Source organism: Sander lucioperca, chromosome 4, assembly GCF_008315115.2.
Source record: "Sander lucioperca isolate FBNREF2018 chromosome 4, SLUC_FBN_1.2, whole genome shotgun sequence".
In the NCBI taxonomy this organism is placed as follows: domain Eukaryota; kingdom Metazoa; phylum Chordata; class Actinopteri; order Perciformes; family Percidae; genus Sander; species Sander lucioperca.
The window spans coordinates 13693607-13837785 of NC_050176.1; the positions used below are offsets into that span (position 1 = coordinate 13693607).

A 144179-nucleotide genomic window follows, 5' to 3' on the forward strand; every position below is an offset into this window, starting at 1 on the left:
TTAAAAATAGCACCTTGTCTCTTGTCAACTGCATGACCACACACGTTGAGCCAATCAGGTCGCTGAGATGTCAGCGCCGCTCGTATAAGGGCAGGGATCATCAAAGTTTGGCTCTGCTTGGGAGCACGGCCATATTATCATGGGTCAGTGCATTACTCTCTGCTGTGAGGATCCAGGGGAAAGACAGATGAGCGCGGCATAGCATGGAATTGTGTTTTTGAAATAAAGTGCAAGAAAGTGGGGAATATAATCTAGATGAGGACAGCGACTTTCTCTATTTAGCTTTAGATTGTTACAGCGAAAACAGACACCCGTGGTCTCTAGTTTATTATGTACACTGCATACGGCCACATTTCTGTCATGTTTATTTGTACAACAACCACCATTGTTCAGACAGGAAGGATGATCTCAGTACTATAGAATGAACTATATATATATATATATATACATATATCAGTATCAGAGGGTGAAAGGACAAGTGTAAGGAAAACACAGAAAGAGACAAGGCAAGCAGAAAGCCTAACTCAGTCAGAGACAACACACTCTATTGGGGGAGTTTGAGTGTGAGGATGGAGCATCTGCTCCCAGCCATAATGTCTCCCAGCTAGTGCAAGCAAACACACACACACACACACACACACACACACACACACACACACACACACACACATATACATACACATACACACACACACACACACACACACACACACACACACACACACACGCACACACACTCAGAACCAAACTGCTGCTGATTCTAATGAGGCCTAGGCCTGCTGGGCAGCAGGACGGCTGTTCCAGCCTGTCTCTGGCTCTCTGATTCTTGTCCCAAAGCTCCTCACACGTCATCCACTGTTTCACACCATCCAAACTGTTTTACTGTACACTCGACGATGTTTCCTCCCAGCGTTGGCTCTTAAAAGTAGCCTCTCATTATCAGACATGACTAGAATGGACTAGAATGGAGCTAGATTGAAGAAAGGCATTAATTACTTTCCTTCAACTTCATCCATTGTGTATTATCCAGTGCTGTTTCTCAGTACAGCCTCAGAGCAGCTAGGACACTGCCAACTCTTAGTCGTGGTACCCTTGTTTTAAGAAATCAAGATATCTTTGCATGGCAGATTGTTTTGTTTGATGCTAGCAGATTTCTCTAGATTATTCTCTAGATCATTTAAGGTGTCAGGCCAGAAGTCGGAGCAATAGAGTTAGCAGCTTGTGACAATTGCTGCAGCACGAGGAAAAAACAACCCACTAAAATAAGTAAATAACTTGTATGTTTTTTTCTCCTTTACTATTCAACGCTTCTTCTGCAGGCTTACTGATGTGTTGCAATGTTTCCTTCACCAGGGCCTGCTCATTTTGTCTCATCCACACTCCAGCTCATTCAGTCTCTTCCGTGGCCACTATTCATTCACTCCAACTCTCTTTCCTTCTCTGTCTCAGTGTCTCTCCATGATCAGGAGGGATAAGCCCAAACAAATCTGTCTAAAGCCTTTGCCGGGCTGATGGTCTCATAGGAATGATACCTATTCCTTCTCATTTCAAACGACACTAATGGCATATTGGTATGCATGCAGATTAACAGATTATTGTATTTGTGTGTGTATGCTGGGTGGGGAGTGCACTCTCATATCAGCATATTCTAATTTAACTTCAGAGCATCTTTTATCATTCCGAATATCTCAGAAGGAATCTCAACTTGTCCTTTTGCCCTCCCACCTCAAACTGGCAAACATTAGCATGAGCTAATGCCAGCATGAGGTGATTCAAAATCATTTTGTTAAGACCCTTCGATTCCTTGTGGACTGACTCAGCTCATAATCCATTGCAGATCTGTGAAAACACAATTTTGCAGCTCTTATAAAATAATTTAACTATTTCATTCAAGTTTTAATTATCATCTAAAAAATGATATATCTGTTAAATGCATGGATGTCTAATCCTTTGCTCTTGAAAATTCAAATTCTTTGTCAGACAGTATGGCAGCAGTCTGCTTCTGCAGATGGTTGTTGGGGCTCGGCTATTTTTAAAGTGATAATAAAACCACAGAAAAAAGGGGACTTGGAATGTCAGTGCGGTAAGAAACAGGAGGGGACAAAGTCATCAAAAATATCCCCAAGGAGTCATCTCATCCTTTAGTTCAAGCCCTGTAGCTAAACTAATATAGTGCAACGATCTAAGAAGGCCCTTTATTTCTCACCCTGATCTTCTTGCTTTGTGCGTTTGTGTGTCTGTGTGTGTCATAAGTGCACCCTTGTGCCTGATCATTGTGAGAAGAGGTGCTAAAATGGTACCCCATTGGTTTTAGCATTTTGTCTATAGATTCCCTTTGTAGGGAAGATTAAACTTGGCTAACCATACACAATGGCACACCATGGAAACGTTAGCAAGTAATGCGCCGACATTGTATTGTGTTACTTACCCATCACATGCTGAATTCCTGATATTCAAATTGTAAGAGATCATTTAAGCTGATCATTAGTCAGAGTGACAGCTACTATTATCAAAAGCCAACCAAAGCGTTTGTAAACTGCAGCTTGGTTGTCCAATGTTCTTGTTCGGGTCAAATGGTAATTACATTGTGTGTGTGTGTGTGTGTGTGTGTGTGTGTGTGTGTGTGTGTATGTGCGGCTGGGTTTGTTGGCTTATTGCTGGCGTCATTGCTCTGGTAGGGACAGTCTTCTATTAATTTGATCTTTGACAGAGACAGATGGAAAGCCATAATGTCAGACATTAGAAATTCACATTTGCTGATTTTGCTACAACATCTGAAAGATCAGCAGGTGATTAAGCAGCAAATCATTACCAAAGGCTGTTCCTTCATTGGAGAATACAAATTTGTTGTTGGACCAGGTGTACATCCAATACATAGTATGCCTCCCAGCAGTGCTGTAAATTCAAATCCATTCCTTCAGTAGCTTTAAGTGCAGCTGAGGCTCCCTCTGCCTGCTCTGTCCTGGTTAGCTTCTTGAAAAGTATTTTGTACCAACTAGGACGATGTGGTTTGCACCATGTTTTTTTTTCTGTGGTGCCTCAGTTTTCTCTCAGATTCTATAGACATGGAGGTCAGCTGGAGTGGAGATTTCAAACTGCTCACAGGTCTGTATTCTGCCCTTATGTTAAGATACACTGCTACACTCTCTGGCCTCTCTGTAAATCCAACATTGGCATATTATTATTACTCTTAGCTCTGTCACTATGTGTTATAAACAGTAACTAAAGGTAGCAAATAGTTTTGCTATTGAAATGGCTTCTCGAGATCACAAAATTACTTACTGCAAATTAAGAAATAACTTTTATTTGCCCAGGTCCATGTTGTATTCATCATCAACAAACACTACTGGCACAGGAAAAAGTAGGAGAAAAGACAAAGCAATACAAGCAGACCAACAGCTTTTCTTTCATGTGTCTACACAACCTGTATTTGCCTATTAGCATTGTTACATTAGTCTCGCATTGTCAGACCTTCCTCCACAGCACTGCGAGGAGTGTCCAGCTAATCCACACAGCATTCCAGGATAGGAGAAAAATGTGCTCTGGTTTATTGGAATTTCTTTAAACCAATCACAATCGCCATGGGCACACGGTGCCCCAGTGCCGCTGCGAAATAGCCTCTGGAAGGCTCTTGTTTTGGTGGAACATGTGTACGTTCAAAAGTTGTTTTAGTCGTGCAACAGAAAACTCAGATTGGACAGATAGTCTAGCTAGCTGTCACGATTTACCCTACAGAGATCTGAGGAGCAGTTAACCATAGTCCTCATAAATCGACCGGAGTTTAAAATTCCAACACAAAGAAAGCGTAAGGTGTCGGACATCTGGCTGAAAAGAAGGACATATGGCGGAATTTCCGGCAGCAATGGCGCAATCCTGGAAGTGGAAGGTCGTGGATATAGACTACATTAGCTAATATACAGAGTAATTATATTTACGTGTGTAATATCCACTTACTCTGTTAAAGAAAATTAATGACAAATGATAGACACACAGACAATCCTATCAAATTGTTAATACTTGACTACATAGCTAACTCCAAAGCTAAACTGAAAACAAAGAGATGCAGCAGTAGTAAGGATGTGGACAAGTGGTCACAGAAGTCGAGGCAGTTTCATGTGAGAGGTTGGCTTAAGGGTCTGATCACTTGTCCTCACCCCTGTCTCGATGAGCCTGTCCTGGGTCTCTCTCTGAGTTCAGCTCCTACCTCTGCCTGCCTCCACTGCTGTCACTACATATCAGCATTGTGTTAATGCTAAAATCTCACTTCTGACTTCCCATTTCTGACTCTGCTCATCCACTCAGGAGACAGAAAAAACCCACAAAGAAACAAGGAAAGAATTCAGAAACAATGCTAGAAAATGGTAACAGTGACCGGATCAACACACATAAGATAAGAAACAAAATGCAGATTTCAGAATACATTACAGTATTGTCTGCTGAAAGAAAATCTATGAAGGTTCACAATTTGCATGGGTCATTTTGTGTGGGAAATTCCCTACCTCCAAAAAGCATGATACAGATTGTGCAGGTATATTGGTTTGAAAGAGAACATTTTGTTAACTTTTATTTTACAGAAAGTATTTGGGGAAAGTGGAAGAAAGAAGCAGTTTTCACATAAATTCCACCACTGAATTGCACTTTTTAAGCTCTTGTTCACTGGCAGAATGCACATAGAAAGCAGGCAGTACCAGTCCCTGATTGTATAATTAGCTGCTGCCTTTGGTAAATCAGATGCTAATTACACACAGATTGCGACTGCAAATAGAATGACCGCTTTCATGGCGCGGAGTCTTTGCAAATCCATCAGTCAACTCACCTGTCCATCAGTCAGCATGATCGAATCACCAAAGCCCATAACACAAGTTAGTGTACTGCCTCATTGCCTCAGTATGGTTTATTGGTTGGATAGTTTTATTGACCGTCAGACAGTAGTTCCTGCAGTTATCACCCTGAAGCGCTGCCTAAATTGTACACTTAGTGTAAGACATATGGAAGGTCCAGGGCATTTCTTCACAGTCAGTCTGAATGTGCCACATGGGTGCAGACCTTAATTACTGCTGTAGAAATGTATTGTTTAGGTACACTGCAAGATGGATAAACCTTACAGTGCACCCCAAACTACAGAATGTTTTGCATGGAGGAGCTGAATATTGTATATCTTTATAATACATTATCAATGTAGAATTTAAAATAATTGCTGACTTTCCATGATAAATGCTTGATTGTCTTACAATGCAACCTCATTGCAGTACAGGTCACATTATGAAAAAGCGCAATTACCTCTCTAGTGAAATGTGTGTGTTTTAATGGCACCAGCACTACATGACAGATTTAAACACATAGTGTCCCTTTTTAGCAGGATCTATGTAAGTGTCCTCACAATGAAGTTTGTTTAATATGTCCTCCATTCCCGCCAAGATATTGGATGAGTAATGAGAGGTCTGTTATCTCTGTTGGCCATTAGCCTTAGTGTGTGAAGTCATTAGAGGATGTAATTAACTCCTATTGTACTAGAGATGGGTCATTAGCAAACGAGTCTAAGACGCATGTACTGTAGCATCGACGTTATGGTGGTGCCCTACATGGGGGTGAGAAGTTAAACACGCTTCATTGTGAGACTGCCAGGCTGTGACCACAACAGAGCTATGTGTTTATGATCACCTACAGAATGCAGATGAGGCACATTGTTTCACTTCAGATGCAGACGCAGCACTGCGAAGACATTTATCACTTTACAAAAGTGTTTGTACTGAGAGAACATAGTGCTTTTGTGAGCCACAGATGTGGAAAACAATACAATGCCTGTCCAGATCTCATGCATGTGTGCGTTTATTCAAATCAGTGTAGCTTAAGATGCTCCTTATTTCTTCCTGTCTCCAGATAATCAACTCTCAGAGTGCAGGGAGATTATCATAAGATATAGGTGTGTGTCCCCCCCCCCCCCTTCTGTTCCTGTGCAGGCCTGTCTGGTTTACATTTTACACCAAGGAGCCCACTGGGATGCTATACATTTACATAAATAAACCAGGTTTTTTTTCATATGAGGGAAATTTGAGATCTTGCTGTGTTACTGTAAATCATAGGGAGGATCTATTTGTTTGTTTCCGTTGTATCTAGATGAAAAAGCATTGATAGCCACATTGAAATCCTCCTGCTGCATGAATGTAATAAAACCCCACACATCCTGGCAGATGAGCTGAGGCAGAGTATTTGTACAACAAGCCACTCCTTGTCAAACAGCCAAGGTTCTCTTTGTTTTATTAATGCCACAATTCTCACTCTCTTCAATGATAGATAGATTGTTTATGGTAGTCTTTTTTAGTCTTTGCTGGGATTGACATATTGAAGTGTTTCACGAGGACGGGGGCTAGCAGCTGGCGTTTGGTGCATGTGTCTACTAGGAGATACGTTGACACACACTGTCTTAGCTCTTAAAGTTCAGGGTGTTTCCGTTAAAACTCTATGAATGAGCAAAGAGGTTTTCTCTTCGGAAAGAGGAACACCGATTTCTGAGAAAGCATTTGTTAGAGTGGTGAGCCTGTATGTGGAAGTGAGAAAATTGTTGAGAAGATGGAAAATATTAAGGGAGTCTGTGCTGCTTAGTTAGATATCACGAGAACACCCGAAAATCCATCTTGTCAGGATTCAAGTAATGCGTTTGTGTGTGACGACATGGAGAGATGACAGTACCTTCAATAACGGCTCCTAAAGAGGTTAACATAGATGCTGCAATAGCATCAGTTATATCAGAACTAGAGAGTATTTCTTTATTGAAAGAAGAGCAAAGAACAGCACTGAAGGCTTTTTTGATGGAAAGGATCTTTTCGCTCTTCTCCCGATGGCTTCGGTCATTTGTTGATCTAATTGGTTGAAGTTAACCCTAACCATAGCCCATGATACACTGCCACAGACAGATGATTCATCCAATCACCTGGCAAGTATTTTTTTTTTTTAAGAAGCCAGCTCTTTTCGAACAGTTTCCAATGACGGCTTCTTAGATGGTTCTGTTTACAGTAACAAACAAGCGGGGAATCAGGTTACCTTTTGGGGGTTTTCTTCCACAACATAGTTTATGTTTGGGAGCTCTCAGGGCTTCTGTGCTTAGACTGTCCAATTACTTTTATCCACGGCAGCAGAAGAAAATATTTTATTAGTTTGATTCTGCCCTTGAACTAAGATTTGTCCTTTACAGTATAACAGTCAATCTACCAAGGCATGTGTGTGTGTGTGTGTGTGTGTGTGTGTGTGTGTGTGTGTGTGTTGCATTTACACATTCTTGTGGTGTGTGTCTGTTGTTTGTAGAGTGTGCTTTTTAACACACTAAATAATATTTTTTCCATTTTCTCTACATGTTATCACAGTCAGTAATAACATCTGAAGCAATGATATACTTGTTTCATGGTGAATTAAGGATAGTATATTTTTGGTCATAAAACCTTGGCTCCACATGCTTGTTGACGGCTCATAAAAGTTCTCATCTTCCACAGATTGACAGTAAATTCCACCAGATTTACAGCTCCCAACTAAGAGTGTCTTTATATCTGACTTCAGCTGCATGCATTTGCATGTAGAATGTGTGTGCTGCAACAGTTCATCTTGTGTTGATAGGTTTTCCCAGTTGATCGACCGGTCATCTGGGTAGATTACATGTCTGATCTCCACGTTGATAGATTAGTGTGACCATGCAGCCTGAGTATGGTTTTCTCCGGCCCTGGTTCTTACTGGTGTCCCGTTGCTCTAACAGCCGACAGATTTGGTGTGGTGTTTATAGATTTACCCTTGCATCGGCTGGGTATGCAGATGGGGAGGATTGACCTGCTGAGACCTTGGAAGAGAGCCCTGGCGGAGGACGACAGCGACCTCGGGATGGGCAGGACATGCTGCAATGCAGCAGAGCATATCAGGGCCGCTGCATGCTCTTACCCACATATATACACACACACACACACACACACACACACACACACACCAACACATAAACTGCAGCTCACTGACACATTTTTCACATAAATAAACACACTTACTGTACAATAAATACCATAAAAGTGGTGAGAAATGTGCACAGATGCACACAGATCAATAGAAACACACACACATTCTTTGTCTTACTGGATAAGCAGGCGAGGGTGTGTCTTAATCAACCTGCCCCTGGCTGGCTGAAATGCACACACCACCCACATGCTCACATATTTACTTCCACGCCCCTTTATAGATGCACACATGCACATAAAAGGGGGATGTAGATGTAAACAGACACGCACATGGACTACAGAGATGTGGAAGTAAGTAACACATAAGCACATAGAAAAATAGGAACTGCAAAAATTTACTGTTTAACCCATCCCAGGAATATATCATGTCATCACATCCAGATGGGTCAAAACACACATAGGGACTACACATTTACAATTACTAAATAATAATGCAGTGATTCCAACATTGTTTTTCTTTCTTAAAACCGTACATAATGTACAGCAGCAGCACCAAAAATAGCTTTCCCTTTCCTCTTCATCTAAGCAACGTCCTTCTTATCACACACATGTATAAATCTTCAATGTTTTTTTTTTTTTTTTTCTTCGCACAGTTACTGCTTTACAGATAAGGTGATCACTCAGTTCCATCAGTCACCAGATCCCCCAGACGCCCCGACAGGGCATCCCATAGGAGGACAATATGTGGCAGCGGTGCCAAGATATCTAATTTAAATACCAGCACAGCACAGACCCTCATTAAAGAGATTTGCTGGGACAAATAAGTAAACTCTAATCACTCTGAGCAATCAGATCAAACCAGATCAGCCTCAGTTTGCTTTCATTTGTACTGAGTGTACTGGTAATACTTCAACCCAGTGGACAACCTAATACACACTGATATTTATGATGACCTTGTACTGACTTTCATTCATTTCCTGGGGGCGTACCCATACTGAACCATAACCATAATAACTGGATGCCTTATTTCAATGCTAATATTAAAGGAGAAGTCAGATGGTGTTTTATATTTTTCTTGTTGTCAACAAATCTCATGAAAAGATGAAAACCAACAATAACTCAATATATAAACAATAAATATCAACAAACTCAATCAAAAATCAAGTATTACTGTAACTGCGTAGCCAAAGCCTAATATATCTTATTCATGTGTGCCGTAGAGCTCCATTGTTGTCCAAGAACTATTAAAAACACAACAGTGAGCCACACTGGGTGACATGTTCCTGGGCACTGTAGTTTAGTTTGAGTTTTGCCTGCAAACACTGTTCTGCTGCAGTATATTCTCACAAGAGCACCAAATGTGTACTAATCCGCAGCTGAAAATGGTTCTCAACAAATGTTCTATTTACTCCTGTTTGACTAACGTTTACTAAAAACTACAATGCCCAGCTATTTCAGGAAATAATAATGTCTTCTTTTTTTTTAAATGAAACTATATATTTGTGAACTGTTTTCAAAGATTAACATATTCAGTGGGAATAAATAGGTTTGGAGCCACAGACTGGGTCGTGTCGAAACTTAAGAGATGGAAAAACACGTTGTGGGTTTTGGTCTTTTCATGGGATTGGTTGACAGTAACATAGCTTCAGCTTTATCCTTTGAACAAATCATAAACACACACACATAGTGCGTAGCACTATCTTTGTGGGGACCCGTCATTGACATAATGCATTCCCTAGCCCCTCACCCTAGCCTTAACCATCACAACTAAATGCCTAACCTTAACCCTTACCCTAACCATAACTTTAAAGTTGTGGGGTCCAGCATTTTGGCCCCACAAAGCTGTCCGGACCCCACAAGTATACTGTATTCTCGGTTTTTGGACCACACACACACACACACACACACACACACACACACACTTGTGTCGGAGATCCTTAGTAGTGTAGCAGATGTAATATCACAACTGGAATGAGCCTGTTGGTCAGGATGTGAGGGAAGGTGATGGGTGCAGAGGAAGGGGAACTGGCTGTTACAGTTCCACTGACTTAACAGGAAACTCCTTCCAGTTTGACCCTATTGTCCCCCAGCTGACAGGGTGAGACGGGGCAATGTGATGTGGTGGTAAGGATGTGTTTTTGCTAGTATTTGACTACTTTATCATAATCTGTATTTCTTTTTTGAATCGTTTTTATTACACAAATTGGCTTATTCTTTACCGCATTATTTCAAACAACTGAGAAACAACTTACACTCTGATCCTTATTTTGTCATTGTTGCTGTAGGTGACTTATAGATTTTTTTCTAACCTTATTATTGGCTTCACAACATGTCCAATGTGACCTTTGACTGCAGGGTGAAAAGTCAGCACACTGAAATGAAACCTGAACAAGTGATACACCTTTACATAAAGAAGTCTGTTTATTATTTGATATATATCATGTGCATCTTCATATAATAGTTCTAATACCAGTAAGTCAAAAATAATAATCATATTATATTTATATATATAGATATATAGAAAACTAATCCAATAATCTACTTTTACTTGGACTTTACTTCCTTGTAAAAAAACAACATGGAGAAACATATAATCTTCTCCCCAGCTTTGATATAGGCGCTTTAAGGGAGCAAAGAAGATAATACAAAAAAAGAAAAATAACACCTGAACATTGCATCTTATAGAACTAGAACATCTGTCAGCAGCTAGTAATGATGACCATCTTGGTTTAAGACACAGGAAGAGGTTGTTTTTTTTTTTTGTCTTTGCTAGTACATCTTTGACAAATATGCTTTTTGTTTTGTTTTTAAATTCTGTTGAAATGTAACGTTGAAGACGATGGCATTCATGTAATTAGCTGGATTTGGAGACTGAGAGACAGAACGTAGATTACACCAGTCTCGTTACACACTTTGGAGATGATGGATATCTGAAGATGAAGGAGAGAGGGGAAAGGGTGGGAAAACAGGGAGGGAAATAGGAGAAAGAGGGAAAAGTGCTGGAAAATAAAGGTTCAGAAAGAAGTTCAATGTATGTGCTTCTCCACCAATGATGTACATTTGTAAACAGAGGGTAGCGGCAGAAACAGTGCAGATTCCTGTACATCTTCTCTCACCGATCCCCAGCGCCCCTCCCATTCTTTGAGTGCTCTCCGAGAGGTGGCCGTGACACAGTTGGAAGGGAGAGATATCCACTCTAATCCATTTAGCTCTGGCAGTCTTCGTGAGTTTTACCAACCGTACTAATAGCATTCCACCCAAAACTCCCTGCCCCCTCTTCTCTCAAACTCTCGATAAGTCGAAATAAAAACATGGAGGCAGGCTGTTGACACAACACGACAGACCATCCAGAGTCGTGTAGGACGGCGTCGAGGGGCCCTTGTATCTATCAAGCCCAGAGACGCAAGAGGGTTGTACCACTGCCATCCCCCCCCTCCATTTGAGGAGACTAGCTGGTTAAGTTGGGGTCAAGACGAGGCATCAAAGCTGTACAGGAATAGAAGAACAAGAGAGCTTATTTATTACAGTATAACCTTTGTGGGGCATTACTGATAGTATTTTAAAGGGGTGATAGAATGATTATATAGGGTATTTTACACTGTTCCTTAAGGTCTCCTAATAGGGTATGTAACATTGGTTGGGCTGAAAATTGCCCAAATGCTATTTTATTAGGCCCTTAACTACCCTGTGAATATGGCTCTATTTGGAACAAGAACTTTTCTTCCAAATATGGTATGCTCATGAATATTTAGATGAGCTGCGCGCTGATTGGTTTGAGCGAACCCCATAGAAACAAATTGGAGACGAGACAGCAGGTCTCATATTTCAGACACTGCAAAGTTATACATTGTTTGTCGGGCTATTTCGTTATTAAATTCACTTCTGAGACTTTTTTAAGCGAGAAATCAACTATATAAAGCTCAAATATGGGCCGTTTTACGAAAATTGATGACTAATTGCAAATTTGGTAAGACGTGTCGGACTTTAGCTAAGAGCTCCACACAGTCTGACGAGAAAGCGGCAACCTGAACCACCATACCCAGTGAAAGTCACCGTTTCTCGGGCTCGGGGCTCCGCGGAGCTCCATGGAGCTGGCTGGCTGCCAGCTGCCGGCATAACTAGAGTAGCTATATTTACAGTTTGAATTTCATCACACCACTTATATAACATGTACCCCAAGGTCTTTTTAAGCTAACAATGGTGTCCGATTTCAATTTAATGCATTTTTGTGAACATTAGGGATTTCGTTAGCTGCTACTGTCCCTTCAATCCTATGTGTACAGGTAGCAGCTAGTTAGCTTCACTTTCGGCATAATAAACGTATATTTACAGTTTGAATTTTGTCACGGCACTTATATAACATCTACCCCAAGGTCTTATAAAGCTAACAATGGTGTCTGATTTCAATTTAATGCATTTTTGTGAACATTAGGGATTTCATTAGCTACTACTGTCCCTTCAATCCTATACAGATCACAGCTAGTTAGCTTCACTTTCGGCATAATAAACATATATTTACAGTTTGAATTCCGTCACACCACTTATATAACATCTACTCCAAGGTCTTATAAAGCTAACAATGGTGTCCGATTTCAATTTAATGCATTTTTGTGAACATTAGGGGTTTCGTTAGCTGCTACTGTCCCTTCAATCCTATGGGTAAATATCGTGGCTAGCTGCAAGCCCTGGAGCTCCATCAGGGCCTCGGCATTTTGTAGTCCAGTAACCCAGTAACCGGTGACTTTGCGCGGGTATGGAGCGCCGCGGGCTTCCCTTCGTGACGGAGATCCAGCTAGCTCACAGCGAGTCTATGAAGTAGGACACGCCGGGCAGCAAGGCAGCACCGGCCGCTGTCACGTAGCCTGCTGAGCTCCTGATGAACTGCGACACAGTCGGACAAAATTTGCAATTAGCCATCAATTTTCGTAAAACAGCCCATATTTGACCTCTACATAGTTGATTTCTAGCATAAAAAAGTCTCAGAAGTGAATTTAGTAATTAAATAGCGGACCTCTGGAGATCTGCATGACCTAGCTAGATTCAGAAGACTAAGCTGACCTCAGGTCAGTGGTGTAGCCTATGCAAATGTTGGGGCGTGACAAAGACTGAGTTGAGATCATGACGTCATCATCTAGCTTTTGTTGAGATTCGCCCGTTTTCAGCGGCAGTTTCAAAATGTGAGATTTGCAGAGGATAGGGGTATCAATGGGATTTTGAGCTTCTATGTATGTCCTATTTACCCTCCAAACTGTCGTTATTCAACTATGACAAGGTAAAATCGGTTTTGCATTCTGTCACCCCTTTAAAAGGAAGTCCAGCTTCTGTGGGACAATATCAGGCATTCATGAACACTATTCTTGTATGCATTTTGCTGCTTGCAAAGTAAGGCACCACTAAAATTCTGCATTACTCAGAAAGCATTACTCAATTCCATGGTGATTACTGTAATACTCAACAGATAGCAATACAAACATTCCCTTTTTCACAGCAGGGATTTTGATTTGTTATAGTAGGAAAAGCACAGGTGTTACTAATAATAAATGATGTCTATGTTCTGTTCAAGTGTCCCAGTAAGCCATGGCAGTGAGGCAGTGTGCACAATACCAGGACTCTGAAACTGAAGCAGCTAAATGGAATTCAACCATCATTAATTTTATTATTTACACATGTACACATGTCAAAATTTCAAATGTCAGATAAGTACAGGTCACCTGCCTCTCATACCAACACGAATACTGGATTTAACCTTGAAGGCGGTATTCAATTCTTACAATAATCCATCAAGTCTGCAAAATGTAAGTGTTAATAAGTTGGAAACAATAAAATGGATTTTGGTCATAGGGTCCATGAGCCATAGGGTCTTTTACAAAAGATGCTCTTGGCTTGTTCGTGAACTATAAGGCATTAGCAAATGATTTATTAACCATTAATAAATGCTAGATAGATAGATAGATAGACAGTCAGTCAGACAGACAGACAGACAGACATACAGACAGACAGACAGACAGATAGACAGATAGATAGATAGATAGATAGATAGATAGATAGATAGATAGATGCAGAAATCCTGTGGAAGCAAATAAAAGAGACAGAGAGTTTAGGAAGTAAGATGTTCATCACTGCAGCCTTTTGTGTTGCTTATCAGTGACAGATCCTTTTGTTCCCGCCTGCGTCTGTCTCCACCACAGCAGAGAGCACAGGGACGGCCATGGGACCTGACTTCATTGTTAGCGCATATCCTTGTTGTTTTTCTCTGAGCTCGCAAATCATCTACTGACATGAAGTACACTTTCTTCTGTTCCTCACCTGAGTCATTGATATTTTTGTCTGAGGTAAGTGAGAGTGGGCTGGAAAAGCACAGGCACAGAAATGAGGTGAAAAGACTGATGTGAAAGAAAAAGAGGAAGACGCCTTCATCCACAGGTAGAAAAAGGTCACCATATATGGAAGAACAAGCATAAGAATGTGTGTTTGAATGACGCGTGTTTGTATGTGTGCATGTTATGGCTATGGTGGGACGTGACTATCCTCTAGGGGGAGGTATGTCTTGTCTTGCAGTCATTAAATATTAATACAGCCATCTCGCCCTCCCACTGGGGCCTGAGTGAAGATGTAGGATGGCACACAGGACAGGATAGGGTCACCTCTAACTCGGTAGGCCCACTGTAAACCCACTGTGATTACACCTGGGCCCGACCAAGCATGCAAACACATTACTCATCTGGAGCCAGGACGCTGGGCTACCTCAAGGACTGACCCCGCAATGCAATAGGTTCACAACAAAACATGAATCAGATATTGTGTTGATCACCTAATGATTAGCAAGAGAACAGAGTGAAAATATTACATTTTTTGATACAGTCCCAACACAAATACCCTCAAACCCAACTGGTAAATGTAAATAGGTTTAGAGACTCCAAATAAAGAAAGCACTCTGTATGGTAAAATAGAATAATGACAGCTAATTACAGGATTATGGGCCCTCGTGAAAAGAGCACACAATGACCTTCATTGGCTGTTCTTCTTCTGTCAAAGACTCTTATTAACGCAAAAGAGGTTAATGAAAAAGAAACAAGGTGGAGAGGGGTTCTTACCTGTCCCATAGCTTGACATTTCTACAGTTGTTGGTGCAGCAGCCGGCTGATATCAAGGCTGTGACAAAGAGAAAGAAAGAAAGACAAAGGAAGAGATGAGTTTTCAATGTGTTGTTGTGACAAAAGCAGAGCGCCTCGTTAATCAAATGATTTGGAGCTGACGTCTGTCTTTGCATAATCATTAATAAAGCATGGTGATGGAGTACTACCAGTGTAAGAAATGTATGCAAAAGGCGGAATTGGGAATTGGTTTATTTTTTAACATGTCCCAGTCATCACTAATGCAAAAGCTGACTGAACCATATATAAAGTAATACTTTGAAATTTTGGAAAATACAATTGCTTGCTGTTTTGCAGAGTTAGATGAGAAGATCGATACCACTCTCATGTCTCCATGTTAACTATGGAGCTACAGTATAGCCAGGAGGTGATTAGCTAAGTTAAGAAAAAGTCCGGAAGCAAGGGGAAACAGCTAGCCTGGCTCTCTCCAAAGTTCAGTTACATGGTATAACTATTTCTTGGCAAACAATGGTTTATCCTTTGCCCAGCACTTCTGTGCAGCTTGCCTAGCAACCCCTAATGAAGTTTTAACTAAGTCACTGAGAGAATTAGCAAAAGCCTGTGATTCCCAACAAAACCCCAAATCACTGTTTTTACAATTTTGTTTGTGATGAACAGATTAATCAAAAGAGGTTTAACGTGTTACAGTAATGAGTGACCTTTATAGGTGCCGGTTGTCAGATTTATTTACTTTGGACAGAGCCAGGCTAGCTGTTTTCCCTTGCTTTCAGTCTTTATGCTAAGCTAGGTGTGAAAAGGCTGCCTTTCTCCCTTTTCACTAGGCCCTGCTCCCAAAATTAATACTGTTTGTGTCTGCTTAATTCTTAATGTTGTAGGTTATTGTTTTAGTGTATTTGTTACTTTATTATTTGACATAGGCCTGTTCAGCAGGTTTTATGGGTTCATAGGAGGGTAGCTCAGCTGCTCACCAGCTTAATCAGGGAAAGTGGATGCAGGTTTGCCTCATTAGGTCTTTTCTGAAGGGAGGGGCTGGACAATCCTAAAGTGAAGAACAATAGGTAAGATAGTTCTGCAGTAACTGACATTTTTATAATATTTGGGGTGCCTATTGTAGTGGGTGCACATATATGTATAAATAGTATTGTCGGCAGTAACTGTTCTATCCAATTGTAATGATGTTTTGAGAAACTTAAGTGTTACTGTTGCTTGCTCAGGATAGCTCACCCTATAATCACCTGTGCAGGTGGTAGGTTCTAATTAAGGGAGGCTGAGTTAAAAAGGGCTTCAGGAGAAGAAGGCTTGAGGAATTGTGGCAGCTTGCTGTGAGGTTGCAAGTTTGTTTGCTGTTATTTTGCCTTGGTTTAATATTGTTTTTATGTATTTTGGTTTTGAGTATGTTTTAGTGTCATTTTTGTTAATAAAGACACAAAGTGTGAATTGTAAGATCCTCTCCAGTTGACATTGACACTAGTCTAATTGCCGCCAGGCTCTAGCTCCATGCTTAATCTACAGAGTGGTATCAATATTCTTATTCTTGGCAAGAAAGTGAGTAAGTGTATTTCTTACTATTACACATTATTATTATACTATACAGTATGGTACATCTCATTAAACGGTTTCCTTTTTCTTCTATAAACTCAAAGCATTTCAAAATAAACAATGTAGGGTAAATCTTTTAGAATTCACTAAAAGACATAGTACACTCAAAAGGACCATGGCCACCATTTTGGATGTTGGATAGCGCAGCATTTAAAACCTTTTTTCACATCCCCCCCTCATCTGTTTTAATCTCTGCTCCAATGGTGCAAGTGACAGCAAGCAGAGTGGTGACAACCTTCGCGCAAAATGTGAATCATAATGTGCACACATGCACTACTACAGTACAACACAACTACAGGCAGACTGATTTATCTAGACCTTAATCTCAAAGTGTATCAAATTAAAGATTAGAAGATAATTTGGAACAATAGCTGGAGACTTAAGGGGCAGACAGTGAGAGATAGAAACAAGGATTTATTTTGCTTAAGGAGAGATAGATTACTTTGTTCACTACAAGTTCAGCTGTGCCCTCTTACACTGACAAGTGTAAGAGAGGTTACACACCAACCAGACGGCCGACCGAAAAGGCAGTCGGACTGATCAGTCGGGTCCCCGAGGTCCAAAAAAATGCCTCAAAACACACTGAGGCGACGCCGACTTAAGCGTACGCTCAGCGCGTGCGCGAAACGTAATACGTCTCCATAGCAGCAGACGGCACTTCTCTGTATTGTTTCCCAGAAAATGAAAACCGGCAGCTGATAGGACGAACGCGTCACGTGGGTCTTTTTTTTCTGGAAATTCACAGCCAGACTGTCATGGCGGCTTGTTCAGAATACGATCTCATATTGTATTAAAATAGTTCATCAAAACGTGTTTCTGAAAACATTTTAAGCGAGAAATAGGCCGTGCAGTTGCTGAATCTGTCTTCATTTCAGATCGACAAAGGTCCGTTTAAAAGATTTTCGTCAGATTTTGAGCGGCTCATCCGCTCGCCATTTCCGGGTGAGTCCCGACTGCCCTGTCTCCGACTGAACATGTCAGATCGGCCCAAATGAAGGCCGACGGGTGACGGCACGGAACACACTGAACAGACTCGAGTCACCGACCTCGCCAGACTGTCCGACGGCCGATAATCGGCTCTGTGTGTCAGCGCCTTAAGACATCACACTATTGCACTCAACATTATTGTCCTTAAACACAAGGCAGGCTCTTGACTCTATCTCGACATCCTTGACTAAAACCTCCTGTGTTGCTTTATTTCTGCTTGCCAAGAAAAATGTTGTTGTCAAACAAAATGGTGTTAATCTAAAACGGTATTAAAGTACAGGACACACACCATTTGCCCTCATACTCTGGCTCTGTAGGCACTTCTGGTCAAAACTTGGTTCGGTTAAGCGGTGGAAAAATGCCTTTGCCTTAAGTGGCCCAAGCTTTAAAACAAAACAAAATTGTATCCCTCTGTAACTCATTTGTCCTTCAAAACAATTCTTTTCTCCTTGCTTCCCTGCTTTGTATCTCTCTCTTCTCTTTCTCTCTTCACTAGCGGTTTCCTCCCCATGAGCCCATAATCATGTTTTCAGCACATTTCCTCTCCTTGGTGTGCTAACATCTCTCATTAAAGATTCATAACGCTCTTGTGACCGTCGAGTTCTGCGAAAAATACCAGTAGCCACCTTCACTAAAGTTCCCTGCCCCTTCCCTCACTCTGTTTAGCTTGGTGGGGGGAGGGGGATGAGGCAATTGACGGCACAAAGAGATATGAACTACTTTAAAGAGTCGGGGGATGCAGAGGTGGGCTGGAGGATATTTTCATTTGGAGGTCAGGGTGTGTGGAATGGAATTGATTTCACGGCTAAAGCAGAGCTCATAGACCAGTTAGAGAGCACTTAATACATGATCACATCTCACTTCCTCCTCACACACGAACACAAACAGAGAAACAGAAAGTAGCCTACAAAGGAAGTATAGCTGATACTGTAGCTGTTTGGCACATTTAAAAGCAGGACTTTCATGCTCTGATGGATCGATTCAATCAAAGAGTGGTCTAGCAAGGAAATCCCAGCAGTTTCTGAGTGTGGTTTTGGATTGATGCTTGAAATGATTCAAATATGATGAGACAATTCTTACAAATCAGCTCTGAATTTATGCTAGTCATATTAATACAGAATTAATATTATGCCCACTGTGCAATGTAATTAGTTCCAGATGTGTTTCAGATAAATGTTCATAACAAACACATGGTTGACGTCCCCACTGTTTCTGAGCTCAGAGCCTGTCTGGAACATCCAGATTAATTTGCAAACATGCTTGATACTTTCATTTACTGTGATAGAGAGCAACGTTTGCAGTAAGCAGAAGATTTACAGTGGAAACAGTTTTCCTTGATGTATGTTACTGCAAAGGAGAAGACTTCCTTATGTTGTCTTGTAAGCATAGAAAGAAAGTTCTTATGGTCTCCATGTGGTATCACAGTAGCACAGACGTGTACTTACATTTTTGAGAAGGTGCCTGCCAGCATAGCCACAGCGTCTATGTGTGCATATCCTCCATAGCTAACACATAACTAAGAATCTAACACGCTAACACAAACTGGAGACTCTCGACAGGCTGTTACATCCTGCAACGTGAGGGTCACCTGACCAACAGGGTAGCCTAGCTAACGCAACTGCTAGCAAGCCAATCAGCTAATATGTTTTCTTGGCTACTATTAGCCTACAGTATTATCTAAAAGACCACAGTAACTGAGGGTTTGACTATGTATTATATGTATTAATTTTAACACATTTCAGCATAACTTGATCTTAAAGAAATATGTCAAATGAACACAACCTCTCAACACCGTGTTACGTGGTGGTGGCACATAATGTGTAAAAACTATTTGCCAGACTCAAACCCTGGCTGCTGCCAAGGACTAAGCCTACATGGGGTGCACACTCTACCAGGTGAGCTAGAGGTTGCCCCACCACAACATTTTTAACACATTAGCCTACGTGCCACCACCATGTAATACGGTGTTAGTGCATTTCTTCTTTTGCTGTATAGATTTAGGTTAGGTATAGGTTGTTTTTAGCATTGAGTTATTTTACCGTACTAGTAGACATGCTAGCAAGGCTACTCAAGAAATAGCTGTTGGCTGTCTCCATCTGTCACCTGACCTTTGCCGGTTGCAGTGGTCCGTCAAGAGTCTTCTAACAGAAACAAACAAAGAAAGTCTAAAGGAAGTGTAGCCATTCTATTTAAATTGTACATTTGAAAAAAGGACTTTGTTTGAACATGCTCTGATAGATCGATACAAGCAATGACATCTTAGCAGTTTCTGAATGTGTTTTTGAATTGTTTGGAGTTCTGAAACATGAATTTCTGTTGGTTATATTGGTGCAAAATTAGGACCACTATATAATGTGATTAGTTCCAGATGCTTTCCCGGATTAATTTTCATAATAAACACATGTCTGCGAGGCCTTGTCATCACACTGCCATATGAAGGTTGGCGCCCCTCTGTTCTCAAGCTCATTACCTTGTCTGGGACGTCCAGATCAGTTTCAAACGGGCTTGATATTTTTGTCCCGTTGCATTATTTTTGGTCATTCTGTACCTCACAGTAGATACACCTACGATGCCTACAATTAGCTTACAGTACAGTCAGGAATTAGAGTACAAAGACAACAAGTAACATACAATTAAAGCAACAGCCAGAGCTGGTGGAAACAATACAGTTACTTGTTCAACGTACCAAGCTAAGTCAGTTCTGGGTCTTAGGACTCACCCGCTCAAGCACAAGAACAATTAGCTTAAATGGATTTGCTGTCTCAAGGTCTGCAGACAGACACACACACACACACACACACACACACACACACACACACACACACACACACACACACACCGCACAGGTCACAAGATTACAAACTGCTGTCTTGTGATGGAGCAGTCCTGTTAACACACAGCAGGCATGTGCCAAAATCCAAGAGAATCCATTTAAAGTGAACTTGATCAATGTCTAACGAAACTTGCCTTGTGACCTCTTCAAAGAGAGTTATACTGTGAGAAAACATACAGCACACTTGGACGATGGTTTGTTAATTTAGTTATGGGCAGGGCGTTAAACCCAAAATTGGATTTAATGGGATGTGAGAAATGTGTAGAGGGAAGAGGGCACTGTGTGGGTCAGAGCAAGAGTATATAGATAATGTGATTACTCAAGAATAGTGTGGGGTCTAAGCTCCCTTAAATTCCACCTCTGTTCACCAGAGCTTGAGTGAAAGGCTCTAAATTTCCCCACAAAGAGATTTATGAGATTGGCTGGGGAGAAGCTTCTCCCACAATGAATAAATCACTGTTCCGGATGGGGAACGATTTTTCTTCTGCAACCAGACACCAATTATGAACTCTATATAACTCATAATCTTAGTTCATATAAGAACTATTTTTTAATCTGATCATCTTTCGTTTCATGAAAATGGGTGAAATAAGTCTGAAAAAAATATTTAAAAGGAGGCTGGAATCCAAAACAGCTCTGAAAAAAGATCTGAATTAATGGTGTATCTGTGTCATTTCTCAAAATCAGTAATCGTTGTTATCGTTATTGATGTTTGAATCAAACTGGGAAACACAAAAACCTGCTCTCCTCACGGCTGAGCTTCCAACCGATCTACTATGAATCCTCTTTTTTTCTGTCACCGCCTCCCTCTTCTTCACTCAGCTAACAGATCAATGCAAGGTAATTTCACATGGCCATTCCCTCAGATCTCCTAAAATTCTGCCACATAAAATATTCAGGCTGGCTGTGCAGGAAAGCCTGTGGAAATGCATGGTAGATCAGTGACCTTCTGTTTAGCTAGCAATCAGTCAGACAATCAGTCAGTCAGTCAGTCAGTGAGGCTGCCTGGCAGGAGAGCTACTTGTCTTGACGTCCCTCGGGCGGCTTCAGTCAGTGCTGATATGTGCAACACTGGAGCATGAGACTAAGCTCTGAATGCATAACACAGAGATTATGAGTGGCCAGAACACATACACAACATACAAGTTGAAAAAAAAGCAGGATACTTACACATTCAAGTCAGTGTTTGGTCAGTCTCACAGAAAGGCCACAGTCTTGGGAGGCCAGACTTTAAGTCAATACTACCTTCAGGTCTGGGGAATTTCAGAGCTTTGGTTGTTTCTGCTGCACTACTGTAGCACTGATATGCTGATTGGCTACGCTGGTTGACAGTCGTGGACGCATTAGCTGTCAGTCAGTGTTAGAGAGACCCTGGTGGCTTGTCTTTCTTATTCAAATCAATAAAAATGACTAGAGTAAACTCATTTGTGTAAAGAAATAATAATATCAAGGTGTAATTTACTATGGCTGGCATTTTCAAACTCATCAACAAAATGGCTGCCTCAGGACTTCCAAAGATCTCTTTCTGAAGTCAATTTTTTGACATTTTCTCCAGATCTTATATGCAATATAATATGCCATGCTTAAAGTCATTACACTATTCTCAGTTGAGCAATGATAGGAAATGTTACAATGTTGCATAGTTGTTTCAAATGGCAGGGAATTATGCATTGTTCACTAAAGAACACTAAATAATTAAAAGGGACAATATATCTAAAGTTGGTAAATATGGAGTAAGGAATGGTTTCACATTTTGGGATATATACTTGCTCGCTTTCTTGCCTTGTGTTAAGTATGGAGCTGGAGCTGGAAGGCCATTTACTTAGCTTAGCATAAAAAATGAAAGCAGAGGGAAACAGCTAGCCGGCCTAATAGAACCTCTAAATCTCACTAAAAAACACATTGTATGTTGTTTGTTTAATCTGAACACAACCCGAAATGTCAAAATGACAATTTGTGGTTTCAAGTTTGTATGTTGAGCTAATGGCTCTCTAACTCAAAAACATAAATATCTTTCCCAAAATGTGGAACAATTCCTTATAAGAAACAGCTGGACTAGTGTAGTTACCATAGACTGTATAAAGGAAGTGGACGTAGCCATCGTGACGTCATCCATTGGTCTGTGGACTTCCAGTTTTGAAACCTCAAGTTGGGCATTTTGGACATCGCCATCTCGGTGTTTTGGAACCAGAAGTGACCATATTTGGACAAGAGGCTAAAGCTGGGTAGCTCTGACTGAGAACCCGAGAACACTTGTTAATCCCAAGGTAGCCACGCCCTAAAGCATACCCTGCTTTATCATTTATTTTACTCTCTAAATGGGACCATCATTTACAAAATGAACATCACGCTGTATTGAAAAATACTTGAAACTAGCGATTAAGACCATGAACTCAAATAAATCCTGAGAAGTAGAGTCATTATATATATATATCATCTTATAGACTTCTAGACATCAGACTTCTTTTGCAACCAGTAGAGTCACCCCCTGATGGCCATTAGAAATTATGCAGGTTTAAGGAACTTCCACAACTGTTTTTTAGGCCTTTATTTTAAATATGACGGGAGAGAGAGGGGGAATGACATGCGGCAAAGGGCCGCAAGTCGGAACCAAACCCACAGCCGCTGCGTCAAGGAGTAAGCCTCTGTATTGGGCGCACACTCTATCAGGTGAGCTACCCAATGCCCAGGAACTTTGATTCACTCTTCAGGCCAGGAGGTTGCCGCTTGGTCTGCTTTGCTTGGTGAATTGTCTTTTTGCTCATTTGGTGTCCTTAAAAGTGAACTCCTAAATCACTCCTAAATGCTTTTAGGGGAACAGTTTGTTGTTCAGAATTTTATTATTGGTTAAAAAGATCTTTATTGTTCTTTTATATTCTTTTTAAATGTATTTTAGGCTGTAAAATGGGTAATCTCCACAGAAATCATTCCTAGTGTTGCTTTAAAAACATTTTTTTTATTTAAGCTCACATTTCTTGTCACATTAGTCTATGCAAAGTATAACAATACAGACATAAGAGAGGGAAAATGGTCATGCTGCTATAATTAATGGTAAATGTCTTCTCACTACTGTGTAAGAACTGTAATGGAGTGATGGCAGCAGGTATGAACGGCAAATACTTGAAGCCGTGGTTTCTGCTGTTTGACTCACTTTGGGGCTGAAGTAGATTGTAGAGCAATGAGAGTACGAAACTCACTGTAGTAGATCTGGATAATCTGAGCCCTGTAGGCTGATCAAGGCTACTGTGTGTGTGTGTGTGTGTGTGTGTGTGTGTGTGTGTGTGTGTGTGTGTGTGTGTGTGTGTGTGTGTGTGTGTGTGTGTGTGTGTGTGCGCGCGTGTGGTTATTTTGCCTTTGTGATCTCAGGGACAGACAATCAAAAGAGAGAGCATACTCATGCAACCACATGCAAAGTCATGCATGGAGTATAGATGTCACTTTTTGAATATTACCAGGAATTTTGGTGTTCTGTTTGGGTACAAAATCTTTGTTCTGAAATCAACCACTGCTGTACAATTCATATCTAAACAAAAGAGATCAGCAGAGCAGGAAAAAAAACAACAGAATACCATCAGAAAGATTTATAGAAGCAAGTGCTGTCAATCCATCCATTCTTTTCTTACTTTTGTCCTCCGTGTTCAAGCCCCCCACATCATCCCTCCACGTTCTACAAGGGCCTGTGTTGTCAGTCACATTGGTATGGTACGCATTCTGACATGACTCTCAAAGGTAAATTAAATATTTAAGCAGACATTTGCAAGATAAACTGCTGTTGTCCTATTTTAACATGTCACCACCCATCACTCCTCAGTGCTGTTTAATAATATAACAGGCCGGGTATAAAGTAGAAAATTGTAGTGTGTGTGTGTGTGTGTGTGTGTGTGTGTGTGTGTGTGTGTGTGTGTGTGTGTGTGTGTGTGTGTGTGTGTGCGTGTGTGTGTGTGTGTATGTGTGCGTGTGTGTGGCTCAGATGGGAGAGGATAAGAAGCAGTATTGGTAATTTCACCAGCTCTGAATGATGTTAGTTTTCAAGCATCCCAGAATTCTTTGCTGCTTTCTGTAGCGCCAAGGATCTTTATTTAATGGCTTCTGTCTTCTCCATTCCCACAAGCCTTCGGACCTTGATGACCCATGTCCTGAGGCGGAAACTTGTTTACACTCTCTGAGACTGTTCTAGCACTCCCCTCCCTGATGAAAACAACTAATCCTTCTGTAGTTGTGTCTTGTTTAAAAGGCATTTTGTATTAAGATAGAAATAATGCAATGCATTGCATCAGATAAAAAAAATGTTGAGGCAGTTCACTTCAGAACAATGCAATGAAATATAGAATTTAAGGAAAGTTTCGTCATGTAAAGCCTGAAGGATGAGCTGACATTAAGGTCTAGGTGTGGACAAGAATTTACATCCTCTGCTCTTAAAATAAAGCATATTTCACGCTGCTCTTCTCACATTAAATACATAGAAATGCAATCCCATGATTAAAAGTAGAATATAAAAGGATGTCAACACAAAGTTTCATGGAAAAAACAATCTGTAAATCCATCAGCCTACATTTAGAGAAACTACTACAAAAAAGTAGCATACCTGCAGAGAAAATGACCATCTACTGAAGTTCAAGCAAGCCTAAGAATTCCTTCAATTCCATGTTTTACCTGCAGCTAAAGCTTACAAAGCCAGATGAAAGAGGTAATTAAATGCACATTTTTGCTGTAACAGTAAAGGAAATGAACCAGTCAGTCTGGAGCAGTGGGGGGTAATGAAAGTGATTTCAATATCTCCTAGAGGAAATCTCACAGACTCTCTGAAAGAGAACGAGTAAGAGATAATGATGTAGATATAATGAGAGTGGTGCCAATCATTTCATGTTGGTCGGATCAGCCCATCCATCCGCGGTAATGGGAGCTGCACACATGCCTCGCTGTCATTCTCATCAGGAAAACATTACATCAAATGCACATAATGCACAATATGGACAGGAGATTTATGCCCCAGGAAATGGATAACTACATCCTGGGTGTTGGGAAAGGGAGAGATAATAATGTTGTCAGCTGCAGCGGTTTGACATGTTATGTTCCCATTATGTTATCTCACTTTCTATCCCTGTTCTAACAGATGGTGAGGCTGTAAAAACCATCACACTGATGGCAGCAGCAAAACAGCTCATCACCGCTGCTTGATCAGACAGGTGCCACAGACATAGAGCATTAAAGCAAGACAATGTAACTTTTTAAAGAAGAAATGACACATTCTTTCTCTTACAGATTAAAAGTTGGATTGCATCATTGTTCAATTAAATGCACTCAGGGGTTTTGCCAATACCCCCTTGCCTGGTGTGGTATAGCCAGCAGCTTCTGGTGGCTTATGTTGGCTAACTTAAACTTTCTTTTCAGACATGGAATACATAACATTGCTGCTTACCATTGGGCTACTGTAGTAGCACGGTGGCCCAATGGTTAGCACTGTGGCTTCACAGCAAGAAGTTACGGGGTTCGAACCCTGGTCTTCCGGGGCCTTTCTGTGTGGAGTTTGCATGTTCTCCCTGTGTCTGCGTGGGTTTTCTCCGGGTACTCTGGTTTCCCCCACCACTAATAACATGTTCCACTCCCTCTCTACCGAGCTGATGTATGGTGAGTGTCATAAGGCTGCCGTGCATCAGCCAGGTGGGTGCTACACATTGGTGGTGGTAGAGAGCGCTATATAAATGTAATGAACTATTATTATTATTTTTCGATCTGTTATAATAATGGCTTTTTGTCATTCAGACATACATAAATATTTGTAATGGCTTTATTCCGACTTGACAAACCAATGCTTGCGCTGTATTTGGCACCTGGTACGCCACAGGGAGCGATGTCAATGCCGGAGAACAGTGGTGAGTTAAACAGTTATTATATGAAGGAAGAAAAAGTGCCCTCAGTTCTCTCCCAAACTACATCAGTGAGGGATTTTAAAAAGTACTTTGCCGTCGAAGCCTTTGTTAATGACCACATGACCACAAGGGATGCCTCGCCTCCCCAAAAGCGAATCCCCTCGTAAATGTTCTTATCTTTTATTAAAATTCTTATTTTGTAATGTTAGACAATTGGAAAGCATATCATTTAAAGATTTTAAGTTAGGATGCTCCATTTGATTCATATTTGCTCATATGCTGTATGTAAATGTTTATGCATGGCATGGATGAAAAGTGAAGATATAGAGTGGAAATGCTGGTCTGATTGCTGTTGTGTTTGTTGCTGGGGAATAATCATCTCCTAAACATCTCAAAATTGGCTCATTTACAGTGCAGGAGTTTTATTAAACAGATGTGTTACTGATTTTCTTTGTGCATAAGACATTATAATTAAGGACACATTTTTTGCACTCAATACGGAAAGACATGCATTCACTAAATCCATTATACTTGTGACTCAGCTCGACCTGTGCTACTATGATTTAGCATTTTACCATAATCCCAAAATTGTCACTGTGGCCACAGTGGCTGCTGTTACTAGACTAAAAGTTACTAGACTTTGAGTCGTACAAAGGTGAGTAAACCTGAAGATACTCAAAGTAATATCTCTTATTATTCTGTTAATGTTCCTTAACAAGCTGACACTCATGCAAGTCAGTGTGACAAAAAAAAACATGAACATCAGATCTTCCTAGTCCCAAAGTAAGACGTCTAAAAGCTGCCAAAAATACAGCCTCACGCTGTGCGTGTACCTGATGCACTCATCTGTCCAGCTCCACTCACCTCCTTCACTCCCACCTGATGCCTTCACTGTCAGCACTCAGCATGACACACAGCTACAGCTGAAGTAAATGCAACATAGCTAAAAGTGGTTACTGCTGGTGATTTTGGGACTGACAGAGGTTCCCTCAGGCCCAGTGCTGCCCTCCTACTTCCAGTTAATTACCTGGCCTAGCAAGCTAATTTCCTCTTGGCTCAGTGGGCCGTTCCACATTGGGTCGGCATAAGAGGACAAAGACTGCTCTCCATTCCACTTGGTTTGCGTGTCTACCGGATGACTGGGGCTACTGTGGAACATTTGTCACATCCTTCTGGGGTTTGGGCTGGAGCAACGCTCAAACACGACAAGCAGCCTCCCTCATAAGTCACACCGCTATTTAGCTATGGAGCTGCTGGTTGGGGGGGGGTGGGGGGTTGTGCATCCTAAAACGGCCAACTGCTTGACATTTTCATCAATACTGATTGAATGATCTGGGGGGGGGGTTTAAACCTTTTTTTTTTTTTTTTTAAGAAAAATCTCTGGTTTTAATTAACAGGTGAAGAGAATCTAATGCAATGTTGATGCATTTTAGATTAACAGTAAGCTTGGTCTCATTCAAAACATTTCCTAGTATGCATAATTTGCAAGGCTGCTAATGTAAAAAACTAAAATTAACTGTAAACATATTCTACAACAACATATTGTATTGTGAAGTATTAACAGCTATGTACTGGCAACTCGAGTTGCCAGGTAACTTCTGTAATTTAATGAGAATACAAGTAAACTAGATTACAATTACTTGTTGTTTTTCTGTAAACAAGTAATTGCTGTAATTTATGTATAACACAAACACGTAAAAGTTATCCTGTAATATACTGTAATTTTTTTCTACAGTAATTAACAGCACTTTTATTAGCAACTTTTTTGCCAGGTATTTACTAGGTATTTAAATGTTACACTGTAACGAATTTCTCTGTAGAATTTACAGTCAAATTTGTTACAGTGTAACATTTAAATACAAACAAATGTCACATGCAGTGTATAATCATTCTCCTTGCCTCCACCTAATTTATAATTTAGCTTGCCAAAAATAATGTTTGTTCTCTTGTTGTAGACATTTCACACTCCATTTCCAAATTGACATTACAGTTGTCATGACTATTTGGCTGGAATTACCGGTAAAGCACCAGAAAAGTAGCATGCTTTGTTTGAGAATCACACGGAAAAGAGGAGATAAATGGCTTCTTGCCCCATCCGGGAGAAGCGAGCTTTCAAGAGACAAAGCTTAAGGCGGCTTGATTAAAAATGACAATGATATGCACCGGAGGTAGATAAACAAAGTGCCTAATCATGCACTCCTTGGTTAATGGCTGCACTGATGGCCTATAGGCAAGGGTGTTTGGGATAATTGGTCTCAGGTGTGATTACAAATTCAAATGCCGTGATAGCATTTACAAGTAACATTTCTGCTTTGCGGGGTTGTGATAAAGACATCCACCTTGAGAAACAAACATCTCTGATGGCCTCAGCTCAAACTAACTCTGGAGCTTTCAACCTGCTCTCATTCCTTTAGTGTTTTAAATAATAAAACACATCAAGCAGGGAATACCTACATAATTCTAAAATTAACAATACTACATTTATTTGCAGAAAAATATGCAACGTTTTAAATGCGGCTTGGCGATAGAAACACGGGATTATGTGTATGAACAAGTCGATCTACACAACATCATGCCACTTAGGTAAGTTGAACTAGTAATGAAAGGAAAAGCTGGGATGGTAGGCAGTACATATGAGGTTATTTGGTAATAATACTAATCCATTTGAATTACAGCAGCCTAATGCTCCCCTAAATCCTTTCATGCCGAGCAGCTGTGACAAACATTTGAGTTTCTTCATGCCGCTTTGGCTGTGAGACTTCACAATTTGTCAAGGGAATGCTTGCTTTCCATCAATCGCCCTGGCAGACGAGCGAGGACGAAGAGGATAGAGGAAGAGGAGAAGATGTGTTGCAGAGAGGAAGACAGAAAGAGACAGAAAAGGAGGGGAAGAAAACAGCCAGTAATCCACTCAAATACTTCCTCAACCTGATTTTCCTCAGCTCAGCCTGGCAAACAGTACGTCCTCCGGCCTCCTCCAGAAGGAGGGCTTTGTAATCAGAGTTTTCTCTCTGTCCGGCAGCTGGTTGTTCACACTGGCAGCCAATTAGGGTGGAAGGAGGAAGAAAGACAAGCAAGAGGGGGGAGAGGGAGAGATAGCCTGGCTTTCGCAGTGACAGTGGAGAGGGAGAACATTATCTTAGGCCCAAAGCTTCAGTGATGATTTCCTGTTGCACTGACAGGCAGCAGCACTTCTTAACAACAGCCAGAGGAGCTGGGTAGTCTGAGCTGATGCTACAATTATAGATTAATAGAAGGAGAATGAATGAGACAGTGGGATGATCTTTGCTAATTCGATCAGATAAAATAGCATACAGTGCCCTATAATTGTGAATTATGCTGCCAGTGTTTGTCAGTTTTTATTTAGTCAGAATACACCAAGTAGAGTAAGACATGGATATGCAAAAGTTCACCAGACAATTCTTTCAAAGATTCAGAATCTGAATAAATATATTTGTTTAGTTGGCTGTTCACTAAACCTAGTTCAGTTTGTGTTAAATGCCTATGAGCGTGGGAGGGCGCCTTATGTTTGATGTGTTAAAGGCACAGCCTCTACCTACGTTATGTTTTATAGCTGTAATGTCTAAGGATTCTGTTAATATTTGCTTGGACATTGTTTGACTTTATTTGAATGCATGAAGGTGTAATGCATTTCTTATTTCGCTCTCATTATGTTATTGCTCTTATTTGTTATGTTTGTAGTGTCTTGTAAATGACGTACTTAGTAAATATGAGGAGCCTGCTTTTTATTTATACATCTGTACCCATAGTGTCAAAAATAACTAAGAATTTTGAGCGTTAAGCCAGCTACTGTTATCATTGTAAACTGTAAAATAAATGCAAACAAAGTCAAAGCAAAAATAAACACAATCTTACTCCTAAGACATAACACTCTCTTTCTCTGTGTGTGTGTGTGTGTGTGTGTGTGTGTGTGTGTGTGTGTGTGTGTGTGTGTGTGTGTGTGTGTGTGTGTGGTCCAAAAACTGGAAGTCCAGTATACTTGTGGGGTCCCGACAGCTTTGTGGGGCCAAAATGCTGGACCCCACAAGTTTAAAGGGCTGTTTGAGGGTTAAGACTTGGTTTTAGGATGAGGGATAGAATTAGGTTATGGTTAGGGTGAGGGTAAGGGTTAAGGTTAGGCATTTAGTTGTGATGGTTAAGGTTAGGGTAAGGGGCTAGGGAATGCATTATGTCAATGACTGGTCCCCACAAAGATAGTGCCACAAACCTGTGTGTGTGTGTGTGTGAGTGTGTGTGTGTGTGTGTGTGTGTGTGTGTGTGTGTGCGTGTGTGCGTGCGTGCGTGCGTGCATGTGTGGCATTCATTGGCATCACAAGGGCAGATGTTCTCCCACACACTGTTTTTTTTTCCCTATACAACATTTTTGTCTCCTTCCGATCATCTGAGCAGCTTAAGCTAATAAGCAGAACTTGTGATTGCTAAAGCAGAAAACATGATTAAGTCTCCCCTCTTTTTGAAAAAGACCCTGCAGTGTAGAGATCCTACTGGCTTAGCGTACAGTCTGGGTCAGGAGACTACAGTGTTTATGGCTGATTATCTTTCACTAAGAGGGAGTCTATCACATGGGAAGATGCCAGACATATTTGATCTGGGTCACAACTGAACTGAAGGTTTCATTGTTTATTAGTACTGCCCAATATCACATACAGTCTTAACAGGCATTACAAGCCCATCATTTTATACGAGCAAGACAATATTTATTGCTATTCAGGAACTTTTGAAACTCCAAAGTGACAGTTGCAGTGCAGTTATTTTATCTGTTATGTATGCACTTTGTGGTGAATTCTCAAAATGCCTTTTTGGGTACACCGCTTTATTTTCTGGATCGTGTATGTTGAGATGAGAGGGCATCTCTGTCATTTTACAAAGCACAACTAAGAATGTTTCTAGTCATTTTGGGGGGTCATACCCTTCTCCCGGCTGTAAACATAAGAGAATATGTGTGATAAGCTTCCCTAAAGATGCAAAAGCAGTTTGCATTAAAAGGCTACAGAGGTCAGAGTGATGTTTTGCTTTCATTTTGGATTTTGTCAGGAATTTAAATGGCCTGAGCTTCAGCGCTGTCGAGTCACACGTGAACAGGAGACTTTCATTTGTCTAAATGAAGCACTGCAACAGTGACCCTGGATGGGACAGCGTGGCACATCCACCCAAATCACACACACAAACACACACACAAGTACATAAAAAAAAATGAAATAATACTGTGCAAAGGGCTTAGAGGATAATCCAAGCGAGTGGAGTGTACTACATAGTCACAGGAATTAAATTCCCTCTTCGTCCAAAAAAGGACATGGCAGTAAGGATGGGTCAGTGGATGACACACACGGCCACAAAGCTGCTCTCTTTACTTCTCCTAGACAACAGGCTATCTATTCATACGTTTTCTTTTTTTCAGTGTTTGTCTCATTTTTTCACACCAAAATATGCAATTAAATCAGTATCTGCACCAAAAAAAGCAAAATCTTCATCCTCTGGCTAAGTGTTGATTACATGTCTTTATCTTACTGTAAATACTGTGTTGTGACAGAGAATACCCAGCCATTCTGACATACAACTATCATGACATCCCAATATGACTCTATAGCAACACGCACACACTCCCACTTCTCTCACACACAGGCTTAATAAAGTCTTTATGAACCTGGTTAAAGGCTATTTGGTACATGCATTTCACTCTGAGCTAAGTTCACAACTGTTATGCCACAATTGGCAAACCACCAGACTCGAGGGCCAGTGAGTGCCCTGCGCACTCACAACATTTTCCAATTAAGGATTTGCGAGGCATTAATGTGCTGTGGCCTTTTGCAGACATCATATGGGTTTCAGGTTACATCAAGATTGAAATCTCTAACAGAACAGAGTGCCCAGAGAGCTAAAATAGAAAACTGAATGATGATCCAAAACGAAGTTGTGTGTGTCTTTACAATAATCCGGGGCAATCTGTAGAGATTGCAAAATGGCTCAAGTAAGCATGTTTGTTACTACTAACTGTTACTAACTGTTATTTCTGAGGCTACAGTGGCTGTGAATTCTTGGCCCTTCAGAAAATCGTGTTTTAATTCAATAAAGTTGGAGGGACTCACAAAAGACAAAAGGAATGGTCCCAATTGAAGCAGCAGAGGTTGAGATCTTCGGACTTTTAGTCTCCAGTATGGATCAAGTCCCAAAAACACTACATCTCCATAGTGCAGCTCGATATTGTCTTTTTGTTAGACAATCCATGTCTGGAAAATACCCATGTTTTTTAAACTCCACAACTCCACAACATTTTTCAGTCTCTAAACCAACCAAGCAGAGATAACCCTGATGACATCATAATAACATCATCAGGGCATCAGACTTGACAGAACTCCTCCAGAGTAACAGATGACATTATGCAACTGTTTTCACAGGCTGAGTCCCCGTAACTAGTAAACTGATCTTCATGTGTAAAATCTGTGGAGTGCTCCTTTAAGGTCATGCTAATGTTAGCAAAGATAGCACAATCTGAAACCAGTAAATTGCGTCTTTGCTTTGTAATTGTCATTTTATAACACAACATATCAATCCAAATAATCAATAGGCATAAATGACTCACCATTCATCAGTAACAATAGCACATAATCTCATGTAACCATTGACATTACTTCACGAGAGGTAATTGAAATCCTTCCTAAGTGTTGGATTTACTCCGCTCTGTGTACACTGTTTCTGTTTCTCTTGTAATTTTAGCCTTGTATTGCAAAGTCAGGCAGATATTTCACCTTGAGGAATTTGTCCTTTAGCTTCTGCCAGCTCTGTGCCACTCAGCACTTTTTCTCCCGGACTCCAGAAATCATTACCAGCCACTGTGGGGTATTTAAACAGCAGCCAAGTTGGTACTTTGATATTCCTGCTTCTCTCTGACACCCTCGACTCTCACTGATCTCACTGAGATAGGCACGATTGCAGCAAAGATTTGGGGGTAATTCGTCATCTAAAGAGGTGCATGTGTGTTGCAACGCTACACCACACACTGATATCTGAGCATAGCTCATTTCAGTCGAATCTGTCCAACTAAGATACAGAACATGTAAACTAATAAAATAATCTGAACCCTTTCCTTTCTCTCTCATCCATTGAGCCAACCCACATTCCTCTCGAGACGCCAGAAAAATCAATAATGCTGTAAATTTTGCAACAGTCAGAATGAGGGAAAAGTAGCTCTGTTTTCTCAATCAAATAAGTGCATTAAAATCGCAGATATTTTTTATACAGTTTTGACAGAGAAAGAAACTGTCTCTACCCTGCCATATCCTTTTTGTACAGAGAGAAAACAACAAATTAGCAAAACCTTGAGAAGCTTTTGTGTTTTGAGTGTGTGTGCGGGTGGGTGGGTGGCTCCGTGGGTGGGTCGGTGTGTGTTTGTGTGTGTGTTTATATGGCTTGAGTTTATGTCAAATTTTTAGTGTAAAATGTGTTGCACAATGTCCTTTACTGCATTTAAGGGGTTGCGTGCATGAGAAAGTTTTAGAAGTAATTAGGAAATCAAAACACGGAATGATCACATCACATGCACTCACATAGAAACCTTACCATGCACACACACACACACACACACACACACACACACACACACACACACACACACCTACCGTTCATGCCATTGTAGATGCTCCGATGGTGTGGCGACAGCTCGTCTCCAGTCGGCCTCCTCTGCCCATCCCTCACAGGGCTGCCAAACTTCACATGGTCAGGGCTCATACTGTATTGGTGCCTATGGGTTTCGGGGCTGCTCCCCTGGACCATGCAGCCCTTTTCATGGTGCTCAGTGGCCCCTAAATGTGCCTGCCGGGGCTCGGGGCTCCCGCAGCCTGTACTGCTAATGCTGCTTCTGTGGTGCCTCTGATAGAGCTCCCCGCTGCCTCCCTGACCCAGGAAGTGCTGCCTCTGGCCCAGGAGGAGATCAGAGCTGTGGTGCTTGGGGTGCTGCTCCGGACTGCGTCGGCCCACGTTCCTACCGTATTTTTCTGGGCTGAGGCCCCTCATAACTCGACTGTGGTCAGGCACAGATATGGAGCCGCAGCGGGGCCGGCAGAGCTGGGGCAGGGTGTATGGGTACTCCAGGCTTGTACTCCGGAGGCGCCCAGCAGGGTGCTCAGGGCTGGACACCTCCCTGTCTCCTCCACTCCCGCCTCCTATTCCACTGATGCTGCTACACCTGGGTTTGTGCACAAGCTCAGGGCTCCCTTTTTCCCCAACACTTCCAACCCCACCCACCCCTGGAGCCAGGTGAAGCTGCTTGTGGTGAGGGTGATCCGAGCTGTCAGCGCTCCCTGCGCTGGATGTGCTGCTCCCATCCCCCACGTCTCTCATCAGGAGCCCCTGCCCAGGCACCAGCAGCAAACTACTCTGGCTGTCTATTGAGTTGCGGCACCCTCCCACCCCTACACTCCCTCCCCCTACACTTCCTCCGCCGCCACCTCCTCCGCCTACCACCCCCTTCTCCTCGTCCAGCAGCAGGCAGAGCTCCTTCAGCTCCAGGTTCTCCCGGATTACCTCCTCCTGTCGAAGCTCCAGCTCCTTGAGTTTCTGGAGGTAGAGGGTCACCTCTTTGCGCATGATGCTGGCACTGTAACGTCCCAAGCGCTGCCACTCCCTGGATACACGCTTGCCTTTCTGGCGGTCGTCGTCCAGGAAGCAGCACAAGTCCCGCAGCTCACGGTTGTCTTCCTGCAGCTTCTGGTTAATATCCTGAGAGGAAGAGAAGGAAAAAACAAGAGGAAAAGAGCGATAGGTTAAACTCAGGCCAAAGCATTAGGAAGCGTCATAAAATGCACAATGCTGATCAAGGCAGAAAGAACACAAATGTGCTTTTATTTGGTACGAAACAAAATTGTTTGTTTTCTATTAATTTAAGTCGAACTAAATCTCCGCAACCATTGTCCAATTTCAATCCATTTCACTGCTCTTTTAGGTATCAGTCAAACACTGTATGCAATCATAATGAAATGAAATCCTAATCCTCTCTGTCTTCCCCACAAAAGCACTGATTCACTGTGTGCCATTCAATGTGAAGTACATAATGTAGATTAGAATGCTCTGCAGGAGATGGAGAGGCCACACACAGAAATAAGACAGGGTTAGAGCAGTGAAATCACACGCCTCTAACATTTTACACTCTGCAACGTTTACTTAAACATCCCTCCTTTACCTCCCCAAGAGCTCCTTTTTTTCTCCCCTCCCTCTACTGCTCTGTTCCTTTCTTTACCCTCCAGCTCTTTCCTGTGTAATTAGGCAGCGTGGATGGGTGGGGAGAGGTGATGAGGTCTCCAAGAAAGGCAAATGATCCCCATGTGTTTCATCTAAGGCTACCTCAGGCTCGGTCTCAGCTTTAACTGTAAACATTGTGAACACTGTGCCATATTCCTCTTATTAGCAGTGCAGAAAATGAAGGCCCTATAAAGGTTACTAAAAAGAAGAATGCCTGCATGTACTTTCAAAGCAAATCCCGCTTTCTTCTAAAGGCATATTGTACTGCACAGACTGTAGATTTATGTGCAGGAATTGTCTAGGAATGTGAGGTGTGTGTGTGTGTGTGTGTGTGTGTGTGTGTGTGTGTGTGTGTGTGTGTGTGTGTGTGTGTGTGTGTGTGTGTGTGTGTAGATCTGGACGCCAGATTTGAGCATTGGCATATGAACAGAGGAACATGCCCTCCACTTCAGTATTAGGAGGATGAATTTCTACCTCATTGGCCTGTACTGCACTTTCACTTGCTCTTTGTTTTATAAGCTGAGTTGTAAAGATACATTTTGTATCTTTACAACTCATTTTGTCCCTTCCCTTCCCTACACTCTTTTTTTTTTAAAACCCTCAATTTCACAAAAGCTAAATGAAAACCACATGCCTCCCTTAGGTTAAGCATGTCCATAAAGCCTATGTGCACACAAGGTCTACATTCATCCATATCAGATTATCATACAGGCCTACACAATGGCACAATGAACTTCCATGATACCATCTATTCTCACACCATGTTTGCACAGACGCTTTCTAAACAACAGAACATCCCTCCTGCTATGCGCGTTCTCAGGTGCGCTCCAAACCTATGATCTCATCTTTCACCAATGCGCGCCCCCTCACCTTCAGCCCCCTGATCTCGTTCAAGTGCAGCTGGAGGCTGCGATTGACCTCTCGGATGAGATTGCCGTGGTCCAGAATCACGCTCATTTTATCGGCCTCAGACCGCCTCAGCCGACGCACCAGATCCTCCTTGGTCCACTTGAGCAGCTCCTCGTCAGTCAGACCGGAGATGTCCTCCGAGGGACTTTCAGTCTTCGCTATCGACAGCTGGAGCTGAGGCTGGGGCGGCGTAGTCGCTTTCTCCATTGGCACAGCTCCTCCGGCACCGACAAAGGGCAGAAAATACTCAGAGGCTCGTTGACAACCTCTGCTCGCATCCGCTCCCCTGTCGACTTAAGGTGGAAAACGGTTACCGGCAGAAAGTCAGTCGCATAGTTTGGCCTTTTTCTGTAGCTCCCGACTCTTCTACTCTCTGCTAGAGCAACAGCTGACGATGCCGGCTGAGTGTGATACCGTGGATAAGCTGCTCTGCTGTGCTGTCACTGCAACATCCTCACAGCCAGCCAGGGTGTACTGTGGCCAGCCTACTTACAGTGTGAGTTATCGCCTCGGTTTAGTATCCAAATTCGGTCCCAAATGTGGTCAAAGTGAGAAAAGCTTCGGCGGACACTCGGTGCACACACCTGCCGCCTGTATAGGTTCAACCCACTGCGAGAGAGAGAGAGAGAGAGGAGAGAGCCCGATGTGCACAGACAGAAGAGAGGGAACAGCTCTCTCTCTCTCTCTCTCTCTCTCTCTCTCTCTCTCTCTCTCTCTCTCTCTCTCTCTCTCTCTCTCTCTCTCTCTCTCTCTTTCCCTCCAAGGACTTATGCTCCACCAAAAATACAGCTTGGTTACAGCGCCACTTAATGTTCAGAGACACTCTAAACAAGCTGTGTGAAATGCTGAGTTCACTTCCTCTCGGATTTCTTTACTTGTTACCCTACTTGAAAATGTAGAACGTAACCTATACAGTTTCATAATAGCCTACTTTCAGTTTTTTTTCATTCAAGATTTAGGCTAATACTTTATTGCCATGCAACTATTGCTAGGAAATTGGTGCAATGTGCTCATTACAAAAAAATGCATAAAGCATTCATAGCAGGGCTGTCAATTTCCGTATACACACCTATAGCCTATAGAGCAGCACAACCACCGTGCCATTCTGTTCTACCACTTATTCTCCTTCACAGTAAACTATTTCAGCTGCTAATATTCTGTTTCAAAGTGCATTACAGTTTACAATTTAACGTTGAAACCACTGGAGTTCATCACATTTCATCATCAGTCAAGGAAATTTCAGACACAATTATATTTCTACTGGAACTGATATAGGCTACTCGGACTATATCAATCAAGTGTTTTGATGCATTGCAGACAAACGTTCCAGTATGTGAGCCAAGCCTTGAATGCATCATGACCACAACCAGTAGGCCTAGTTTGCGAGTTTCACTCCAGCACCATGGACAGCTGCTAATGGGGAGCAACAGGGGGCTTGTGTGACCTTAGGATATAAAACTCTGTAAAACATATGACAGTGTGGATATGCTACCATGAGTTACTTATTTTAGCCTATGTTATACCGTCTGCAGTAGCGAGCACTAGGCTACACCCTCTCCAAATAAATCAAGCTTACCTCAAGCTGTATGAAAGAATGCTGTTTGGTTTGTAATTGGGTAGTCAAAATACTGTTCATTTAGGCTACTGTAAGGCTACTACTGCAAATCATAATGCATCCTATTTTATAAGATGATCGTGGATGGATGGATGGATGGATGGATATGTTTAGGCCTGTGTAAAATTAAGAATCTTCAGTGAGGTTCAGTGAAGCTTAGCCTAATTATTAATTATGAAGCTTAATTAATGAATTTAGCCTACTTCACTTTTGACTACTAGTCCAAGGCATAAACTGTATAAAATAGATCCGAGGTTATAAATAGCCTAGGTTGAGATTAATCAGGCTAGGTTACTTCTCTGCAGTGGGTAGCCTAACTAAGTGGTTAGATGCAAATAGTTTGAACAAAAAAAAAATCAGTCACAATGGTCTACTCACACGTCATCACACTGTACACGAGTCACAACTGCCATTAGATGATGATACCTTCTACAACTTGACTAGCTACATGGGGAAATCATAGATATAGAACAATATCTATCTATACTGTTTTATATCTATGGGGGAAATACATTGGGGAAAATACCGTCGTTGTTGAATAAACTGCATTCCCCATAGTTACGTGCGTACGCAGAGCACGCACACGCCCTAGCAACGTCATGGAGAGCAAGAGCCAATTGGAGACGCCTGTACTTGGAGTAACACGTCATTCTAGTAAAGTGCAGGAGCCGGCTGATGGAGTGATTCCCTCACCGACCGTCGTCTGTCTGTCCTGTACATCCGTCTGCTTTTATCTCCAAATGCTGTAATTTATTTTGAATACAGCAGTTTATTTTGCCCTTGTCTAAATCTGAGGACAGCCTGATATACAAGGTAAGCATTCCACTTAATTTTGCTCGAAAGTAGGCCGCCCGTTTCTGCTTCCATTCATATGAATGGACAGGAAGTGGGTTAATGCTACATTCCGTTAGCTAGCTAGCTAACCCAACCAGCCATACAACGAAGCTTTTGGGTACGAAGGTTTGAGTGACAGAGCAACGTTGAGGTATTGGGCCACGATGATTAACAGTAACGTTTACTGTCAAACGAATTTGGTTTCTACTACACCGTAGTTACTATAACGTTACCGAGTTTCGCGGGAAGTTAGCTAGTAACGTTAGACGATTAACGTTAGTTAATTTCTGAGTAGAAATGCTGTCCACGACAGATGCCAGCCTTCACTGGTGTGTCGTTCATCACTAATCTTACGTGGCCTGATTGTAGCCAATGCTATATCAGAAGTTAATCTCTGTAAAAATCGGTCGAAATAGTGATTCCTTTCTTCGATTTAAGAAAATATCAAGGTTTCCTTGTGCTTTCCTTCAGATGGCGAAAGGGAAAACACCAAATACCCCCAACAACATCAACCCCACAACCCTTTTATCAGATGTAGTCAGCAAAGGTCACTTTCCGTACGAAAATATTGAATATAGGGCAACAGAAATTTCCTATTTTTTATTATTGATTAATCTCATCAAGGTAATGTCTTCAGTTTGCTTGTTTTTACCGACCAACACAGAGGACAAGACAGGTAATCTTAAAATGTCACATAGGGGTCTGGGAAATTGTGATGATAATTCACATTTTTTATATATATATATATATATAAAATATACACACATACACACATCATATTTTATGCTCTAAATTCTTATGTCCAACTGACACCAAAAGATTGTAACTTTTTTTGTCATCTTTTTGAATGCACCTTGTAACCCTGCTGAATGCTGTTGAATTGCCCAGGGAATAAAAAGTTCCTCTGATAGCAGTGAGAAATAGGGAGAGTATACAGTTACCGCAACAGGATTCCTGATGACGCTTTGCTAAAGGTGTATTTGATTTTTCATTGACACAGGCCAACAAAGATGTAGTCTAAAAATACCAGTGGGGTTGCTCTGCACTGTTCTCTAACTCACAAAAACACGCTGGTCAGGTTTGCTGTTGTGCGTCATACTTTTGAATATCTGCGTCTAATTTAACCATGGGAGAGAAAGGAGCTCCTGTATAAAGAGCAGTTCACTGCAGATAGTGAAAAGCAGTGATGCGTTTAGGCTAAAAGTGGCACTGGGACTATAGTTCTTCCTTTTGGACTAGCAACCTCACTGTAATCTATTGGGCTCTTTCTCTGCTGAAGCTCTGTGATGGCGACCTACCAGGAGTTCATCCAACAGAACGAGGACCGGGATGGGGTGAGATTCAGCTGGAATCTCTGGCCCTCCAGCCGCCTGGAAGCCACCAGGCTAGTGGTCCCAGTCTCCTGCCTCTTCACACCACTCAAGGAGAGGCCTGACCTGCCGCCGGTCCAGTACGAACCAGTCCTGTGCAGCCGGGCCAACTGCAAGGCAGTGCTGAACCCACTATGGTGAGTTAAATTGAAAACAATGCCTCTGCTCACAAAGATGTGAACGCTTGTTTCAGCTGCAAAGCACCAAAAAGACAAGGATTTGAATATTCAGCCTTTATTTGGCTTATGGTATAATTTAGCCTTCCTTTTTTACATGTGTTGTGCAATACCACGCCTAGTACTTGTAACACATCAGCATTTGCTGATGTGTTACAAGTACTAGGCGTGGTATTGCAAATACACCTTAAGCGGCCCACAATTAACCCTAAATTGTTCCTTTACAGTCAAGTTGACTTCAGAGCAAAAATATGGGCGTGCAACTTCTGCTTTCAGAGAAACCCAGTAAGTACACAGCATACTTTAGTTTGATATTAATGGTTGCCATAGCACATATAATACAGGAAAACTTAATGTGGACTAGCTACATTCCTTTTATTAAGGTAGTTAATCTGGTTCTGTCTTTGTCTCTCTGTGTCTCTGCAGTTCCCTCCCTCTTATGCAGGCATATCAGAAGTGAACCAGCCAGCTGAACTCATGCCACAGTTTTCGACCATTGAGTACATAGTACAGGTAAATACTACATGTATGTCTGCACTCTGACCTCAGCCCTATACATGCAGATTGTATGTACTCCAAGTGTACTGTGCAAAGGTGAAGATTCACAATTTCCGATAGTGGTCTCTCTTGGAGGAGAGTTCTTATTTATTGTTTTTCAGTTGTGGGTCTGATCAGTGTGTTCAGTGTCGTCCTGCAACTCTGACACGTCTGAGCAATGTTGTTACAGATTTGGGGATCATTTTCCATGGTTCAAAGTTTATATATAAAAAAAAAAAGGTCCTGTACTTAGCTATTGGGGTCAACACTAATAAGTTGCACCTAATTTGGCACATTAGTAAAAGAGATTTGTCATAATTATGTAGTGTTTTGATATGGCAAGTCATACGGTAGGCTATAATAAATATTTTTATTGAAATTATACAGAAACATCCTTTGATTTGTAACCAGAAAGGGCCTGACTACTATTGTGGCTAACAAGTTTGGCTTCATGAATAATGCATATGGTTTTCTAAAATAATCTGAGCTGCTGATAAAATCACACAAAGCGTCTCTGCTAGTGTAAGTGTTTTAGAAACACATATTCAACAAACCAGACATTAAACATTAATTCGGCTTCTTCTTCTTTGTTTCTTTGTGGCTTAGCATTTTCACTTTGCAGACAAGAAAAACAAACAAATCAAGATACACGTTACCAGTGCCAGCTCCTTAGTGTATGTGATATTGTGTGTGAAAGTCAAAGCTTCTGATTTCATCTGAGTGTAACCTCTCCCACCTCTTTACAGCGTGGACCCACGCCCCCTTTGATCTTCCTTTATGTGGTGGACACGTGTTTGGAAGAAGAGGACCTCCAGGCCCTTAAGGAGTCCCTGCAGATGTCCCTTAGCCTGCTGCCGCCCAACGCCCTGGTGGGCCTCATCACATTCGGACGCATGGTTCAGGTTCACGAGCTCAGCTGTGAGGGGATCGCCAAGAGCTACGTGTTCAGGGGCACCAAGGACCTCTCCTCCAAACAGATCCAGGTGGGTGGGGGCAAAACCACGGGGAAACTGAGAAATAAGACATGAGACAAAGGACGACCTCCTCAACCAGAGAACGCTGGTGTGGAAAGACTTACAGTCCTTCCCAATCACCAAAAAAACAAGACACATGAGGACATTAACCTGTAACCATATGAAAGCCAACCGTAATGGTTTTTTTTTCCTTTTTGTGCGTTTCAGGAGATGCTGGGTTTAACAAAGGCAGCCGCATCAGGGCAACAGGGTCGCCCACTGGCACCTCAGGATGCTGCAGCCTCTTGCAGGTGCGGAGGAGCATTAACACTTCCCTGTTTGACAGCTAATGGTAGCTGTTTCCAGATGTTAAAAAAAAAAAGTACACAGTCAGCCTTTCTTGACTGAGGTGTGTTTGTGTTCATAACCAGGTTCCTTCAGCCCGTGCACAGAGTCGATATGAACTTGACTGACTTGCTGGGTGAGCTTCAGAGAGACCCGTGGCCAGTCCCTCAGGGCAAACGGCCCCTCCGCTCCACTGGTGTTGCACTGTCTGTTGCTGTTGGTCTGCTGGAGGTACAATACACACACACATACGCATGCTGGAACACAGATAATATTGTACATTAAGTGGAAACAAATAATGCCAGACTATTATGAGAGTATGCTGTACCTGACACGTGTGGTTTAACACAAGTTAAAGCCATACCTGGGTGTATGCTTATGCTCTGGATACAAATGAATTAGCAGTCATGTATATGTGTGTCTCTATATTCTCTGTTGTATGTTTGTTATCGGGCCCCCTCCAAAAAGCTTTTAGTAGCTTATTTGGGGTTCCCCATTTCACGCGGCCTATGATCTACGATCATTGTACCTTCTGAAATTGTCTTAATGATACGATGATGACGTATTTTTTTTTTTTAAGATATTGAGGCGCTTCACAGTAACCTGAACTTTAGCCTCATCAAGACTATTATGCCACATGTAACCGTTCAGAAATGCACACATTGATGATTATCTTCTGCAGGGACAGTACATCTACAAACAGCTCTGTCAGTTCAAAGGCTAGTTCCTTGTTTACCTTCTGTCTTGTCCCTCCACCATCATTATCCTCTCTTCTCCTACCGCTAATCTGCGTGGTTATATAACCGATGCAACAGATAGATCCCCACCCCTGTACTCCCCTTCTCCCGATAGAAGAGGCCCGATTAGAATGAATTTGGCTCTTTCATGTTTTCTCAAGAGGCGTTTGACTTGATGAATGGGTCTTTAACATGTAAAGTAAAACTTTAAAAAAGTGGTTAGCGTCCACTAATTGTTGGCTTATTCATTTGATTGTTCTCTGTGAATGAGTACGCTTTGTCCCTGTATGAATGAATCACCGTCCCGTAGAACTTCATCATCATCATCATCATCAAAAGCTAATTGCAGTGGCTTTGTGACTATGTGGCATCTTTCCAAATGCCTCAGTGTCTGGCTTTCCCAGACTCCTGGACTATGGACTTTGTTTGTAAGTGTTGGCTGTGAGGTCCGCCCTTTTGCTGAAACTGATTCCCTAAAAGCTCTCAGTCAGACTTGTTATACATACATTCAGTTATCCTGGATCTCTGCTTTAGAATAGATAACTTATTTCAAAAGACTTGATAAAACAATTAGGACCTATTTTAGAGCGACGTTTTATTTGCTAATATGAAAGCTACCTACCTATACTGATAATGTATATTTGCTCAGGTTGCCTAATTCTTTTAATAAGGCAGTCTTAATTTCCCCTAACATTGCTCTTTTGAATGGCAAATTTGAGAACTATGTCACTATTCCATTAGTGCTCATTAGCCACATTCACAGCCCAAAAACAGGGATTTGGCACCCATGCTGCAGATAATGAGCAGTCCTAAAATGCAACCAGGATATCAATATAAATTATATAAATGGGTGCACACTGTATCGTTTAGTCTGTTTTAACTACTAAGTGATATAGTCAAATAACAAGCTTGTGGTGTTGTAGCTTGAGCAGAGGTACTACTGTATAATGACACTTACCCTTAACTGAAACCCAAATTCCTCCTCTCTTTATCTTCAGGGTACATTCCCCAACACAGGAGCTCGTGTGATGCTGTTCATCGGAGGGCCCCCCACCCAGGGCCCAGGCATGGTGGTGGGAGACGAGCTGAAAACCCCCATCCGCTCCTGGCACGACATCCAGAAAGACAACGCTCGCCATTTGAAGAAAGCCACCAAGGTGAGCAAATGCATGAACTCTCCGCAAATCCTGGCATTTGCAACAGGACTTGTAAATGAGTGAAATTTGCATTTAGAAATTCTCCTTTGTTATAAAATCTCCTCCAAATAGAAGTCAAGTACATTTAGTACTAGGGGTGTAAGAAAAAATCGATACACTTGAGTATCGCGATATTTTATTTTGCAATACAATCGGTTTAAAAAAAAAAAAAAAAAAGTATTATTATTTTTATTCATGTAAGACAGTGGTTTATGTTGTGTTTAAACCCCCTACCACTAGATGGCTATGCTGAGACACACCACTAGTGTCCTCACCTAGCAGTGCCTGACTTTTTGCTAGAAGCTAACAATGTAGCTATGGCTGAACTTTGGCCTACTTTAGCATATCAAAATGTGCTCACTAAGAACCTGTGAACCACAGTCCCAAACTGGCAGTGTACTGAATTGTTTACCTAAAGTAAACTTCTTTGACTTTTATGCACATCATGTGTGTATAAGTATAGTTTTTCTAAAATTATACTTAAAAAAAATCCCAATATATCGCCTTACGCATAGTATCGGAATATATTGCAATATATTGAATGGTGACCCATGTATCGTGATACGCATCGTACCGCCAGATTCTTGCCAATACACAGCCCTATTTAGTACACAACGTGCTTAGGGCATGTTCGCTGACATTAAGTCATTGTTTAATGTCTGTTTTTTTGTATCACACAGTACTATGAAGCCATGGCCAACCGCTCAGCAGTAAATGGCCACTGTATCGATATCTACGCCTGTGCCCTGGACCAGACGGGACTGCTGGAGATGAAGTGCTTGTCTAATCTCACCGGGTACGTCAGCACCTACTGTTTCAATTGTTTGAGGGTGTGGGATTATATTAGCCAAGCTATTAGGGATGTGTGATTCTTTACTCATACACACCCCTTTTAGGAGTACTTTAGATTCTAACTGGTTTCTTGTAATTTATTATCAGGGGGCACATTGTGATGGGAGACTCCTTCAACACCTCCCTGTTCAAGCAGACCTTCCAGAGAGTCTTCAGCAAAGACTACAACGGAGACTTCCGCATGGCCTTCGGAGGCGTCCTGGAGGTCAAGGTAAAGAAGTGACTTAGTCATTGATTGGAGTCATAATAAATATCACTGTTTGTTGTGCGTTTGCTTGAATGGGAAGCGCTGATCGCAGATCAATTACTTGAAACGTTGTGATCGTAGTTTCCAGAGCACGGAATAGATTTGTACTTGCATACTTATGTTGTGTTTCTTTCTGTCTCCATAGACATCACGGGAAGTGAAGGTTTGCGGGACCATTGGACCGTGTGTTTCACTCAACGCCAAGGGTTCCTGCGTTTCAGAGAATGTGAGTCAACCCCCCCCCCCCCTCCCCCGACTCACATTCCTTCCTTCACACAATTGAATTGTATTCCGAAGGCTGTCGTTTACTGGCATTCATCACAATGCGTTCTCTGTCTTTGTGTAGGAGATGGGTATCGGTGGCACGAGCCAGTGGAAAGTGTGCGGTATCAACCCCTCCACCACTTTGGCCCTTTATTTTGAAGTGGTGAATCAGGTAAAAGAACACACGCTAACCCTACCGTTACTAAAAGGCTGATGGAGTGCAGTCGTTAGCGTCAAACAAGTGAATAATTTTGATGTGCTGAAGGCTTTGTTGAGTGAAACTCTTTAAACAATGGCTTGTTGTGTTGTTTGTTATCCTTGTAGTTGAAGGCCATTTGTAAAGGCTCATGCAAAGAAAGAAGTGATTGACAATAGTGGTCTGACTGTCTCTGTACTGTTTTGTGTGTGTGTGTGTGTGTGCAGCACAATGCGCCAGTCCCCCAGGGTGGCCGAGGGGTGATCCAGTTTGTAACCCAGTACCAGCACTCCAACACACAGAGGAGGATACGGGTCACTACCATCGCCAGGAAGTAAGACCTTAAAACTGTCACAAGCTAGGTTGTTTTGCAGAAAAGACTGTCAAGTGAACATTCACGTTATGCACCTACACGTGTTAGTTAGTGATATAATGACCCTGGCATTGTGTCAAGAAAGGAAAGTGATGACTAGAGTCAATATTAAGCCTCACTAAAAAAAAAAAAAAAAAGGGTGTTTTCATTCCTGCAATTTGTGGCGACGCCTACAGAGACCTGTGTGCATGTGCGTCATTCACACCACACCCACGCTCACCTGCACCTCCTGTTGTCCTCCCTCCCTTCTCTTTTTCCTCTTTCTTTCTGTCCCCCACCGAAGCTGGGCAGACGCACAGTCCCAAATCCAGCACATTGAGTCGTCCTTCGACCAGGAAGCGTCCGCCGTGCTCATGGCTCGCCTGGGAGTCTTCAGAGCCGAGTCGGAGGAGGGGCCGGATGTCCTGCGATGGCTTGACAGGCAGCTCATCCGCCTGGTGAGCGACGCTTCCCCACACACACACACACACACACACTCCTCCCTACCTGCGCTTTGTGATGACGACAATGCATAGTTGGCATTGTTAGGATTGTGCAACATTAAGTCATGCTGTGATTGCTCACGTATGATGTGCCCAGTTATGTAAGGTTTATCTTCAATGTTTTGAACAATGTTTTGTCTCCCCCGGTCTCAGTGTCAGAAGTTCGGCCAGTTCAACAAAGATGATCCTACATCCTTCAAACTGTCAGAGTCTCTGTCCCTCTACCCACAGGTAAACCTTCCTCCGAGTAAAAAAAAAAACTTACATTTGAATCTGTAAAAAGAATTACTAAATAATTTTTTTTTAGATCTGATTAAATTCGACATCCGTTCTACTTTTAACACTGTCCCTGATTTTATTTTAATCTGAAAGACTTTTTTTCTTTTCATGAACCAATTTTTTCTTCTCCACCTGCAGTTTATGTTCCACCTGCGGCGGTCGCCGTTCCTGCAGGTGTTCAACAACAGCCCCGATGAGTCGTCCTATTACAGACACCACTTTGTCAGGCAGGACCTGACCCAGTCCCTGATCATGATCCAGCCCATCCTCTACTCATACTCCTTCCATGGACCACCAGAGGTCAGCCTCACACCCTCTACACCGTTGTTATTATTATCAGTGTTGGAGGAGCATCAGGCCTTTCCTTGACGCTTCAGGATGTCTTCATAAGAAATGTCTGTCAGTCATGTGATGTGTTTGCTGCTTGAGTTGTTCCTAACTGTTGTGGATGTGATGGTTCTTCCCAGCCCGTTCTCCTGGACAGCAGCAGTATCCTGCCAGATCGGATCCTGCTGATGGACACTTTCTTCCAGCTGGTTATCTACCATGGAGAGGTGAGACAGGGTTATTTACTTAGATCTCCAGCAGGGCAACATTTGATTAATTCAAATATGAATAACTGGGATTCATTCCTAGTTATTTATATTTAACGCCAACGCTAAATAACACATGGTGCTGCTGCACTGCTGGCAAAGCATGGACAAGTTTGTGAAAGGACTGCCAGGTAAACGTAAAGCAGAGGACGAAGCTACACTAAACATCTCAATTACCAAACAAAGGCAAGAAAATATGTAGTGGTGACCGCGATTCGATCTTAGGAGCTGACTGCCAATCTCAGAAGTCGTATCACATTGTGTCTCATCGAATATCCCTTTGCGGGAAACCAGCTGATTGTTGCCCAGCTCTCTCTCTCTGTCTCAGTCTCTCTCTCTCTTTCTCTCCCTCTCTCTCAATCTCTCTCTTTATCTGCCTCTCCCTCTCTCTCTCTTTTTTCTCTCTCTCTCTGTCTCTCTCTTTTTCTCTCTCTCTCTCTTTCTCTCTTTCTCTCTTTCTCTCCCTCTCTCTCAATCTCTTTCTCTGCCTCTCCCTCTCTCTGTCTCAATCTCTCTCTCACTCTCTCTTTCTCTGTCTCTCTCTCTTTCTCTCCCTCTCTCTGTCTCTCTCTCTGTCTCTCTCTCTATCTATCTCTCTCTTTCTCTCCCGCTCTCTGTCTCAATCTCTCTTTCTCTCTCTCTCTCCCTCTCTCTGTCTCTGTCTCAATCTCTCTCTCTCTCTCTCTCTCTCTCTCTCTCTCTCTCTCTCTCTCTCTCTCTCTCTCTCTCTCTCTTTCACAGACAAACGGCTGATCTCAATTCAGCGGGGCTTTCCATTGCCAAAGCAATTCTAAAAAATAAATGTGTGTGTGTGTGTGGGGGGGGGGGCTGCAGTTTGGAAACCACTGCATTAGGTGACAGCAGACATTTCTTAATGCTGTCATTTTCCTCTTCATTTCCAGACCATAGCCCAGTGGCGGAAGGCAGGCTACCAGGAAATGGCAGAGTACGAGAACTTCAAACAGCTGCTGCTGGCTCCACTGGATGACGCTCAGGAGATCCTACAGACGCGCTTCCCCATGCCGCGCTACATCGACACGGAGCACGGAGGCTCACAGGCTCGCTTCCTGCTCTCCAAGGTCAACCCCTCGCAGACCCACAACAACCTCTACGCCTGGGGACAGGTACTGTATTATAAGCTACAACTTACTATTTTGTTACTCCTTATACTTGAGAATAGATTGCTTTTAGAGGTCAACAACATTTTCAGCAGACTAAAGATTTTCACTCATTGGTCTTCCTCCTTATGCTGGCACAGTGAGGTTATTTACAACCTCCTGTAGCTTCCATAGCCACATATCAGTATAAAACAATTCATGAAAGAAATTTCTCATTCCCTTCTTACGTCCAAGTCAAGACTGTAAAACCCCTGGATTGCCTGTAGCCCTGGGTGAAAAACAATCTGTGCTGCTGACAACTCAGGAAACATTTCAAACTGTCAGAAATCGCAGGTCTTGGATTTGCTAAACTCTGATTTTATGAGTGGAAAAATGAAAGATGAAATTTAACAGTGATCTCTTGTTTATGAAGTTAAGGAAGAGCTAAACCATAACCTGCAGTTTACAAACACTGAATACATTGAAGACATACTACAAATGAGATAATCAAGAGAACAAGTCCTTTAGGAAAATAATCTTGGCGATAATCCCGTTGCTTTACTAAAGTGATCATGGGATCAGAGTTACATCATGAAAAGATCTGTCCGCTAAGTGGGTAAGTCACTCAACTACCATTTTTGTCTCCATTTGCTTCCTGTGCATCTGCAGGAGACGGGGGCCCCGATCCTGACTGACGACGTCAGCCTGCAGGTCTTCATGGACCACTTGAAGAAACTGGCAGTTTCCAGCTCTGCGTAGACGACGCCTCTATTCCACCACAAAGAGAGAAGGAGTGATCTGACATTCCCTTTCTGACATAGGGATCCATTAACATTTCCCCTGTTTTTGTAAAGGAGCCAAACCCAGACAGTCTACTGTTTGTGCTTGCTTGATTGTGTCTTTTCTGGAGTCATGTGTGACATATCCATGCTACAAAATGAACAGAAAAAAAAGGGGGGGGGGGTAGCACAATTCCTAATAAGAACACATTGCTACTCATTTTCATTAAGGTGCTCATATTATGCTCATCTTCATGTTCATAATTGTATTTAGAGATTGTACCAGAATAAGTTTACATGGTTTAAAAAAAAAGTGCTTTTTCACTTTGTAAACCTATAACGTGCACAACAAAGATATATAACAGAATAAAGGTAAGGGAAAAAGCCAAAAAGCATAATATGAGCACTTTAACATGTTATTTATGAGAAACGGCTCCAGTAATCCAGACTGTCCTCGTAAGCAATATCAAATCCTCTATTTCTCTTTTTATATTTGATATTACCTCTGACATGCAGAATGATTAGACTAATTATTCTTTTGTTTTCTTTTTGTTTGTCCTAAAAAATGTGTGTCTGCTGCATCAGACTTAGTTGAAGACGCTGTTTGAATAGGCCTCTTTTATGTGTTTGCTTTGTCTATAGCTAAAGATGAAATGCCCAGTTTTCTCATTAATAAATTATAATGTACTTCTGATGCCGATTTTAAGAAATGTTCACTAATCGGTCTTTACACTGATGACTTGTTAACCACAGTTTATTTGACATATACATTTGAAATCCTTCATGGATTATACCTTTAAGTGTTTTCCAAGAAAATTCCCTCTGAATAATGAGGATTAATGTTCTGAGGAATGGAAGTCAATCACATCAACTCAACCGAGAGTGACTCTGTTTTCAATGACGAACATTTTGATATATTTTAACTTGATAGGGCACTATAGCTCAGTCCTCTCATCCCGTCTCATCACCATCTGGTATTTTGCACCCAATGATTGCCCAAGTGTCTTTGTAATCAACTTCTAATATACTTTAAGACTGTATAAAAGGGACTGTAGTTTGATTTAAATCCTGTCTGGGTGCTTAACGCTATCCATATAAAGCCCTGTCGGCAGGAAACAAGTTTCTGTCTGTGTTTTCTGTCCTTGCAACAGCATGCATGTCCCATTCACAAAGCATTTTCATGGATTAGAGGTGTGTGTGTGAACTCTGTAGTCGCAGAGGTTACCAGAGATGCGCAGTTTATAAACCAGGCATCTGTTTTGTGATGTGCCGCAGAAGGAAAGGTTTGCTCTTAGCACTGCAGATTTGTACGATTGCGTGTCAGTGCGTGCAAGAGAATGGCACACAGCATGTTGCTACAACAGTAAGTGATGCAGCTTCTGTGCAGATTGGAAGCAACACTCAACATTATTTTTTTCCTCATTTGTTGCTACTGTACATAAAGATTGCATAGCACGCAACCCCAATCATAAAACCACTCACACACCATCTACTGTCACTGTAAGCTGATTTCAGAGCACCCAGACAGTATGATTTCGAGGATCAGTGAACGGCAGATTATGAAGACTAATCCTTGGGTGCTATCTGTATAGTGGCAAATTCTACTCTTAGCAGCTTTAAGCGGAAGTTGTCACTGAAATACAAATGAAGGCTGTGTCTACCAAGAGCTTAGGCCTTACAGTGTTGCACTCTGGAGCCACATATGTTCCAAAGGTATTCAAGCCATGTGAAAAAGGATGCAACGCAATGGTTCTTAATCTCTTTTTACATGGATACTCCTGACCTGCACAATACCAAAAACTCCTTTTAGGTCCATCTATTTCAGTCAGTTTAGATTGGTGCAGCTTCATGAGATCATACGGGCCATGGATATAAAACTATCTCATAAATAATCCTGTCTTCGTTTTCAATCTGTATCAACATGGTTGGTCATCTTGACGCATGCAAAGGCTGCAGCTGTTCAATGGTGTTTAGAGGAACAAAAGAACATAAAAAATTCTCTCAGCACACTATTTCTTGCCTTCAGTGATCATGATGCTCATGGCCATGTGATTCCCAGGCTTAGGAAAAGCTGTAAGGAAATGTGTTGTCTTATTATCTCCTATCAAATCCTAACGGATCAGTTTGAGTTCAAAGAAATCTTTCCAGCTTCTGTCCCAGATAACTTATGTAAGATTTCTATATGGAATGTGTCATAGCATATTTATATAACAATGAATACTGTAGTCAGATAATGCATACCATAAATACTACAGTTCTATGTCTTTCAGCGATTTGGATTATAGGAGCTAAAACTTAAATCTGATTGTATATTAATATTGTGTGTCTGAGTGGATGTACGTTTGAATCCAAAGAAAAGTCACGGCCACAGACGTTTGACCTCCTAGTCACCCCAATATGAAGGTAACCTCCAAAGCACCATCCCTTTTAATAGTGATAGAAGTAATAAAAACAAAACATTGTAGGGATATTACATATATCTAGTAGAAAATCCCATAAGCAAGTAAGCAAACGGATAAAAGCAAGTTAAAAAATATGTTTTAAGTACACAGAACACACCCTCAAATCTCCAGGAAGGAACTAAATGCAGCATCACAGTAGACTTGAGACCTTGAATGAGTTACATGCATAGTGATCTGTTTGGGACACAAATTGGGAAGAAAACTGTGCAAAGTTATTTAAAGTAAGGCTTTTCTGAACAGGAGCTGCAGTGGTCATAATGTGACAGCTACGGTGATTGTGTGCTGACAATGTACATGGTGAGAATGTATGGAAGAGATGTAAAAGAAGGAGGAAAAAAGCTACCAAGTAAGGATCTAACATCCCAGATGATAGTAAAGGGTGGGGGGTTGACCGCAGCAAAATTGTCCTCTTATATGCCCCTATGGTGGATAAATCATGAGACAGTGCCCTCTACGGCAGTGGTTCCCAACTTGGGGTCCGGGGACCCCTAAGGGGGGCGGCAAAGATCACAGGGGGGGCGCAAGTCTTTATCTGGTTTGAGGTTGAGGTAAAAAAAAAAAAATATTTGCAATGTTAATGTTAAACAAATTATGATAATACACTAGAATATATAATGTATACAAAAGTCTGTATAAAAACTATATATTTTTGTTCTCGCTTAAACATGAAGGCAGGCTACTTAGTAGACCAAACCTCCGGGACCTCTTAACCTGGGACCCTTGCTGTCATCAGGTCAGCTGCTAGCTGCTATCATCCTCGTTTTTCCTGCCGCCACGGCATCACTATTTTATGAACGAAACATGGCGGAGAAACGTAAAAGTGCTGATAACTCCTCTGTATCAAAAAAGAAAGTAAGGGAAAGTTACCTAAACTTCGGTTTCGGAGGGGGGGCTCAGCTTTTCTTAGACATACGTAGGGGGGGCGCCAAGGAAAAAAGATTGGGAACAACTGCTCTACGGTGCCCTTTCAGTGGAGAAAATGAAGTGCCCTCTTGGGTGCCTGTAAATGGAGAAAACATGATGCAGTGCAATAGGCTGCCCTACATGCTAGAAGTCTCTGCCCCTGCCCCTCAGACAGCCTGTTTCTGCCACCAGCTGTAGCAACAAAACCCTTAAGAGTATTAAATTGAGCAAGAGTGTGTTTAAGTGCTTATGAATTCAAGTTTACATTTGTACGTGGGATATTGTTTTATATATATACTTACATTACATAGTCTCACTTAAACCTACAATAAAAGATTGTTTTGGTAGCTTTCGAAAGAAACAAGGTGATAATATGTCAGTGTTAAGTATGGAAACAAGTTTGCCACATCAATTTAGGCTGATAGCATATTGCTTATTTGCACATCTAGCAAGATATGGGGAGGCAACATTGATTAAAAATGTATAAAATTCACTGTCAAAAATGAACTTTGCCAGAGGTGTAGCTGTAAAAAAGGCCATAGTAACACTTGCTCTCTCTCCTGAGATGATCGACCAATCAGTGACGAGAGTCATTGCTTTGATCTCCTGCCAATCACTCTCGCTCAGACAGGAGAAGGGCACAGACCGCAGCAGCTGTAAAACAGACTTTTCTCTAGCTTTTCTTTCCCGTTTGGACTTGTTGAAGTGATGTGTGTGTAGCCCAGAACAACCACATCCAACTTCACATGTAACGCTTCATAGTTGGCTGTGCCCCCCTTTTTTTTATTATTATAATTTTTTATTTATTTATTCATATTTTATGTTTATTCGTTATTGTGCAAATCCGTGCTCATGTGCACATATATAATTGTAGTATTCTAGTGCATTATATTTGTATATGGATGCAGAATTTGTCATACATTTACATACTTACATACTACTTTCATCTCGATTTTGTATTAATTTAACATAACTGTTGTGATCCCCTTGTTGTGGGAGGGGGGGTGGGGGATAGATGCGCTATGTGCGATTGCTCTGTTTGTGTGCGCTGTTTGTGCATGCTGTCTGTTCTGTTTTTTGTTGCTGTGCTTGTTTATGTTGTAAAGAAAATGAAAACCCAATAAATACATGTTTGAAAAAAAAAAAAACACTTCATAGTTAACTTCATGTTCAAGTCATAAATAAATCTTCCTGGACATCTCTGGTTCAAGTTCTCACCGGACACCCTACAGCGGACTAGTATTTCAGTAGCCAGTTTTTCAGTAGTTTTTACAGTAGCGTTTAGTCTCAGCCCATTCTACGATCTAAACTGATATAAACAACTGTACCAGAGAGCCTGAACCAAGATTGTGACGTCAAAATAAATTAAAGATCATACATAGTGCAGCACTGCGGTCTAAAAGTATATATATTTTTTTATTCAAGTAATTTAATTATCTCAGCATTTTTCTTAGCATATGACAATCTAAAGACTATAGTATTCCAAGAAATTTTAAGAAGTCAGATGTGACCCCCACTCTTCAGATTTACACAAATAGTCTGAAATTCATATTGATTCTATCAATATGAGGCCTTGGTGGATGCGTGAACATTCATTCCCACATGTTGCAGCAAAGGACTTAAAATGTGTTAACTTGAGAGCAGCGATTAACTTCTTGTTATTGCCACAAATTATCACCATCCTCATGGACGTCATAAGCAGTGTTTACCAGGATGTAGCCAAGTATTCAGACTTCCAACATGCTGCTCATATCCAATAGGACTCTGGACATCTGTTGGTAAGAACCACTGGGTGCTTTCAGGACACAGGGCAGTATTTCAAGCTTTGAGATGTGTAGAAGGGTTTACTCACAGAGTGGGAAGTGATGACTTGCCCGACAGGGTTTCGGTGGGGTTTCTCTTGGAATCTTTTCAACCAAAGCAGTTCAGTCAATTCCATTTGTGAGTTTCGTGCCCGTAAGCCTGTTTAATATAGAGCAAGTTGTATTTGAACTGCGAGGATTAATCCTGTGTAACTGAAGCAGAAAATGTGCCCATCACCCCTTGATCACCTTTACTGTATGTACAAGATCATGCCAAGGATTACCCACTGTATCACCAGCAGCTTGTTCAACAGTATTTGGGGCACTTTGGTGGCCTGATTTATCAGTTTTCAGAGTCATGTTGAAGTGCAGCTTAGTCTCCAGGAGTGGGGGTTGAACATGAAGGCGTGCTGCTGAGGTAACAGAGATGGCAGGCCTATCTGGCCTCATTTACTCCTGGGTTGTAAACACGGAGGCTCAAACGATTGGTATTTTTAGCTCATTCTCACACAGAAGAATGCCAGTGCTCATGGGAAACGTCTTTGAAATGCCAACATTTGTCTTGTCTCCGCATGACAGCACATGGATTAGAAGACGTTCACTGCAGACTCTGAGTCTTGTAGATCATCTCTACTTCTCACAGTGTGCGGAGCTCAACAGACCCCCATCAGGCTGGTCAGTAGCGGCCGCTCATCATCCTCTCCATGACCTCTGACCAAAGCACAGAGAAAACCGAAACAACTCTCAGAAGCGAAGGCAAGGATTAATAGAAAAACGTCAACTGCTGTGAGGAATTAACAAGAAATCGTACAGCTGCAGTTTATTACATTTCATTTATTTTTATTGACTGATGCATGTGTTACGCACACTTTGGGACATTCTGCATAATTCAGAATAAGTGTCATAATGTTTTAATTCACAACAACCGACTGTTATCTTTTACTTCGTCAACATGCTCATCACTGGTGGCCTCCGTCCAGTGACTACAGAGGGAAATGAGCTTTAAGCTATATCTGGTGCAATACATGTGTTGTCCCTGTTAAATAAACAATACAAAGTTTAACAAGTCAGTTTAAAAATAGATCATATTGTATAAGCTCAAACACAAGCTTACCACATTCAAAGTCAGTTGAGCAGTTTCTGCATGTTATAGACTGTGACCCTTGTTCCAAGCTTTGGGTTACTTAGACTTACTTATACATTATATTATACATTCCCGTGATGTTAAAAAGAGTACTTCACCAATTTCTTCACCATTGCACTCCTATAACACAATGAACAGTTAGTTAGTTAGTTAGTTAGTTAGTTAGTTAGTTAGTTAGTTAGTTGGTTGGTTGGTTGGTTGGTTGGTTAGTTAGTTAGCTAATCTTTTATTTAAACAGGCATTATTATTAACAAGATATCTTTGTCAAGAGACCTTGCACAAGAACAAATTCACAACACACAATGTCCATACAAAATAGACATTATTTCTAAATTAAGGGATACAGTTACTTTTGCCATTCAAATGAGTATAATGTTTTAAAATCTGAAATCAAAAACTTAAATTACTTCAATTATTGCTCTTTATTTTTACTAACTTGATAAAGACTGGACTTAAAGGGGCACTCCACCAATTTTACACATCAAGTTCTGTTTACCTCTCACATGGAGTACGACTTTGGGGTACTGTAGGATCCAACTTGACTTGTCCAGCTGGGGCCTAAACGTTTATTGGCCTTAATTCTGTCTCTTGTGTTTCCCCCAAACAAGTTGACTAAATTTATAAAACATTTTGGAGTAGCCCTTTAGTTTAATTCCCCACATAATGCAGTTATCTTTACTTCCGAAATGTGCAGTGAAATCTGACTATGGTATTATTAAGCTCTTGCTGTAGGCCTACTTTGATTTATTTTTAATTTAAGTGGTAACTTAATTGTCCTATAGGCTATTAACAGGCTGATGATCGCCCTGCAGTTGATACAGTACATCAGTGATCTTCAACAGGGGGTCCGGGACCCCTAGGGGGTTCTCAGAGTCAATGCAGGGGGGCCTCCAAATTCTTGTTAATTTTTGAAAGATTGATGAATCCAACATATTAGCAAATATAAATCCCCACTGCTTACTGGCTTATAAGGTAGTACACAGATAGTTAATCCTAATGATTAACTGTGCAACATGTTTAACATTAAAACATGATTTATAAAATAATGCCAACAATTATTAGGCTATTTGAATAGTTTAGTATTCTATGCAAAACAAGATATGTATAAAGACTTTAGGCCGCCCTGCAGGTTATTGTATGACCAATTAAAAAAATATGCAACGGTGCCCGCGGGCACCAGGCCTGTTCTAAAAATGAAAATTGAATATTGACATTATCTGATTCCCACGTTGTTAAGTCATTGTTGATAATTATTGTGAGAAATAATTAACGTGATCAGTGTCTTCACATAGATGACTATCATTAATCATTAATAATCATATTCACATCAACTAAAGGCAAACTGAGCAAATTTGTTATTTCAGAAGAGTGTATCAAACTGGTAGCCCTTCGTATGACTCAGTAGGCCTACCCATGAAGTAGCTCTCAGTTTCAAAAAGGTTGTTGACCCAGAGGGTCCCTGCTCCATCTCTCTTTGAGTTAAGGGGTCCTTGGCTTAAAAAAAACAAAGACCCCTGCAGTACATTGTCAGCGAAGGAGGGAGGAGATGAGATGCATCCTATTGACAGAGAGGGGGAGAGAGTGAGACCGAGCGCATCATTAGAAAGTCTCACACTTGATTCAAGCGAGCGTCACTCCTTTGACAGCTGGACGTTCGTGGGACAGCGCGCGTGATAACGACAAAAAAAGTCAAAGTGACAGGTTACACTTGTTGGCACACAGCTGAGCTCAGTGTGGGGATGCTTTCGGTATCCTGCGCATCAATGGAGATGTTTGGTAATGGTAGAGTGGCAAATAGGACCTGTACTTCACCGGGAGTGTTCGGAAATTAGCAGGGGCTCGTGCATGTAGGCTACTCCACTTAGCACGCATGAACTTTTCGGTCCTCCACGCGCCGAGTTGCATCCTTCTCACGGACAATGAAGACGAGTCGCAAATGCAGGAGCCTTCTGTCGGTTAGCTTGAACTTCTTCGCCCTGTTCTTCTCAATAACGGCGTTTATAACGACTTACTGGTGCGTGGGGACCCAGAGAGTCCCCAAGCCAAAGTGCAGCAAGCTGAGGACACACCAGTGCATAGACTACGGAGTGAACGAGACAGACCCGAACAAAGTGGTGTACAGCTGGGAGACCGGGGACGACAGGTTTCTGTTTCGACAGTTCCACACCGGCATCTGGTTCTCATGTGAGGAAAATATCCACGATGAAAGTAAGAGGAGAAGGTGTGTGGATGTGTGAGCTAGCTTAACTTTATACCTCACCGCGAGACACAGTTATTTGATGCTCAAGGAGACATTTCACTGCTTATATGCAATGATTTATGGTGCTGAGAGGTTCCACTTTCAAGTGACTGACTGTTATCGCAGGATTGATTCTGTCACCTTCACTGGTTTGTCCAATGAAAAAGTTTTGATGAGGAAATGATGAAAAATAGCCTTTATGTAGAACAATTGTATTTTCTCATTGCTTATAATTATATTAATACATTTTTAATGATAGGCCTACCATTGATTTAAATATCTATTTTGAAAATCAATTTGGGGCTATTATAACTGAAAATTGCACACAAAAAGTGCTTTCCCCTCCTCATATTTCACTCCTTCCATTTCCCTATCTTTTGTTTTAATTGTTACAGATAAGATCATCATCATCATCATCATCATCATCATCATCATCACCACAGTTTACTTAAACTGACACCAGGCCTATAACTAGTCACTCACCATTCACATTTTAAAACCCAAACAAAGAAATTAATGTTCACCTGAAAATCACGTCAGTCATTTTAAATCCCTCATCTGTCATAATGGAGCTCTCATTTCAGCTCTCACTCAGCTCTAATGGAGATTAGTGGCAAAAGTGTAATCAAGCCAGATTAGTCCTCTCTGGTTAGTTCACTGCAACTTGATCAGGAATTGTCCCAGCACCCACCTTCAATCTCAGTAAAACAGCAGCTATATATCAGCCTATAACTTTGATAACGTGCTAATAATACCCCACATATTTTTATGATGCTCAAGACTAGAAATGAACCACACATTGAGATTACTCTAAAAGGAATTCCTAGCACATGTCCATCTCATGAAGTGGCTGTACAATGATGGGGGGGGCTGAGACAGCTTGAGTTGATAAGGATTATGTAACAGGGGCCTTGATGAGTTTTTCCTCAAAACAGCTGTTGCCACCCTCCTTCTATACCTGATTAAAGTGTTCCACTTACAACAAATCCAGAGAATCGCTCCGCTCAACAGATGACAAAGGGAAAACATCTCATCTGCAGGAATGTGCAGTGTCAAGGGCCATTTTTTATGTTCTGTTCATTAATTTGACACAGGCTTTCATTACGTCTCAAAGTGTGTTTAAGGTTTAACAGGCATGCGCGTAATTACAGTGCATGTTTTTTTGCAGAATAATATCGCTATCCTATTCTTTAACTGTAATTTTATGCAAAGTACCTGTAATTCAATAGGACAAGAACTAGGGCTGCACAATTAATCGCAATTTTATTGAAATCGCAATATGAACTAGTGCAATATCCAAATCGCAGGGGGGCGCAATATTTGTTAAAGGCAAAATATGTGTCAAACCATTCTAAAATAAAGTATTAGATTCAGATTCAGATTCACTGAGATTCACTTTATTAGCCATTTGCAGTGTAACCCACATTGGAAAAAAATGTGCAAGGAGCTCAGAGTGCAAGGTCAACACATAAAGGGACACAACATAAAAACAGACAAGCAAATGCCACATAAAACCTCAATATTAAAATACTATACAATAAAAACCATACATAAATTTAAAGTGCCTAGTTTAAGGTGCTTTGTTTAAAATAATCACAGCCTGTGGAAAGAAACTGTTTAAATAGCGATCAGTGGAACATTTGACAGAACGATACCTTCTCATTCTAAAATAAAGTATTATGGTGCTGCAGAGACATCCCGGCCTACAAATCGTATCCTACAGACTAAAGAAAAAATCTTTGTTTGGTACAGATCCTCGACAAAAATTCACACTTCAATCATTTTTTTTTTAGATTTTTCAATGAAAATGAGAATAATGATACAAAAATGATAATTCCCTCCAATATCGTGAATCATATCGCAATATCAGTCAAAATAATCGCAATTAGATATTCTCCACACTGAATCAGAAACCCAAACAACTGCATTTCTGACATATGCCTCTTATTCAACATTCTGTTCATTTCTGAACTTATGAACTCTGAATTTGCTGCGGCTGTGTGGTCATCGGGCAGGAGGTCACACTCTGTCTAAGCCGATCCAGAGAAACAAACCTGGACAGAATTTGGGAATTTAACACAGATTAGGACTTGGACTGAGGTCTGTAAGAGTTCAGTACTAAGTGCATTTATTTATTCAGTTTTGTTTAATCCCAAACCAGCCTCTGAACTTTCCCACAAACACATTACGGACTTATTTCTGAACTGCCACATAGTGAATTCAACAAAAAGTATTGGCTAGAGATGCTACTGCTACCGTTCTGTGCTAAGTCATAAGTCATGACAATATGTTGTTTTTCTGCTTTAGGTGAGATGTGCAGAAGCTTCATCGACTTGGCTCCTGCATCAGAGAAAGGTGAGTGTCCACTGCTCATCATCAGGAGGTCCAATTACGATCAAAAGCTCTTTAAAGCTGTAGTGCGTAGTTTCTGTCTCCCCCATGAGGAATTCTAAGTTATGACAACAATACTGTGGTAGCATCCACATGATACAAGCCTTCCGTGATCGCGCACTGCCCCCACCCCTCCTCCTCGCAGTTGCTAGTAGCCAAGGAGGACACGGAGGATTAAAAAAACATGATGGACTCTTCAGAAGAGGTCATTATCTTCACTCGAGTTTCTGCGCGGGAAAAACACCGGACACCACAATCTTCTGAACACAGCCATACTGAGAAATACAGAGAGAGTTGTGTGGAGCTGATAGTCTTAATTAGCTTTGTAGCAACTCATTTGGCAAAGGCTTGAATGTAACGGATGTTCATTAATATCGAAAAGTTACGCACTAAAGCTTTAACAATAGTGAAACAGTTACTATCTATTTAGTCGAGTTTGCATGTTTAAATGCTGTTTGGAAGAGGTTAGGAAGGTTTATTGTATTATCGAGGCATCCTCACTGATCTTCCACAGGCATGGCTATGTGCAAAGAAGTGTGATGGCTTGAGGCACATCGGTTTCTTTCCAAAATAAATATATCATGGCGGCACAGTGGCTCAGTGGTTAGCACTGCTGCCTCACAGCAAGTAGGCACTGCAGAGTTCAATCCCTGGTCCGGGCAAGGCACGTTCTCCCTGTGTTTCTGTGGCTTTCCTTCGATTGCTCCAGTTTCCTCCCACCATAAAGACATGCATGATAGATAACTAGGACTACAGTTGAAAATTAGCCGGCTGGCTAACACTGGCACAATTACGGACATGTTGATTAATGTGCATTGTCTTCATACATAAATGTTTATGAAACATCCTTCAAAATCTCTTAAAATGATTATTTTGACAATGACAGCACAGTACAGTCTCCAAAGGCGCAACCAAATAGTGAAGTTATATATACATTTCCTATTGATAAAGGTATGATATCAAACATTAACAATGATTATCTACTGAGCTATGGAGGGCGATTGTTAACCTGTACTGTGAATACGTACAGAGTATCATCTTTGGTCTGCTACTCACTTCCCAGTTCCCAAATTCATCAAGCACTTAACTTTCATTTTGGGCATTTGGGCCCTTTTAATGTGAAACTATAGAGACCCAGATGCAGCGACACACATTTTTTGTTAACTTTTAGGGTTTTCAGCTGTGTGGACACTGTCGTTTGAGAAATACTTGTCTTCCTGTCTCTCTGTGAAGTGATTGAATAGGAAGAAAGACGAGAGGCAGACTGCAATGGAGATGCAATTACGCTTGGCTTGACTCATTAGAAAGCTGAATAAGACTCGGAGCAAACTGGAGAGCTCTGACATCAGTTGAAATTCAGCATCTTACCAGGCGGACAAGTTAACATCAACCCCTATTAGCTGCCTAAGGAACCACTGCGATGTTAGATTAGATCGCACACTTGTCCAAAACATATAATTTTGTCTGTTTTAAACTGGTATGATTCAAACAATGTAAGCATTGCCCCATTCAACATCAGTACATGTAAAAGGACATGAAACAACTACACTACTTACTCAGGCTGACCATGAACTTATTGTAACATACTGTAAATATACTGTAAGTCATATCACATTTTAAAATGTAAATATTTGATGTTATCGTAATCAAATGTGCCCATTTTGCAGGGATGCTGTGGCTGTCCCTGGTTTCTGAGATGTTGTACATTATTCTGCTGGTGGTGGGCTTCAGCCTCATGTGTTTAGACCTGGTCCACTCCAGCAACGTCATTGATGGACTAAAGCTCAATGCCTTTGCTGCCGTCTTCACTGTGCTCTCAGGTCGTCACATTTTTATTTCTTATTAACTGAAAGGCTTTTTTTGTGTGCCTGCACTGCACTATAGTCAAGTTTTCCAGTATCCACAATATATTATATCCCATCTTGTGGTAAGCAGGACATGATGAATGGATAGGGGATTTAATGAAGAATTTAATGCTATCAAGATTGGCATCTCATTATTTCGTTTGTGCATATTTGTGCGTGCATGAAAAGGCTTTACTGTCAGTGTGACAGTACACATCATTTTATTTCTGAAGAATTCTTTGCACGCAGTTTGCATTTGAACCACGAGCCATGCAGCCATCAAACTAACCACATATTTATTTCAGGTCTTCTTGGCATGGTCGCTCATGTGATGTACACACAGGTCTTCCAGGTCACTGTCAGCCTCGGCCCACCTGATTGGAGGCCCTACAACTGGGACTACGGCTGGTCCTTCTGGTATGACTCCACAGGCATGCAGCAGAAATCAAAGATCGTACTCATATTATGTTTTTTTTTTTACCAATATCACATGAAGCGCTGCTATATAAATAAAGTCAACTCACCGATTAAAAGACCAGATGAGGGATTCCATTCTGCATGTAGCAGCACCAAAGAGTTGGTTGTCGCCCTGCTGTCACTACTCCGCAGCGTCACTGTTTCTAATGAAAAAAGCCCAAAGCTCTCATGTTGTGGCAGGATTAGGTTTTGGTGTCCAAAGCCCCAATACAGTTGTGATTGGAATTGCATAAGGGGATGATATCTCACTCCTTTACAATATGCACAGTATGCTGAAAATATCGTTTTAGAGGCTCAACAATTCTTGACCCTTTGTAGGCATTAACCTGGTGAAAAGTACATGAGACGATGATTAGATTTTCAGAAGGCAGACAGTAGGACTTCAAAGTGATTGGCACTAATCTCAGCAAACAATAAATATTGAGGGGAAAATGTCCAAATGCAATTTCAATTGTGTCCGTACACGGGTCACCACATGTGCTGAATTACAAAGTGAATTTCTCTTTTTTTTTTCTCTGTTTTCTATCAGCATGGCCTGGGCATCCTTCACCTGTTGCATGGGCGCATCAGTCACCACCCTCAACTCCTACACGAAGACCGTCATCGAGTTTAGGCACAAACGCAAGACCTTTGAGCAAAGCATCCGCGAGGAGCACGCACGGGAGGCTTTCGGATATTTCCGAGAACGCTCCCTGCACTCCATCTCCAAATCCGTGGAGGTTTATTCCAGCCAGACCTTGAAAAGTGGCAGGAAAACGCTCATACCGGCTGACTCTCTGGACCTGAGTGACATTCCAACATCTTTGGGGGAAGAGCAGTGCTGAATGGGACAGGATAGAAGGTGGCGGCATTCCTCTTGGTGTGGCAACTTGATGAATGGAAGCGCTGTTCTCATTATGTGTTTGCCATTCAGTACTGGACTAGTCTCGCATTGCCAGACCTTCCTTCACAGCGCTGCGGAGGAGCGTCTGGCGAGTCCACACAGCATTCCGGGATGGGAGAAAAACGTGCTCTGGTTTATTGGCATTTCTTTAAACAAATCACAATCATCTTGGGCGGCGCTAAGCGCCGTACGGAGCAACTGCGCCGCTGCAAAATAGCCTCGGGAAGCAACTTGTTTTGGTGGAACGTGGACGTTCAAAGGTTGTTTTAGTCGTGCAATAGAAAACTCAGATTGGACAGATAGTCTAGCTAGCTGTCACCATTTACCCTGCAGAGATCTGAGGAGCAGTTAACCATAGTCCTCATAAATCGACCGGAGTTTAAAATGTCAACACAAAGAAAGCAGAAGGTGACGGGCGTCCGGCCGAAATGAAAGACATCCGGCTGAATTTCCGGTGGCACCTGAACAATCCTGGAAGTGTAACGTCGTGGATAAAGACTAGTACGGGACAAACAGCTAACAGGATGTAAGGCCGCATCATTAGCTCCACCTGGTTCATTTTAACACTGCCTTAAGTTGTGGGTGTGTTGTTCATGTTGGTAGTCTGTTTGTGTAACCTACCACAACGATTTAAAAGAAATGTGAAGTATACTCATATGAATAGAGTGAGGGCCTCTTAGATGTAAAAGCCTTATTAAACATGCTTCAGTCAATCAATAAATCAATGCAAAGACAGTGTGACAGGTGTTCACCGGTTAACTGGTTTTCATTCAATAAAGCCACAGAGAGTTACTGCAAATGATGTGCCTACATATATAAATTGTAAACAAGTTGTGGAGTGGAAGTGTACAGTATTTATGTACAGAGAATGGCTGTGGAAAGTTGTGGGTCATTTTTTCTGTTGGATGTTCACTATCAGTGTGTTTGTAATTAATTAATCTGAAAACAGTCTGGGGGGGATCTTTAATATAACCACTGGTCATTGTTTGATAAAACCTAAAACTCAATGCCTATTCTGTGGCATTGTATTCATACTCCCTACAGAGGGCAGTGTTGTCTTAACAGACCATTTTCAAAATTACATTTCACTCAATTTATTTTTGTAAATGTACTTCAGTTTGCTGGCTTACTTTGGCAAACATAGTTTGGTTTCAAAAGCAGTTTCTTAAAATGTAATTTAATACAGCGGACAGTGACACATTTATATTTGACTCTTTTATTTGTACCTAGTGTTCATTTACATTTCACAGAGAATATATACTATTCAGTACTATACAGTATTAACAACTGGTGTTTATGATACAGAAATTACATTAGAAATGGCACAAAATCAGGCCTAGTGTATATATATATTATCGTACTCATTTATCTCACAAGGCTTATATACTGTCATAGAAACATACTATTAAAATATATTGGTAATAAAAAAGGTGCATAAAGAGGTGGACCTGCACTCTCTTCTAGCCCTGCCACATCAGCTATCTTAGTACTTTGTTCTTTTGGATGTACAGCAGGATTGAATGTATTGCAATTCTGGAAAAATCACCCCATTTATGGACTTATAGCTGATGCTAACTCATCTATGGGTGACAACACAAATCAATAGTGATTTTCAGTCATATATTGTTCTTTTCAGTTCTGTTCCTCTCCCCACCCCAGACCCCTTTGGTCAGTAACCGTCATCGTACTCATTCTGGGCTTGCTGCCGGGCCAACATGGCCTGTATGAGAGCGCTGGAGCCAGCGGGAGATGGGTTTTGTGTGGGAGCTGGGACCCACGGAGGCCCGTCCTCTTCCTCTGCTATCTGTCTGGCCTGCATGACTTGCATCATAACACTTGACACAGAAGATGGCAGGTCATCTGCTCCGTCCTCCTCTGCTCTTTGTCTGGCTTGCATCGCCTGTGCGACAGCGCTGGATGTGTTGATAGGGTTTTCAGAAAAACCTGTGCTGTAGTATTCATCCCTCTCTTGACCCTCTGCCCTCTGCCTGGCTTGCACTGCCTGTGAGAGGGCGCTGGCGGATGACAGGTGTTCATCTCCATCCTGGTCGTAAGCTCTCTGACGGGCCAACATGGCCTGAATCAGAGCGCTGGAGGTGGAGATGTCGGAGGGAACGGGAACTCCGCCAGTGTCGCGTCTCTCCTCCTCCTCTTCCAGCTGCTGGCGGGCGAGTAACGCCTGAACCATGGCGTTTGAGTTGGACTGACCGCCCAAGGAGTGTTCATCTAAATGCCGTTTGGTGTGCTGAAGGACAGGAGAAAACATGCAGCGAGATTGATAACAAATCTCAGGCGGAAAGGTGATTAGTTAGCATGGAAGAATGTTAACAAAAAAACCTTTTTTTGAGTCTTCTGTTTGGATTTTTTATCAGGCTGAGATTTCTGGAGGTTCTGGAGCTTGTCTAACAAGAAGGACTTGTCATTCCCTTCCTGGCAAAAGGAAAAGAAAGAGAAAACGGAGGAAGAGAGAGAAGGAATGAATTTCAAATGCAGCCATGTGATGAACAGGCATACACAATGGACAAACGTACACAAGCTAATTTTTAAGGAAGTTTTAACACTCACATTAACAACCTGTTGTCTCAGTAGAACAATAAGCTGCTTGCGGCCCTGAGTGACTTGCCAGAAGATATATATGATTGCTCTGAGTAGGAAAAATGATAATGTAAATTACATAATAGATACCATTGTAAATGAATACACACACACTCACACTGTATGCACACATTGTTCCAGTCTGTATCAGCCTATGTTTTATTGTTTTATTAGTCAAATACATGTCAGCAGGGCACTGCAACATTGTGACTGCTTGGTATGATGCAGTTTTTATGTTGCTGAATTGAGCACCATGTTTACCCTGCATGACTGAATCACTGATGTACACTGATTATTTAATGTCCTCGCAAACCTTAAAATCAATTATCTAAAAGGTTACTGCTTTGGACATGACAGACTATCACAATAGTACATACACAACACACCTAAATTTTGTTGACATATTGCCTCAGTTACTTAGTTTCTTAGTAAGACTTTTTAAAGCTGTAGTGCGTAGTTTCCATGAGGAATTCTAAGTAATGACAACAACACTGTTGGCACATCCACTTGATACAAGTCTTACGTGATCGCACACGCAACCCCACCCCTCCTCCAAGAAGTTGCTAGTAGCCAAGGAGGACACGGAGGATTAAAAAAACATGATTGTCTCTTCAGAAGAGGTCATTATCTTCACTTGAGCTTCTGCGCGGGAAAGTTACCGGATGACACAATCTTCTGAACATAGCCATACTGAGAAATACAGAGAGAGTTGTGTGGAGCTGATAGTCGTAATTAGCTTTGTAGCAACTCATTTGGAAATGGCTGGAATGTAACGGACGGACGGACGGACGTTCAATGATATCAAAACGTTATGCACTAAAGCTTTAAATACAGAATAAATAAATAATCTTCAGAATTATTTTTGATTCCATGTATGGCTCATATTCTAATTTAATATGTATAACATCAGTACAGCCTGTAGGCCTACATATATTCAAAAACAAAATATCTGATGATAATAATTTATACTTTAATTTCAGCATACTCATATTTTCAGCCACGCTGGCAGCGAGTGTCTATGGCAATATTGGTCTGTCTGTCCTGACTGAAATTTCTCAAGATCTATTAAAAAGCGTTGGATGAATCACAATGAAAATTTGTTCTGTAATCCCTTAACTTTTGCACCATGAGGTCAAAATTCTGATTCATCCAATACTTTGATTTTGGGTGAGATAGAGGTGATATTGTTTTTTCAACATTAAGAGTCTCTCCTGTTTGATCTGCAGGCCCAGAATGAGTGAAAATGTGTTTTGTTAAAGATGATTCCCATCCGCTTTAGCACAATCCATGCCTCACACACAACATATATACACGACATAGCACCTGCACTATGCACTTACATGATGATGAGTGAGATAAGAAAGTAGAAGATTTCACTTCTGATAACATTTTGGTAGATCCATACGACCCACTGAGAACCAGGGATCCCCCCCAGATCATCTATCCAGACTCCAACCACACTGAAGGTGTTGTTGAGTCCCCGAAAAGGGCCGCACTGCTCTGAGGGAGTCAGTCTACAGAGCAGGACAAGGTGGACAAAACAAAACTGTGTACTGGTAAAGAGTGCAGCATGTGTCATAAACTGGTATTGTTGTTTGTTCTTGTAAAAATAATTCCAGGCTGTAATTGTGGTATCAAAGTTTATAATAGTCAAAATAGGTCATGTCCCCCGTACCTCCAGGCGGTGTATGCAACCATGGACAGGGATCCCACAAAGTAGGGGAAGAAGAGGAGGGCGATGAAGATGGTTTGCATCTGAGCTGCTCTGCCTGATCGCCGCGGAGGCTGGCAGTTCTTCATCAGGCTGACCTGGGGAAGTGGTAACAAAACACATATGTCACACATTACATGACCAAAGACACATAACACGAACACCAAATGTTCGCCCATTATTATTGCAATACCTCACGATATTATTAAAGTTTACATAACCATGAGCTCATTTCAGCCTTACCTTCATATCTATTTCACTCCATTATAGAGAACACAAAGATATCATCAGAGCTTTTAATGGCATTGCTTCAAAGGTCATCCCTCATGTTCATGAAACATTTAACAACACCAGATCCAGCCTGGGTCAAATTACCAATCGTACCGAACTCATTTACTCTAGGATTGATTGACCTTGCATGGTACAGTGCAACTGAAAGGTTTACTCCATAAATCCCATATGGTACCTGTTTTTTTTTTTCATAACACAAAATAAAGCATGCTGTCAGTGTGATGAAAGGATTTAAATCAATTATTGAACCAGGTGCGTGTAACCTGAACCTAAAACAGTACATACTGGAGATCGACTCGGGCTGCGATGGCATTGTATCTGCCTACGGCCGATTCATTTACCTTCTTTATGTAAAACAAGATGAACAATTTGAAGATCTGGATGGCAGGCAGCAGAGGAGAGAAGTAGATTCCAATCCTATGGAGAGAGGAGAACTTTAAATAGTAAATTAGCACTGAGACCAGGAGTGATTTTAATTCCATTGAGTTGGTACATCCTGTAGTAAGTGTGGTATTGTTCTTACCAAGCCAGAGTCTGTGCGTAGATGAGTTCGAGGACATTTCTGGCTACGTCAAACTCTGGAACCCCCAGACGTGGTAGTAGACGTGTCCCAATCACACTGTTACAGAGAAATTATGAATATGACTTACATCTGAGGTTAAACCTACCCCATTTATATGATTGTGAAGAATACAAACACACTGAAAGTGTGTAACTCACTTGCTAAGAAACTCTCCAAAGAAGGATCCCAACATCAGAAAAAGGAAATCAAAAATGACCAGACGGTACAAAGCCTGTCCCACCATGGACTCCCAACACTGTAGAGAACACATTAGGTTCATGAATGACTGGCGAAACCAATGTCTATTGGCAAAACTAGGCAATTAAGGGTTAATCCCTGTCAAACATACCGAAAACTTCTTTGCCACCACATTCATCCAGTAATAACACAAGACAGCCAGAATGGACATCTTGAGTAAGACATTTCTGTGGGAAAAGAGAAAAAAAGATTTCAAGCATTATTGATGCTTCAAAGAAATAGTTTGACATTTTGGCAAATATGCTTTTTTGAATTTGTTTTTTAAATTAAGTGCATTTCACAAAATGTCTTATTTCCTTCTAAAATACATTTTCCTCAATCTTATGTTTAATTCATGCACTATATGTGTCGCTGCTATCTAACCTGACTACCAGAGCGTAGATCTGTCTGCGCTGGCTGGAGTAGTGCTCAAACTTGTTGAAGAGGGAGTAGAAGAGTGGGACAACCAGGTTCATCAGAGACACCACAAAGGGAACCAGAAGAGTCTTTGCCTCCTGCAGCAGAGACCAGTTGGCAGCATCTGTTGCCCACTTTAAAGATAAAAGATGGAGGTCAGCTTAAGATAAGCTAGACAACGAACACTGTGTGCAATGAAATTAATGAAACCCTGCGCTGCTGAGTTGCAAGTTTATTATGCATGCTGATATGGATTTTGAAGACCTAATACTTATCATGCCAGAAAGTTATCCTACGCAGTTTCTCTACAAATGCAAACAAACTAAAGACTAATTATTTAATCTTGACTTGTGTAGCCTACCTGCTGTTCGTATTGGCAGAGATAATAGATGCTAGCTCCACAGCCAACAGCCAAGCCGGTGGAGAGGAGCCAGAAACCCAGATAAACCCCAAAGTGCTTCAGCTTTTCAGAGAGGGTTAGCTGCCGCCTCTGGGCCTTCTCTGACAAAGACTCCTGAAGAGATGGCAAGAGGACAAACATGGCGATGAAAATTAATGAGGCGCTTAATGTGTCTTTAAACAGGAATTAACTTCTGAGAGGGCTAAGTGTCTGAGATTTGTTGAAAGCTTTTTGTGAAAATATAAATTACAGCCACAGCTGATATCCAAAAAGTAACTACAAACCTGAGAGTACCAAGTTGAGAATATTAATTAATTATGTACAGTATATATTAAAACATGTCCTTCAGAGTTGATTGTTCCAAGTATATTCCATGATATGTAGGTGAAATGATCAGGGAAACACTTTTACAATATGGTACACAAAAATGTAGGTAGTTACTGAGGAACAAATGAGGAATGAATGAGGAACGAATGAGGAATGAATGAGTAACGAATGGTTAGCTAATGATTACTTACTGATTGACTGATTCAAGCACTAATGATTAGTTACTGGTAAACCAGAATGGTAACTACTGTTAAATGAATGAGTAACGAATGGTTAGTTAAGCATTAACTACCATTAGTGCTTGAATCAGTCAATCAGTAACTACTTATTCGCTAACCATTTGTTACTCATTCATTTAACAGTAACTACCAGTCTGTTTACCAGTAACTAATCATTAGTGATTTAATCAGTAATTCAGTAACTAATCATTATCTAACCATTCATTACTCATTCATTCAACAGTAGCTGCCAGTCTATTTACCAGTAACTAATCATTAGTGCTTGCATCACAGTCAATCAGTAACTAATCATTAACTAACCATTCATTGTTCATTCATTCCTCATTTGTTCCTTATCCATTCCTCAGTAACTACCTACATTTTGTGTACCTCATTGTGAAGTGTTACTAATGATCCTATAATAAAACACCTCTCTTTTCTCACTTGGTGTCTTGATTGACAAAAGTGGGTCTATAACAGACACTAATAGTCACCTTGAGTTGGACACGTAGATTATTCTTGCGCTGTCTCACTGCTCTCTCGTTGGTAATACTAAAATCCCAGCTGCTCAGAAGCTGCCATGCTTTGTTTGAAGATGGATCTGCTAGTACATAGTTCTTCTTGAATGAGCTGGCCATGCTGCGTGAGGAAAATAGGTAACATGATTTTTGTTTGAATTCAAACTTCTGTTAAACAAGGGAAATTCAAGGAAATGTACAATAAACCCAAGATATTGGGATCTACATTCCATAGTTACAACTGGACTGACCTAAAGATGAGTGCAATTCCACACAGAACCATGTAGATTGCAATGGTGAAGAAATAGGCCAGCTGCATGTTGTACTTCACCGGCCCCCCTAGTGTTTCATTGCTGTAGCCACCATAATACATGATAGTGTATTGGAAATAACCCTGGAGAAAACAAAACACATTTACTATGCATTGAAAAAATATTGTTACTGTATTTTTGGCCACTTGGGAGCAGCGCAACTAGCTGTAAACAGAACATTGACATATAAAGTTAGAAAACAGTTGCCTATTGACACATCCAGTAGACACAGAGTAACATTGATATTCATTTGGAGTTTAAGTTCTGGAAAATGTCCATCCAATATCCAATATCACTCTTCTTTTAGTTCTATTTTGGTCACCATCAACTCCTGAGGGCAATATCTGGTTCTTTAGCAGCTAAATATGCTCTACTATGTTCACACAGGTAGTGTTGCAGAAAACCAAAACAATGAGCTGAAAGATGATAAAAAAAAAGGCTGGGTAACTAGCTGAGGGGAACTAGCCTAGAAATCTAGACGCACTCTAGTGGCAGCAAATGTCAGCAGGGTCAGTCTAGCAACTCTCCGTTGGCTTGGGAGCCGGAAAAACCAAATTCTGGTCAGGCCAGTCACATTGTGTATAGAGTCGGTGGGCGGGCTTAACATAAGGACGGCAGAGTTGCGACGGTTCCGCGTGAATTCCATGCTACTTGAAAACAAAGAAGATGGCTGCTGCTGCTGGCGAACAGTGGTCTTTCGAATCGACTCTGGTAGACTTGGAGTTAAGCACTGAAGTCATTCTTAAAAAAGGAAGATGTGTTCGGAGCAAAAGTTTAATCTATCAATTAGCATTGCTCTGGTTGGCATTGAGTGCAGAGGAAATTTGAAAGACAACCGTTTATCGGATTGAGCCCTGCCAATGGTAAGTTCCCAGACCCAACATCTTGATGTGGGTCTGGCTTGTCAGGCTAGAGGGGAACTGTAGTCAGGTGATAATTCTTTGTGGGGTCATCCATAAAAGCGTCTCTTTAACATAACACATAATTTCATACATTATTAATTCCAAAATATTGATTAGAGCAGCTTTAAATTGCATAATAATTTAAAAAATTAATTGGTACATATTTGAGATCATTTGAACATTTGTGGCTTTACAAAAAGGTATGTGGTGTGGTAAGAGCCTCCACTTACAGCTCCAGTCAGGATCTCCAGTCCTCTGAAGCTCACATTGGGAGGTATGTTGGGTGAGGGGTCAAAAACAAGCAGCGGGATGGTGATGAAGCCAAAGTTGACCAGGAAGGAGAAAATGTTGAACATAAGTAGCCACTTGAGGAACACGAAATAAGAGAGGACACTGGTGCCAAAAGTGCCACCAATCTCTTTCATGATGCCTTGCCACAGCTCCAGGGTCTGCCTGGCTGACCTTAAATTGTAGCCGCACCTGCGGAAAGACTGAGAGAACAGCTTGTGACATGAAGCATTCAAACATAGGTTTTTAATCAGATGGCTGTACTCAAAATGACTTCGTTAAGTAAGGCGTTGCAGCATATTGTTTACTTACCAGTGATACATTCTCAGAGCAATCTGCGAAACATGTGAACTGGCGAGATTGCTTGGAAGTCTTAAACGCCAGCACTTGGCTCCTGTGGAAGTCATTTAGAACATACTGTTATTTGGTCTATATTGCAACACAGTATCACCTTGTCTTTGCATCCTTATTTATGGCTCTCAGCAGGGTGCAACGGTTAAAGGTCCAGTGTGTAATGTGTTTAGTTGTTCATTATCAAAATCTGTGTTGCCCGTTCACAAACTTTTCATGAATATTTACCACCACCATCAATTCCAAGTATTCCTTTTGGCTTGAAATTTTGAACTGGGGTAGATGCTCCATATTCATGCGCCATCTTGAAATACGTTAGCCGGTAAGGGACATACAGGACATACTGCTCCGCCTTTTGCGTTTTCGCTGTCACATGATAAACTCACAGGTGCTGCTAATGCTGCTAATGGGTATTGTGTCTTTCGGGCCCCGGCAAGTTTGAAGAAGGAAACATGGAGGACCACACGTATTCAAAACCCAAATTTCAGGGACAGGAGTCTTCTTCTTTGCCCAGAAAAAGAAAAAGGATATTGAAAAGAGCAAGAGACCGGCTTTTTGAAGCGTGAAGGCTACCGTAGCTGTAATACGTACTTTGAACTGCGTGGTGCGAGAGAGTCGATTGCGATATATATGATCTCAACGCTAGATGGGAGAAATTCCTACACATTGGACCTTTAACTTAGTGCCTAGAATGACGCTGACAACAAAGCTCATAACCTTTAACTGCTTGTCAGTCAAAACCCACCTGATATGTTTCTTTTCGTCAACGCTCATTGGAAGGTCCCGAATGGCCCAAATTCGGTCTTGTGTTGACAGGGCAACAAGCTCCTTGACCAGGTTCTGTTCCTCTGTCACACACAAGATGACAAGATAAGCTCTCACTGTTATCTTTACACAGACTACCATGCAGAATGTAGATCAGGTGTCACACTTCACATCACAATCCGACACCTGCCTTACCATTCTCCATCTCGTTCCTGATGGCGTCCTCTGTGAAGGCTATATGGGTAGGATTACCGTTAGGAAACATGCTCATCCTTCTCATTGTCATTCCCCTCCATCTCATTGTCATGTTACCTAGACGAACAAAAACATGAAGAGAAGAATGTGTTTTGCTGTTTGGCATAGGTCAAGGCCTTTTTTTCTATGAGCTTATATATAAAGATAAACTCACAGGGCAGAAGGTTGGCATTTTTAAATGTAACACCTGTGAATACTCCCACATGTAAACATTCACTCTCCCACCCCACAGCTTGACAGAGATTTTATTTTGTCTCTTTATATTTTCCTGATTAACTACTTTCAGTTATTGTAAAAGTAAATACTGTAAATACACTGATTGAACGTAGAGCTGATAGCAGTATAAGCTAATGTGGGTGCTAATATTCCACTGACTTTACATTATTTTTACTCCTGATCAAACCTATGATACATGGCTGATGCACCGCAGCTTGACTACTGTGCCAACTAAGCACACAGGCGTTATTGATTGTTATGACTACCATATGAGGCGGTAGGGCCCTACTCTACCTCCTAGTTGGTTGGCCCAGTAGGCCATTATCATCGATTGGTAAGCTGAATCACCCATCCATGTCAATATTAGACACTCAGATCAACCCCGTGTTACTAAAATGACAACTGTCATTCATAAGTAGTGTGGCAATGCTTAACGCTTGTGTTGTCCTCCCGGGTAAAAATCGAAAAGTAACCCTTTTTTTAGATTCTTTTATCATATCACATCAAACATTTTATCATCATGTTTTTTTTGAAGTTTCTATCACTTTTTTTCAAGGTTTTTGTTTCTTTTTTTCTGCGCTGTTTTTCTTTACGACCGGATTCACCACTAACACCAACTTATTAGTTTTACACTTATTTTTGGAATTCATGACCAATAAACATCATTCATATGACATTATATCTATTTTTTGAGTAAAAAAAGCTGAACTTATGAATTATTTTGACTAATATTTTAAATCAGAGGAACATATGTTGAGAGAATCCCAGACTGGTTTATGTCAAAGTTTAGTCAGGATACTGTTTTGAAATTCAATTTTTTTTTTTCTCCAAATGCTATAAAATTGAATAAAACACCCATAATTAAATAAAAGCAGTGAAGTGATCACTAATTATACTCAAAGAGCGTTTCTATGGAACGATCTGTGTAATTTTTGTACAATTTTGTTAAAAGAAACCCACATTTTTCATATAGAAACTTTAAAAACAGGTCAAATATGACCCGAGGACAACAGGAGGGTTAATAATACAGTCTGCAAATTATAGTGTGATTAAGTTACACAAACAAAACTAAACAAAACTAGTCTAACTAGTCTACAGCCATGCTAGCGGCTCTGTGAGTCTGTAATTAGACACAGCAGTGCTCTAAACTATATGCTAACATACTCACAATGACAATGCTAACATGCTACTGTTTAGCTGATATAATGTTTACTACCTTAGTTTAGCGTGTTATGTTGCTACCATTTGCTCATTAGCATTAAACAAATTAAAAAATGTGGCTGGAAATGTCTTGATAGGCATTTGGACATAAACCAAAGTATTGGACAAATTAAAATGTTGATCTGATGATGGCGCTACACAGAAAGTGAAGGTACTGTATCACCGAAGTTCATCCTGAGAAATATGTGATTGTTTAAACATAATTTCATGGCAATCTATCTAATAGTTTCAGTTTCATTCTGGACTAAAATGGTGAGCCATATGTAAGGGATAATCATGGCAAGGGCAATAAACAGTTTGATATGCCCGGCTTGTGGAAGGTTACCGCCCGAGACCAGGCATATCAAACTGTTTATTGCCCTGCCTTGAGGTGATTATCCCGTTTATTCTACTTCTTGCTTGCCAACATAATAAAACAATTCAAATACTTTAATAATTATGCTTTTTCTTATTCGTATTGCATGCTTATTAAATGTATAGGCTACTCTGTTTTAGTTCATCTCCCTCAAAAAGTAGTCCCCTTTAGAACTACGGTGAATAACGTTAGCTCAGCTGTAGCTAATTAGTTTCTATAGCAACCGCACGTTCTTATAGCAGTCCAAGGTTTTTCGGCGCTGCACGTGTCCGGGTCAGTTGTCACTGTCAGTCTATCCTTCTGGTGGCTCTTCCACTCGGTGAAAACCTTGATAGCAAAGGCAGTTGCCTTTTTCGTGTTTGATTCAAGGGCCCCGTCTTCAATTGTACGCAGCTCCTCATCTGTCAGATCTCGGAAACGGGTACCCTGGGCCTTGTCTTTTTCTTTTGTCATTCCGTCGTCCTCGTCGCTCTTTAACCAGTCCTCAAATGTCTTCCCTACTCCAAATATATTAAAATTGACAATGAATTCGTCCATTTTTAAAACACTGTAATGTTTAGAACTACGGCGAATAACGTTAGCTCAACTGTAGCTAATGTTAATTAGTTTCAAGGCTGCATCTGATCACTAACGTTAGTTTAATAACGTAGTTGCTACATTGTATCTCGCTTGCGAAACTATGTATCGACTGACCCTCTGATAGCTTTCCGACACATTTTAGAAACTTTTTTAAACAAGGTTTATTTTTACAATGGACCTCATGTTGGAAATTTCTGTGATAGAAAAAAAATACAAGCGGCGTATTGATCTACTATTTGATGATGCTGTGCTCAGTCAGCGGGCAACCTGCCGGGTTAATGCCCTCCTCCCAGCCAATCAGAATCAAGCATTCTTAAACGAAGTAGAATAAATAGATTTCAATTCCAGCAAAACTTGACCCAGGTAAGATGGCCGCCATATGGTTCCATCTCGGAATGGAAAGTGAGAGTGACACGTCATGTGTTGTTTCATATGTATGGTCATCTGTGTCCAAATGCTCTGTATAGTTTCTATTTTTTTTACTCTATATTATATTATATTATATTATATAGCTTATTATTTATTTCTGTTACTTTTTTACTTATCCATATGTATCTATGTTGTTTCTATTTTTTGCTGCAAGAACAGAATTTCCCCATTGGCGATGAATAAAGGTGTATTTTATTTTACCTTATCTTATGCTGCTTTTATGGCTAAAAATGTAATGTTAAACACATAAGCTGAAATCTAAAGATGTGGTCATTGTACAATAATTTTGTTACAGTACAGCACGAAGGACACATTGCATTTAACCATTCACTAAGTGTCCACTTATTCCTTTTTACAGAAACATTTCCTTTAGATTAAGTCTTTCACAACCTTTTCCTCACAACCCCTTAACTCTGGTTATTTTCTTTGCCAACTTCCTTGTCTCCCTTGTCATTTGTTGTTGTGCATAGCTCCATTAATAATTATCCAGTCAGACTTTGCTAAATTGATTGATAACCAAAGTCAATAGTTCAACATAAATGTCAAATTTTTTTTAAATGATTGCCTTGTAATGCACTAAAAAACTTTGTGTGTGTTTAGCGATATCATAGCAATAGTGTGAGCGCTTACAATACCTGTGAAAAGAAACTATTATCCATGGAGTAAGATTAGTTTAACCATTACCTGACGGTGCAGAAGGAAGGCGGACAGAAGTGGATCGATCATACTGAGAGCCAGGTGGGATTTGGAAGGTACTGTGATCTGAATAAAAGTGAGGAGATAGAGTAGAAGTATCAACAAAAGTGTCACTTAGCAACACATAGAGACACATACTGTGAGCCAAATGACATAGTCTAAGTAGTCTACAACAAATAACCTTGTTGTTTTTCTATGACAGATTACAGAGAGTATAGACATTAAAATGCATACACAGACTTAATAGTGTTCTATAGTTCAATGATTCTCAAAGTGGGGTCTGTGGCACACCGACTATAGATTAATTCATTTAATTTATCATGATAAAAAATTGTGTTTTATTTTACAAAATGCTTCATATTTCAACAAAGATTAAAATTTTTAAATCTATTATAGTTCATAGATTACATTCTTCTAACACATCTATAACTCTTAGAATCTGCAAATATGTTTAATAGAAATTAGTTTAAAAATAGGACTAGATGCGCTCAACTCACTAAGATACTTAGAAAGCTTTGAAGGCTGGATCCTAAAAGTGAATAATCATAAATAAAGCTACTAGGACAGCACTCCAGTTTGATTGCCACACAACAGATGTTTCAGGCAGCACCCTTCCTCAGCATGTGCACAGGCAATTAATACAAATTTGTCTAATATCTTTCTAATATAAATTATTTCTCTTGCATTGTTCTTTCACATTACTAAGACTTCAGAAGTGTAAACAAAAGAAATTGGCTATGTCAAATTATTCCAAGGGACATATATGAGGGAGTCCTGGTATGTTCTCTATCTTGTAAGGAACCCTTGGCCAGAAAAAAGATTGAGAACATCGGCCCTAGTTCAATAGATTTAGCTTGGCCACTCACTGACGTCATGCTGCCATGAAGGACTCTCGGGGCTCGTTGAGATGAGGCCCATGGGGATGCTTTCCATCCCCCTCCAGCTCTCCTCCTGCCAGCCCCCCCAAGGTACTCTGCCTGCAACATCATCACTGATGGTCGGACCAGTCGAGTAATGTGCGACTGCCCTGTCACCGTCACCCCTGGCATAGGGGTTAGTGTGGTGGGTTTTGCTGGAAGACCTAGAGACCACACGGAACAAATAATGTGTGACGTGAAAGGTAGATCATTGAGGTCATACACTTTATGATACTTAAGAGCACTGTGGTTATCAATTCAAAGAAAGGAACTGGAATTTCAAGTCATCAATATCATAATCTGTAATTAAGTGTCATAGATATGACTAACATGGAGGTGAGTTTTTTTCCCCTGTAGGTAATTTTAAGGCTATAATATCCTACAAGGATGTGCAGAATTAAATGTCATATTTTAAAAAGTGAGATTTCCAGGTCTAGCGGCTATATAAATACTGTGAAAGTATCAAAATGCTCAATTCTCAGAGAAATGCACACAGCCCATATTCAGAAATACAGGTATATACAGACAGAAAGTATGACAAAATAATCTCGTTTTGAACATTTAAACATGTTCTAGTAGAAACCCAGAATACAAGTATGAACCTGAAAATCACTATAATATGGAACCTTTAAGTTTTTGAGACCAATAAACTCTGAAGTTTACTGTCATGTTTTTTTTTTTAGAAACCCTCAGAGTCTTTAGACCTTAAAGTCTTTACCCAAAAGGTGAAAAATAAATTGAATCACTCTTACAGCCTGGAATATAGCCAAGATACAGTAAATACCACACAGCAGTAAGTTCCTTGAGGATATCCTGTTCATTTTTCATACATGACATGCCCTTTGAAGTTCAAACACAACCCTCGCTCAAATACATTCCTTGATAAATTAAAATGAGGGAAGCAATTTTTTCAGGATAAATGGTTCACTCATGCACATTTGAAGACAAAACCACAGTTTATGTTATTACATTAGCACAAACCTATCAATTTCCAGAGTCTCGCTGTCATGGTAGGCAGGGTTGAAGAATGCTCCGTTGCTGTAACTTGTCATGAAATCCTTCAAATTGATCCTTTGGCTCTTCTTTGGAGACAACAGCTCACCCTGTCGCAGTCGCTCTTCAATCTTTTGATGTGTGTACAGTCCAGTTCCAGTAATAAACTGCAAAAAAATTGCTCTTTAGATGACTATAGTAGTGTTATCGTGAGAAATATAACAGTGTATGTATTACATGTTGTATTGAGGCTTCAGTTACTACGTCAACTTTAATATAACCTAAACAAGTAGCATAACGTATTGAGGCCAAGTGCCTTTCTGTGCTCAGAGTGACAGCTACATTGTCAGGGAGAAGCATGCGTAATTTAATCTCTGGGTCTCATTCTTATCTGTTCATCATTAATTCATACATTAGGGTTGGTTTCCACCACATAGTCTATGGTTCTCACACAGAGCCACTGAAGCATGGCAGAATAGGAAAATCTCTTAATGAACAGAAAACTACAGTCTGACAAATCAACAATGGAAGTTAGAAAGAAAAAGCTCATACAGTGGGACTACAAATAGAGTGTGAGCGGATATAGGCTGTCATAGATTTACTACACTGTGCAAATAATGACAAAGCCGGATACGTTATAGTCTGCTCTGTTGTCAAACACTGCTTACCTGGTAAATTTGTTGTGATGGTGGGAGAATTTAGAGAAGATAGTCCTGACAAAAATGTTGTAGAGTTGCAGATGCATAGAGGCTTTAAAGTGTCTTTTCAGCAGTCCATGCAGACCAAGCCTGAGAAATGACCTGTGAATCAGCCTTTGAACCACTGTCAGTAAGAATAAAACGACTGTCTGGCTACCAGGAAATGTGTGTGCTGAGTTATAAAGGTAAAAGTCCACTGCTCATATGTAAATCCGTCATGTAAATCCCATGTGAACACTTTGTGTTGTGACAAAAATAATTAAACCCCTAAGGTTGCCATTTTAATTGGCATCCTCATTAGGACTTAAGGTGTGTGTCCATGTTGTATCTACAGTACATCTGAGTAGGTTGACCTGCGGTGAGGCTTAGTAATTGAAGAACAAAATAATAGATCTGCAACCCATTAACAGCTAAGACGTCCTGTACAGGGAAACAAACTGGATTTGGTCTAAAGGGAAATTCCCCTGACACATATGATATTAGGGGTGTGCAAAAAATATGATTCACATTCGTATCGCGATTCAAGCTCTACCGATTCATAATTGATTCATAGAATTCCAAAAATCAATTAATATTTTTTAATTTAAAAAAATATTTTTATTTATATATGTTTTTTAATTGTATGTCTACTGCAATCACATGGGAAAAGTAACTACATTTACATACTGTGAATCTTTTTTTTAATCAAGAATCGTTTTTGAATGGAAAATCGATTTTGAATCGAATCTTGAGTCTAAAAATCGATATAAAATTATTTTTTATATATTTTTTAAGTTTGACCCATTTAGCAACCAAAATTCAAACTGGGCTCCATCAATTGAATCTATTCTTCCTTTTAATGTGTCTTTTGCAAGTGCCCCAACTTTGTTAAGGGGCAAGAACGCGTTGTGAGTAACCTTTAGCTAATTCATTGTCCTTTCTAATTTTAACAATGTAACACCACTTTATAAAAAATGTATGTAGGCCTATAACAAATTTAATTAATTTAAAATGTCTAAAACCAGTAAAGTAAGACGGAATGAAATAGGAAAAGGTACAATAAAATGACATAATACAGTGAGACTCTCAGGTCTGAAGTCAGAGTTGCTCCTCCTGGATCCAAATTCAGGAAGTTGTCTCTGGGAATGTGTTGTCTTCCTGACAGAGGAGTCAACTCCTCCCAGCTGACAAAGTCTGCTAGGTTAATTGTTAGCTAATAGTAGCCAATAAATAGCTATTGTTATTCAGAAAAGGGAACGATGGAGGTCGACTCAGGTAAACTTGAAGTTAGCGCGATAGTTGTGTCCGCAGCTATCCTTACTGATAAGTTAGCTAGGTTAATTAAAACTTACCGCAGCATTAGCTAGCTAACCAGCTAACGTTAATAAACTTGGATCAAATAGCTGCTAACAACAGGAAAACAACTTTGACCTTCTAGTTGGTGATTTGATAAAGGGTCTTTGGAAGAGCACAAGTTAAAGCGTTTAGAGAGTTGTTGACTTTGTCGTCTCTTTGCTAACGTTATCGTAACTCCGCTGTTTTTGCTGCATTTGCCGAGTCTGCTTCTTGGTTAGCCATTGTGATGTGTGATGCTGGATAAACACAACAAGCGAGACAAATAGTCTCAATCAGTATGTGTTGTTTGCAACAGAAAGCCTTGCTTAAATTGCCATAAGCAACAACTTGTCTTACTAAAGTTTTAACTTTTTAACAAGTTACATTGTCGGATGTGATGATGGCTGGCAAACTAATTCATCAAAAACATTCCTTTGTAGGCCCGTCATTTTAAACATTGTGAAATGTCTTTTTCTTCTTACAATGATTTCATCCGTTATTATAATAACACACATATGTTGTTCAGTCCCACTCAATATGGTGGTTGTGGATACAATCTAAAATTGGTAGATAATAAAATATACAATCATTAACAAAATGTCTATTTTTACACAACTGTTTTTATTGTGGAAAGTCACTTATGGCAGGCAAAGGTATCCTTTCAAGGCATGGAACTACCTATTGATATTTACATGGATGGAAAACCATTTTATAACATGAATGGTGATGAATAGGCATATCGTTATGTGACTGACATAAGTACAACTGCAGTCAGTCTAGTGGAAGTAAAAAATATACATTACACTTTCTGTCAGTTTCAACTAGGGCTGCAACTAACGATTATTTTCATAGTCGATTAATCTGTCGATTATTTTCTCGATTAATCGATTAGTTGTTTGATCTATAAAAATGTCAAAACATGGTGAAAAATGTGGATCAGTGTTTCCCAAAGAGGACGTCCTCAAATGTCTTGTTTTGTCCAAAACTCAAAGATATTCAGTTTACTGTCACAAAGGAGAGAAGAAACTAGAAGATATTCACATTTAACAAGCTGGAATCAGAGAAATCTTATTTTTTTTAATAAAAAAATGACTCAAACGACTAATCGATTATCAAAATAGTTGCCGATTAATTTAATAGTTGACAACTAATCGATTCATCGTTGCACCTCTAGTTTCAACCATATCGTAACTGTTGTAAATGAAAAGTTTAGAATTGTATTAAATGGGAGCCTTGAGCACCACAATATCAAATACATTAACTCTGTAAGATCTAATCATATTTATTTACCTTTTCAAGTCTTCTACACTGATCATAGCGGAAGAGTCCACAATAACCCACTGTTGGACCAGCTCCCCAGCTACCAGTCCCTGCTGTACCGCAGGAAGTCGTCCACTAGTGGCACCAAACGAAGGAGCAGCTCCAGAGGGCGATCTGGTTCATCTGGCAGTGGGAAATGGGGCGTGAGCACCGTCAGCCGACGTGAAGAGAAACAGAAAAGTCAGACGGTGCAGAGACCCGTCAGGGAACTAGCCACGACCATGGCGGAGAAACGCAGACACATGTAGGAAAGACATTATAGTATCCTTTCCACATCTGTTTGAAAATGTTCAATTGATTTTTTTATTGTTGGAACTGTTTAAAATGTATCATATAGCGTAAGTTCTCAACAAACAATGTGTTTGACTATTAGAACACAGCGCTTGGAGGAGGCCCGAGAGCTCAGTAGTTTGAGACAGTTGAGGCAAAGCACCCGCAGGCATCTACGGAGGCTGAGGGACGATGTCTACGAATGGCTGAGCTGGCTGAAGCTCTGGAGGGGAGACATTCACCTGATAGAGGGTAAGAATGACTGTCCTTAGCCTCAGAGGTAGGGCTGTGCAATTAATCGAAATTTTAATCGCCATTACGATTTTGACTCCTAATGACCATAAAAACAGATGAATCGAATAAAGCGATTATTTTGCACGTTACGTTTTGCAAGTAAACTCTAATTTGCAAGTAAACTCTAATAAGTAATATTGACTAAAATAACAATGATTAACTTTTCCACAATCGAGCAGCCCTACTCAGAGGCATGTATTGATAACATGAGTAAATACACTTTTGCTCTAACGGAAATTGTACCAATCGGCGTTTCTCTTCTCCTTTAACACTCGATAGGGATGTTCGGCACAGGGATCCTGTCTTACTTCTCCTTCCTGCGCTTCCTCGTCATGCTCAACTTGATCATCTTTGTGCTCATGTTCAGCTTCGTCATGTTACCCCTCATCATAGCCCCCCATGTTTCAGGGAATATCACCTACACCCAGAAAGTTGGTGAGAGGACGCTTGTTTGTTTCAGCCTTGAGCATACACTAAGCATAAGATGGTCTTGAGCTTATACTTTCCTGTATTTTACTACAGGAAGTGTGTGCAGTGAGTATTCAGGCACTGCCCGTCGAGGTCTGGTCAACTTTCATGAGCACATTACAGATCTGCTGTCTGGTGGAGTAAGTATGTGCGATTCACATTTAATGGTCCCTGGAAGAAAAACAAGTTTGGTTTCCTCACTCACCTTTTTGTGCTTTACCTGCAGGGCTTTCTGGAACGGACCTATCTTTTCTACGGCTATTACAAGGTGGACAAAATACACTTTCCCAAGACCACTTACAATTTGCCATTGGCCTACCTGTTGGTCACCATAGCCTACCTTTTCCTCAGTCTCATCTGGATTGTTAAAAGGTACTGAAAAGACCACCAAAAAAAAAAAAAAAATCATGAGGAATTCATTTCAGCTTCTGGAGATGTTCACTTTGAATAACTTTTCTTCAAGGTCTGCCACGGGATTCAAACGTAACCTGATTCAGGATGAGGATCGCTTTCAGAGCTTTTGCAACAAGATTTTTGCTGGCTGGGACTTCTGCATCACCAACGAGAACGCCGTGAGGCTGAAGAGAAGCAGTTTGCTGTATGAGCTCAGGGTCAGTTGATCATTTCCTTTTTACATCAGATGTTTCATAAGACAGAATTTAGCAGGAGGAATAAAATAAGATAAGGCATCAGTGGCTGTGTTTACATGAGTTCAATGTAAACCTTAATAGCAGGATAGTTTAGGAAAAGTATAAAGCTATAATATAGAAGTAAGAGTATAACTAAGATTTCTACCGCTCACTTTCTTCTGGATGTTTTTTTATTTTTTAAACGCTTTCAAAAAGCTCTCATGAAGACTGATGTAGTGTTTTTCCCTCAGAAATGAGCTGCTGGTTGCAAAAGTTGAATCTATGTATCCGTTGAACGTTGGCCTGCCTCATTCTAAAAGTGTATAATTTTATATCCCCAGACGGATTTGGAGGAGGAGAGGATCAAACAGAAAATAGCAGATCGCACCCGCAAGGAGAGGTGTCGGATTTACCTCATCCGCCTCATTCTCAACCTTTTTGTCATCGGCGTACTGGCTGCATGCTTCTACAGCATTTATGCAGCCACCATCTTCTCCCAGAAAGTACAGATGGATAACATAAAGGTGATGAAACGTTGCTGGTGTCCTTTGAACTCCACTTTGGTCTTTTATTATTATTACATTATCAAGTAAATGCTTGTCACTGCTAGAAACTTCATTCACACTGATGTTATTCTCTTCTCTTCTAGTTTAACCCCCCCCCCCACATTTCATAAAATTAAATGTCCTCTTTATCCTATTGAGGTCCAAGTTTAGCAAATTTAGACAAAAGTTTTAAATGCATCACTTTTTGATTTGATTGCAGGAGAATTTCATCGTGGATCTCATCTATGAGTATCTACCCTCAATAGTTATCACCTTGGCCAACTTCATCACCCCCCTCCTCTTCTCCGTTATCATCAATTATGAGGACTACTCGCCTGCCTTCGAGATCCGATTCACTCTCATGAGGTTCAGTGGCTTTCATTTAATTTGTTCACTCTTTGTCTAATACCCTTTTCCGCTAGAATTAGCACATCTATGCAGGTTTTTTTAAACATTGGAAAACCACTAAAAATAAGCCATAGATTCCTTTCCCATTGCCAGTAGACGAGTATGCCTTTCTGATTATTTATTTTTCTGGTGTGTCACGTTCAACGTCACGATTGTGCCGGAAAATGGTGTTAAAGCTTTAGTGCGTAACGTTTTGATATTAATGAACGTCCGTTACATTCAAGCCATTGCCAAATGAGTTGCTACAAAGCTAATTACGACTATCGGCTCCACACAACTCTCTCTGTATTTCTCACTATGGCTATGTTCAGAAGATTGTGTCGTCCGGTGACTTTCCCGCGCAGAAGCTCGAATTAAGATAAGGACCTCTTCTGAAGAGTCCATCATGTTTTTGTAAGGATCCCAGAAGGCTTGTATCATGTGAACGCGCCGACAGTTTTGTTGTCATTACTTAGAGTTCCTTCATGGGGGGGCGACAGAAACGACGCACTCTAGCTTTAACTTTTCCTGCTAAAGCTTTCCGATACAGTGCACAAAACTGCAAACCCTGCTGTACGTTCACTTGATAGCTTCGCTACTAAACTTAAACTCTCCTCCGCTCAGACCAATTTCTCTGCGTTCACCATCACACTCTCACTCGCTCCACCACACACTTTTTTTTTTTTAATTTATTTATTTATTTTTTAAGATTATTTTTTTGGGGCATTTTAGGCCTTTATTTGACAGGACAGCTGAAAACATGAAAGGGGAGAGAGAGAGAGGGGGGGAATGACATGCAGCAAAGGGCCGCAGGTCGGAGTCGAACCCGGGCCCGCTGCGTCGAGGAGTAAACCTCTATATATGGGCGCCCACTCTACCAACTGAGCTATCTGGGCGCCCACCACCACACACTCTTATTCAGTCTCTATATTTCAAACTCTGTGCCGACTAATTTGGAACGATGTTTGAGCGCTGCTTAGGCGGAGACAGACAGAGTTTGTGGCCTAGTTGACGAGCGTCTTCGCATCACGTTGGAAAAGCAGCCATGTCACGTTTCCATCACTATCGATAAATACCCATGACTACTGCAGTGTCATTTGTCCCGGGAATGAATGCCGATTGTAACTTTGCCAGATGTTGGATGATGTAAGTGGGGGTTTTTGTCCAGGGGCTTTAATGATGAGGTTTACTTGAAAAGTAATTGCTTTAGGAAAAATGGCATAGGCCTTAATACATAAAGTCAGTACAAAGACAAAAATGTGTAGAACTCAGAAAAAAGAAAAAAAAGATTTGGTCATTCTGCCAAGAGTTTGTTTACTTCCCTGCGAGTGTGTGATGCCTCCTATTCATAGTGATACATCGTGGATATGTTTCTGCTGTAATGCATGTAACACTATATGGCTGAATTGCTGTCTTTAAAACATGTACTCAATTGTTTTCTGTCCTTCTTTCTCTTCCTTTTCCTTTTCTCCTCCTTCCTTTCTTCACAGGTGTGTCTTCATGCGGTTGACCAGTATTGGGGTTTTGCTCTTCTCTCTCTGGTCTCAAATCACCAAATGTGATGACGGGCCCTGCGTCTGTGGCTATAACAATAAGCTTTACTCTGTAAGTTTCCTGCATTCCAATACAATAATCAATTATTCCTTGGAATAATACACAGGTGCCAGCATCAAACCCAACTTGTAACTTGTAACTTGTAGCCCAAAGCCTAATGATTTAGCCAAGCTATTAAGATTTCATTTTAGAATGGTAATCCTGTATAGCTCTTTAAATCTACCTTGGTTGGATAACTGCACAGGTATGTGCACTCTTTTTTGGTCTTGATTAAAAATGCCGTTCATAGGTAAGTGAGCGCTACATTTGTTCAGTCCTGTATCACTTGTTTTGGTTTTCAGTAGGAAATCCAATCTTAAACTGTAACATTCTTAAACTGTAACACAGGGTGGAACTGATCCTGGGATTTCCTCCAATGATACATTCATTCAAAGTGCTTTTGTTGTCCACAGTGTTGGGAAACCCGTGTAGGCCAGGAGATGTATAAACTCACCATCTTTGACTTCATCATCATTGTCGCAGTCACCATCTTTGTGGAGTTTCCCAGAAAGTAAGTCCTCATCTTTAAAAAAACAAAAACATCTCCATGAAATCTTAAAAACTTCTATTAGTCTAGTTTTGTAGACAAAATGTCATCTTAATGCATTTCAAGACATTTAGACTTTTAAATTGTATAAAAGTACTCTCTATGTCTCTAAAGTCTCTTTATGACTGTTGACTTACAGTATTTTTGAAAGCCTTGCACAACTTTAATACCGTGTTATTTTATTCTATGTCACCCCAATCAATTGTCTTGCCTTCCCTCTGGTGATACTTTTTAGGTGTAAATCTTTCTCACCCTTTTGTTCTTTAGTCATTTGTAACAGTGTCATTGTGTTGCCCCGTGCAACTCAGGTTGATAGTGAATTACTGTGACTGTGGCCTGGCTAAGTGGTGGGGCCAGCAGGAGTTTGCTATTCCTCAAAATGTGTTAGAGATCGTCTACGGTCAGACCATCTGCTGGATCGGCACGTTCTACAGCCCGATGCTGCCTGCCATCTGCACTATGAAATACTTCTTTATCTTCTATATCAAAAAGGTGATTTTTTTTTATTTTTATTTATTTTATTTTTTTACATATTACATAGTATGTTTTTTTTTTTTACATGGATCAAAATCGGATGTTTTAGAAGTTTCCAATGTTCTATTACCTTTCTGCTCCTTGTATGTAGGTCTCATTGATTAACAACTGCCGTCCAGCCACACGTCCGTTTAGAGCTTCCAGCTCCAACTTCTTCTTCCTGGCTGTGCTGCTGATAGGCCTGGCTCTGGCCTGTGTGCCTGTCACTTTTAGTATGGCACAGTGAGTAATGCATTGTTGATGACCATGTTATGTTTTAACTTTTGTGTGTGTATGTATATATATTAGGGCTGTCAAACGATTAATTTTTTTAATCACGATTAATCGCTGAATTTTTTTTGTAGTTAATCGCGATTAATCACATATTTTATCACATGATTAAAATACTATTATTTTGCATTTCAGAACCGTTTTTAAGTACATATTAACAATTGGAAGCAATTCTTACCAGTGTATCTTGATTGGGAATCAAATGAATGCAAAGAAAGTTACTCTTTATGAACTTGATTTTAAGATTTGTAATGATTTATTTACTGTAAACAAAAGAAAAATGTGTGAATCTGTCATTATTGCACAATTCCTCCAAGTACCTAACTAAAAAACTAAAATCCCTATCCTTACTAGAGTCAATATAGTGTGCAGTAACTCCTAAATAATGTTGATTACTCACTGACGTCCAGTGATCCAGTTAATGAGACAGAGTTTGCAGCACTTTGCAGCTGTTCCAGTTGGGCTGCTTTCTCCGTGTCGTACAGGCTGTGTATCCGTGAAAACTACTGTCCCCCTCGACGGCAACGAGACGGGTCAGACAGCCCAGTCTCATGGCAGTTTGTGAAAAACAACACAGGACTTTCACCCGGGCGAGCGGGGATCGCGTCCCGCGTGTGGCGTTTTGTTTCCCGTAGTCTTCCTAATCACAACCGTCCCATTGTTGTGGCGCGTCCCCAGCGGCCGTCCCCCGCGGCCGTCTCCCGGTGTGTGAGGCGTCCTTTCCCTGTAGTGTTTTTCCTAAACTCAACCTCCGCCATCCCGTTATTGTGGCGCGTCCCCAGCGGCCGTCCCCCGCGGCCATCTCCCGGCGTGTGAGGCGTCCTTTCCCCGTAGTTGCGTCCTCAGCGGCCGCCAGTAACGGTGCTGCAAAGGGTCAAAATAGTAGCCTGTTAGGCACGACGCAAAGCCGAGTGAGGTGTAAAATAAATTAATAAATGCCGGCATGCGATTTTAAAAAAATGTAATCGCATCGCGTCGGCCCTTAATCGCATCGCGATTAACGTGTTAGCGCTGACAGCCCTAATATAAAAAGTTAAAACGTGTATATATATATATATATATATATATATATATATATATCTATCTCCTCTTTTTAGTCAACTTTAGCATGGAAATGAATACTTATGAGCAAATAATTTTTTTTCTGATAAAGTTCCCTTGGCCTTTGGAATTAAAGTAGCCCCACATCATCACATACCTTAGAGATTGGCATGCTTTTATTTCAGTTAGCCTAATAGCTAACTGAGATAAGATCCATATAAATGCAAATCAAACCAGCTATTAGGCTAACTGAAATAAAACCATGCCAATCTCTAGGTATGGTGAAGGCTATGTGATGATGTGGGGCTACTTTAATTCCAAAGGCCAAGGGAACTTTATCAGGATGCATAGTATCCTGGATCCATGAAATAACTGGCCTTTAAAAATAAAAATCTGCCTGCCTCTATGGGAATTTAACATAGGGGTATGTATAATTATGGCCCCTGTATTTTAAGGAAGAACATTTATTTATTTACAATACATTATTCATTCACAAAAAAGTTGGTGTCCTTAAAAGGTTGGATTTTTCCTCATTTTTTTAATTAAGGCATTAAGATCAATTTCCAAAAGATGATTTTTTTATTCCTCTTTTTAGTCAACTTTAGCATGGGAATGAATACTTATGAGCAGCATATATATATATATATATATATTTATTTCCAAAAAATGTTTCCAAAAGATGTTTTATCCATGCGTGTAAGTCATATAGATATCCAGAAGATGGCAGTCACACACAGCAGTACACAGCCCATACATTATGTATTCATGATATTACACAGACTATAAGGTCTGCATTTAAAAATCGGCCTGATTCAAGCCCGCAGGAATTTTGAGAAATTACAGTGGGCCCAATAAGGTTTGACCAGACAATCAAAGCTCTAATATTTCATTCACCCATCCCTTGTTGCACAGAATAAACTCTTCCCACGCCTGTGGACCATTTATTAATTACAACACCTCCTGGGAGGTGCTGCCAACTACAGTATCCGAGCTACCAGGTGGAATCCAAAAACTCCTCTTGGCTCTCTCATCAGAGGCCTTCGCTGTCTCCTTCTTTGTAGTTACATGGTACGTGTTTCCGTCAGGTATTTCAGCAGTGATGATCATTGTAAAACTCATGTTTTTAACTATTGGTAACAAGTGGTCTTTTCTCTCGTTGTTATTTTAAACACTTTTATTTTTCCCCACAGTTTGGCCATGTTTTATGTGATTGCACTGGCTGGAGCTCACAAGAGAGTTATTAACCAACTAAGGGAGCAGCTAGCTATGGTAGGTTGACTCAAAAACCAAGTCTTGTCAAGTCTATTTCACTCTTTTCTCAATCATGCATTGACCATGTTTGACCATCATTTGAGTTATTACCAAAATTGGGCTCTATTATCTGTGTGTCATTTCCCAGGAGGGCCGTGACAAACGTTTCCTGATCCAAAAGCTGTGCCAGGCCCAGAGGCTCTCAGCTATCAAATCCCCAGTGTCCAAATCTCGGCCCCGCAGAAGCAGCCCCAGCTACCACACCAGCTTCTCCAACAATTTTAACGAAGCTGTGTTCCTGGCACACTCACCTCCAGCATCCTCCACACATGTCTGAGGCAAGGGCCTGATATTACCGACTAAAAGCCAGAGACTGAACAGATGGAGTGGAGTTGAAAACTGAATTAATATTTTAAAGAGCCCCTATTATGCTTTTTTGGGGGGATTTTTTCCCATTTTTTTAGTGTTTTTTATATATATTTTTTGTGTGTGTGTGTAATAGATGTATAAAGTACAAAAAACACATTTCACTCCAAATGGACCTTTCTCTTCCACAGACATTCCAGTTTGAAATTCCTCAATTATGGTGTTTTTGCCATTACATGGTACCTGCTCGACTCGACTCGACTCGGCCGTGGTGCCCCGTCCTCCATTGCAGATTTAGTACCGCCTCATGCGTGAGGCGAGCGTGGCTGGTCGTCATAGCAACGCCGCAGGAAACTGCCGTGACCTAACGCGACACACACACAGAGCGTCGAAGGTGTGTTGTTTTGGACTCTCGGCATGTGGCTGTTGCCACAGCCAGAAGAAAAAATGTGTTTTAAAAGAAGCTGGAGACAGCAAAAAAAACACCGCTGGCTAAACTATTTAAAAATGGCAGTTTTTTTCAGGACACCCCCGTATGTCCCTAGCAATGATGACGCAGTGATTAGTGACGATTCTGTCTGACCAATCAGTAGTCTGCAGGTTTTCACGTCACCTTTTGGTATCACCTCAGCTCGCTTGGAACCTCGATGGAGGTGATACTAAAAAAAAGTACCTGTTAGCAGGTACCAGGGACTTTTTTTCGTAATGTAAAACCAAAAAAGGCAAGTAGAGTAGAGTCGAGGTGAGTCGAGCAGGTACCATGTAATGGAAAAACGCCATTAGTGGTGTCATTGATTGAGAAAGCCAGCCCAGTTTTTCAAATGTGCTGCCCATAGGTGCTGCCTGAGCAAGCACAGCCCACCCACAACAGAGTGGGCCAGTTGACCAATCATTGCAGACTGGGCTTTCAGGAAGGTGGGCCAAGAGCTCAGACAGGTGGAGGCGCTGCAGCAATGGGCAGTATGAGAAACATATTGTTTTTTAGACATCAAATACAAATATGATGCTGAAAAGGAGGGGCTCTTTTTTTATTTCTTTTTTTAAATGTGGAAACACTATAACTAGGGAGCTTGTATGGACCTGCTTACATTATAGTGTGTCTTTTTAGTGTTGTTTTGTTGTGTTTTTAAACCAAAATAATCAGTGCTGTTTTTTGTGGTGTTTTGCCCTGCTGTATTTACGGTCATCTTTCCCTTCTGAGAAGGACTTGCTACTAACTACTGGAGTTTGAAAAACCTTTCTGAGTTGTATGCACTTTAAATGTATTAACACTACAGTTTTCTCACTTTTACAACTTGTGTTTACAGAACAGTGTGTTCATTGTGAGTCTTATGTGTTTTTAAAGCTACCGTTTATCATTATTAACCCTGAGGTTGTATTACAATGCAAAGAACAAATACATTTCAAAATACTAAACTGTAACCATGTTCATTTGACCATTTCTTGTGTGAGGATTTTGTATAGATTTTCCAATACAATCTACATCATATACACTTCTCTCATCAACAAATCAAAACATACAACACACATACATATTTGTTTTACTTGTTTTATATGTTTTACTTTATTGTGACACATTGCATGTGACCTTGTTGACTGCCTTTACTGTTAAGATGTTTAAATGGAAAATAAATATTGTAATTCCTCAACATGTCTTCGTCTTTTTTTCCTCTTTCTCTCTCCTATTTTCTCTTTCCTAGCCTCACAAATCTGTCATTAGCGTCTTATTATACTAACTCCAACCCAGAAGGGGTCGCTGCTCATGACACTTTCCTCTGTCATTGACAGCAGCTCAGCTGGTACGGAACCGGAGGCAGCGTGCTGTTGCTCGGCTCTTCGAGGTATCAGCCAAAATGTTGAGAATTACGATCCGGGCAGACGTAGGGGCCCTTTGGGTTTTATTCTGTATCACCTATTCCAATTTCTTGACTGTTTCATCTGAGGACATTGTGGTGGCATGCGGGGGATTTGTGAAATCCGACGTTGAGATCAATTACTCTCTGATCGAGGTGAGTGAAAACCTCCCGGCTAGCTTACTAGCTAGCTAACGGTTAGCTGGTTTATAGTAGTAGCTAGCTAAGCTAAAGGTTAACTACCTATGTGAAGATTGGATATTTGGTTGAATGATAGTTTGCACGAAATTATCACAACCATAGTCTACTTTATCTCAAAGTTAGCTCTCTTTTGCTAGCAAAACATGAATTTAATGCAGAACGTGAAATTTGACGTTAATTCTGATAATGCTATTTTGCTAGCTAGTTCGGATGTTTTCTCTACGCAGTGACGGTTGACTAAAAAACCCATATATTAGCATAATGTCACATCAGCTTTAACATATGTTAACACTGCTCACTCTTAAACCCTAGCTACAACCTGGCCGTCTGTGGACGAGGAAGACGTTAAGTGCTAGCCATCAGTTTTAATCCTTGCTCGTTCACAGCGTCCATGGGATTAGCCATTTAGTGAAATTAACTAACCCAGATAGACTGGTCTGGTTGTGAATGACATCGGATACAAATTACTCAACCAATTTGCTGTTTAACTAGTATATAAAGCAACATAGACTGTTACCTAGTGCCATAACAGTTCATGTTTAGTAATAGTAATTCAAATATAAACTTAATAATCGGTTTCTGTCTACTTTCATGCACAGATTAAACTGTACACCAAACAAGGTTCTTTGAAATATCAAACTGACTGTGCTCCAATCAATGGCTACTTCATGATCCCCCTCTATGACAAGGTATGAGATTCACTCCTTTTGAGTACTTTTAACTCTTTTATTCACTGATGATGATTGTAATCTCTAGACTTGTCTCTTTAACACAGGGAGACTTTGTTTTGAAGATTGAGCCTCCTCTCGGGTGGAGCTTTGGTAAGATTATATCATCCTCATAATTCACCAAATATTTTTTATGCTAAACTGTTGATTTTAAAATGCAAAGACGCAGTCTCAGAGGCTGTTTTGCGTAGGCTAATCTATGTTCTCGTGTCTATGTCTTTTGGTTGATTTTGTAAAATTTTTTTTAACTCTCACCAGAGCCGACCAGTGTCGACCTCCATGTGGATGGAGTGAGCGACATCTGTACAAAAGAAGAAGACATCAACTTTGTTTTCACTGGCTTTTCAGTCTCAGGAACGGTGAGAATTGTGAAGGATTTCCTGCCTCGTTAATGGGAACTTTTTGTCTTGAAAACCTTTGACTGAGATCAAAGAAAGTGAAAAAGTGCTCAGGTTCAGCTAATCACATCATTGTCTTTTTTGTGTGTGTGCTGATAACTACCGTTTCCCATCTATGCACCAAAGACCAGAAAAAAAAACTAGTTTGATAGCATTAACCACCCCTCTTTTTTTTCAGAAAAGAATTAGTCCAGGAATGAATTCATGTCATATAATAACTGTCTTTCTTTAGGTTCTGAGTAAAGGCCATCTCCTGGGTCCGGCTGGAGTAGAAGTCAAACTCACCCTAGCGGGAACAGAGGAGAAACTCCAGAGTGTCGTCACACAGCCTGGAGGAAAGTAAGTGGCTCTCACCTTTCTGTTTGTTAGAGCTTTACACAGGTTTTTCTGCAATTAACATATGTCTCTTTAGATTGTTTGCCATTTCAAGGGCTTTTTTTTTTTTGGTCTACCTAACACAGGTATACTTTTTTAAAAGTACTCCCTGGAAATTATGACATCACAGCTGCCCATCCCTCCTGGACTCTGGAGCAGGTTGGTACCAAAACCTTTCATTAGGCCGTATTAACAGCACAGAATATTAGTGGTGGGACTCACCAGAGTCCTCACGATACGATATCAACACGATACTTATGTCACGATACGATATTATTGCGATTTTAAACATATTGCAAAATTCTGTGACATATTGCAATTTATTACCTTTTTTCCCCCAACTTCAAATTTTCAAATAATATCCCCAAAAGGAAACTTCGTCAACATCTGTTTCATCTAAAAGATACATTTCTGTTTGTTTATCTTTATTCAATTTTATTGCTGCAAAATGGGATTGTCAAGCAGACAAACTGACCAACACATATATAATAAAAGATGGATACTTGGCGTCTGTGTATCGATACAGTATTGCCACGTAAAATATCACGATACTGTGCTGTATCGATTCCGTTGAAGATAGCTTTTGGGACCCAACTATGTATTAACTCTATATTGTGAGAGAGAATTAATATTATTGAGATTATTTTTCCAAAGACCTCACTACAATGAGAGATTTCTTCTTGTAGTCATTATAAAAACTGCATCATAAGGCACTTTTGCTCTGGCTTCAGCACTTAGCCCTGCTTAGTGCTCCTTGATCAAACGACTTTGCAAGACATTGTTGTCATGGTCAAATCTTTCTTTACTCTCTGTGATTCCCCTAAATTGTTACTCACATTCTCTAACAAGAGAACAAATTATATGTATACTCTAAATCGCACAGACACTGTAAAAAATATGAAAAATATACAGTAGTAGATACTTGTGTAGCTCGGAATATAAATAGAGTCCCCCACAATGATGGTTTAAAAAAGATGGATGAAGACGCTTGCTCTACAACAATACATTGTTGAGTGGAGACGTTTGGAATAGAGTCTGAGCAGATCAGCAGCTAATGATTTCAGCCTTTCACCTGCATTTGGTCATCGTTTTCTTTCCCATACCCAGGTATTAACCTATTGCTGGCTACCACAGAACGGCACTTCTCCGCTTGAGCAGTGTCATTAATACAGCGAAGAATGCATTATCTCCGAGTTTTTTTTAAATTCTGTGTCACTTTTAGTGTGGAATACTTCATTATTCACCTACTTGCGTAGCTGATAAGGTTCCCTGTCAGTTCAGCAGGTTTATAAGCATAATGATCTCCAGCAGTAATGGAGCACTGCTCCTTACAGAACCATTATTCTGACTCTTAACTGTAACTTCCGTGGTGACCTTTTGCCGTCTTCCTACAGAGCACCACCTCGGTGCTCGTCTCCAATGCCAATGCCCCGGCCGCCGACCATCTGGTAGTCGGAGGCTACGATGTCTCGGGGGAGGTCCGCAGTGATGGAGAGCCCATGAAAGAGGTCACCTTCCTACTGTACTCTGCCGCAGTCAAGAAAGAGGTAAACCAACATTATGTAACATTTTTGGAAACGGTGGGGAGTCAAACCGGATCGGGATGTCATAGGGCTTGTCGGATTTATCCTGCATTATTTGATTAAAGTTGTGCTGTTTCAGTAGGATTTCTGAAATATCATGGAATTGTGTATTGATTATAATTACAAGTTACATTGCTACATATGTGTGTGCTTGTTTTCAGGACGTTGGTGGCTGTAACACATCCCCAGTGGATGGGGCAGATTCTGGGGACAGCTCCCTGGTCTACCTGTGCAGCTCTCTGTCCAGGGAAGATGGGACCTTCGTCTTCCCCTCACTGGCCAGCGGCGACTACACCGTGGTAAGCTCTCTGTTTAAAAAAAAAAAAAAAGCTGACAGACAGCTGTCCTGTCATTTCTAATCTTGCTCAAAGTTGTACTCCTTAAGGTTAAATCCTGGTTGGTTTGGTGACACCTGTGGTTGCATAACGGTTCACTTGAATATACCACATTAGCATATTAAAGGACTGTATTACATCATGCTGTTTTTGTGAAATCCTTCCCTCCAGGTGCCCTTCTACCGAGGAGAAAGGATCACGTTTGATGTCGCTCCTTCTAGGATGAATTTCAAGGTGGAACACAACAGTTTGAAACTGGAGGTAAAGAGTCAAATTGTATTTATATTATTATAGATAGATAGATAGACAGACATTGCATATATATAGATTTCCCTCTGCCTGCTCCACCAGAAATAAAAACATGAAATGGTTCAGGATTATTCCCATTTACTTTCTTTAGGCACCACTGTCGTATTTCATAAAACACCTCTTTGTATATGTACACTTACTGTACCAACCGAGTTAAGCTGGCCACAATAATTAGTACTTTTATTAATGTTAAACACATCTCATTTAAAGTGGACAGAAACAACATAGTTGTTGCACCTCTAAAACACACACACACACACACACACACACACACACTCTTACTTACTTTCCAAAAGGCCCAAGACAGAGATATATGAACACATTTTATGCATGGTACCACATTTTGACAACAAAAAAAATGCTGTTTCTGTTGCTCCGCATGCAGCCCATCTTCCGTGTCATGGGCTTCTCAGTGACAGGCCGAGTTCTCAACAGCGTGGGTGGGGAGGGCGTCTCTGATGCCACAGTGTCCCTCAACAACCAGATCAAAGGTAGCCCTACTCAAAGACTCCACGCTTTAGTTAGTGTCTTAAAAGCAACAGAAACATCCGAACAATTGTGGTAATGCTCTTATTTGTGCATTCGGTGGTTCTCATTGTGTACACATTTTTATACTGTTACGTACTTCGCTCTTCTGTCCTCACAGTGCTCAGCAAGGAGGATGGTTCTTTCCGGTTGGAGAACATGACGGCTGGTACCTACACCATCCGTGTCAGCAAGGAGCTCATGTTCTTTGAGCCAATCACAGTGAAGATCGCCCCCAACACACCCCAGCTGCCTGACATCATCACAGCAGGGTACGTCTAGCCTGTCCGCTCACTGCTTGAGCTGCATACATTTCCAATTCTTAACATTATACATGTTTTGACATTAATTACAAAAAGTCAGCTTCAGTGCTGTCAGCTTGGTTTTTCACATTACCACATTGGTAACTGGCTTGACCTAAATTCTGCTGTTGGTGCCACACAGGTTCAGCGTGTGTGGCCAGATCTCCATCAGCCACTTGCCCGAGGGCATGAAGCAGCAAGGCCGCTACAAAGTCTCTCTGACACCCCCGGGCCAAGACAGTGCCGCCAGCAGGACCATCGACTCCGATCCTCAGGGGGCCTTCTGCTTCCAGGCCAAGCCTGGAGACTACAGTGTCCATGTAAGAATGGCAGCATTTAGGTTTTATATATACGAGTGAAGACTTAATCTGTACGGCTTTATCTGCAAGCAGGGATCATCAACAGGGGGGTCCGGGGCCCCTAGGGAGTCCTCGGAGTCAGTGCAGGGGGCGCCTCCAAATTATTGTAAAGTCTTAACATGAATCCAACAGTAAAGGAGTCACTAAGGCCAACCACATACACAGTTCATCCTAAGGGTTCACTGTGCTACATGTATGTTTAACATTTAAACATGATTTATAAAATCATGCCGACAATTAGTAGGCTATTTTAATAGCTTAGTATTCTATGCAAAAAGGTAGAAAGGTGGCCCTACACATTATTGTAGGCCCAGTTTATTATGCAACTTCATTTTAAACAATATATGTAGTAGGGGGTTCCTGTTCTATCTCTCTCTAAGTTAAGGGGACCTTAACTTAAAAAATGACCCCCGATTTAAAGGGAAAATCCACCCTGAAAGTGAAATGACATACTTTTTTATATTTATATAAAATTGTAGAGCCCAGTTTTAGTGGGTGCCTTTTTACCAGTCTGTCATTAAGATGCACAGCTGACAAGATCTCTAAAAACCTTGTCCTAACTGACTGTGACGCGAGTCAGTTTGATTGCATTTTTGGTTTTTATTGGAATGTCCTAACTGCCCACAAGTGACAAGCTGAACTTTTGTCAGATGCCCTATTTCTATTTATTCCTGTTGTATGCTTTGAAAGCATCGCAATGGGCAAGGAACGGCTGATTAGTCAAGTTGAAATGAAGAGTTTTCTACACACTGCCTCCTAATTTCACCAAAAAAACGACTTTTTCAAAACCAAAATTTTGTCAGCCTCCATTTTCAGTCACTAATATAAATGGACAAGAAGCCTTCAATGCTTGATTCTCAGATTTCCAATTTTTGTGTTTAAAAAATAACATAAGATAATAGTCTTATCAAAAACTAAGGAAAGAGCAACTACCCAAATCTTTAACGGATTCAGAAACGATCCAGAATAAGTCAATACTATTAGGTTTTGGGATGTACTGTGCTTATATATAAATACATAAAAAAACCGTTGCTTTCTACAAGGTAACTTTGGTTGTATTTCCATGTGTTCAGGTGTCGCTCCCCGAGGCCGAGGTGAAAGCAGGCCTGGCTCTTCAGCCTCAGGCCCTGGAGGTCTCCCTTGTGGACCAGCCCCTCACAGACCTACTTTTCACCCAATTCATGGCTTCTGTCTCTGGAAAAGTCTACTGTTTAGGTAAGAACCTGGTAATTTACACTTGGTTTGTTTCTAAAAAGACACTCTTGTCTGAAATACAGCTTTAACCCCATAAAATGATGACGTATTTGTGTAGTTGTTCATATTTTCGCTGATTTTGTGTCCTCTGCTTGATCGCTAGCGTCCTGCGACGACCTGTCGGTGACCCTGCAACCAGTGAGTCGGCAGGGAGAGAGAAGGACGGTGTCGCTGCCTGGCAACAGTGACATCCTCAGCTTCTCCTTTGACGACGTTTTACCAGGGAAATACAAAGGTCAGGACTCCCTACAAATAACACTTTACATGCTAAATAATAGTAGTATTAATAATTGTGATTAGGGCTGCACGATATGAGGCAAATATGTGATATATATCATTGTTGAATATGGCGATAACGATATTACTTTCTATAAATACACATTTATTAAACTGGACTCAGTTTCTGCTGCTTTCAGTATTCTGCTAAAATACAACAAATGGCTTGTTTAAAACAAATGAAAGGAAATCATTTCCAACATTCTTTTATTGAACATTGAATTGAATATAAAAAGTCACCACTAAAAAAAAAAAAAAAGACAGTTAGGCTACATTTTTTTAAAGTGTAGTTTTCCACTGTTATTTTCTTTCAACCCACACAAAAAGTCTCTGAGTGTCTTTCGTGATATGTCGCAGCCTTTCGCGGTGGGTTTACTGCGCCAGTCAATATCGCGATGACGATGAAAAAACGATATATTGTGCAGCCCTAATTGAGATTGTTTTTCATTTTGTGAATTGTTTTTCTTTTATTTTGGGTTAATTAGAGCAATTAGAAGTTGCAGGTATGTAAATCAACATTTAAGGAGAGCACAGATGCAGAATCAGCATGCAAGTTTTGAGTGGAAGAACTCAAGCCGACCATTGTATATAAACTCCTATGAATTCCTCCATCCTGTGTACATTTTTATTCAGAAATCGCACTAATTACTCCAACGATTGCGGTGTAATCAGTAATTAGTAATTTCCAGCTTCCGATCATAATTGATATTTAGCACCAGCTTTCAAGGAAGCACACATTATTCAGCCGGTGTTTCAGTACCTTCTGGTGCTGCACCCATCTCACTCGCTGTTCACTACACTCAATCTGTTCTGTGTGCCTGCGAGCCATCTGCACACACCGCATCTTTTGAGGCATGTTTACTCGGCGTGTAGTGTTGCCAGGCCCGAGTAGTGCAAGAAGTTTACTTTCTTAACCATTTAAGATAATTCGGGCGTCTGGGGAGCTCACGTGGTAGAGACCCATATGGAGAGGGTCAGTACTCAATGCCACGGGTTCGGTTCTGACCTGCGGCCCTTTGCTGCATGTCATTCCCCCTCTCTCTCCCCTTTCATGTCTAAGCTGTCCTGTCACAAAAAAGGCCTATAATGCCAAAACAAATAATCTTTAAAGATGAGTTAATTATAAAATGGGAGAGCCTCGACCTGAAGTGATCAAGGCTTTTGAGGTTTTCTTCCTCCTTGGATGGTGTGGCAGATTTAACACTTTTTAGTTTACTAGTTACTTTTTAGTCTATTTTGTTAACTACTTGTTGTTCTCTCCCATGTTTACACCTGCCAGTGAGTATTACTCATGAGGAGTGGTGCTGGAAGCACAAGTCCATAGAAGTGGAGGTTCTGGACTCCGACGTTGTGGGGGTGGAGTTCAGACAGATTGGCTACATCCTGCGCTGCTCCCTCTCCCATGCCATTACTTTGGTCAGTAAATCAGTAGCTGGCGTGTGTTGTAACAGCGGGTGGCACGTCCACAATTGTTGTTCTGTTTCTAACTGGATGAGTTTTTCTGCGCAGGAGTTCTTCCAAGATGGCAGCAAACCTGAGAATGTTGGCGTGTACAACCTCTCTAAGGGAGTCAACCGCTTCTGCCTCTCCAAGCCTGGTGAAGTTTATTCTATTGACCCCCCCATTAGCATGAATTAGCATATTTAGAAAAGAAAAATATCAGTGTACCAAATGTTCCCTCATGCATAATTAGAGTACAGTGTCTTGAGCCTAAAAGGTCTGTGTCAGACTTATCTAAATATAAAACTGGAGCAAAGTAATTAATCAACTAAAAATGGCTTGTCCAGGTGTTTACAAAGTCACCCCTCGCTCCTGCCACCAGTTTGAGCAGGACTTCTACACGTACGATACGTAAGTAATGAGACGCTGTGTCCGTTTTTTATTTCTGGGTTAAGAGTGTTCTCCCTCGATACAGTTCAACCAAGTGACTGTTAACCTGTGTCGAACAGCTCGGCCCCCGCTATCCTGACCCTCACCGCAGTGCGCCATCACATGACCGGGCTCATCACCACCGACAAGATCTTAGACGTCACAGTTACTATCAAGTAAGGACTCGCCATGGCCAGGCCTGTAACAATAATTACATATTACAATAAATATGTTTGAATTTGACTGAAAGAGACCATTATATTCTATTTTTTTATTTATTTATTTATTTTATTTTTTCTATTATATCGCAATTATTTCTGAGACAAATAATTATACAGCAAAATTTGGAATTGTTACAGCTCTAAACATGGCTATGCTCATTTTTCATAGAACCCTGTGTGCTAATATTGGCACAAAGAGCATCCTTATGCAAATGTCTATCTTACATGTGTTATTTCTTTTCCTCCCTCCCCTCTGTCAGATCATCTATTGAGAGTGAGCCGGCGCTGGTGCTGGGTCCCCTGCGGAGCCTGGAGGAGCAGAGGCAGGAGCAGCAGCTGCAAGAGATTCAACTGCGCCGTCAGGAACGAGAGCGCCGCGCCGCCGAAGAGGACGGGGGTGCCAGGGACGATAGCCCTCCTATCCAAGAGAAGGCCGATGACCTGACAGGCCCCTTCCACTATGAGTTCTCCTACTGGGCCCGGTCAGTCGCACTGCATTTCTCCATTTCTACTCTTTTTGTTTCTGGGTTCCATTAGTTTGGCATGGTGGACTTAAAGCGTAACTCTCGCCAAAATGCAACTTAGGGTCTTTTTGTGAATGTACCCGAGTCAAACTTTCATTTTGAAAGCATATTTAGGACGGAATCGCCACTTTTAAGATTTACCGTATTTTCGTTTTTCGGTCAAATGGCCTTTTGAATGGGAGTGCTAGAGGCACTTTTATGCTAGCCTCAAAATAGCTATTTTTAAAACACTAAGAAGGCTCGACACAACATGAAACTTTGCTTAAAGTATGACCAGGGGCTCTACACCTTAACGAAAGCATTGACAACACTGTTTGTGTACCCAGAGTTTGCTAAAAAAAAGGTTTTGAACAACTCACCGTAGGTCTTGTTGTTTCCGGCCGCAGCCATTTTATCAGTCAAAAACAATTGATTTCCGAATGCAACATAACAGGGAGGAGAGTAAAGATGGAAAGCTCCTAAAGCTGTGTTCCATATAAATGCCCGGTTATTTCTTGTTTTGTCGTTATTGAAAAACAATATTGACCTCGTAGTTGGAAAAAGGAGCGTCATATGGAGTCCTTTCATTCACATTCGGATATCGACTCGTTTTGACTGCCGAGGTGGTAGCAGCCGGAAACAACAAGACCTGAGTGAGTTGTTCAAAACTTTTCTTTTCAGTAAACTCTGGGTACACAAACAATGTTGTCAATGCTTTCGTTAAGGCGTAGAGACCCTGATGATACTTCGAGCTAAGTTTCATGTTGTGTCGAGCCTTCTTAGTGTTTTAAAAATAGCTATTTTGAGGCTAGCATAAAAGTGCCCCTAGCACTCCCATTCAAAATTTCTAAATAATTTGACCGAAAAACGAAAAGACGGTAAATCTTAAAAGTGGCGATTCCGTCCTAAATATGCTTTTAAACGAAAGTTTGACTCGGGTACATCCACAAAAAGACCCTAGGTTGCATTTTGGCGAGAGTTACACTTTAATGTAACAGTGCCCATGAGCCATTGCTATTGCTCAGACAGAGGCGAGAATCAAAGCTGTTGCAAATTTGAAATGCTTTGTCATTGCAGTTTGGAACAGAACACGGCACCATAGATGTGGTATTTATCAGTTTTCTACAAAGCATAAGATTTAACCTCCACTTGTCTTTTAGCTGCACACGCAACAGAATGTTAAGCTCAGTGATTGGATGTTTCCTAATAAAAGGCAAGTCGAGGAGTTGTAATAAACTTCTCTGTTAATGTCCACAGGCTAGGTATTGACCATCCTGCTATGAATGCTTTTTTTTTTTTTTGTAATGAGCACACTGCACCAAATTCCTAGCAAAGTATTGAATCTTGACTTTTTATTTATTTAACTAGATATTTTCTTATGCAGTTGCTTATCTTTTGTACTGACAAGCTTTAAAACCGCTCCAACTGTGAGTCCTTTTAAAATTGTCTATGGAGAAAATGAACAGGACACTAGACTCCCAAATAACCCCTATCACTTCGCAACTTTATTATTAGCGGCTGGTTGACATCCACTAATAATAACCACCAGTGTCTAAGTCTGAGAGTCTTGCTTAGTCTTGAAGCTCATGTGATGATGCAGTGAGTTAAAATAGACTGTATGACTGTACAGGGCTGGAGAGAAGATCACAGTGACACCCTCATCCAAGGAACTACTGTTCTATCCTCCTGAGGTAGAGGCCACTATAACTGGAGGTAAGTTCCTTTACACACACGCGCGCACGCACACACACACACACATACTTGCACATGCTCCTAACATTTTTGCCCCGACATCCGACTGTATTGCTTAGATGGAGAAAGAGCACATAACATAATAGCATCCTAAATCCTCTAGTACCAACACGCTCCCTAAAAAGTAATGACACTCTCTCGACAGAGTCGTGTCCAGGTCGGCTGGTGGACATCGCAGGGCGTGCAGGTCTCTTCCTGGAGGGCAAGGTGTCACCGGAGCTACAGGGTGTGGAGATCTCCATCACTGAAAGAGGAACTGCTGCACCGCTCATTACCGTGGCCACCAATGAGATGGGAGCATACAGGTATGAGAACCCAGCACTTCACATGAGAGATGAAAACCAGAGGAAGGATGTTACAGAGCCTGCGACACAAGCTGAAAGCAGCCGTCCTATAAGTCTGGATGCTACATTTTTGTCATGCTGAAAGGAAAAGAGTCCAGATCTTAGGGTTCTGCTATACGTTTATGTGCTAAATAAGTCATAAATATACTTAGAAGCCGGTCCATGAACACATTTGAACCCCAAAAGAAGTGTAGAAACAGCAGCGATGTCTGTGTCCTAGTTTAAACCCTGGAATGACTTTGCCGTTAAAGCCCAGAGAGTAAAAAAAAAAAAAAAAATGAAAAAGGTAGAATCCCTAGATCCCCAGATAATTAAATCACAATCTGCACAGAGAGACCAACAAGTTTGTGCAGTCTGTTTAAAAGGACCTGAGGGTAAACACTGTCAAAAGCTGCACATAAGAGTGCCAGGGCTGGAGCTTTTAGCTCATGAAGCACTGCATCTGTGCCGTTCTGTGGCATGAAAACTATATTGATATTTTTGACTTGGCTTGTTTGTTCAAGCTTGCTCAGTTATTCTTCTCCAGCGTTTATACAGATGTTTTGTTTGCAGATGAGCAGGTGGTTGAGAGTAGTTTTTAGCCATGCTAGCGACGATGATTAAGCACACAGACATTAAATGTTGAGATTTAGTGTGACTTGCACTTTCTGAGGAAATCGCAATCTCTGATGTCAGGGTTCAACGTTAAGTTTTTTTTTTTTTTTTCACTTGTCCGGTCGAGCATGTGGGGGGAAAAAAATTCGACTTGCCCAAAGTCATTTTTTTCTGGCCCCTATACAAATTGGTTTTGTCGGGAAAAAAAGTGTGAAAAACGTTCGAAAAGTCAAAAACTGTCAAAATGTCAAACCTCGAAAACGTCAAAAGTGTTGAAAAAAATGTTAATCCGTCAAAAACGTGAACAGAAACGTCAAAATATCAAATAAAAGTCAAAAACCTTGAAAGTATCAAGGCGAAAAAAATTATAAAAAAAACCCAGAGAACGATAACGTCATTTATGATATGATGATGCCCGAATGGGGCTACTGGCTTATTATACGGGCTACTGGGTTATTGTATTTACTTGCCCGAAGTGGAGTTTTTAATCCACATCCATAAATCCTCAGGGGGGGAAAAAAGCTACTTCTAACTCCAGAACTTGTTTTCTTTAGTATCAAAGTAATCCAGTGATAGCTGTCTGTACAACTATGGGTAGATCTCAGATATGAGCTGCTTATAATTAATTTGGCATACTTTTAATGCTGCCAATTTGCCAAAATGTAAAGAAATATAGGCTTGTATATTAAAAGAATGGAACTCAAGTGGTAGCCCACAGCATAACTCACTGAATCCATAGCAACATTATACTTCCTGTTCACATACCAAAGCATTATGGGAACTTTAGTTCCAAAAGTTAGATCTTCTGTGCTACCAGGTTGAAGATCTATGTGAAGCATCCGCGTTTCGCCAAAGAATACACTTAAAATCTTTTTGTTGAATTCCTTCGTAGTCTTCACTACATATATTATGAGGGAGAATATTTATTGACATTGTACTGATACACACATTACACGTTGTAAAGGTGCCACTTTTAATGTCAAAGTGAATTTAGGTTAATTTTCCTTCACTTCCTTCTGTATGTGGGATAGTATATAGAGAGCTAGTAGCATCAGCATGGACACAATGCACCCTGGACATGGTTTGTCCCATTACCATCTGGGAAAAGATACAGAGCCATCAAAACCCAGAATAACTGACTAAGGAACAGCTTCTTTACCCCCCACCTCCCTCCTTTCCTCTCTCCCCTCTCCACGCACAAATACACCCTGTAGCTGCTAAGGAATACGGTCACAAAAGCACTAGCACTTTAAAAACTCTGCAAAGGCTCATAAGGTTACTATGTGCAATGCCTTTTTATTTATTTACTAATGCTGCATTGATTGCCACCAACATAATTTTGTTGTGTTCATAAAATGACAAAGTATCTTGAATAGTATTGTAATCACATAACACAAAGTCCTAACCACCGTTGTGCTCCTCTCTTTGCCTCAGTGTGGGTCCGCTCCACAGCGACCGGCAGTACGACATCAGTGCCAGTAAAGAAGGTTTCGTCCTGAGTCCAGTGGAGGGAACCCTGGGAGATTTCAAGGCGTTCGCTCTGGCTGGTGTCACCTTCAAGGTACAATGTGACAAGTCCTCACATGCATACATATTAACATCCCAGTAATCACCAGCCACTTTTACATCTGCACTAATTTAGCTGACCCTTTCATCCAGAATATTTTATTATAGCTCTTTGTTCACATTTATTACTTGGCCCTGATTATGTGGTTTAAAGTGAATATGAAATGACATGATGAGAGGCTGCTGTTGGTTCCTGCTTTGTTTTCACAAAATACAATAAAAAGAAACCATCACTGATGATAGTTTTGCTTTGCTGTGTGCTGCTGCCAGTGCGTCGCCTTTTGTACTGCCTTTGTCAAGGGGCTCTGCAATTATCTACGCCGACCATGAGATCCTGGCACAAATGATCAGTGTTAGTTTCCCTTTTCAGGCTGTGTAATGACTTGCTTTGATATCGTCTCTACAGCGTTTACAATGAGTTTTGTGTCCTTATTTATCCTTCTATTGTATATCCTCTCTGGAATAGTAGAGACACTAAACTCACCTGTCTGTTTGATTATACCCATCATTTCACAATTTGGCTCTCGCAATTTGAGCCCTGACTAAGTGATGTCATTTCTTTGTGGTAGTATGGCTTCATTGCAATGGGCATTTTTCACCTCATACTCTTTTATTTGGAAAGACTACCTCCCAGTTCATCCACAGCTACAACCCTTTTCAAATATGTCCAATTTCTATCATTTGTTTTGACACACTCATGGGCTATAATCAGGGGTAAATTGGGATTTGTTATGGGGGGGGGTAGGGTTGAACGATATTACAAAATGTGATATTGCGATATTGATTATGAATATTGCGATATCAATGTTAATTTCGATATTTTTAAACGTGTAAAATTACAAAAGTTAAGGGACGCATCAAAAACGCATCAAAATAGATTCATAAGAAATAAAACAAGTTTTCTTATTTCAACTGACGGTCATATTGGACTGGTACAACACGAATAAATAATGAACGACCATGTCTACAGAACAGGACATATTAGAAACAATACAAATAAATATAAAAAAATATTGCATACTTATCGCGACACTTTGGCTATAATATTGTGCAACGTGATATCGCGATAACGATTTGAGTCGATATATCATGCACCCCCAGTGGGGGGTTCTGGTTTCAGGGTTGCCATGGGTGCACATGTGTGGGCATAGACTACGAAATCTGATTTATATCATTTGACAAACTATAAATAAAATATAATAAGGTTTGATGACGTGTTAAAGTCGTTGGAGTTTTTAAGAAAAAAATGTAAAAATATATACATTGTTGAAGATGTGCTTAGTTAAGCATCCCCTGATGACATAGAAGAGCGCAGGCCTATGTGCTGTTGCTAAGCCCCGGACAGCCCCGGCCCAATTTAAGCCCTGGGTATAATAGAAAATGCTGAAACCGTAAATGAATCCATGGGATAATTGACATGACATGAGATCTCCCTCTCTTTCCCTCTGTACTGTAGATCAAATCGGAGGATGGTATTCCCCTGTCAGGTGTCCTCCTGTCTCTGAGTGGAGGACAGTTTCGCTCCAACCTGGTGACTCAGGACACCGGCCTGCTCACCTTTAATAACCTGGTAGGGATCCAGCAACTTGTTAATATACCTTCACCGTTGCAATTTTCTTTCTGTGTTGTGAGATATTAATTCTGCTAAACTGTGAAGCTGATTGTAGGGATGCTTTGACTTGTGTTGTGCTCCAGCTAATGTATATATTTATTCTGCTTTCCATTTGATGTACCCACTGCTTATCTCTGTTCCAGAGTCCTGGTCAGTACTACTTCAAGCCCATGATGAAGGAGTTCCGCTTTGAGCCAGCGTCTCAGATGATCACAGTGGAGGAGGGTCAAAGCCTTAATATCGACATAACTGGCATTAAGACTGCGTACAGGTATACAGATGTACCTTGATGCTGTTTGTTCTAGGGGTCCAGCTCCAAAAATGTCCACAGCACATGATTCTGATCCGTGTCCTGATTTTGTACTGTCGTCCTCAGCTGCTACGGAGCGGTGCAGTCTCTGAGTGGGGATGCAGAGAGGGATGTGGCCGTGGAGGCGGTGGGACAGGGAGAGTGTAGCCTCTACAGCGAGGACACCGTCACCGATGAGGAGGGTCGCTTCAGACTCAGGGGTCTGCTGGTGAGTACGTTAGGAACATGTTCAAATCAGATCAGAGGGTTTTAAAGTGCTCATATTATGCTCATTTTCAAGTTCATAATTGTATTTAGAGGTTGTACCAGAATATGTTTACATGGTTAATTTTCAAAAAACACCATATATTTGTGTCGTACTGCACATTGCTGCAGCTCCTCTTTTCACCCTGTGTGTTGAGCTCTCTGTTTTAGCTACAGAGTGAGACATCTCACTTCTGTTCCATCTTTGTTGGGAGTCGCACATGTGCAGTAGCTAGGTAAGGACTGCTAGCCATTAAGAAGCAGAGTATGAGGGTGTGCCATGCTAGCAGCTAGGCGAGCATTATGACATGTGTTACAAAGTGACGCACGTTTGTCCCAGAAGTAAAGGCCAGTGTTGGTCATCTTACTTTAAAAAAGTAATTACAGTTACAAATTACTTCTCCCAAAAAGTAATTGAGTTAGTAACTCAGTTACCACATTGTAAAAGTAATTAGTTACTCAGCAAAGTAACTGTGACGTTATTTTTAATGTTCTATAACGCTATTACGTTCTATAACATCTTTTAACGTCAAAGATGTTTATATTAACTGATTGAAGAATAAAAACACTATATACAGAAAAATCGAGCGTTGCTTGTTTTAACAGAGTGGCACCGTCTCTTTCGCTGGAGCTCACGCTAGCTGCATTTGGGCTTGGGGTTGGGTTAGCAGCAGCAACAAGTGTCATGTTTGCATGTGTTGATGTGAGGTGCTTCATAAGATTCGAGTTGCTTGAGGCAGACGTGGATAAAGTCTTTTTTCCGGGGCATAGCGTGCATGTTACCTAAACATTCTTGCCTTTAATTTCAATGAGCGAGTAGTAGTGGCGGTACTTCCAGTTCGAGAACGCGGCCTTTGAATTTCCCTGGCTCGTCGCCATTGTCGCTGTCTTGTGTTTAGTGGTAGTCAGAGCGTGCAGTGAGACCGCGTGAGCAGGGCATCCGCCCACCCAGCCAATCATCAACAGTGTCATCATCCCCACCCCTGCTCTCTCCAGGCAGCTGATGTGTAGCCAAAGCCTGACACCTCGCGCTTCATTCAACCAAATTGTAGTAACGCGCCACTTTACATTCTCAGTAACTATAACGGCGTTGCAACGATGGGAAAAGTAATTAATTAGATTATTCCGTTACCGAAAAAATACTTAAAATCTGTTACTCCTAACACTGGTAAAGGCTGGACTACAATAGAGCTGTTTGGAGCAGTTTGTGAACAGTGTTTTCTGTTGGAGATGGTAATTGCCTTTGGGGTGGACTTTGGGCTTTTTCACTTTGTAAACCTATAACATGCACAAACAAAGATATATATATATATATATATATATATATATATATATATATATATATATATATATATATATATAATAACACAATTAAGGAAAGGGGAAAAAGCCAAAAAGCATAATATGAGCACTTTAATAAACTAAAATTAGGAACTCTACAGGTGCTGTCCTGCCTTAGATCACTAGAAAAAGTATTGTTTTGACCTTGTAAAACACAATGTGTAAGGGGCATTTGAACATACTGTATATTTTTTTTGTACACAGCAAGCATATTGAACCCTGGCAGTAATTAAATGCTGTACTTTTACTGTATCTTCTAAAACCGTTTTACTGTACACATCATATGACTTAATGAATGTTATGTTTCCTTGCAGCCGGGTTGCAAATATCTAATTCAGCTGCGAGCTGAAGGCAACGACCACATAGAGAGGGCCTTACCACAACACAGAGCTATAGAGGTAAGAAGCAAACTTAATAAAGGCCTGATAATGCTTGAATTATGTTTCTTCTGTGTTGAATCTGCCCTCAGAATTACGCTACCCCATGGATGTATAAAGCGCGTTTAGGCAGTAGCGCGTGTGTTGCGTGTGGTCACGTGAGATTCGGACTTGTAGAGGGTTTCAGAGCATGCAGACTTTAAGAAGAGGTTGTACAAAGTATATTTTGTAACTTAATCACCAGTTATTATATTACACCCAGCTTGAATGTCATCGTTTTATAAGGGAATTCAAAATGGATTAGTTGAAAAAGAATTTGTATTTTGTTTATAATTTTTTTTAGTAAAATATCAAGTTATTTTTTACACATTTTTTTGTTTTTCTTCTTATGCTCGTTTAACTTACACATTTCAAAATCTTAGTAGCCTATTTTCAGCATTTTCCTTGATAATCAAGTAAATGCATGATACCATTATATCGCAATCGCAGTATGACTTTTCCTCCTATTTCTGCAGCCCTGCAACTATTTTATCTTTCATCAACTTCTAGTAACATGCCATTTTTGATCCTCCAGTCCAAACAGTAACACAATTTCAGTGTCTTGTGGCATTTTTCCACTGCTAGTACCAGCTCGGCTCGACTTGGCCGCGGTGCCCCGTCCTCCTTTTTCCATTGCAGATTTAGTACCGCCTCATGCATGAGGCGAGCTTGGCTGGTTGTCTAGCGGCGCTGCAGTAAACTGCCGTGACCTAACGCGACACACACACAGAATGTCGAAGGTGTGTTGTTGTTGCCACAGCCAGAAGACACATTTTGTTTCAAAAGAAGCTGGAGGCAGCAAAAAAAAAACACACAGCTGGCTAAATTATTTAAAAATGGCGGGTTTGACCCCCGTCTGTCGCTTTCACGTCACCTTTTGGTATCAGCTCAGCTCGCTTGGAACCTTGACGGAGGTGATACTAAAAAAAAGTACCTGTTAGCAGGTACCAGATACTTTTTTTTTGTAATGGAAAACCAAAAAAGGCGAATAGAGGTGAGTCGAGCAGGTACCATGTAATGGAAAAACGCCATTAGGGTTTTCCCTTTTATATGTGGTAATGAAACTTAGTTAGGCTATGGAAAACTTTTGTAATTGAATTGTTGAAATAACTGTGGGAACCCTGTGATTATGACTTATCAGCAGCCTTATCACATGGGCCCTTCACTGTACGCAGAACAAAAGCAGCAGTAATCTCATTGCGAGTTTAAACCTCTCGGTTTATAATTTTAGCTTGTCTGAAAAGTGCCGGCCCCCTAATCTTTCTGGCAAGGCTGGAAATGCCTTAATTCCACTTAATTCTCTGTTATTATCTCACCGTGTGACTTGTACAAAGCTTTATCCACAGTTCACATTTGGTGTTTTCTTTAAGAGCCCAGGGTTGTATCTGTAAATTAAGCTCTGTGTTCCCCCTCAGGTCGGCAGTAATGACATTGAAGGGGTCAACATCATCGCATTCAGGCAAATCAATCAGTTTGACCTCAGCGGAAACGTCCACACATCCCCTGAACATCTGGCAACTCTATCGGTAGGACTGCCTGACTTCAATTATCTCTGCATTGTGGTCCCCTTTTTTTTTTCTTTTTTTTTTATTGAACGAACGCATACATTTCTGCAACTCGCATGGCAGGAATGTGCAGAGTTGTTGAACGTTTCTCCCCTTTCATTTGTCCAGGTGAAGCTTTACAAGAGTGACAATCTGGACAACCCAATCAACAGCGTCTCTCTGGGACAATCCCTCTTCTTCAACTTCCCTCCTCTGGACAGAGATGGAGAGGTATCTGCTTTTATTTCTGCTCTCTTAATCATTAGGGATGCCGTGAAGCCCAAACTGCTGAAACATTTTCCTCATAGTCCTTAAACCAAAAGTCAGATTTCAGTCTACATTATTCACATTCTACAATTACATATACAGCCCCTTTTTTCTTAATGTTAAATAGTTATATGTATGTGTTATTTGTTTCTGTATTTATTGTTTATTTCACATTGATGTTTAATATGTTTATGTATACACCAACAACAAAGGCAAATTCCTCATAAGTGCCACTTACTTGGCAATAAATCCTTTTAGGATTCTGATTCAGTGGCTATAAATCTCCGTAATGTTGACATAATTGTAATTTTAAGAAATGTATAGACCCAGGACATGCTGCTGTTGGATCTAAAGTACCACAGACATAAAAAAATTGTATTCTTCGGCTATGGGGGAAGTGCAAGTTTAGCAATACTTGGCTTGAAAAAAAACTGAATTTAGGGCTCAGTTGATAAAGGACGATAAAGGTCTTAAATTTAATTCATAATGTTCTTAAAAAGTCTTAAATTTGACTTGGTGAAACTCTGCTTTCTTCTGCAGAGCTATGTGCTGATGCTGTACTCAACGCTGTCCCGCTCCCAGTATGACTTCACTCTGCCTCAGGTCACCTTCACCTCCAATGGCTACCACAAGCACGTCACACTCACCTTCAACCCCACTGTAAGATGTTTGTTTTTTTAACCCATGGTTAAAAGGACAAATCCGGTGCAAAATGAACCTAGAGGTTAATAACACATGTACCGAGTCAACCGTTCTCTGGGATTTGTTTCCATGCTAATCGAATGTGACCAGTTATAGCACAAACCACTAATTAGCTTATAACGCTAGTCGTCGGGGCACGGAAAAACCGTCACGATCATTCGAACGCCGTGCTTGAGCTAGGTTACTGGTTACACGGCGTTCGTCGTTGAACTAATCGTGACGGTTTTCCCAAGATGGCGCCTGCCTGTATACATGAACGGTACTGTCTTTATAAACTATCTTTTTAATAAACTGTCTGTACACTTACAAAGTTCTCAATGCTTTGGTTTACATGTAGGGACCCTCATTATGCTACCGTGGAAGTGTGGTGCTATTTTGAGCCTTGTTAGTGGTGTAGAAATAGAGATTTCTTTTTACTTTACCCTTGCCCCGACGACTAGCATTATAAGCTAATTAGCGGTTTGCGCTGAAACTGGTCACATTCGGTTAGCATGAAAACATATCCCAGAGAACGGTTGACTCGGTACACGTTATTAACCCCTAGGTTAATTTTGCGCCGGATTTGTCCTTTAACCTACAGACTATTCCAATGAGAGTGTTTTCTGTGCAGAAAACATCAACTGTTTTTATTTTACTGCTAAAAATCACAGGATTCCTGAGTCATACTGTACAGATTGTGGCTTGTGACTTCTACACCATAACCGTATTGATTGAGCTGTTTCCCATCTCAGGTTGTGTGTTTTATGCGTGTGCTTTCCCACAGCGTAAAGTGCCTGACCAGGACGTTGCCCAGGGCTCCTATATAGCTCTGCCCCTCACTCTGCTGCTCCTGTTAGCAGCGTACAACCACGAGAAGGTACATAATCCCCTCCACCTGCTCCAGACTATATGTTCAAAGAGCTTTTCTTGCTCAACCGTTGAATTTCTCAATCTCTTTAGTTGGAATAAACCTCGCTGGAAATTTGGTTTCATCATGGCCAAGCTTCAAATTTGGAATGACATCAAGAAAAAATGTCTTATTTCTTGTTTTTGTTTTTTCTTGTTTTATAACATCAAATATTTTTCAAGTAAGAAACTGTTAATCCAAAAAGCATTTGTTTTAATACCTTTTTGCTGATGTGTGTTTGCAGGTAATCCCCCTCCTGTTGCAGATGGTGAACCGTATCCAGGGAGTGAGGAGCATGGCTCAGGTCAGCGGGGACAACGCTGCTCTGGACGAAGCCAAACGTCAGGCCAAGAGACAGAAGGCCAGGCGCACATGAGGACACAACCACGGCTCACCTCAGACCACATCTTTGTTCACTAAAATGTACACTTGCATCCATGGTTACAGCCACGGAGAGCACTGCGGGTAAGCTCGTAGAGAAGATGCTGGTTCACTAGATAAACCTCTTTAATATTATGGAGTGGCTAATTGTGAGTGCTAGTGAACTATTTAGCGCGCTAAGATGTGATATGTCCCCGAGTGAAGCCCAGCACGGACCACTCTGCGCGCGTTACCACCAACCTCATCAGCCGTTCAGATGCACTGGACTTATAGCTGAATTTTTTTTTTTTTTTGGGTTTAACTCCTTTTTTCCCAGAACACTCATTGTCTAAGAAAATTGTTAATATTTGTGATAGAGTTTGAGCCATTTTTATACCTTTTTGTAATTTATCTAGGTCAACATAAAAATCTTTTGCTTGTGTTTTGAAAGGACTTGAATGCTTTTGATTTGAGTCCCAACATAGTTTAGGACTATCAGGCACTGTGGAAGATCATGAGTCTCACCTGCCAGCATTTGGGTCAATTCAGAGAATACACAAAGGGGATTTTCATCAGAATGTGGCTTTGATCAGATCTAATCATGACTACCAGTATTAACTTGAGGTTATTTAAAATGTATAGTTTAAATTGATTGCTATGGGATCAAACAAGGGTCGATAAGATTTAGAGCTTGACCAGTGATTGTCAGAAATTTTTTCAAAACTTGTTGTATATCACGCTTGTAAACCTGTGGGGAACTCTGCATGAGTTGTTTGTGAATGTGTAGAGAAGATTTGTGGTAACATTTGAGAAGAACACATTTTTCACCAGTGAGGGTGATAAACAATCACAAGCTTTGTATTTATTTTTAAACGTTATTTCCAAGAATCTCCAAAATCTTTTTGACGCTTATTTGACCCCATAGCTTTGATGTTAAACAGAATCAGCCCCAAACTGAATTGACTTCTATAATGCCATCACAAAGGTTGGATTGTGTAACCGCTAACTATGATTGAAAGACAGCCAAAGATGAGCTTATAAATGCATTTTTTTTTTTTTTTTTTTACCATTTTCAGTCATGTCATATCACTTAAATGTGAAACACCCACGAGTTACAGTAATTCACTCCACTTTTTGATGGTATTTTATAAGCTGTTAAGTGTGATGCAAGATTGACTTTCTGTCAGTTTCAGCTCAGGAAAGAGGTGGTTGATAGGATGCTGGAAATTTGGGTTTGAATACTGTGAGGTTTTTTTGCAGGGGGTGAACTGGGGTGGTGGTGGTGGGTGTGGGGGGGGCGGGGAGCTATAGAGGATAACAGTTGATTAATTTATTAACATATGTCTAATCAGATGTGAAAACCTAGTTTGTATGCTGGGGAATGTCCTTCAGAAGTGTGTTCGTGTTTTTTGAAAGATATTCTGTCAGATGAAGTGTGTGACAAGTTATTTTAAAGAGCAACTTAAATTTAAGAAGACTGACGGGAAAGGAAAATGAATGGGAATATCTACAAAGGGTTTGTCATGACCGAGTAAAACTGCGAAAGATAAGGCAGAATTGTAATTGTAAGCTCATTGCCTTACCGCTGAGCTGTGTTAGGCACTGTGAAAACTATGGACCCCAATTATGTTTCCGTATTTAATTAATCTGCTCTCAGTTGTGGCTGACTTCCGTTGAAAGATGAAAATGCCACTGTCTATTTACTGATTTAAAAGATATTCCTATTAGTCCACATTTAGGGGGAGTTGGTTAGTTTGGTTGGGGTGGGAGACGGAGGGTTTAATGTCATTTAGTCAGAATCTGTTGATTTTGTTTTGAGAAAAAGAATAAAGTTCGGAAGGAAATTAACTTGACTGTTTTATGGTGTTGCCTCCAGGGGGCAGTGTAACTTTAGTCATAAATATTTCCAACAAGATGGTAGGAATTTTAGATCTTTAAAGTGATAAAGTATATAACTCATATTAATTATTGATTTAAAAAAATAAATAGAAAATCAATAAATATTAGATTGATAAAATGATTTAGGGCACATCAGGATGCATCCAGGACAGACTGTTTGGCATAGAGAGGTTTAAATGGTCTTGTACTAGAGCTGTCTATAAAGGGCCACTTTACTGATTTTCAGCCTAAATCTTACTGTTCTAATCTGAAAAAGACGTGTAAATATGAAACACTCATTCCCTCTGCACTCTGGCTTAAGAGCTTTGCCCCACTGCCTACCTTTGCTGTCCATTGATTAGATCATGTAAAATGTGTCTCATAGTAGCAGAGGGCAAAGATTTTAATGAAGTGCAGTAGGCCCAACTCTAAGGGAAGCTGGGAAGGAAGAGGACGTTCAAAAAGCATTCTACTACTTTGTAAGATCAGTAGTCCTTGAAGTATATACAACATTGGATGAATACCAAAGCTTATGGACAAATACAACTTAGTTGACTGAACTTAGGATCAGGTATTTGTGGCCTGTTAAACAAAAAGGCTTGTGTGTGGTTTTCAAAGAGTTAACTGAGAAAAGATCAATAGTTTAACCACAGCAAATTAGACTGCAGCTTGACAGATCTGGTGTTAGGATGCTAAAATACAGTATAAGCCACACTTGTGTGTTTGTGCTAGCTGGAATGTAGTTGGGTGGTGTCATGAGGTCGGTTGAGTTGGAGCGGTCGGAGCCTACCTACTACAGTTCCTGAACTGTTGAACTGAACTCCTAAAGTTTTCTTGGGTGTCTTTGAAAGTTTTTGCCTTTATAAACGATGCAACTGGCCTTTTCACAGCAGACATTTTGACATGTCGTAGCAGTAAAAGCACAGGTGGAACTGAAAACATTAAAGCTTTAGTGCGGAACTTTTTTCTATTAATGAACATCCGTTACATTCAAATATCGGCTCCACAAAACTCTCTGTATTTCTCAGTATGGCTATGTTCAGAAACTGGTGTCATCCGGTGACTTTTCGCACGCATTAAATCGAGTGAAGCTAATGACCTCTTCTGAAGAGTATAGTGTGTTTTTTAATCCTCCGTGTCGTCTTTGGCTACGAGCAACTGCGTGGAGGAGGGCTGGGGGCGGTGCACGATCACGGAAGGCTTGTATCATGTGGATGCGGCGACTATTTTGTTGTCATTACTTAGAATTCCTCATGGGGGAGACAGAAACTACACACTATAGCTTTAACTATGGCTTCAGTTCGTGCCACTTCCTTTGCAATGAGGGTAAAAAGAGGAGATGCCACAGCGCCATATCGCATCATATCACTGGGGTACAGGGTACAACACATGCGACGTGTAACTGAAGCGTACGCCAGCCAATGAGCTATTGAGCCTTTCGGCAAAGGCAGACCAGATTTTACTGCACATGTGCACTAAAACAAGTACAGGTGCTGGTCATATAATTAGAATATCATGAAAAAGTTGATTTATTTCAGTAATTCCATTCAAAAAGTGAAACTTGTGTAATGTATACATTCATTCCACACAGACTGATATATTTCAAGTGTTTATTTCTTTTACTTTTGATGATTATAACTGACAACTAATGAAAACCCCAAATTCAGTATCTCAGAAAATTAGAATATTGTGAAAAGGTTGAATATTGAAGACGCCACACTCTAATCAGCTAATTAACTCAAAACGCCTGCAAAGGCCTTTTAAATGGTCTCTCAGTCTAGTTCTGTAGGCTATACAATCATGGGGAAGACTGCTGACTTGACAGCTGTCCAAAAGACGACCATTGACACCTTGCACAAGGAGGGCAAGACACAAAAGGTCATTGCTAAAGAGGCTGGCTGTTCACAGAGCTCTGTCTCCAAGCACATTAATAGAAAAGATGTGGTAGAAAAAAGTGTACAAGCAATGGGGATAACCGCACCCTGGAGAGGATTGTGAAACAAAACCCATTCAAAAATGTGGGGGAGATTCACAAAGGGTGGACTGCAGCTGGAGTCAGTGCTTCAAGAACCACCACGCACAGATGTATGCAAGACATGGGTTTCAGCTGTCGCATTCCTTGTGTCAAGCCACACTTGAACAAGACACAGCGTCAGAAGCGTCTCGCCTGGGCTAAAGACAAAAAGGGCTGGACTGCTGCTGAGTGATCCAAAGTTATGTTCTCTGATGAAAGTAAATTTTGCATTTCCTTTGAAAATCAAGGTCCCAGAGTCTGGAGGAAGAGAGGAGAGGCACAGAATCCACGTTGCTTGAAGTCCAGTGTAAAGTTTCCACAGTCAGTGATGGTGTGGGGTGCCATGTCATCTGCTGGTGTTGGTCCACTGTGTTTTCTGAGGTCCAAGGTCAATGCAGCTGTCTAACAGGACGTTTTAGAGCGTGCTTCTTGCTGCTGACCAACTTTATGGAGATGTAGATTTCATTTTCCAACACGACTTGGCACCTGCACACAGTGCCAAAGCTACCAGTACCTGGTTTAAGGACCATGGTACCTCTGTTCTTAATTGGCCAGCAAACTCGCCTGACCTTAACCCTATAGAAAATCTATGGGGTATTGTGGAGAGGAAGATGCGATACGCCAGACCCAACAATGCAGAAGAGCTGAAGGCCACTATCAGAGCAACCTGGGCTCATAACACCTGAGCAGTGCCACAGACTGATCGACTCCATGCCACGCCGCATTGCTGCAGTAATTCAGGCAAAAGGAGCCCCAACTAAGAGCTTGAGTGCTGTACATGCTCATACTTTTCATGTTCATACTTTTCAGTTGAGAGTATCGGAGATACTGAATTTGGGGTTTTCATTAGTTGTCAGTTATAATCAACAAACAAAATTAAAAGAAATAAACATTTGAAATATATCAGTCTGTGTGGAATGAATGTATACATTATACAAGTTTCACTTTTTGAATGGAATTACTGAAATAAGTCAACTTTTTCATGATGTTCTAATTATATGACCAGCACCTGTATGTGTTGTACCCATTGACTGTAAAAAAAAAAAATAGGTTGTACCCCAATAAGACTCGAGACATCTCTTTTAAGCCTCCTTTTACGGTGGCCGACAGGGGCAAACGCCCTGCAACTTAAGAAAACACACGCAAATAGACAAAACACAAGCAAATTAAGAAAACAACTTCATTAATTTGACAACACGTGCAGCATTCAGCAAACGCGCTGCAAATACCACAACACAACCAAATAGATAAACGCACTGCAAATATGAAATGATGCAAAAAGAAAAGCACGCAAACCCCGAAAAAAGAAGCGATGCAAAAAGAAAAACAACTTCATTAATTTGACAACACATGCGCAGCATTCAGCAAACGCACTGCAAATATCACAACACAACCAAATACATAAACGCACTGCAAATACACACAACACAACCAAATAGATAAACAAAATGCAAATGCAACAAAAAAACGCTGCATCCAGATTACACAACGGAAGTTCTCCAGGCCTCTAGAGGGAGCAGCTAGTGGAACAGCTGGAGAGAGAGAGAATTAAATCTATGTTTGAGATCTGTTTTCTCTGGTTTGGTGGGTGTGTCTCGGCTCAGGTCACAGCTGATACTCAATCAGCAGAGACGTCTGTAAACTCGTGGTGATAAAACATTTAAAACTGCATCCGCGTTTAACGTTGACGTTTGTTTAAGCCATATTACATGAGAGAGTTTAATTTCCAAATTTACTGAAGTGTAGGCCTCCTATACAACAACGGTTACCAACAAAATAAGTGATCAATCTGTATTCATATTGTGGAGCAATTCGCTCTTGAAATACAAAAAACAGACAGGATTTCTAGTCCCTCCCTGTTAGTAAACCAGCCAATTTACCGTGGGATTTATCAAACTGAAGAAATCCCGCCCGCACATATAAACACAAAACTGCTTTGCTAACTCCAACGTGTTGTAAGTAAGACATCTGCTGAAAAAGTTATTGTAATCATCAGCATGATTGCCGTACTGTTTAGTTCACAAACACCCAACACACCAAAGTACAAACACATAGTGGACCAGACGCAAGCTTTTATTTTGAAAAGCCGAAGCTCGGGGACTGCACCAGCCGGGAGGGCATGAGACGGGAGCATAGACTGTATATTAATAATATATTATGTTATTAATAATAATAATATGAATTTAATATTGGTTAATAACGGTCGAAAATCCAGCTGTTCCACTAGCTGCTCCCTCTAGAGGCCTGGAGAACTTCCGTTGTGTAATTTGGATGCAGCGTTTTTTTGTTGCATTTGTTTTCGGGGTTTGCGTGCTTTTCTTTTTGCATCGTTTCATATTTGCAGTGCGTTTATCTATTTGGTTGTGTTGTGTGTATTTGCAGTGCGTTTATGTATTTGGTTGTGTTGTGTGTATTTGCAGCGCGTTTGCTGAATGCTGCGCATGTGTTGTCAAATTAATGAAGTTGTTTTTCTTTTTGCATCGCTTCTTTTTTCGGGGTTTGCGTGCTTTTCTTTTTGCATCGTTTTTTATTTGCAGTGCGTTTATGTATTTGGTTGTGTTGTGTGTATTTGCAGTGCGTTTATGTATTTGGTTGTGTTGTGGTATTTGCAGCGCGTTTGCTGAATGCTGCGCATGTGTTGTCAAATTAATGAAGTTGTTTTCTTAATTTACTTGTGTTTTGTCTATTTGTGTGTGTTTTCTTAAGTTGCAGGGCGTTTGCCCCTGTCGGCCACCGTATCCTTTGGCCCTGGTAATGTGCATGCTAGCCTACAAGATATGGCTTACTGAGACACTTGAATGGGATAGATAGCTACATTAGTGCTATAATTACGCATGTCTTTCCAGTTGTGACATGTCAAAAGTTCTGCTGCAAAAAAGGTATATTTTTGACCACAAGAGGCAAAAATACACTTACAGAAACACATCCCTGATACGCTTTTAGCTTTTTACATTGATGTTGCTAACGCGTTAGCAAGTAACTGACATCCAGACAGAGAGCAACTCAAGCCTCCCATTGGAGTTGTGTTTCTGGCTGCCTGAGGAATAAGCATAGACTGTATAATATTAGTGGACAGAGCATGTGTAACGTCACCCATTGGTTTGTGGAGATCTGCTATGAGTCGTCGAGTTTGCCGTTACAGGCACAGCCATCCTGGTTGCGGATGTGACGAGTTTAGACGAGAGGGAGGAGTGAGGGAGGAGCCATAGACTGCTGCTTACACTCTACGTTACGTTACACACTTTTGCCGTTTTTCCATTACATGGTACCTGCTCGACTCGCCTCGCCTCGACTCACTGTGTGTCCGTTTTCCATTGCAGATTTTAGTACCGCCTCAGCATGGCTGGTCATCTTATATAGCAGTGCCGCAGTAAACTGCCGTGACCTAACGCGACACACACACAGAACATCGAAGGTGTGTTGTTGTTGCCACAGCCAGAAGACACATTTTGTTTCAAATAAGCTGGAGGCAGCAAAAAAAAACCCACAGCTGGCTAAACTATTTAAAAATGGCGGGTTTGTTCAGGACACCCCCGTCTGTCGCTTTCACGTCACCTTTTGGTATCGGCTCAGCTCGTTTGGAACCTCGACTGAGGTGGTACTAAAAAAAGTACCTGTTAGCAGGTACCAGGTACTTTTTTCGTAATGGAAAACCAAAAAATGCTAGTAGAGGCGAGTCGAGCAGGTACCATGTAATGGAAAAGCGCCATTTCACTGGCAATCACATCATAGCCACGCCCTAAAACACCTCCTGCTTTATCGCAGATTTTAAAATCAGCGAGACCATAATTCAAAAAATTAACATCATTCTGTGTTGCAGAAGACTTAAAACTAGCGATTGAGACCATAAACTCATTATGAAAATGTTTACTGAGGTAATAAGTCAAGTGAGAAGTGGGTCACTTTCTCATAGACTTCTACAGAAACTGACCTCCTTTTGCAACCGCACGTGTCGCCCCCTGCTGGAATTCAGACAGAAGGCAGGTTTATGGCACTTCCGCATTTGTAGCACTTCGCCGAACCGGATGCTTTGTCCATTAACATTATACAGTCTATGGGAATAAGTCCAATTTGCATTAGCATTTTAGCTCTGGTTTGAAACTAACTCCGGAGGAAAATTTCTGGGTAAATGAAGGGACTTTGTTCACCATCCAATCGTTTAGTTCCACTCTCTACCATTTTGTGCTGGCAAGTTAGCATTAGCATACACTCAGCTAGTCTGAATTTGTTTGCTTGCAATATAAGGATGGAGTTTAGAGATGGAAGAGCTAGTTTATAGGCCTATGCTGGCTCCAAAAACCAAAACAATGAGATACAAATTCCTTAAAGCTGCACAGAACTGAGCAGTATGCAAACTAAGTACCAATTTACAGTACATGGACACTTACACTTTAAATGCTAACGTCATAACAGGGTCGTGCTAGCATGGTGGCTAAAGTTGCTCAAGACAATGCCCTCTTTCACTGCGGTGCCTCTGTGTGGTCCAAATAAATAAACAGTATATATTATAATGTTTACTGCTGGTGAACACAATGTTAGTGCTCTAGGATCAGTGAATCTTTATCATGTTATATAATGAAATAATTCATCACGATGACGATAGCTAATGTGAAATACAGTTGTTACACAACAAGAAGCTGACATCTTATTCACATTTAGTTAATAGCCTATACAAACATTCATTGTATTAGGCGTATTGCTGCTGTATTGTTATAGAGTACTGAAACTCTGCCCCCTCTCTTTGCTAACCTCTAAACCACAGGCTGCTATTATTGGGGTTTTCTGTCCATATCTATTGGTGTACTGGATAGTAGCCTACAATTTGAACACATGGCAACAAAGCAAAGAAAAGAAAACAAACCTGTTTTGTTATCATTAAACAGCAACACCCTCCGTGAGGCTTTGAAGGTGTGACAATGGCTATATAATAGAACATCTTTCATTGACTGATCAGTCTCCAAATACAGAGCAAAAATGCAACATGTGTGTTAGTGTGTGCATGTGAAAGATTAATGTGTGTTTTCTTAAGTGTATTGAAATACTTAAAATATATAATGTAGGAGTGGGGCAGTAGTGAGAGGGGAAAGGAATAAAAAATGTCACTGAATTGAGTCTTTATACAGATAATATTGAAGGCTGACATATTACAATCCACAAAATAACAATGAAATGCCATTTGAAATAATTGACTTATTTGAGTGGTGTAGGTTAGTAAAATGTATTGTTGAAATGACCTCCCTTGAAGATTGTTAGGATTTAGATGCTTAAAATCTGGACTTTTTAATCTGGAAATCAGTCTTTTCTACTATTCTCCTGTTCATTGTTCATATTCTCTTCTTTCCAGTTTGAGCTTTAAAAAGTTTTTTGCTCATCATTATCATCTCTCTCCTCAGCATTATTAGTGTTTCCCTTTCCCCCTTTCTTTCTGACACAGACACATTTGAGATGGCGCTGTCTTATGTAGCTTATGTGGATCTTGCACTGGAAGGGCTACCTCCTTAGTCTGTCCACTCCAGTAAAGATGAGGCCCATTGTCTGAGAGCTTGTCGCTCAATGCAAGGGCCTTTTGACGGTAGCTGAGATACAGCGCTGGGCTCATCTGCTGGCATTTTGTCTTGATGAGATGCAGCCAATTAGTGTGAGCAACTCAGCTTACGTCTGTCTGAAGTAACTTGAGGAATGAAAGAAGCAACAACAACACACACCAGGGTCACTAGTTCCGTCGCTCAAGTTCGTAACAAATGGCAGCTTGCTGTAAACGTGAGTCATAGTTTTTAACTTATTTGCATTTCTTGAGAAAACTGGGTATTTTCTGTCTTGCAGCCGTTTTCCCTGCAGGGATTATTATGGTACAATTTGCTGACATTTTAGTATGATTTTATGCAAACGGCTGTTTCACAACATGTATCACTCACTGTCATTACCGACACTTTCAAAGCATTATCTGTGTGCTTTACCAAGCCGCTAAGTAGCTCCCGAATTGTATTTCAGGGACCCTCCCGGATCCTTGAGGGCTTATGAGAAGTCCACATCAAAGTGTGGATTAGTAGAAGCTTTTTAAACTAGATAATGTGTCATATTTGTTGTCTCATGAGAAGTTTCCACAGCTACAATATAACTGCTAAATCTTTATCATACACACAACCTTTTAAATTAACTTTGATATCTTGCTTTAGGTGAATTTATCCAGAGTTTATTAAATGCAAATGATTGGAAAGTCTTATTCGAAATCCATACAGCGTCATGACTGGTCCTGCGTCTGCTGCATTTGCATCAGCGTGTCACCTAATATAACCCCTCTCCATTCATGTCACCCCACACTCCAGTGGCTTGCTGCCCAGCCTGAGTCACCCCTACCAGTCATAATGCATTGACCAGGACACAAGTCACTGTAAAGCAGAGGAAGGAGGAGAACGGAGAGGGCCACAGCACACCGTCTGTGGCACATTTATACCAGACGTTTGATGAGAAGGCCAGAGTGGGGAAAAGGAATTGAATATTACTAGGGGATGATGAGGATAATAGTATCTACTGGCTGCTTTTTTGTGGGAGCTGTTTCTATCAGAGCAAGAGGTGTGTCATGTCACCCTTTTATAAAACCTAATGCCTACTTACTGTGTGCCAGATGGGATGATAGCTTAGGAGGCTGCGTCCCCAATAATGTAATGAGAGAGATCAAAAGTGCACAGACAGCATTAAAAGTCTTGCATCAGTCATACATACTGTGACTCAGAATAAGAATATAACTGCACTCTTAGGGCTAAGTCACACCAACCTTTATAACGGCAAGATTGCAGAATCAGTTTATTACAATTGAATCACCCTGATGATCATTGTGTTTGCTCATGGAGGCAAAGGAAATTTGCGCAATGCTTAAAGCCAACACATGGTATTCAACTTTGGCAAACTTGAACATGGAAATGTGTACTGTTGTTGAATTAAACAGTCTTGACAGAGCTGACCTTTACGGGCATGGAGAGCCCAAAATGAAGTATGATATCATATTAGCTGCGTTTCCCATTCAATTTTATATAACCATGCTCTGCCGAAGAAATGGATGGTACGAATACGTTCCAATTTTGCTGTGCCACTTTTAGGTGGCCGTTACAGTTGATACTTCAAATCAATAATGAAATCAAAAATCAATTTGCTTTACACCTTCCTGTTTGGACACATTTAACACATCTTTAGTGAGATAAGACGAGACCAGATTGAACACCTACATCAAACATCTATGATGTATGTCTCATATGTCTCATATGTATGTAAATAAAGCCACATTTTAATTTAAATTTTTCATTTTTGTCTCAAATCGTAGGCATCTGTCCTTGATCCGCTAGCTGCCTGCCCCCTGAATACACTGTGAAAAAGCCCGGTCTCTGGAGACAACACAGGGGTCGTAAACGTCAGACAAACACTAGAGGCACAGGATAGGCACCAAAATACAACAAACACGTTCCAGCCAATCACCGACAAGATGGTTGGAGGAGGGGGTGGGGGTTAGTGACAGTTAGTCATGACAGTTGCGGAAACATGGGGGTGGGGGGGGGGCGAGCTTGCTCTGTTTAGTTTTGAATTTACTTGGAACGTCAACGGAAGTAACGTCATGCAGGAACGCATAGTGCACCTTTAAAGGGGAACTATGCCCATTTTCAAAATTCATAAATGTTATTCTTATGGTCTAAGACAGTCCAGAAATATAAGTAAACATGAACAACTGTCTCCCAAATCCAAAAACTAGTACTAAAAGATGTTATAAATGACACTGAAAGCACCCAGGGGAATGTTCTGAGTATATGGGTACAATTTCTGTTTCAGAGCTGAGAACACGACAATAGAATAAAGCTCATCATCTCTTTCTCTGTGTGAGCCTCAGCGCCGCTTTCCTAGCAGTTCAGAGTGTAAGGTTAGCCATGTACGAACACTGCCTTCTAATCCTCTGCCTGTCCACAAATCTCTCCTTGAACACGTGTGTGACACTGACCACAGCCACTGGCTGTCCTCAACATGCCGTCCATTCCCCTGCCCTCCATCCTGCACAGGGTCAACAGCCCTTTTTGATCCTCACGAGGTCTCACTGTGGCTCGCCTGCAAGGTTTACGCCTTATGGATCAAATGAGCGTTCAGGCCTGTTCAGCAAGGTCTCAGTAGCTGCCGGCCCATTGCCTATAAGAGATTTTTGTTGGCAGGCATGGTGATAAAAGCACAGACATTATGGTAATAAAAAGGCTGACAGGCTCTGGGAAGGACTGACTCTATTTCTCTCTCTGTCTCTCTCTCTGTCTTACTCTATCCATCTCATTTTGTCTTCTATCTCCTCTCCCTTAGCTCATCGCTCTCCTCAGCACTTGGTTCCGATACACTGGTGCAGAAGTCCATACTGTCATCTGTACAATCAACGGAGCCTGACGAAAGGGGAGAAGGAGTGAGACAGAGGGGGCAGAGGGATGTCTGGTGTGGGTGTATACGGGGGAGAAGTTGCTCAGACTCAAGTTGTAGAAGTCCTTGAGCAAAGTCGCGTTGTGGAAGAGGAAAAAAGAGGCGGCCATGGCTGCTGATACCCGCCTTAACCAAAGGGCTTCCATATGCTAAGACTTTTCCTTAGTACATCAGTGGGATGAGCTTTGAATGTTAAATATTTAACATCAGCTTGCAGCGCTACCAGTATTGATTAAAGTTGATACTTGATTAAGTCATTAAAGCTGCCCTTCCAGACCAGGTGTGGGCCTGACTTAATTCACAGTATAGTGATGGGCCAAATGAACAGTTTTGGTGTGAAATGTGTGATTTTAAATCAAAGTTTTGCTTAATTTATGAGCAAAGTTATTAATTATATTCAACTGTGCCTCATATTTCGCATGGATTCCCAAAAATGTCCTGTGAAATGTGTGCTCTGCCTTGGTTATCTATGTTTTACACAGCCAGTGAATATGAAAACACTATTCTAATGAGGTTTTTATCAGTTGGCTTCAAGGCACAGCAAGCCACACGTTAAACAAACAAACAAGACGTCGTTTGCACTCGAAGACAGTATTTCACGCATGTGTCAGCAGTGTGTGATCAAAACAAGCTATAGAATCTATAGCTGTAGTGTCACGCTGTGGAAAATGTCATGTTTCAAGATGATTGAGCATAATGAAATGAGGAGGAAAACCCGAATTAAAGTTTCCTCGTCTCTACCCTTCACACTTTGCTGAGCAGGGGTGGATACTGATGATGCTGCCAGATACGACACACATGTTTTGATTAGGCGGATATACCTTTTCTGATTAATTGGATTAATTAAGTGGGTGAATAGTCAGCCAAGTGATAGCATAAGAGGGTTTTGTGTGCAAATTTAATTTGATAGGTGTGTGGTGCATACAATTAGGAGAGCTGTGTAGATGTGGCTGTGCAGCAGAGAGGCAGTTAGTGGAAAAAAGAGGTGTGTGTGTGTGTGTGTGTGTGTGTGTGTGTGTGTGTGTGTGAGTGAGTGAGTGAGGCGAGAGACAAATCCTCACTGACCTCCACTGTTGGTTAGCCCGAGGATGAAGAGATGACACAGTGGGAATGGATAAGCTAGTGTGGGCGGCCTTTATGCAAGAGGGAAGACACACGGATGGAACACTGTCAGAATTTAAATGCGCAGTGTTTAGCTTTTACCATCAAAAACCATTAGCATCATTAATTTGGAGACATTAATATATTTAGCGTGAAGACTCAAAGCTGAGACGATTGGTATTATCTACAAGCCACTATGCTGCATTTTAAATAATGCCCGCTGTGCTGAAATCTCTATAAACAGAAATAAGACACTGCATCCACTTGGTATAGAGCTAGAGCTTCATGAGTGCTTGCAAACAATGGACTGTCAACACATTCAATAAAAAGAGATCAGTTAGAAATGTAAAGCAAGATTGATTGAGACAGTAACAAAGGGAGTTGTTGGCAATCCCATGAATAGCACAGGATCCCCAATGGGCACTGGTGGTGGTGGTGGTGGTGGAGGAGTAGTCTACTCGAATCTTCTAGAACAATCTGAAGATCTCAAAAACAGAGTGACCGGTTCTCCATATTTAAAGGTCCAATATGTATTAAAGCTGCAAGCAGCGATGGACGGGCCCTCGCTCTTCTGCGCGCGTCGGGGTCACCGGCGGTCGCCGCTCCTTGCGACCGTGCATTTGCGCGGCACTCAGACACCGCAAATCGTCACCATTGAAAAGGGAACTCCCTGCTGAGTTCAACGATACCTCACACAAGACTCTACGTCAAACAGTTCATTAGCTGTGAAAAGGGGCGTGGCTAAAGTATAGGGGGCGGATCAAACCATCACCAATTAAAAAGGAAGTCTCTGCTGACTTCATTGATACCTCACATAAGACTCTACCTTAAACGGGTTAGTATTTATGAAAGGGGGCGTGGCTTAAGCATAGGGGCTGGCCAAACCATCACAAATGAATAAGGAAGTATCTGCTGAGTTCAATGATACCTCACACAAGGGTCTACCTTAAATGGTTAAAATGTTATGAAAGGGGGCGTGGCTTAAGCATAGGGGGCGGGCCAAACCATCACCAATGAAGAAACAACTCTCTGCTGAGTTCAATGACACCTCACACAAGACCCTACCTTAAACGGTTCAAATGTTATGGAAGGGGGGCGTGGCTTAAGCATAGGGGGCGGGCCAAACGATCACCAATGAAGAAGGAACTCTCTGCTGAGTTCAATGACACCTCACACAAGACTCTACCTTAGATGGATCAGCATTCATGAAAGGGGGCGTGGCTTAAGCATAGGGGGCGGGCCAAACCATCACCAATGAAGAAGCAACTCTCTGCTGAGTTCAATGACACCTCACACAAGACTACCTTAAACGGTACAAATGGTATGAAAGGGGGCGTGGCCTGAGTAAGTGGGCGTGGTTATATTATAGGGGCCGGCTCATTATCACATGTAGACCACACATTCTAAGTTTCATGTGAATCGGATGATGTTTGTCATATAAGGCGCATTTCCTGTTGCCAGCGGGGGGCGCTATGACCAAAAGTCAAATATGGCCTGTAGGTGTCCTCAGGCCTGGACCCTTGTCAATCGTGAGAATTTTCGGGCAGATACGACAACGTACACTCAAGTTACAACAATTTATTTGTTCATCGCTCAACACTCAAAATGGCCGCCACGCCACGCCCACACCGTCTGACGAAAAGTTTTTCTTTTAATAACTTTTCATCTTTAAGGTGTTGGGATGATACGATATATGACTTTAAGTAAATATCGGCCTTTATTTGTCCTCAGGGTTGGACTCTTATGAATCCTGGAAAGTTTCGAGCCAATCGGACAATGTACACTTGAGTTACACCCACTTCCTGTTTCGGCGGCGAAACGCACAAAATGGCCGCCCCGCCACGGCCACGCCCTATGACGAAAAGTTTTTCTTTTAACAACTTTTCATCTTTAATGTCTTAAGATGGCACAAACCAAATTTGAAGTTGATCGGATGAAATCTCTAGGAGGAGTTCGTTAAAGTACGATATGTGGAAATGGCCAAAATCGCACTAATTTCGAACTTTGAAATCAAAATGGCGGACTTCCTGTTGGGCTTAGGGTATGGCTTCAATGACATTTTTTGTACATCTTGACATGATACATATGTGTACCAAGTTTCGTGAGTCTACGTTAAACGCACTGCAGGGGCTCAATTTTTTTAACATTGTAGGGGGCGCTAGCGAGCCATTTTTGCGCGCCTATTCCCGAAACCCTTAAAATACGTAAATTTTCACCAGACTTGATGCGACCGCCAAATTTGGTGAATTTTTGAATATGTTAAGCCCCTCAAAAAGCCAATTCATTTGCCGGGAAAATAATAATTCCTTCAGTTTCAATAGGGCCTTCGCCGCTGTCGGCGCTCGGGCCCTAAATATATTTACTGCAATAAATCCAAAAATGACCCCAATGCGTCATCAGATATTAGGGAAACATGCTAAGTTGAAATACTATATTTTCTGACAACAATGCTAATGCCAGTATTTTCTTCCATTCCATCTTCCATCTTCTTCCGCTTATCCGGTAACGGGTCGCGGGGGTAGCAGCTCCAGCAGGGGACCCCAAACTTCCCTTTCCCGAGCCACATTAACCAGCTCCGACTGGGGGATCCCGAGGCGTTCCCAGGCCAGGTTGGAGATATAATCCCTCCACCTAGTCCTGGGTCTTCCCCGAGGCCTCCTCCCAGCTGGACGTGCCTGGAAAACCTCCCTAGGGAGGCGCCCAGGGGGCATCCTTACCAGATGCCCGAACCACCTCAACTGGCTCCTTTCGACGCGAAGGAGCAGCGGCTCTACTCCGAGCTCCTCACAGATGACTGAGCTTCTCACCCTATCTCTAAGGGAGACACCAGCCACCCTCCTGAGGAAACCCATTTCGGCCGCTTGTACCCTGGATCTCGTTCTTTCGGTCATGACCCAGCCTTCATGACCATAAGTGAGGGTAGGAACGAAAACTGACCGGTAGATTGAGAGCTTTGCCTTCTGGCTCAGCTCTCTTTTCGTCACAACGGTGCGATAAATTGAGTGTAATACCGCACCCGCTGCGCCGATTCTCCGACCAATCTCCCGCTCCATTGTTCCCTCACTCGCGAACAAGACTCCAAGGTACTTGAACTCCTTCACTTGGGGTAAAGACTCATTCCCTACCTGGAGAAGGCACTCCATCGGTTTCCTGCTGAGAACCATGGCCTCAGATTTAGAGGTGCTGATCCTCATCCCAGCCGCTTCACACTCGGCTGCGAACCGATCCAGTGAGTGCTGAAGGTCACAGGCCGACGATGCCATCAGGACCACATCATCTGCAAAAAGCAGCGATGAGATCCCCAGCTCACCAAACTGCAACCCCTCTCCACCCCGACTACGCCTCGATATCCTGTCCATAAATACTACAAACAGGATTGGTGACAAAGCGCAGCCCTGGCGGAGGCCAACTCTCACCTGAAACGAGTCCGACTTACTGCCGAGAACCCGGACACAGCTCTCGCTTTGGTCGTACAGAGATTGGATGGCCCTGAGAAGGGACCCCCTCACCCCATACTCCCGCAGCACCTCCCACAGTGTCTCCCGGGGGACCCGGTCATACGCCTTCTCCAGATCCACAAAGCCAGTATTTTCTCCTTTTGAAATTTCCATTCCGTGACGGAATTTCTGTTTGTGTTTTGACCTGTGTGTTATTATCAACTGCCCAGTTTCACAGCCAGGCCGGGTTGCCAAATATACCTGTGTAAACATCAACCCAGCGCGCTTCAGCTGTAACGTTGAAAGCAGCAAACAAACGAACAGGATCAACGGAGATAGATTCTACCCAACCTAAAAAAAAACGGCACGTTTCTAACAGTTGTGTGACCGGAGACGTAACAAACCCCGGGTAAATAATGGAGATGTATTTGAAAGATGGAGACAGCTTTAGAGCCCCAAAGGACGCCAAGTTGGCTAATTTCCTCCTGAACAGGTAGCTAAGCATTAGCTTCAGGCTAATTTATCACAGCTACAAGGGACAGGCATTGTCTTTCATGTCTTTTCAACATTTGTGTATTCACATTGAATTATATAGCTAGAGTACCAGAGTTGGTTACTTGCAAAAACAATTGAGACACAACCAGTAAAGTGATCCCGGGGCGCCCATATGTAGAGGTTTACTTCTCAACGCAGGGGCCCCGCGTTCGACTCCGACCTGCGGCCCTTTGCTGCATGTGATTCCCCCTCTCTCTCCCCTTTCATTTCTTCAGCTGTCCTGTCATTAAAGACCTAAAAATGCTCAAAAAATAATCTTAAAAAAAAAAAAAAAAAGTGATCCCAACTGGTCCTGGCTAACGCCGCCATGCTAACCCTGCTAACTGCTAACGTTACCGGAGGACCAGGAAATGCGGGCCACAGCTGTTTACAACGTAGCCGACAACGGTGAGTTATTTTAGCCAAAAGAGGGACCCTGTAAATTGGGAAGAGAGGACTGTGTGTTATCAGTGTGTTTAGCGATTGTTGCTGTTATTCTAAGCCAATAAAATGTGTTCAGTCTGGTGGAGAGGATAGCAAGGTAGTGTTATTTTTAGCTGTTCCTACCGTAATTCTAAGTCGAGGAAGTGTGTCTGTCAGTTGGGTACAGAGCTCATGACTGTCAATATAGCCAGCATCTAATGTTAGCTACTCCGCTGTGCTGTGAAGTAATGTCCTATGTGAGACAACCTCTAGCAACATTTTTGTGGATGCTACGGTCTCAGCCTGGCAACCTCCGTGAACTTCGAGTCTGGGGAGGAGGGGGCGGGTGAGACGACTCTCTCCAGTATTTTGAATTTGTACTGCAGTAACTATTTTAAACACTAGCTGTCAGTATTACATATTGCACATTTAAAGACCGGCCTCCAGGCAATACAGGCAGAAACCCACCCAGTAAGCACACATACGTCGGCACGACGTATGCAACTGATCGCTTCGTCTGCAATTGATCGAGGGTCATAAGAAGAATAATGAAGCATCGTTTATTGAGCATCTGGAGGTCTTATTATGATCGCAATCTATACATCGCAGCGACATATTAACTATGTCGGTGAGATGTATTAAAAGTTCCTCAGTTGTTTGCGGGTCATAATGAAGCATCGTTTATTGAGCGTCTGGAGGTCTTATTATGATCGCAATCTATACATCGCAGCGACGTATTAACTATGTCGGAACGATGTATTTAAAGTTCCTCAGTTGTTCACGTGTCATTTGGAAGCATAGTTTAATGAGCGTCTGGACATCTTTACTACACACACTGTTGATGTGATGGACAGTGAATCTGAATTCTGCCCAGCAACTTTTAATGTGTTAGTGTGCTATTTTCTATAGTAATCTGAACTTGTGTAAATTATCTTTGAGTAGCCATATGTCTTCACATAGTAGACAATGGCAAAATAAATCAGAATGTTTTTTTGGTGAAGTGTCCCTTTGAATCATTTTTAATCATGTTAATGAGGAGTAGGCCTATGTAATAATTTATATTTATATTCACAAACAGTAGCCTATTGAAGAATTTAATTTTCAAACCCTTTACCCTATTTATATTAGAATGAAACAGACAAATAATTGTTAACGCTTTAAGTTGTGTTCTATTGAAAGGATCTAGCTACATGCTAACGAGAGCTCGACTCGGCGGAAGCATAAATACTTCAGCGCGGAAGGATACATGAGTGAATCGTGATCCAAATGTCAGTCTCCGTCAGTGTCGATCAAAGTCGGGAGGATGGCGCTTGGACATTTAGCAACGGAGGATTTAATCACGGGCTTACTTCGTTTTGGAATAAAGGTCACTGAAGAGGAGCGAAGTAAATTCAAAGGTAAATTATGTGCATTTTTAATCTGTGTTTGTGGTGTTAATATTCAAAGTTGGAAGTTAACTTTACCGTTAGCACTAGCCAAGTTCATACTCTGTCAACATTAGCTAGCTACACTCGACATTGATGATTGCCATTATTAACGTTAACAGGTTAGTTAGTTAAAACATTAGCAGTATTATGTCCCATATTGCCATTCTACATGTTACGACATGGTACTTAGCTAGCTAACGGTACTTAGCTACAGTTGACCATCGAGCTAGCTAGCTAACATTAACGTTAGCTATAAAACTACTGCGTCAGAGGAGAAAAAAGCGTTTTTGCCAAGTACATCTCGCTGCAGTCTGCGGGAAGGCGGGGCTTGACATCAAGTCCCGCCCACATCCAAGTCAGTCATTTATTTTTTTGCTTACGTCATTCCCCATACGCTCTAACGGACCAAGACCGTTCTCTTAATACATCCATGACCAAGACAGCCTGGTAGAATTTTTTTACTATGAAGAAAATTATTTGGATAAATGACATGTTTTTTATTTTGAATCTTTTAATTTTATTTGAAAATTGTATATCTATAAATGTAAATGATCTGAAAGAAAACCGAATAGGCTAGTCACCAATTTAAAAATGACATGAAATTATATTTTAAAACCTTAAAAAAGGACTGACAAATAAGAAAGCCATCCGGACTCTGAACATTTACAATGCCTTACAACCTCTTTAATGTAAATTTAATGTGCCCCTTTTTCGTGTATGTATGTATGCATTTAATGTTTTCAATGTGTTTATGGATCTGTACTTGAATAATTTTTTTGAAGACAAAAAAAAAAAAAAAAAAGACAGCCTGGTAGCGAAGCTGATAGAGCCTCTTGATTCACATTAGATAGAAACTGATGATGTAGGCTGAACACAAACGATATTTCATGCAACAGTGAAGTTTTCATGTAGTTACTACTGATTTCTGATTTTGAAATGATATCCAAATTTGAAAACTGGGTCATTTTTAACCTTGTTAATATTGATGACAATGTGTTCAAACGGAAAACGAGCCATATTTAATTTAATTTAGCCCTCAAAAGTCTAATGGTGTGTTGTTTCGTTATGGACTTTCATATTAACAGCAAGAATTCAGTCACAACCAAATGTACAAAGGGGCGATTTTGCTTTAACAATTAACAGGTGAACCAGAAGCATACAGGTGAAACTCGAAAAATTAGAATATTGTGCAAAAGGTTCAATATTTTAGGCTCAAAGTGTCCCACTCTAATCAGTTAATTAATCCAAAACACCTGCAAAGGGTTCCTGAGTCTTTAAATGGTCTCTCTGTCTGGTTCAGTAGAATTCACCATCATGCGAGATGCTCCTCGGATATTACCTGCACAGTAACACACCTAATCTAAGTATTTCAAAAGGTCGAACACACATACAGATGTTTAGATACAGTAAAAGCACTACGTGATTACCGTTATATCCGAGGGTTGAAGTTGCATTCTAACGGGGCAGTGCAAGTTGCTGCTGTGGTTTAGCTGAAGCTAACGCAGCCTGAGCTTTCACGTTACAATATAAAAGGTGTTGACTTAGCTAGCACGCAAACAGTTCATTTACATGTCTACGAGCATGTTAGCAAACTACACCAAAAGACAAATACTGAGGAATATTGATAGAAAGCAGGGGAAACTAGTAGGCTACTTCCATACTTTTTAGCATTGGCTAATTAGCAACCTGTCTTCCATCAGATGTAGCTTCCGAGCTAGCTAGCAGCTAGCCCCAGAAGCTCATGAAAACAAGGCTTTCACCGGAGCAGTCTTACGTTATTTCCGAACCACTCTTTTCGTTTCAAAGTCGGAAATCAAATGAACGAAAAAGTACACGGGCCCAATTACAGTTCACTGTTGTTGCATGAAATGTCGTTTGTGTTTAGCTTAGTTCAGTTTCTGTCATCTAATGTGAAACAAGAGGATATGAGGTTTGCTACCGTCTTGGTCCGTTCGAGCCATAGACTGTATGGTTCGAGCGTATGGGGAGACGACGTAGGTAAAAAAGAAAAAAAAATGACTGACTTGGATGTGGGCGGGGCTTGATGTCAAGCCCCGCTTCCCGCAGACTGCAGCGAGATGCTCCTCGTTTTTGCCGCCGAAAAGTCTTTTCTTCTGACTTACGTTAACGCTAGCTATAAAACGTTAGCTGGACTGCGTCAGAGGAGAACGATAAAAAGCGTCTTTGCCGCCTAAAAGTCTTTTGTTCTGAAATATATTTTAATGGTAAAGCAAAGCCATTTGGGCGGAATGTGACTATCGGTAGCCAGTGAGGGTTTGAAATGATGATTTATTCTTTATTTTGTCGTCAAACTGTCTTAGAACATTTTCGTAAAACCATGTAATGTTAACATTAACCTACAAAGACTAACGTCAAGTTACAACACCAGTCACGTTAACGTTAACTGACAGAACCGACCAACGGTTAACCTCCCTTTCCAGTAGCTAGCTAAGCTTAACATTTAACGTTAGCTAGCTAGCTGCTGTTTTCAAAATAACCCGATTATTATCATTAATAAAAAAAGTAAGATAGGCCTAACGTTACGTTATATTACTATAGTGTGTGTGTGTGTGTGTGTGTGTGTGTGTGTGTGTGTGTGTGTGTGTGTGTGTGTGTGAGAGACACTTTTCCAGCGTCTCTAATGAGGTACGCCTAAATACTTTTTTTTTTTTTTTTTTTTTTAAAGATTATTTTTTGGGCATTTTAGGCCTTTAATAGACAGGACAGCTGAAGACATGAAAGGGAATGACATGCAGCAAAGGGCCGCACGTCGGAGTCAAACCCACGGCCGCTGCGTCGAGGAGTAAACCTCTATATATATGGGCGCCCGCTCTACCAACTGAGCTATCTGGGCACCCTACTTTGTGTTTTTAATATGGATATTAGGTCCGGACCAAACGGAGGATGATAGAGAAGCGTGATTGCATAATGTGCCTTTTAAATGTGTAACGTTACATTATGCTGTTACTACCGTGGTGGTTAACATTGCTGTTTTTCTTTTCTGTATTGTACGTTAGATAATGAAGTTGACGGAGAAGCAGTGGACTATGGATTGACTGAGAGGATGGTTTCATACCTCTTTGAAGGATCGTTTAAGAAGCAAGCCAAATTCAACCGATTTGTACAGCAGTGGAAAGAAACCGTGACACTAACCGTTGAGCCTGTCCCGGTACATTCAGAGAAGGCTACAGTGGAATCAAGGTACCGGTAACAGTAATGTTATGTGATTGTTATAACATTAGGCCCAAGTAGAACCATGGAAAATAACTCTATAATCTCATAGACATATAAATAATATAAAATGTAAAGGTTACTACTGAAGAAGTTTTTATCTTGATCTGAATTCACCTGGCTCCGGTAGTTTATGTAGTGTAACATTATGCATTAGGGTGTACACACTGTAATGCATAATCTTGCACAGTCTTTGTAGTCCGAACGCAGGGGTAGAATGTAACTAAGTACATTTACTCCAGTACTGTACTTCAGTCTAAATGTTGAGGTACTTTACTTGAGTCTTTTCTTTTCATTCCACTTTCTACTTTTTACTCCACTACATTCATCTGTTACAGCTTTAGTTACTAGTTACTTTAGTTACTCCGCTACATTCATCTGTTACAGCTTTAGTTACTAGTTACTTTAGTTACTCCGCTACATTCATCTGTTACAGCTTTAGTTACTAGTTACTTTAGTTACTCCGCTACATTCATCTGTTACAGCTTTAGTTACTTTAGTTACTCCACTACATTCATCTGTTACAGCTTTAGTTACTAGTTACTTTACACATTAAGATTACTGCTCACAGGACACATGTAGTTTATAAAATCTGATGTTTGATTCTAAAGTAAACTGAGATGATTAGTCCATTAAACACACAACTGGTTGGATCCTTTACACTTTCTAACATGTTTTAATGTTTAACTACATTATCCTGATAATACTTACAGACTTTTGCTTAAGTAACATTTACACTGCAGGACTTTTACTGTAATAGTATTGTTACAGTATGGTTGATTTGCCATACATTTTAAGACTATTGTTTTATTGTAAGAGTCCATGCAGGGTTTGTCTACATGTTTTATTTCCCTATATTTGTGTTGGAGTTCATATTAAATTACTAAAGGCTCTCTTTGAAATTTAATTTTAAAATCCTATGATAATGTTGTGACATGTTTCCTGTTTGTGCTGTGTTGCAGAATGAATATCTGCCGAAGATTTTAAGATGGCTTTAAGATCCTAGTACCCACAGTGCTTAGACTGACTCAAAGGAAATCTCCCCTTGCAGATCTGGCTTTGGAGGAAAGAGAGGCTGCCCTCACCGAAGATGTCCCTGGTAAGTGATCAGCCGTGGTCACCCCTAGTGTTGTGGAGCCATTTAAAGATGAACTGAACAGAAAGAATAAACGTTGATAACGTGTTGGTTATGACAAATAAAAATAAATGACACTAAAAATTTTAATTAAAAAAAAAAATCAATATAGCTTTTTTTAAGCAACACAAAAATTAGTATTAGAACGCTGACAATTTCGATGACGTCACTGGCATGGTAGGACCTGCGAAGGTATATAGGCTACAGTGCAGCATATTAAATACACATGAAAATGAGTAATTTTAATGGCATGGGTTACACATTTGAGCCTGTGAGGGACAGGCCTGTAGTGTCCGACTACCACCACATGGAGGACAATCTGTTTCAGGCTCCACCTTCGGATCGTTTGGGGGGAAGTGACTGGTGTGTGTGTGTGTGTGTGTGTGTGTGGGCGCTGCCGGAGCATGGACACTGCAACTGAATCCATCTGTTGGCAGAGAGGTCAACCTGGACCATTTACTTGTCATGCACTCTCATTTATTGTATCCAAGCACATTATGCATTTTAGGGAATAGAGACTGCTTATATATCATGTACATTTAGAGAAAATAGAAAAGGTCCTGTGCGTTTTAGAAAATCGAGGCAGATAAATGGAAAATGTGATTGGACGAATTCATCCAATGGGATCGCTTGTTAAGTTAGCTGCACGCAAAATGTTAAAACCAAAATAAATAAGGTTTAAAAGTTTGCTGCACGTAGGAGAGTCACCCCAGGTTGACGGATGCACGGAGGATTCACGAGTTTTGCCGTTAACTTTAGGCTAGTGCAGAGTTGGCAGATTTTTTCCTCGTGGTCGTTGATGGATATTGCACAAATGGATACTGCACAGATACCTCTTATAATGGAACTAGCAGCTTTTTCTGTGAGTTGAACTCCCTCTGCATCAACAATGTGCCCTGAGACATCAGCTAGCTTCAGGGTGAGTAGAAAGGGACATTGGATTCTGTTTACAGACCCGCTGTGGTTTAGTTAACAGCTAGAAACGCATTATTATTGATCTGTGATATCATCGGAGTCATGGTTTATTTATACAGTCTATGGTCGGAGCGCTAGCTTGTGGAGTTTGACATAAGTGCTTGGATCGTTTGGTATCTAGCTTGGTTTTGTGACTCAATTTCAATGAATGCCCAGTGTGTCAGTCTCAGTTTTGTTGAACGTTATAAAGCCTACACGTCAGGCTTTATTTGTGCGTGTAAGTGAATATGTGCGTGTTTTGTGTATGTCACAACAACGTTACATCCATCCCTTTGCCTTGTAGACTTGCTAGCATGCTGGATAACAGCTAAACATACCTCTCTGTCCTCTGCCTGATGTGAGCATTTCAGCGCCCTGTCTCTGCGGTAGATAGCATCGGTGTTAGTACTTGCCGTTGGTCTATCAGTCTGCCCTGTACTGTAGCCTGAAAAATCGATCTTTGACGGAATGGCCTCAGGTTTCAGACTGTTGGACTTAACCCTCACCAGTGACCCTGTTGAATCGAAATTACAGCTCTCTAAATAGTCTGTCGCTAAAAAATGCTCGTTACAGACTCGAAATCTAGGGGCTGTCGGAGGGCTAGCCAGTTTTAAGGCAGCTAGCCATGAGTTGAGGACTGGTTTCCTTGTCAAAGGTAGCCTGTGGAAATGTATCGTAACCCCAGCTGCCTTAGCCCTATACAATTCATTACTGCAGCCAGGGGCAATACAGTATGAACCCCCCCCTAGACCTGTTGGTTTCCGTTTCCTCAGCCATGTCCGTTAGCCTCAGACTGTTTACATTCCATGGCTGCTTACCATGCCAGTGACGTAGCCGATTGTGGAATTCCAACATGGCGGCGCCCGTGTAACAACAACAACACTTTCAATGTACCGTTTTATCCCTTTTAACAAATTCAGCCATTTTAATCATTGTACCAATGAGAAGAAATAAAATACATCTGTTATATCACATTTACTCAAATTCCAGTTCATCTTTAAGCTTAATTTCTTTTCTATTTGTCTTCAGACAAGATAAGGCCTAACCAACCAAAATACACTGTACATTCACCTAATACACTTTTTTATTTTTTTACTTATTTTTCAGGGATTGATTTCAGAGCTGCAATCCTGCTGTTGCCGATCCTGTTCAGGGAGAAAAATGACATTCTCGTCATACTTGGAGAGGTGTGTAATTTGCGTGTACTTATTTTTTGTTTACATTACTTCACGCAGAGACTGGGAGAATTATATGCATCCCTTGGATGTCTTATTTCATAATACAAAGTTTCTAGCTGTCAATACTGGGCCTTGGTGTGGACATGGGGGAACGCAAAGCTAAATATGGAAAGAAAAAAAAATGCATGCACAGTAAGAAAGATCTCTGATTTCACAAAAAATGTTGTAGTCTTTTGATAGGCCATTAAATGATGGTTAAGGTTTTTACTTACCGGAGACGTTTTTGTGGGTGTGTATATAAATACATGTTTGTGGTAGATTTCTGCAATTTAACTGAGTGAATACTACTTTATGATCTCTTGCAGGATCAGCCTGGTTGTAGCGCTATCCTATTGCATGCAGAGGGAGTTTGAAAGACAACCGTTTATCCCGCCCCTCGGATTGAGCCCTGTCAACGGAGAGTTCCCAGACCCAACATCTTGATGTGGGTCTGGCCAAGCCTCCAGGAAGAGCGCCGAGTCTAAAAGCCACCATGGGCTTAGCGGATAACGGTGGTACTGCACCCATGGCCCAGAAAGACTTTTCACATAGACTTTGCATGGCGAAAGAAACGTCTATATTTCAGCGGATAATTTGTTTCGGGGTATATCAACTTACCAGCCCGAACACTGAAAGGGTCCTTTGTTAAAACGTTATGTTTTTAACATTTTTAACATTCACTAGAAGCGAATCCAGAATTATTAAATTTTTTAAATATATATATTCCACTAAATTAAACCAGTCTCTTATTCACTTGCTGTGCAGAAACCATTCTATACTATATTTACCTCTATAGAAAACTGAGAAGACTAGATAAAACAAAATAAATGGTATGATAATAATTCGAATCCAACGATTTTATTACAGCAGCAGTAATGAGGAACCCTGTCCTCCAGGCGCTGACGGAAGCGGAGGCCGAGAAGGCCATCAAAGAGTTTCTCCGGCTGGCACCTAATCGCCACCACCGCCGGCCAAGATAATTCTTTATTTTAATGTTTAATGTTTTTTATGTTTATTGATTAATTATATAGTTCAAAATAAATGTTTGTTCAGCAAAACGTGAGAAGTTTACTGGTCTTGTTTATACCAGCGATCCTACAGAGTGATTTAAGATGTTTTCAAGTAATTAGGTTAATAATTGTTTGTCATCTTCTAGACTATGATTTCTACAGATTAGACTGGTATTATTGGACTGTAGCTATAGTTTATTATAAAGTAGTAGTAGTTATAGCAGTAAAATGTTAATTAGGCCCCCTATCTAAAATCTTCTCGGTGTACTAAGGTAAGTAATTTGTAATTTATTTTATCAACATTTAAAGAGTAAAGGTATGTTAGGATAACATATACGGTATATAGCGCCTGACATCTGCAGACGGTATAAATGATATCTGGTGGATGTAGAGCCTGACATCTGTACTATGTATAACAGGAAGATGACCACATCTGTAAGATGTATAGCAGATGTTAGAACGATGTATATAAGCCTGGTTTAATTTAGTGGAATATATATATTTAAAAAATTTAATAATTCTGGATTCGCTTCTAGTGAATGTTAAAAATGTTAAAAACATAACGTTTTAACAAAGGACCCTTTCAGTGTTCGGGCTGGTAAGTTGATATACCCCGAAACAAATTATCCGCTGAAATATAGACGTTTCTTTCGCCATGCAAAGTCTATGTGAAAAGTCTTTCTGGGCCATGGGTGCAGTACCACCGTTATCCGCTAAGCCCATGGTGGCTTTTAGACTCGGCGCTCTTCCTGGAGGCTTGGCCAGACCCACATCAAGATGTTGGGTCTGGGAACTCTCCGTTGACAGGGCTCAATCCGAGGGGCGGGATAAACGGTTGTCTTTCAAACTCCCTCTGCATGCAATAGGATAGCGCTACAACCAGGCTGATCCTGCAAGAGATCATAAAGTAGTATTCACTCAGTTAAATTGCAGAAATCTACCACAAACATGTATTTATATACACACCCACAAAAACGTCTCCGGTAAGTAAAAACCTTAACCATCATTTAATGGCCTATCAAAAGACTACAACATTTTTTGTGAAATCAGAGATCTTTCTTACTGTGCATGCATTTTTTTTTCTTTCCATATTTAGCTTTGCGTTCCCCCATGTCCACACCAAGGCCCAGTATTGACAGCTAGAAACTTTGTATTATGAAATAAGACATCCAAGGGATGCATATAATTCTCCCAGTCTCTGCGTGAAGTAATGTAAACAAAAAATAAGTACACGCAAATTACACACCTCTCCAAGTATGACGAGAATGTCATTTTTCTCCCTGAACAGGATCGGCAACAGCAGGATTGCAGCTCTGAAATCAATCCCTGAAAAATAAGTAAAAAAATAAAAAAGTGTATTAGGTGAATGTACAGTGTATTTTGGTTGGTTAGGCCTTATCTTGTCTGAAGACAAATAGAAAAGAAATTAAGCTTAAAGATGAACTGGAATTTGAGTAAATGTGATATAACAGATGTATTTTATTTCTTCTCATTGGTACAATGATTAAAATGGCTGAATTTGTTAAAAGGGATAAAACGGTACATTGAAAGTGTTGTTGTTGTTACACGGGCGCCGCCATGTTGGAATTCCACAATCGGCTACGTCACTGGCATGGTAAGCAGCCATGGAATGTAAACAGTCTGAGGCTAACGGACATGGCTGAGGAAACGGAAACCAACAGGTCTAGGGGGGGGTTCATACTGTATTGCCCCTGGCTGCAGTAATGAATTGTATAGGGCTAAGGCAGCTGGGGTTACGATACATTTCCACAGGCTACCTTTGACAAGGAAACCAGTCCTCAACTCATGGCTAGCTGCCTTAAAACTGGCTAGCCCTCCGACAGCCCCTAGATTTCGAGTCTGTAACGAGCATTTTTTAGCGACAGACTATTTAGAGAGCTGTAATTTCGATTCAACAGGGTCACTGGTGAGGGTTAAGTCCAACAGTCTGAAACCTGAGGCCATTCCGTCAAAGATCGATTTTTCAGGCTACAGTACAGGGCAGACTGATAGACCAACGGCAAGTACTAACACCGATGCTATCTACCGCAGAGACAGGGCGCTGAAATGCTCACATCAGGCAGAGGACAGAGAGGTATGTTTAGCTGTTATCCAGCATGCTAGCAAGTCTACAAGGCAAAGGGATGGATGTAACGTTGTTGTGACATACACAAAACACGCACATATTCACTTACACGCACAAATAAAGCCTGACGTGTAGGCTTTATAACGTTCAACAAAACTGAGACTGACACACTGGGCATTCATTGAAATTGAGTCACAAAACCAAGCTAGATACCAAACGATCCAAGCACTTATGTCAAACTCCACAAGCTAGCGCTCCGACCATAGACTGTATAAATAAACCATGACTCCGATGATATCACAGATCAATAATAATGCGTTTCTAGCTGTTAACTAAACCACAGCGGGTCTGTAAACAGAATCCAATGTCCCTTTCTACTCACCCTGAAGCTAGCTGATGTCTCAGGGCACATTGTTGATGCAGAGGGAGTTCAACTCACAGAAAAAGCTGCTAGTTCCATTATAAGAGGTATCTGTGCAGTATCCATTTGTGCAATATCCATCAACGACCACGAGGAAAAAATCTGCCAACTCTGCACTAGCCTAAAGTTAACGGCAAAACTCGTGAATCCTCCGTGCATCCGTCAACCTGGGGTGACTCTCCTACGTGCAGCAAACTTTTAAACCTTATTTATTTTGGTTTTAACATTTTGCGTGCAGCTAACTTAACAAGCGATCCCATTGGATGAATTCGTCCAATCACATTTTCCATTTATCTGCCTCGATTTTCTAAAACGCACAGGACCTTTTCTATTTTCTCTAAATGTACATGATATATAAGCAGTCTCTATTCCCTAAAATGCATAATGTGCTTGGATACAATAAATGAGAGTGCATGACAAGTAAATGGTCCAGGTTGACCTCTCTGCCAACAGATGGATTCAGTTGCAGTGTCCATGCTCCGGCAGCGCCCACACACACACACACACCAGTCACTTCCCCCCAAACGATCCGAAGGTGGAGCCTGAAACAGATTGTCCTCCATGTGGTGGTAGTCGGACACTACAGGCCTGTCCCTCACAGGCTCAAATGTGTAACCCATGCCATTAAAATTACTCATTTTCATGTGTATTTAATATGCTGCACTGTAGCCTATATACCTTCGCAGGTCCTACCATGCCAGTGACGTCATCGAAATTGTCAGCGTTCTAATACTAATTTTTGTGTTGCTTAAAAAAAGCTATATTGATTTTTTTTTTTAATTAAAATTTTTAGTGTCATTTATTTTTATTTGTCATAACCAACACGTTATCAACGTTTATTCTTTCTGTTCAGTTCATCTTTAAATGGCTCCACAACACTAGGGGTGACCACGGCTGATCACTTACCAGGGACATCTTCGGTGCGGGCAGCCTCTCTTTCCTCCAAAGCCAGATCTGCAAGGGGAGATTTCCTTTGAGTCAGTCTAAGCACTGTGGGTACTAGGATCTTAAAGCCATCTTAAAATCTTCGGCAGATATTCATTCTGCAACACAGCACAAACAGGAAACATGTCACAACATTATCATAGGATTTTAAAATTAAATTTCAAAGAGAGCCTTTAGTAATTTAATATGAACTCCAACACAAATATAGGGAAATAAAACATGTAGACAAACCCTGCATGGACTCTTACA

General features: G+C 41.1%; 6 protein-coding genes and 4 long non-coding RNA genes across 11 annotated transcripts in view; 7 read left to right on the forward strand and 3 right to left on the reverse strand.

The window, feature by feature from the left end:
* Positions 1 to 10333: 10333 nt before the first annotated feature.
* ccdc85al (coiled-coil domain containing 85A, like) lies at positions 10334 to 37169 on the reverse strand. The gene is made up of 4 exons (XM_031288983.2): positions 36461 to 37169; positions 33973 to 35071; positions 15026 to 15083; positions 10334 to 11417 (listed from the first exon to the last, which is right to left on the reverse strand). Exons 1-4 carry the CDS (start codon positions 36704 to 36706, stop codon positions 11399 to 11401), a joined length of 1422 nt encoding a protein of 473 aa, XP_031144843.1. The 5' UTR covers positions 36707 to 37169; the 3' UTR covers positions 10334 to 11398.
* LOC116042683 lies at positions 29641 to 50544 on the forward strand. The gene is made up of 3 exons (XR_004103293.2): positions 29641 to 29651; positions 32473 to 32480; positions 49613 to 50544. It is a non-coding gene; the product is annotated as an uncharacterized LOC116042683 (long non-coding RNA).
* Positions 38757 to 49623, forward strand: sec23b (SEC23 homolog B, coat complex II component). The gene is made up of 19 exons (XM_031288981.2): positions 38757 to 38927; positions 40228 to 40455; positions 40722 to 40779; positions 40921 to 41007; positions 41778 to 42014; positions 42213 to 42295; positions 42416 to 42560; positions 44065 to 44223; positions 44943 to 45058; positions 45202 to 45325; positions 45507 to 45587; positions 45708 to 45797; positions 46049 to 46155; positions 46478 to 46631; positions 46830 to 46907; positions 47094 to 47255; positions 47423 to 47509; positions 48451 to 48672; positions 49315 to 49623. Exons 2-19 carry the CDS (start codon positions 40235 to 40237, stop codon positions 49402 to 49404), a joined length of 2301 nt encoding a protein of 766 aa, XP_031144841.2. The 5' UTR covers positions 38757 to 38927; positions 40228 to 40234; the 3' UTR covers positions 49405 to 49623.
* Positions 50545 to 57282: 6738 nt separating the features above from the next.
* LOC116043087 (germ cell-specific gene 1-like protein) lies at positions 57283 to 63702 on the forward strand. Its single transcript, XM_031289598.2, has 5 exons — positions 57283 to 57943; positions 60282 to 60329; positions 62033 to 62185; positions 62515 to 62626; positions 63216 to 63702. Exons 1-5 carry the CDS (start codon positions 57655 to 57657, stop codon positions 63508 to 63510), a joined length of 897 nt encoding a protein of 298 aa, XP_031145458.1. The 5' UTR covers positions 57283 to 57654; the 3' UTR covers positions 63511 to 63702.
* Positions 63703 to 64790: 1088 nt separating this feature from the next.
* Positions 64791 to 80258, reverse strand: tmc5 (transmembrane channel like 5). 2 transcript variants are annotated; one of them, XM_031288886.2, is made up of 22 exons: positions 79792 to 80258; positions 79112 to 79290; positions 78080 to 78294; positions 77202 to 77279; positions 73658 to 73774; positions 73443 to 73545; positions 72659 to 72740; positions 72289 to 72549; positions 71097 to 71239; positions 70822 to 70966; positions 69744 to 69896; positions 69350 to 69516; positions 69078 to 69153; positions 68887 to 68984; positions 68690 to 68785; positions 68508 to 68583; positions 67840 to 67973; positions 67505 to 67678; positions 66135 to 66213; positions 65907 to 65999; positions 65229 to 65814; positions 64791 to 65105 (listed from the first exon to the last, which is right to left on the reverse strand). In XM_031288886.2, the coding sequence occupies exons 2-21, from the start codon at positions 79180 to 79182 to the stop codon at positions 65239 to 65241; spliced, it is 2937 nt and encodes a 978-aa protein (XP_031144746.1). In that variant the 5' UTR covers positions 79183 to 79290; positions 79792 to 80258; the 3' UTR covers positions 64791 to 65105; positions 65229 to 65238. The 2 variants fall into 2 exon arrangements, with proteins under 2 accessions (XP_031144746.1, XP_035856733.1); XM_036000840.1 differs by lacking the exon at positions 78080 to 78294.
* Positions 69228 to 91670, forward strand: LOC116042617. The gene is made up of 3 exons (XR_004103270.2): positions 69228 to 69242; positions 79541 to 79545; positions 91508 to 91670. It is a non-coding gene; the product is annotated as an uncharacterized LOC116042617 (long non-coding RNA).
* On the forward strand, positions 80866 to 90872 carry LOC116042616 (transmembrane channel-like protein 7). The gene is made up of 16 exons (XM_031288887.2): positions 80866 to 81075; positions 82435 to 82699; positions 82829 to 82977; positions 83299 to 83454; positions 83542 to 83627; positions 83714 to 83859; positions 83951 to 84098; positions 84458 to 84640; positions 84882 to 85027; positions 86539 to 86653; positions 87055 to 87152; positions 87497 to 87680; positions 87814 to 87944; positions 89946 to 90101; positions 90224 to 90302; positions 90433 to 90872. The coding sequence occupies exons 1-16, from the start codon at positions 81060 to 81062 to the stop codon at positions 90619 to 90621; spliced, it is 2247 nt and encodes a 748-aa protein (XP_031144747.1). The 5' UTR covers positions 80866 to 81059; the 3' UTR covers positions 90622 to 90872.
* Positions 91671 to 92417: 747 nt separating the features above from the next.
* On the forward strand, positions 92418 to 115523 carry nomo (nodal modulator). Its single transcript, XM_031288885.2, has 31 exons — positions 92418 to 92659; positions 93304 to 93393; positions 93480 to 93525; positions 93691 to 93791; positions 94063 to 94169; positions 94292 to 94364; positions 95600 to 95752; positions 95950 to 96087; positions 96295 to 96384; positions 96818 to 96923; positions 97079 to 97229; positions 97402 to 97579; positions 98692 to 98833; positions 98976 to 99107; positions 100428 to 100564; positions 100658 to 100745; positions 100936 to 100999; positions 101098 to 101193; positions 101499 to 101720; positions 103372 to 103454; positions 103639 to 103798; positions 105866 to 105992; positions 107454 to 107567; positions 107753 to 107880; positions 107986 to 108127; positions 109818 to 109901; positions 111335 to 111445; positions 111593 to 111694; positions 112271 to 112390; positions 113196 to 113288; positions 113563 to 115523. The coding sequence occupies exons 1-31, from the start codon at positions 92504 to 92506 to the stop codon at positions 113692 to 113694; spliced, it is 3666 nt and encodes a 1221-aa protein (XP_031144745.1). The 5' UTR covers positions 92418 to 92503; the 3' UTR covers positions 113695 to 115523.
* A 17254-nt stretch (positions 115524 to 132777) lies between these two features.
* LOC116043072 lies at positions 132778 to 139559 on the forward strand. Its single transcript, XR_004103368.2, has 4 exons — positions 132778 to 132901; positions 135949 to 136132; positions 137125 to 137261; positions 139359 to 139559. It is a non-coding gene; the product is annotated as an uncharacterized LOC116043072 (long non-coding RNA).
* Positions 139560 to 141585: 2026 nt separating this feature from the next.
* Positions 141586 to 144179, reverse strand: part of LOC116042591 — a 6906-nt gene continuing 4312 nt past the window's right edge. The window contains exons 3-4 of the long non-coding RNA XR_004103266.2: positions 143892 to 144028; positions 141586 to 141804 (exon numbers count right to left, since the gene is read on the reverse strand). This is a non-coding gene — a long non-coding RNA (uncharacterized LOC116042591). The remainder of the gene's footprint in view (positions 141805 to 143891; positions 144029 to 144179) is intronic.

Coding starts and splice junctions, on each gene's coding strand:
- sec23b (XM_031288981.2), top strand. CDS start 40,235: ATGGCGACCTACCAGGAGTTCATCCAACAGAACGAGGACCGGGATGGG. Junction 42,561..44,064: donor TTGCTGTTGGTCTGCTGGAG/GTACAATACACA, acceptor CTTTATCTTCAG/GGTACATTCCCCAACACAGG. Junction 48,673..49,314: donor ACCTCTACGCCTGGGGACAG/GTACTGTATTAT, acceptor GTGCATCTGCAG/GAGACGGGGGCCCCGATCCT.
- LOC116042616 (XM_031288887.2), top strand. Junction 83,860..83,950: donor CTCATCTGGATTGTTAAAAG/GTACTGAAAAGA, acceptor CTTTTCTTCAAG/GTCTGCCACGGGATTCAAAC. Junction 86,654..87,054: donor ATAACAATAAGCTTTACTCT/GTAAGTTTCCTG, acceptor TGTTGTCCACAG/TGTTGGGAAACCCGTGTAGG.
- nomo (XM_031288885.2), top strand. CDS start 92,504: ATGTTGAGAATTACGATCCGGGCAGACGTAGGGGCCCTTTGGGTTTTA. Junction 103,455..103,638: donor AGAGGCCACTATAACTGGAG/GTAAGTTCCTTT, acceptor CTCTCTCGACAG/AGTCGTGTCCAGGTCGGCTG. Junction 103,799..105,865: donor AATGAGATGGGAGCATACAG/GTATGAGAACCC, acceptor TCTTTGCCTCAG/TGTGGGTCCGCTCCACAGCG.
- LOC116043087 (XM_031289598.2), top strand. CDS start 57,655: ATGAAGACGAGTCGCAAATGCAGGAGCCTTCTGTCGGTTAGCTTGAAC. Junction 62,186..62,514: donor CGTCTTCACTGTGCTCTCAG/GTCGTCACATTT, acceptor TATTTATTTCAG/GTCTTCTTGGCATGGTCGCT. Junction 62,627..63,215: donor GACTACGGCTGGTCCTTCTG/GTATGACTCCAC, acceptor GTTTTCTATCAG/CATGGCCTGGGCATCCTTCA.
- ccdc85al (XM_031288983.2), bottom strand. CDS start 36,706: ATGGAGAAAGCGACTACGCCGCCCCAGCCTCAGCTCCAGCTGTCGATA. Junction 35,072..36,460: donor ACGAGATCAGGGGGCTGAAG/GTGAGGGGGCGC, acceptor TCTTCCTCTCAG/GATATTAACCAGAAGCTGCA. Junction 15,084..33,972: donor CATCTACAATGGCATGAACG/GTAGGTGTGTGT, acceptor TCTTTGTCACAG/CCTTGATATCAGCCGGCTGC.
- tmc5 (XM_031288886.2), bottom strand. CDS start 79,182: ATGACAAGTTACAGCAACGGAGCATTCTTCAACCCTGCCTACCATGAC. Junction 73,775..77,201: donor CCTTCCTTCTGCACCGTCAG/GTAATGGTTAAA, acceptor TTGTTCGTCTAG/GTAACATGACAATGAGATGG. Junction 67,974..68,507: donor TCTTGTTTTACATAAAGAAG/GTAAATGAATCG, acceptor CCACTTCCCCAG/GTCAGCCTGATGAAGAACTG.